This window comes from Ammospiza caudacuta, chromosome Z, assembly GCF_027887145.1.
Source record: "Ammospiza caudacuta isolate bAmmCau1 chromosome Z, bAmmCau1.pri, whole genome shotgun sequence".
NCBI classification, from domain to species: Eukaryota; Metazoa; Chordata; class Aves; order Passeriformes; family Passerellidae; genus Ammospiza; species Ammospiza caudacuta.
In genome coordinates this window covers 16,492,750-16,636,499 of record NC_080632.1, presented here as the reverse complement: position 1 = coordinate 16,636,499, position 143,750 = coordinate 16,492,750, and the positions used below count along the sequence as shown (strand labels likewise).

General features: G+C 41.1%; 5 protein-coding genes across 8 annotated transcripts; 3 read left to right on the top strand and 2 right to left on the bottom strand.

Annotated features, from left to right (window-relative positions):
• Positions 1-4,171: 4,171 nt before the first annotated feature.
• Positions 4,172-22,411, bottom strand: PTGR1 (prostaglandin reductase 1). Of its 3 annotated transcripts, none has more exons than XM_058823738.1 (10): positions 22,393-22,411; positions 16,095-16,201; positions 14,192-14,237; positions 13,436-13,495; positions 12,057-12,224; positions 10,165-10,282; positions 9,726-9,881; positions 8,163-8,268; positions 7,027-7,145; positions 4,176-6,104 (listed from the first exon to the last, which is right to left on the bottom strand). In XM_058823738.1, exons 2-10 carry the CDS (start codon positions 16,198-16,200, stop codon positions 5,994-5,996), a joined length of 990 nt encoding a protein of 329 aa, XP_058679721.1. In that variant the 5' UTR covers position 16,201; positions 22,393-22,411; the 3' UTR covers positions 4,176-5,993. The 3 variants fall into 3 exon arrangements, with proteins under 3 accessions (XP_058679719.1, XP_058679721.1, XP_058679720.1); XM_058823737.1 differs by lacking the exon at positions 22,393-22,411 and adding an exon at positions 16,854-16,965 and having other exon boundaries at positions 4,178-6,104; XM_058823736.1 differs by lacking the exon at positions 22,393-22,411 and having other exon boundaries at positions 4,172-6,104; positions 14,192-14,261.
• Positions 22,412-29,156: 6,745 nt separating this feature from the next.
• SMC2 (structural maintenance of chromosomes 2) lies at positions 29,157-50,650 on the top strand. 2 transcript variants are annotated; one of them, XM_058823542.1, is made up of 24 exons: positions 29,157-29,327; positions 30,224-30,373; positions 31,316-31,438; positions 32,397-32,435; positions 32,616-32,726; positions 32,919-32,963; positions 33,447-33,680; positions 34,344-34,493; positions 35,161-35,394; positions 36,238-36,397; positions 38,680-38,797; positions 39,445-39,583; positions 39,815-39,934; positions 40,247-40,451; positions 41,010-41,145; positions 42,134-42,258; positions 43,047-43,240; positions 43,542-43,685; positions 43,928-44,122; positions 44,688-44,888; positions 46,059-46,175; positions 47,465-47,625; positions 48,800-48,947; positions 50,358-50,650. In XM_058823542.1, exons 1-24 carry the CDS (start codon positions 29,160-29,162, stop codon positions 50,514-50,516), a joined length of 3,576 nt encoding a protein of 1,191 aa, XP_058679525.1. In that variant the 5' UTR covers positions 29,157-29,159; the 3' UTR covers positions 50,517-50,650. The 2 variants fall into 2 exon arrangements, with proteins under 2 accessions (XP_058679525.1, XP_058679524.1); XM_058823541.1 differs by lacking the exons at positions 29,157-29,327; positions 30,224-30,373 and adding an exon at positions 31,115-31,229.
• A 4,164-nt stretch (positions 50,651-54,814) lies between these two features.
• Positions 54,815-112,412, bottom strand: ECPAS (Ecm29 proteasome adaptor and scaffold). The gene is made up of 49 exons (XM_058824375.1): positions 112,403-112,412; positions 105,762-105,892; positions 102,156-102,272; positions 100,471-100,589; positions 99,223-99,375; positions 97,002-97,170; positions 96,388-96,527; positions 95,123-95,204; positions 94,759-94,878; positions 94,502-94,587; positions 94,160-94,238; positions 93,028-93,077; positions 92,402-92,468; positions 92,175-92,297; positions 90,989-91,092; positions 89,753-89,876; positions 87,718-87,798; positions 86,785-87,028; positions 86,157-86,248; positions 84,300-84,434; positions 82,153-82,318; positions 81,575-81,747; positions 81,011-81,112; positions 79,093-79,216; positions 78,039-78,184; positions 77,041-77,095; positions 76,227-76,341; positions 75,254-75,319; positions 74,893-75,010; positions 72,988-73,155; positions 72,060-72,139; positions 71,199-71,304; positions 70,532-70,579; positions 69,448-69,569; positions 68,219-68,369; positions 67,378-67,443; positions 65,615-65,704; positions 65,052-65,118; positions 64,325-64,416; positions 64,170-64,236; positions 63,744-63,935; positions 62,556-62,764; positions 62,035-62,078; positions 61,320-61,512; positions 60,629-60,773; positions 59,917-60,022; positions 59,684-59,772; positions 58,430-58,501; positions 54,815-57,622 (listed from the first exon to the last, which is right to left on the bottom strand). Exons 1-49 carry the CDS (start codon positions 112,410-112,412, stop codon positions 57,483-57,485), a joined length of 5,538 nt encoding a protein of 1,845 aa, XP_058680358.1. The 3' UTR covers positions 54,815-57,482.
• A 3,754-nt stretch (positions 112,413-116,166) lies between these two features.
• DNAJC25 (DnaJ heat shock protein family (Hsp40) member C25) lies at positions 116,167-124,069 on the top strand. Its single transcript, XM_058823474.1, has 4 exons — positions 116,167-116,475; positions 117,489-117,641; positions 119,579-120,049; positions 122,967-124,069. Exons 1-4 carry the CDS (start codon positions 116,167-116,169, stop codon positions 123,087-123,089), a joined length of 1,056 nt encoding a protein of 351 aa, XP_058679457.1. The 3' UTR covers positions 123,090-124,069.
• Positions 124,070-134,993: 10,924 nt separating this feature from the next.
• On the top strand, positions 134,994-141,115 carry GNG10 (G protein subunit gamma 10). Its single transcript, XM_058823475.1, has 3 exons — positions 134,994-135,142; positions 138,380-138,511; positions 140,251-141,115. Exons 1-2 carry the CDS (start codon positions 135,062-135,064, stop codon positions 138,503-138,505), a joined length of 207 nt encoding a protein of 68 aa, XP_058679458.1. The 5' UTR covers positions 134,994-135,061; the 3' UTR covers positions 138,506-138,511; positions 140,251-141,115.
• The last annotated feature ends 2,635 nt before the right edge of the window (positions 141,116-143,750 follow it).

The window sequence follows — 143,750 nt, the reverse complement described above, 5'->3', positions numbered from 1 at the left end:
TCTTTTTAAAGGAAATAACACATAGTCCTCAAATGCAGAGTTATACCAGCACGTGACTGTAGTTGGTCCTCGCCATTACAGGTGATGGAAAGCAAAGCCTATGCTTTGTTTTGGTTTTATGTAAGGAGCCTGGGTTCCGGAAAGCAAAGCCTATGCTTTGTTTTGGTTTTATGTAAGGAGCTTGGGTTCCTAGGAACCCTGGGAGGAGAGAACCCTAGTTCAGGATGGGAACTGGCTTGAATCTTTCAGCAGGCAAGGTGTGTGTTTCAGTCTTTAACAAGCCTAGGTATAGCAAATAAACGTTTTGTTCTAAATGGAATGGGTATGAATATCCTTGCTAAAGCCTAGGGCATATGCCCTCCCACAAGTATTAAGTAATAGAGAGCTGGCTAGGTGCATTTTTTCGTTTGTTTTTCTGTGTGAAGGTGTGAGGCTAGTATTGCTGTGTGCCAAGCTGTTACATGGTTTTGCAAGGGTTCCTCAGGGTGAGAGAGATAGACGAGAATCTTGGCTTCATGATCAGAAGGCTGGATTTATTAATTTATGATATATAATACGTTATGACTGTACTAATATGAATAGAGAGAAAAAAGTTCAGAAGCTGCTATGCTAAGAATAGAATAGGAATCTAAAACCAAGAGAGCTCTCTGTCAATCTGTCCCAGAGAGCTTGGTCCTGTGATTGGCCCTTAATTGTAAACATGGAACATGAGCCAATCACAGGTGCACCTGTTGCATTCCACAGCAGCAGATAATTATTGTTTACATTCTCTTTCTGGGGCCTCAGCTTCCCAGCAGAGGAAAAATCTCAAAGAGAGGATTTTTAGGAAAAGATGTGACACCAGGCAGTAGCACAGCATTCACTCCTTCATTAAACTCTGTGGTCTGCTTCTTGCATGAACAGCATTAGCTGCTTTGATCCAATGATCTGCAAAGATGCCTGTAAGAGGGAAGTGGGTAGATACCAACTGACTTGAATGTTTGGTAGACTTGATGTACATGGCAGAGAAAAAACAACATAGAAAGGTTTCTTTTGGGAATAAGGGTTTCAGGAAGAAGTTTTGCCCCTCAAGCAATGACTGCAGTCTGTCATTTGGCTGTGAAATAGCTGGGATTTGTCCCCTGCTGTCAAACAAGAAAAACAGGATGTTTTTGTCTGCAGGCCTGTTATATAGCTTGCTTATAATGGGCTGGCCAACAGGAAGAGAAGTACTTCTTTGAGTATAGCAATTAAAACACATAGCTGGAATAATTAAGCTTAATGAGAGAGGACTAACATGAAAGGAAGGGCCAAGAGGTCACAGTGAGTGGACATGTGAGCTGTGCTTGATCAAATTGCAGTGGCATAGTGACACTCCTTACCTTCATCCAGGGGTTCTGAAAGGGCTGTGTGTCAGGCATGTGAGGTGCTCAACCACTCATCTCTTGCAGCAGTCAACCTAACTGCAACTACAGCTAGCCATCTGCTTTCCCTTCTTTCCTTGACCTGAACAAAGACTTTAATTCCCCTCTGGAATGATTCCAGTAAGAGTATTGGTAATAATTTCAATGTTTAATTTCTTAACTGTTCATACATTATAACTAGCTGGATCTACCAAGCTAAAAATTACATATTTTTTTTACCAATGACAACTGGCATAGCAGCTCCTCTGTGTTGTGCTCTATTGACACGCAGCTTTCAGCCACCAAAGGAATTGGCTTGAGGAGCATATTGTTGAAATCCTTGCTGGATTAACTCTGTTGTGCTAGTCCCTGGCCCTTGGTGAAGGGTGGGAGAGTCTGAGACCTGGTGAAGGTGCAAGATGCTTTTTCCCATATGAAGGAACAGATGCTTTTGTTCCTTTCTCGCTACCACTATAGTTTAGAGCTTTTATTTACACTCATATCACAGAGGGCTTGGCTTTGGCCATTGGTTAAGTCCCCTTTGGAGCTGGCTGTCACTGGGTCTATCTGATGAGGTGGCAGCTTCTAGTCATCACCAGAAGCCACCCCTGAAGCCTCCCCAGTAACAAAACCTTGGTAAGAATAAACTAGGTGAGTTTGAGAAACTTGGAAACACCTCAGGAGATAGTGGAGATGAACATCCACCTGAAATGCAGTTTTTCCTCCTACAGTCCAGGTTGATAGACAGAAAAGGTGAAGGAGGCATGAGAGCTGCACAAAGTTCTATTTCTACCTGCAGCTGACAAACTCAAGCTTGTGCCATACAGATTACCACAAGGTGGCCACTGCTGTCTGTGGGTTTTATACAGTGTGTGTACACAGGCAGGCTCTGTGAATGCCTTGTGTTTGTACCTCTCTGACAGTGCTGGGGTGATGGCTGTACCTTGAGGCAATGGGCTAGAAGGGAATGCATGGGGGAAGGTGGGTTCCTACTATCCTGGTGGCACCATCTGCCTGGCTTACAGGAATTGAAGTGCATTTGTCATGGATGTAACAGGGGTATACACAGACTCTAGGGAGTGGTGAAGCTAAGCATTAGAAGGCATAGGAGGAAGAGTTTTAGACTAGGCTTGGGTCATCTCCCCTCTACTTGAACAAGGCCATGACATTTGCTCAGGGGGAGAGCAAGGACACACACCATGAATAGTACTGTACCTGTTAATCCTGCTGATAAGGAAAACACAATGGGCAGTTGTAGCACTACTCTGCAGGGCTGCTCCAAAGGAGGCTGAGCCTACACTGAGCTAGTGATGATGGGTTGGGGATAGGGACAGGAGGGATCTCCCTATACGGTAGGTAGTGGCCAGCAGCAAGCTAACCTGTCTGGAGCAGATGGTGGAGGTGAACAATTTAAGTAAGGGGTCATAGGAGCAAGATAAAAGCAAAGGATCAGAGGTATGGCTTGCTTGCTCCAGTACAGGCAGAGGTGGTGGCAGATTTAAGGTGGGATTTGATCTAGCTGGGGAACAGATCTCACCTCATAGAAATGGATGCTGTGGCTGGGCCATGGTGTGTCATGACCCTTCCTGTGGGCACTGACCTGGGGAGGACTATGAGAGAAACTCATCAGGCAGCAATGGATTCCAGGGATAGCTCCCTGGTTTCAACAACCCACGGCCCTTTGCAACAATTCCCAGTGCTTTCAGAGGCCACCTTTGGTGTGGCAGGCCATGGTGAACTCCTCAAGGAGGTACCCACTATGTCCTGAGCTCAAACAAGTTATTGCCACCAGCCCCAGTCTGATGTTGCTTAGGAACAGGACAAAAAGTTATGCATTTATTAGCCTGGTATAACTCTAGAGACTGCTTAATTTAGCACAGGCAAGCATAAGGCGTTAAGCAGTTAAACCATGACTCTAGAAATAACTATATGTATAAATGAAGAGCTACTTAACCAAAAATCACGAAGCCTGCAGCTGTTTACATTTAAGATAAAATAAACTCTTCCTCTTGCTCTCAAATATTACATCCTCAATTAACTGGGATAATAGAGTCTCAAATCCCACTGTCACCCTACTTGCAAGCTGTAACTTATAGTGGCACACACATGACCATGTGGACTGGAGAAAAGCAGCAGAAAAAGACCAGAGTATCAAATAGCCCCAGCTGCAAAGTGATGGAAAAATGACCACTGCACCTCGGGCAGAGCTGACACCCTTTTCCACCTTTGCACACACACAGTGGAGAACTGTTGAACTGACCTAGGCCCAGGCAAGACCTTGGAACACCTTCTGACAGCCAGTGGCACCACTAGAGCTCACCCCTTATCAGCAAGCCTTTAAGATCAGCTGCAGAGTGATAATGTTAGAAGAGGGGGTGCCTGGCAGAGTGCTGCTCACAGGCCCTGTGCAGCTGTCAGAGGATAGGTTGGACTGCCTGCAAGGTACAACCCACGCTGTGCCCCTAAAAACACACAGAACCATGTACTGGCAGAAAAGCCAATCCCAACAACACATTGCTGTGTCTTTGTTCTAGGCTGGACCTTGGCACCTTGTTAACTTCATCACCATGGCTGTACTCATAGGATTAGCTTGCTTCACTAGCAGGGTGAAACAGAGAGACCTTCATCCTGACTTGTGCCAGTGCTACAAGGAAAAACCCCAAAATTTGTAATATTTCTGTTTTACTTTCAACATGTGGAAAAATCCAGGTATTATTCCACAAACCTAGAACTTTGAGGACAATAAGACTTACAGTAAGAAACTACTGCAAGACCTCCAAACAGTGCGAGACAATGAGGGATAATTGTCATTATAACTGTCATTATTCATCTGGTGGCAGTGTTACAGACGTATAATAGAAAACTTGGAATTTCAGGAGGATACAGCTATATTCCCCAGAAAATTTCAGAGGCTCGGTGGTGTTGGTTTTACACAGAAAAATTATATTTTAATGGTTAAACAGCCTTGCAAAATCAACTGCTATTTATGAAGCATAAAATCTGCACACAGCAAGGGGAATGTACAGATCAATATTTTAGGAGGAAGCAGGCTGAGCCAGGATTATTCTAACTGACAAATCTTTCTACAACTCTATGTAAACAGTTGCAGGCTTCATAATTTGTTGGCTAAATAGCTCTTCATTTATACATATAGTTATTTCTAGAGTCATGGTTTAACTGCTTAACACCTTATGCTTGCTGTGCAAAATTCCTCAACAAAGAGCTACCACACAACAGCACACCTCTAGTCCGTGCATCTGAAGCCTAATGACAAGAAGTTCCCTTTTTTGGTTTACCACTTTATGTGATGTGCTATGGTATTAGTCCACAGATCTTCCTCAGTGGTCAGTGTAAAACCACAGCACTGGAACTCACTCAAACTGTCAATTCATTCTCCTCAGAAAACACAATGAAGCTACCAGAACCTCTTACCCACTTGTGCCGAGGTTCATTATTTCCCCAGTGGCCAGCTGATCTGCATTTCAGGGTGTGTTTTGTTAAGTCCACTCAGCAAGTATTGTCAATCTACATCTTAAGTAAGTGATCTCTTTTTGTTGACATACAGAGCATCTAATCCTGGCACTGCAAAGATAATATGACTGCTTGGGATCTCTCTTCACGGATCAGTAATGAAACCTTCAAACTAATGAAGAAGTCCTCCACAGTGACTGAAAATGGATCACAATCACCTTCAGTGCCTCTATGAATCCCATAGTAACAGGTCCTTGTTAATTTTCAGAACATCTAAGATATCTACAGTTGCTAATCTCTGTTATCTCCTTCGTTTGCCACATTGTGTGTGCTGAACACCAATTTAACACAGTAGGGCCATCATATTCATCTCACCTTCCAGGAGAGCCAGGGTAAACACTATGGCAAAGTCAGCTCCAAGCTTGGACACCAATGACAAGTTTCTCAAGAAAATTAGTAATCTATCCATATCACCTGCATTGAGATCTGCTGGGATAAACAAGTCCTTGTACTATTTTAGCTCTTCTGCGTTAACCATAAAGAAGTGATAGTATTGCACAAATATAACTATAAGATAAGGCAAGTATACATTAGGATATTTATTTTTCCTTTCCATATTCTCAGAATAACTGAGATAGATACACTGTTTAATGAAAAAAATTATTAAAAAGCTAGCTAGAGGTGAAGCTGGAATCCCCAGCTGTTGTTAGCTTAGTTTGCTCTCTGCTCCTTGATATGGGTTAAAAAAAATCCCCCTTGCAAAGTTCTGGGCCAAATCAATGGGTAAGAATTAAATGTGCCATCAGTTAGCAAAGCTTTTCAAATTGATTTTCCTTTCTACAAGCCTGCTCATAGAAAAGTTCAAGCTATTATCAAATCTGCTACAGGTCTGATTTTCAGCAATTTTAAGACACTTTGTTTTGTGTAGCTCTGGGAAGCAAGTCTCAATTTCTTCACAAGCAAAGCAACTGGAATATACTTAGACTTATTAGTCAAATTATTAACAGAAGTTACCATCAACAAACATCTAGCAAAGTGATTGAAACATACTGATCACATGATTTGACAAGTGAATTAAAAGCATTCAGAATGTGACAGAATCACATTCTGCTGTGCCAGTCTCCCAGGAATATCTGATCTTCACACTTTTACAACAGCTTTTCCAATATTTTCTCCTTTTAACATTCCTATAAAAGCCATTGGCATGTTCTCAAATCCTTCAGTGACTTGTTCATGGTACTTCATCTTCCCCTGTCAAAAGTAAGAAAGAAAATTGCTGAATTTTCATCCACCAAAACAGAATAAACTGCAGCAACATTTTCTCCAGCATATATATTTCATTTGAAACATGCAAGCTGGCATGCACAGGATAACTGCAAAACCAGGTGGACTCTTGTGAAGATCTCCTTTTGTTGTAAAACCTTTTACCTGGAGTCATAACAGGAGGTAAAAGTCACTGCTGTAAAAATGTATCAGGACAGATTTATTGCTACTTGGTCCCCAAACAACTGACAGGTAGGGGATCATTTACCCGAAACCAGGCCTGTCTCTACCCATACAGAAGTATGGAATTGCAAATCCAATGATCAAAACCTGATCCATCCCAAAACCTCATGTTTGTAAAAGCTAGAGCCTCTTAGCCTTTACTGGTCTCCCTCACAAACTTCTCACAGCCATGAACTCGGTTACTAACTCAGCCTCCACTTAGAAAAATAAAATACAAGAAATTCCCTATTAAATCCCTTTAAAGCCCAGCTCCTAATACTATAAATTCATTCTTGCCAGTAACTTCAGCACAATACTACAATGGAAACCCTGGCCCATACTACAAGTGACTGAATGAGAGATACAGCAATTTACTCTAACTGTGAAAATCTTCATTATCAGATAAGTATTTTTGCATTATTCTGGAAGCATGCTTCTTCAAAGCCTACATGTATTCTGGATTATATCTGAGTCTACAAGCTGATATCACACATCTCAACAAAACAGAACGGACCAGGCATATCTACTATAGTTTAAGTGTCCCCAAGAGTCTCAAGGATCAAGGCAGGGAGAAGGAAAGCATTATGCTGTGACCTCACCTAAACAGCTATGTCAAGAGACCTCTTGCAGAGCTGGACCCTGCAGTGTGAGTATACACCTTACAAACAGCTGCCCCTTCCTTCCTTACCTCCATGATCCACTTCAGCAGGGCCTGCAGACCTTCCTCCCGGCGGCTGTTCCATCGCGTCACAAGAAACCCTTCCATTTGAAGCTCTTTGAAAATCATGGGAAGCTGCACATAAGGCCCTGCAAGAGAAAAGAACCAGCAAGCCACCTGCAATATCAGTTTCGTTCAGAATAAGTCCCGACGCATAAAGTGAGCTTTTAGCCAGTAAAGACCACTGAATCACTTCCTTTCAGCCAGAAGCAACAGATAGATTTTCCAAAGAGAATTTCCAGCACAAAAGACTGAAGATTCATGGACAGCCACCTAGGGAGACAAAGGCCTGATCCCTAAAGCTGTGGAACTAAACAGTTCTGAAAACAGAATTTATTTCATTCAGAAATAAAGTAGCCTCAGCTTCACCTGAGAGACTTAAGCTGAATCTTAAAAACACTGTTTTAACAGCTTGTTTGATAGCCTGACAGACTCTCATGCTCTCTCTAACTCTCAGGATCTGAGTTATAAACTCTAGAAAAACAGTTTCCTCAGTCACAAAAATGTCTGATAGCCTCCTCATTACCAAAAGCCTGTTTCATGTTTTTAAAGTGATCTGACAGTCCAAAGCCAGTCAGCCACCAAAGAGAATACAGTCCTTCAATTCATTTTAGAATGCAAATCTGGAAATTTAATGCTATTGAAAATGAATATTCATTCAGCCACATTTCTCAGCAATTTTATTAGTACCTGAAATCTTACTGGAAAAAGAAAACCAACCCAGAAAGCTTAAGCTGCATCAGCTAAAAACGTGAAGGAAAACCATTATCTCATCTTAAAGTACATACTACTGTATAAATGGCATCATGACATCACACCTGCTGATCTATATCTGCATAGGGCCATGTGGAGTCCTGTTTTAAGTACCTTAGCCACTCCTTAATTCCTAATCAGCTGATGTTCATCAGACAGTGTGGTGGATGAGAGCATGTACACACAAGGAGCATGGTCCCAGTGTCCCACATGTCCCACAGCAGTAGCTAGTTACCCAAATGTATACACATACATACACTCAAATGGCCCAGGGAAGTAAACAGTAGACTATCATTATGTATTTCTGCCATCACCAAAGACAAAATCACTTTAGATACAATAAAGACCCTCACCTTTCTGAGGCACAGAGTCATTGTACTGAGAGATTGCGCCACAGACTGCAATCCTTCCATATTTTCTCATTTGATTGATAGCAACACTGGCAAATTCTCCACCCACCTACAAGAACCAGAGCATGTGCAGCATTAGAGACAATCCAGTGTTCAGCATTGGCTGCCAAAATCTGCCAACATGGCATTGTTGCACCAAGAGGTTCAATCGGGGGAAGCAACTTCCACTACCCCAAAGACTTGGTGGCTGCAGAAACCCTTGGATTTACACAGACCTATGAGGATTCAATCTCACTCTTCTAAAAATGAGTTATGAATGTATGGAATTAGTTTTAATTCCAAATCTGCTTCAGGAAGCTTGGTTTGGAAGCATCAGGCAGGACTAGCACATAGATCCCTCCTCCTAAGAGTGCTAAGAAGCACCAACTCTGCTTTTCCCACCACTATGCAATTTTACATCTTTATATCATGGTGATGCAAACTTTTTACTTTATGGTTCTCATCTCCAAAATAGGGATGTGCTGTGAAAAGAAACTTTTAATAGTGAAAAGCTGTGAGAAAATATACTGCTGTGTGGAGCTCTGCACAAAAGTTAGAAGTAAAAATTAAGGGAATGGACAAGACCAAAAAACCTATTTAAGACCTTAGCTCCTGCCACAGAGACAAGCACTTTGCCCTGACACCAAACACTCCTTTCAATTGCCAGAGAAAGGCAAAACACCAGGGCCCTCATCCCAGGATTGGCAGAAGCACTTCTGAAAGACATGCTAAAGATGGCTTCTTTTAAACCGGGCAGTTAGCCAGGGGGTTTAAGCCAGTATACTAGCTAATACCCCTGTGGCCAGATATATTTTTTATCAGGTATGAGACATGTTAACTGTATTAGGAAAACAAAAGAAACAGGTGTAGCTCTTTATCTTGAAAGTGAACTGACACAATTTAACTGCATCCATACTGTTAAATTTTCTTAGCCTTCAAAACAAGATGTTCACATTCAACACCTATCAAGAACAGTACATTGTCCCCATTAATTCCAGCTATATTTGGAAGATGTCAGAAACTTTCTGAGGGCTGCTGCAGTAGATTTGCAAGTGGGCCTTGCTACTGTTTTGTTTCAGGTACCAAGGCAGCCCCCATGACCACATAATGTTGAACCATCCACACTCACTCCCCTTTCAGCAACAGCAGAGAACTGCCTGTGGTCAAAGGTGGGGCCAGTAATGGACTGGATCAGTTTCATGTTACTGTGACTGTCACTTCCCAAAATGTGCCAGACTTTTCAGGGAGTGAAGTAAAACCTCTCTCTCCATTTACAAACACTGTCAACAATCCAGCTTTGCCTTTTTGGTTCTGTCCTTTCTGTTACTGCTCAAGTCAGCTGCAGAAATATGTGTGGGAAGGGAACAGAAAAGCAGTAAGTTCCTACAGACACCATTGCTTGATTAAATGGATCTCCACATTGAAATCCTGGTGTAGACTTCAATTAGATGATTACAATATTGAGTTCCTGCTACAGTTTAAAGAAAATGACAGATGCTCAAGGAAAGGCCTTCTCTCTGAACTTACATTGTCAAAGAAACAGTCATAGCCATCAGGAGAGGCTTTACGCAGTGCCTCATCCAGAGATTTAACAGTATTGTAATTAAAGGCTTCATCAAAGCCTATTTTTTTCAGATAGGCAACCTTGTCATCTGAGCCAGCACAGCCAACCACTTTGCAGCCCTGCAAGGAAAGGAGAAAAACATTTATAAACATCCCCTGACAACAGAGGCCGACACTCAGTGTGCTAGTTGAAGGGTGCACTCTTTAAGTAAGGCTGTTATCAGTATTTGAGCTCCTGAAGCATCCAGCTAGATTTGCTATGTACTCAGGAGCTTTTCCATCTCAAGACCCTTGTGTAGGCATGCCTTCAGGGATGCTTGTTATATGATCATTCATGGCCCTGTCACCCTGTTTAACAGCTATGTCTTCTCAGCAGCAAGTATGAGCAGTTCAAGCCACTCACCCCAATTTTAGCAAGCTGCCCCACCACAGAGCCCACAGCACCAGCTGCAGCATTAACCAGGACTGTCTCTCCTGGCTTCATCTTGCAGACCTCCAGCAGACCAAAATATGCAGTGAGGCTGCAAAGAAAATTAAAGAATGTTCAGTGAGGAATAAAAGATGACAGACACACACATTACTTGACCACACAGATCAAAAATATAGTCACTACCAGCACAAGATTAAGTTTTCCTATATTGTGAAATCCAAAACTTAATCCAACCTTCTTAATTTGGCTTTTTCACAGCCATCCCAGAAAGAGGATTGCTGGGAAAGAGATTGCTGAGGCAGAAATCTCTCTAAGGTGAAAACAGCTTTTGTTGTGCTCATTAGTCTGAAGGAAAAGCACAGATAACTCTGTGACAACTCAGTTACATACTGGAAGAGATAGGAAATCCAACGTAGACAGAGGTCAGTTGCCAACTGGTATCTACTAGATTAAATTATACTCATCACAAATCAAAGCGGGCAGAAAAAATATAAAAAGCTTGCTGATGGGCTCACTGCTCTAGAGGACTACTGTGCTATGGCTACTGGGTGAAACAGAATCATTAAGGTTGGAAAAGACCTCCAAGATCACTGAGTCCAACCTTTGACCAATTGTCACCTATCACCTTGTCAACTAAACTTTAGCTCTAAGCGCCACATCCAGTTGTTTCTGGAGTACCTTCAGGGACAGTGAATCCATCACTTCCCTGGACAGTCTGTTTCAATGCTTGACAAACTCTTCTGTGAAGAAATTCTTCCTGATGTCCAACCTGAACATCCCTTAATGAAGCTTAAGGCCATTTCCTGTTGTCCTGCCACTTGTTACCTGCAAGAAGATAGTCACCCCCATTTGGCTACAACCTCATTCAGGTAGTTGTAGAGAAGAGTAAGGTCTCCTTGAGCCTGCCAATAAGTGGCACGCTCAACAAGTCCCATGATCCTTTAGCTGCTTCTCATGAGACTTGTGCTCCAGGTCCTTCATCAGCTCTGTCACTCCTCTCTGGATATGTTCCAGCAACTCAAAGTCTTTCTTGTAGCGTCTTTCTGGAAACTGTACTTCAGGTGTCACCAGTGCATTAGTAATCTGTAGGAACTCTGGGTCCAGAATCTCAGAGAAGTCTTCTAATTTCTAAATTCAAGCTCAGAGCTTCCCACCTGGTCTCAACTGAAAGAGCTAACTGAATTCCTCTATAAGACATCTAGAAAAAACATGCATCTAGACTGATCTTAAAATGAAATCTGAGAAGTTCTCCACCACACACAATTTTACAATAATTTTGAAAGCCTTCCAGATCATTAGGACTCCCAAAGTCCCATTAAAAATTACAGAGAATGAAGTAAGAAATGCAAGCAGATGACTGACAGATTGACAGATTCAAATAGTATATACAGATTCCAAAGCACAGCACTTTTGTCTGCTGCAGAGCAATTTAAAGAACATCTATTTTGCTGCATGATACAGCATCTGTCTTTTGCATTTTGGGGTTGATTCTGGAAATACAGTGAGAGCAACAGAGCACAATCAGTAAAAGCAGACTAGTCCACGTGCCAGTGAAGTTTGAGACTTTCCACTGAGTTTAACACAGACTGAACTAGATTCTTTCCAGCTCTTCCTGGATCCTCTTTCTGACCTATTACAGCTCCTCAAGGAGAGACACAATAATCTCCAAGGCAAATCTCCTCTGATGTTGAGGATGGGATAAACTTCATGCCTTATACAGGCACAGAGTATCCAGAAGCACGCCTTTTTTAGCAGCGTGAATAGGCAGTATGCTGGTAGAACAAGACAAAGGTCAATACAAACAGGAAGAAACCTCCTGTGCACCAAAATCCAGGGGATAGTTGCCCTTTCATCTCCAAACTTACCCTGGCATGCCAACTGTTCCAAGAGCTAGAGATTTGGGGAGCGATTCCGGCCAATTGGAAGGAAGAAGTTGTAGGTCTTTCCCATCAGAGATAAAATGAGTTCTCCAGCCCCTGCCAGCCACGACAAAGGCCCCCACTGTGAAAGCAGGATTTTTGCTTTCTACTACCCTGTTTAAAAAGTAAAATGAAATAAAATTAAAAAAAAAAAAACACAAAAAACCAAAACCAAAATCACATCCTGTCAGAAACAAATCAATACTGGCTCTTCCATTCTTCCTGTGATTCAGAAAAGAAATATTTCACATGATTTTTAATCCACACCTGCTGATGCTATAGGTGTTAAGTGTTTTTCCTGAAATGTCTACAAGCTCTTATCATGAGGGAAATACTGGAAAGATGATTTTAGATTTAGCCCTGCCCACAATAAACCAAATTTTCACACACAAGTGCCAACTGTTTCTTTGATTAGCACCAGTTTGCTTTGAGATCAGACCAGGCTTCTGTGAGTTAGAATGCAGGAAAGAGGATGTTGGGATTAAAGCATGGAACAGCAAGGAGTTGCTGATAGGCTGTCTGTTCTCAGACAACCTGCACCTCATTTAAAAATTGAAGATCCTGAAGATGGAACCTCTTGGGGTAATGAAACCAGATAAAAAGCATATCTAAAATCAGAGAGATATCCATATTAGCATCTCTGTGCCAAATGAAAATTCCACTTTCTTAGCTCAACAAGAAAACTGTTTTGGAAAGGGGTAGATAAGCAGCTTAGAATCATTAGAAGCAGTTGACCTTCTGTTCATCAGACTTGGTTGTTAATTTATCCCAGCCCTCAATGTTTCTGCAGAGAAATGCAAGAGTCAAAGGCTACAGATGTTCCTTGGCAGCAGCTTACAGGCAACACAGCAGGAACAAACCGACAGAGGGAAACATCTGCAGCTACATTACCATAAGCTTGGGAAAAGGATGGATTTAATGTTAAATAATCCTTTGGCTCGAGCTGTGATGCAGAGATATTTTCAGCTGGAGTAGACAGCATGCATGGTTGCAGACATGCAGCTACTAACACATCACGTTTTAAAATGTGATGGTCAAAATGTGCCATGTACAATGATTGGTCCTTTATACTTGTAAAAATTGCCTTTGAAGACATTATCACCAGAAACAACATACAGATTTTACCACAGGTATATATGCTCTCCAGAAAAGCAAAAGAGATTCTTAGAGGAAAAACACATTCCACTTAGTGGTAAGAACATCAGTAGCAGAAGTATGTAGACTCAAGTCAAGGAGGGGTAACATAGGCTGCAGATGTCTGGAGTGTCAGCACACTCCTGTTCTGATCTGCCATGCACATTGATAACAGCAACTGAAGGTCTTACCTGGCAACCTGTGTGCCTATCATTATGTCACCCTCCTTCATGTCCCTTCGACTGTAAGGTCTGCAACACAGGCAAACAGAGTTTACTGCGTGAAACTTTAGTAACGTTCCAGACACACTAGGAAGCAGTAGCAACTGTTCGACCCAGAGAGTATCTGTTGTTAACAGGTATCAACTACCTTGTCATTGTAACAACATGACCAATGCTTCTCAGAGCCAGCTACCTGGGCATCCTGGGCAGGAATGCTAGCAGGATGATAGCAATAATCTCCACAGCATGGTCCATCTGTACAAGAAGCGTGAGACCCAGAGAACTATCTCTGAATTTAGTGTCCACAATGCCTCTTCAAATTACTCAGTCTCCCTGTGCTTCAACTACCCCCTATTGGGTATATCAGCAATGTCCAACAAAATGTGTGTCCTTAAGTACAAGTTTGCTAAGTTAAATTAAGCAAGAACTGCTACAAGGCTGCAGTCTCATTTGAGTACATTGCATTCCAGTTGAAGACATGACAAGGAACAACAGCTGATTCCAAGAAAAGTCTAGGGCAGCAGAAATGTTACCCCAACATCTAGTTAAATCTGGCACAGTTCCATATAGTGAGTCTTGTAATCCACATACATTTTTGAAACAGAACACAAAGGCATTGGAACACTGATAACAGCAGTGGGTGCTGCCCACTGCTGTTTTGAGGTATAAATGGCAATTCAAATGAGATGTTTTAGCCAGAAATTCAGAAAGGACAAAAAGGTATACCTCATGTAAGGATCAACACTGAGAAACACTGATTCAAGCAGCAACTCTGCAACAAAAGACAAAGAAATTCCTGGATATTATCAGTGCAGTAGAGAGTAGTTTCCACCATCCAATCTTCAAACTAAATTGATATGAACTCCAGACTGCTCAAAGTCCCCCTTATCCCTTCTTTGTTTAGGAAAAACCTACCAGAAACAAGTACGACATTCTTTAGTTTTAGGTTATTGGTATGCTGTTGAAAAAGAAAATTTCCCCAGTGTAGCTTTAGCAAACTATCTCATTTTCAATCTTGCAATTTTGCATCTATCTCCTTTCTCTACAGAAGAGTGAAGCAGCCAGAATTCCTAAAAACAATTCTCATTTAATTTCGATATATGTAAAATGTCATCCCATGATTCAGCCAGAAGAGGGTGGCACAGGTCAAACACAAACTAATTGTCTGCCTTAAAGAGAAAGCATTAGTTTCTATTTTCTAAATAGCCTAATCCACTTTACTGTCTAACAACACTAGTTCTTGGGAAAGACTGTTGTTAAACATGTTTTAAACTTCTCATTTCCACAGCACTTTTGGCGGTTCATCTCCACCTGCTAAAATTTTTCTTTGCCTGTGCTGCAGGGGTCTAGCTGGAAATGTACTCAGATGTTAAGTACCTTCCCATTACTCAAGAGTGAGCAGAAAAGCCATGTAACATAACATCGCCTTTCCAAGTGTCACTGTAGTGTGAACTTATGCCTCTTTTTGCTTTCGGGATTAAAATATGAAGGAAAAAAATACTTCATGTTCTTAAATAGCCACACGCATGAATTTTTAAAGTGTATTTGTAAGTGTAAGAAGAAATCAATTTTCAAATATTTCAGTTGTAAACATAATTGGTACTTTAATATCCTTCTGGACAATTCCTTCTACACACCTTTTAAAGTGTGGCAAATTCTGTAACTGACAAATGGTGGGATGAGTCTCAAAGAAATACAGTACAAATGTCCATGTGAAACCAAAAATCAAAGTTCGTTCTTTTACCAACAGCTCTTGCTATTGATATGATGATAAGTTATCATATTCCTTAATCTCCTCCAAACAGAGAAACACAGGAATAAAAACTGTCTTTTTTTTCTATTTATATTCAATATCTCTTCTTGTTGCAACAGATAAAATAAGATAAGGAATAACAAAAAAATATTTTGAATGCAGGCAGAAATCTTACCATCTTTCTTCTTGAAATAAAAGATCAACCCTCACTGACTGCAGCCCTGACGTCTTTCAGCTGCAGGCTCATTCCCAGTGCAGTCACTCTGCTCTCCCCTAACACTATCCTCAATATTTTCTCCATCAGCATCAGAAAAACTCCACTGAAAACCAACTCCTATAGGGTATCATGTTCTCCATCTTTTTCCAAAGGATTTTGAAAATTAAAGTAAATAAAAACATGTTACTAGTAAAACATGCTAGGAACTTAATACAGTTATTTCAGTGGTTCTGAGTCACAGTCCACATCTCGCTCTGCATTAAATTGTCTTCTTGTGTTTGTTGGTTTTGAGGCCACATCACTTCTTCATGGTGATTTTCTCCATTTGCAAACACATTCCAATGTCTTTGTCATCGGGCAGCAAGTGTGATCAGGTAGCAGAAACTGTGAAAGGTAGGCCCTAATTGCTGTGTAATGGACTTAGAATTCAATCATTGTTTCTAAGGGACTCATCAGAAGACAAGGTGGCTTTGAAACCACCAACTCCATCAGTATACTTCTTCAGCGATAGTCCTTCTCCCTTAAGGTGTATGACTTGAAACAAGCCAGCATTTTTCAAATTTCAAAGAGAAACATGCAGTTTTATAGCTCCACAGCCACACATCAGTAATCATATAACCTCCAGAAAAATTAGTAATAACAAGCAGCACTCTGCTCACCTCCATCCTTTAGATTTGGTAGCTCTATCTTTTTCAGGTCGAAGTCACTGGTTTTGGGAAAACCATCAAAATGCCTCTTCAGAGCCCATGCCTTGGCAATCACCATCCTATGTACAAACACAGACAAAGAACACCTGTCAAAGCAATGCCCAACAGTGCTGGCTGCTCATGGGGCTGGTTTAGATTTCATTAGGCAAAACACCTATCTCAATAATGAGCTATCACACAAGAAAGCCTCTGCTCGTCTCTGTGGTAATATCACCAGATTAAGAAAATGTCAGAAAAGTCTCCATATTGCATCAGCAACCCAGATCTTCCTCTGACCTGTCAGACCTCTCTGCAAGAGAGACCTCTGGAAGCAAGTAACTCCAGCAAAATGTGCAACTCCCACTATAAAGATACTAAAGAAGGAAAATCTACTTTTCTAGGAGGAAAAAAATCCCTTTAGAAAATAAAATTAAAAACTTATGCCTATTGCCCCTGGTTACCCATTAACCTAAACTTTTACAAGCTTGAACCAAAGTGCAAATGACAAAAACAAAGGTAAGTAAGAGCTCTTTCTGTGACATTCATCATATTGAAAGAAAACGCTTCTCCAACTGCAAAGCTTAGACCTTGGAACTGGAAGCACATTGCTACCAATATTTTCCATGCAAGACAGAAACAAACAAATTACTTGCATTAATTCTATCCTCAGATGTCCTCCTCCCTTCTTACACCCATGTGAATCAACAAGAACAAAGAAAGAGAAGCTTATACTTGGAGCAGGCAGGCGAAAACTGGGTCTTCTGCTGACAAGTCAATAACCTTCTGCGTCCGCTCAGTCATATGCTGGACTCCTTCAGTCACACACACTTATAAAAGATGTAAATGCCTGCTGAGGGCTGTAGGTACTGCCCGCAGTACACTCCCCTAGAAGTAAACATACCATAAGGCACACCCACTGTGATTCACCTTCTTCCCATTAAGATCAATCCTTCAAACCCCCCCAGTTCAGTGCCCAGTCAGCTGCAGAGGCACTTTGTCAAGAATGCAATGCTAAATGTATAAAACCTACTGTTCTAGAACTCACAAAATACTGCAGTCAGAAGACAAGATTATCCATCACAAAAGGAGTTTCTTCAAATTACATTTGTCCCATCCAGCCCTGAAAGTCTAAAGAGTTCTACCTCTGTGCAGAAATACCTAATTAAAAATTAATGTCCATTTCATTGCTCAATTCATACTTTAACACAGCAAATCCGTTTGCCACTCATGGTGTGTGCCCTGACATGTTGCCTGTTCTCAGCACAAGGAGAGTTTGCATGGCTAAGCCTCTATCTATGAGCCACCTTAAGAAACAATAGCAAATTTTGGCATTTTGCCCCAACTATGTTGCAATGAAGTATGTAGCAAGGGAGAAAACTCTGTGCAGGGGACTGTCTTCAGCTTTTGTTCTTTTTGTCAAAACTCACAAGTACGATACTGTAATATGCAGTATGAGATAATTTGTGCTTATATGAGATATACATGAAATAAAGTTGTAAATAAAATTGTGCATGTAAAAAAACCCAAAAAGCCTAAGACCACGGATAGTCAGGGGCAGATTGCCACACAGAAATTGCAAAACTCCAGATGGCAGCAAAGAAAGAAAGCCTAATTAGCAATCGAAAGAACATTGCCATTGGCTGTGCAGAGATAAGCCTTTCCCAAGACTATCCCAGAACACCCAAGAGCTATGAACACTTGATAAGTATCTTCAATCAAGACTGCCAGAGTCCTCAAGAACATACATCTGAATACTGAGTTCCCCATCAACACTCATTGCTTCCCAGAAACAGCACTGTCCAGCCCTGCACAGAGAAAGGAGACTTCATGCATATGCAGAATAATGAAAAGAAGAACCTCTGCCTCGGGAGAAAAAAAACTGTATAAAGCCAGCCCTGACAGGGACAGCATTTGTGAGCAGAGGGGGTCCGATGATGTGATGGATGTCAGACCGAAGTTCACCCAGCACCGACCCCAGGCTCAACGCTGTCCTTTTGATTGTGGCTATTGAAGACCATATTTTCGGTCATGAAAATAAAATCTTTCGTTATTATTGTTAATTTAGCTTTATCGATTTTTACCTATAACAATATGAATAGTGAAAAGTCTAAAAAACCAATATATAGCGACGTGTTCAACTACAAAACCCATAAAGACAGAAGTGCTAATTAGTACCAAGGATCTGAGAAAAAAAAGCAAAACGTGTTTAAAGATGCACATGCAAGGATCAGGGAGAACAGGGCAAGCTCTCCACTATTTAGATAAAAGAGTCTGTCATGAAATCCAGAAACTAACCAGCAGTCGACAACTTTTTGTGATGAAACAGAGATATTCCGTGTTCCACAATGACAAAGAAACAAAACGCCAGTGAATGTTTCCTGCACCAGAAGTGTGTGCTGGGGAAATCACTTTTCACAAAATCAAGTATCATCAAAATCAAAGCATCCCACAGTAGGTAAGTGGGCCAGCATTTGTATCTGCTGCTTTATGCATTTGCTTTGGTATCAATAGCATTTGGCTGTAACAAAAGATACCACGATGCTGCAGCAACAACAAAGCAAAATAAGAAAACATGTTTACAGGAGCAAAAGGTGAGTTCAGAAAAACACACAACTGATCCCACCCACTAGCTTAAACTCAGAGGCACTGGGATGGATTTGCCCCACCTGGGTGCCCTGTATTCAGATAGGTACCCAAGTGCTCCAATCAGAAATGACCAGGGACAAAGGAATGGCTAGCCTGGCAGCCATTCACTGATGTGCCATTTATACCCCCGGGAAGCCAACAGTGATTCAGAAATGCTTTGTTTTCCATCCTGTCCCATGTTTGAGAATCATCAATACTGAATCCTTGCTTTTTGTCTCTTTTGTCTGTATGCCTCCAAGGCACCAGCCCTGTTTTTTACTTTTCCACTATCCTATCTTAGTAGCTTGAGTCTTCATGTCTGAGTACAGGACAATCTGCAAATCTACGTGCCATCAGTACTGGCCATTTCTGTCTCTCTTCTGTTGTTTCTTTGGGTGCTTCCACTCTCAGATCTCCTATTCACACAAATCCTCACCTTCCTATCAAACTTTTTGGAATACCTGGGGTTTTTTCTGCAGAGCAATGATCCTGCTTAGGAACAATATTGAAACACTAATTTCACTAAACCCTATTTTTTTTTTATATTTAGGCCTAATTTTGGAAACAGGACAAATTTTCTGCCTACTATTTCTCTTTTTTTCCCTACTGAAATGACATCATTACAGCCACTTCAAGGCTAGGAGACTTTCCTGTAGGTCATAAAAAAAAAAAAAAAAAAAAAAAAAAAAAAAAAAAAAAAACAAACAAACAAACCAAAAAACAAACCAAACCGAAAACAATACAGACACATGCTTGATTAATGGATCTACAAGCTAATTTCCAGGTTAACAAAACCAAGATAGATATAAAATCATAAGAAGTGGTAAGGACTACATTGCTCAAGCAAGCATATAAAATAACTCCAAAGGATAAACAGCAGTGATGCAACACTTGTGGGTTCCACCTAAATTTTACTGGACTAAGTATGTAATAGTCACAATATCAGTTCCAAGAACAGTAACCTGTTCTTGTAAACTGTAACACTACCTGGTTTTTGTTAGGAAAATTAATCCACAAACACCAGAGGTTTATGTCTGTAATATGTGATGTAAAGTAATTAATGCTTGTGTGGAAAATGTATAAAATAAAAATTGTAAAATAAATTATACATGTAACAAAAATCCAATGAGCCTCAGATCACGGACAGCCCAGAGACAGATTACCACAAAGAAGTAGCAAAACTCCTGGTGGCAGCAGGAAAGAATGCCTCCTCTGCAAGCAGGACATGGCTGGTGTGGAGATGGGCTTCTCCTGGAGCCACCCACGAACACCCAAGGATGATCAGTACTTGATAAGTATCATCAATCAAGATAACCGAAGCCATCAAGAACATACATCTAAATACCCAACTTCTTCTGCCATGATCAGGACCAGCCACCTCCCAAGAAACACCGATTGTCCAACCCTGCACAGTGAAAAGAAACTTCACACATATGCAGGGTGACAAAAGAAATTGGGGCACCTCTGCCTCAGGCAGAAAAAACTGTATAAAACAGCCCCAAGGGAGACAGCATTCCTTAACAGAGGGATATCCAATGCGATAGAGGTCAGATCCAGGTTCACCCAGCGCTGATCCGGGGCTCAACACTGTCTCTTTGGCTGTGGCTATAGAGGACCGCATTTTTGGTAGCGAAAATAAAATCTTTCGCTATCATTATTAGTTTGGCTTTCTCATTATTTATAACATGTCCAAAAAGGAGACAGAAGAGTCCTTTCTGGCTTTATTCAAATAAAGAGAGAGGCCATGGGGCATTCGCCCCGGATCTCTCTCAAATTTTTGGAGGACACAGCCTCCTTTTTATTCTAATTTCCCAGCCACATTTCCCTTCTCTCTTTCCCCACTGGCTGAGGTACTTGAGAGATACAGACTCACCGATACGCCTGATCCTGAAGATTTCCCAAAGATTTCCCTCTAATGTATAACCCTCCCTTTTAATTTTTAATTCTTATGGAATTTAGGGGTTTTTCTTCCCCATTGTTTCTTTCACCTATTAATGTCTAATTTTGTTTATCAGCAAATCTAAAGTTTACTTGTAAAAGCAAGTATCTTTTTCCATTATTCAATTAGTGGAATCCTTCCCATTGTTTCTTTTATCTTCCAGAGCTAGTTTTATCTACCAGAAGGCCCACAGCTTGTTTGTAAAGACAAATCCACTATTCCTCTCATTTTCAATGTCAGTAGGTTTGAATAATACATTTCTTTTGACAGTTAATTATATCTTAGTTAACCAGGAGTTTTGTGGTTTTTAAAAAATTTTGTAATGAATTACATTTAATTAGTTAAAGTTTGACTGTGATTTTAGCTGGTTTTGATTTAGATCTGTGTTGGCTGAGTATCAATAGAAAACCCTGAGAAATTACCTCACTGTAACTGCAGGAAGGAACTCCATGGACCCATATGGCTTGGAAAACCTAATCAATAGTTTAAGAAAAGAATTCAACAAAGACTTATTCAATGGCTATCAAATAAATAGAGATTAATTAGAAGTCATAGAACAAGAAAGATACGGAGTCAAAGGTCTATACATCCCAGAAAACTTGATTAACACATTGGAGGTGCAGTAAGGAGCCACTTCATAGTTGAGTACACCCTAGAAAACTTAATCAACAGGAATTGTCTAACCAGGACAGTAAATTTAATAAAGCACTGTTTAGCTGGATAAAACTTGGGTTATCCATTAAACAGAGATTAAATGCTTTGAAAGTACTTAAAAGAAACAAAACACATATACCACGATGCAATTAATGCAGATGCAGATTTTTTGGAGTGTCTATAAAAAATCTTGGATGTTATCATGTATATGAATGCCTGAAATTTGTTGTTTCTTTGAACATGTGTCTGCAAATAAATTCCCAACATGTTCCAAATTTTGACTCAACTGTTATGAGGAATGTTCCTTTAACAACTTTTTGGTGTTAGATTTAAAACTCTTTGTTTCACTTCTGTGTGTTTTCTGTATAAAGCGTTTCACAGACCATTATAATCATTACCATAAAGAGACTGCTATGACAACTTGAGAATCAACTTTCTCAAATTAGAAAGAACTGAGCCCAGAGAGTGATAAGAAGATGCCTTTAAAAATAAGGTGATGCATTTCTGCTTGTTTTTCTGACAAAAGAACTATCAAAGCTTTTGCTGAAATTGAAGTCCTAGACAGCATTTATTCTGATGTCCTTGAAACTCCCCTTGCCCTGGGGTCTAGCCCATCAAGTTATCAAATAATAAAGACTATCAAGGAAAGAAGTAATGGATTGGGAAGTCTTGCCTTTTTGCACTAAGAATATAAGTAATAAAGCAAGGATCCCACCTGTGTTCAGACACTGCAGTTGCTGCAAACTGCAGCAGAGAGGAAAGTGAAAGCAAAGCACCTTCACACAGGTAATCATAGCTCAGTCCACAAAATCAACATGAGTAAAGAGGTTCACAATTCAGGGGAAAACGGAAGAGAAGGAAGAGGTGAAAACTGGAATACCATAATACATACGAGCAACTAGAAAAGAAGAGGCAGACAAGTTTGAGAAAGTTGAAATAATTTCAATAGACTGAAGAGCTAATGGTGATACCCGAAATCAGGGAATCATCACATTAAAGCAGAAAAGCAGTAAAAGCTTTCAAGAAAGCATGAGTCAAATCAGAAAAGTTTACCTTTCTTAAGTAACCTCAGCTGTTATTCCTGATTGGTGTGGTATAGTTTTCCAGCCTGGACTTGCCCAAATCTAACCTTGTGGATAAAATCCTTTTAGAAACCTGTCAGTTACATGAGTTCAATTCAAATTTTGGGTTAGCTTAACAGCTCATCTTCCTGACAGTCATGATTTGCAGATGTGATTGTGGTACTTCTCCTTTTATCTCCATTCTAAAGCAGTTACACATTGGAAGAAAAGGGTGTGATTTTTCTCAGTCTAAGTAAAATGTATCTCAGACATAATTAGTTTGTACATTGGTTCTGAGGAGAAATTCACCCATCACCACAACAGCAACAATTACCAGCATTTTCTGGTAATCATCATCTTATCTATTTTCTTTCCCCAGATCTAATTTATTAATCTGCAGCATTTCAAAACAAAGTGCCAGTCAGTAACCAGCATAAGGGACAAAAGCCTTAAAAACAAAAAACCAACAAAAAAACCCCAAACAAACAAAAAAACCCAAACAAAAGAATAACACAAAAAAAAAAAACTCCAAACAAAGAAACAAACAAACAAAAGAAACCAACCCACAAAAAGCCCCCCAAACTAACATAGAAAGATTTCTTGGCAGTAGATACTGCCAAGGGAGTAACAATCCAGAGGCTCCGTCAGGACTTCCCATACACATACAAGGGTTACATATTACCTGGGAGTGAACAGGGCCTCAAATCCTATGTTCTTACAAGCTTTAGCAAAAGCTACCCATTGTTCCCCTCTGGCTTAGTTCCTACAATTTTTCAATTGTATTTTTTTTCCCTGTAGTAAGAACAAAGTAAAGGCAAACCACTCCCATGCTACTTTTGGCAGAGACCATACTGCAAATATCCACACAAGCATGACACTGCATTATGAAACAATAAAGCTGCAACCACACTTATGCAATACTATCAAATCTTGACAGAAGGTCAAAGATTGAAGGCAACTAGTTTTCACTCTGCTAAATGACTGTACCACCCTGCACTTTGTTATCAGGTTGCAATTCCAACAGAGGTTCAAAGGAGCAAATTTACACAAGGAAGTGAAAAGGGAAGTCAACACCATCACAGAAATAGGTGCAGCTGCACTCAGCCCTCAGAAACTGCACAAAAAGTAAGACCTTATCACTCTACAAATATCTGAAAGGAGGCTGCAGCCATGTGGGGGTCAGTCTCCAAGTAATAAGTGAAAGGATGACAGGAAATGAGCTCAAGCTGAACCAAGGGAGATTTAATATAGGTGCTATGAAAATATTCTTCACAGAAAGGGCTGTAAAGCATTGGGACACGCTGTCCAGGGAACTGGTGGGATCACCATACCTGGAAGTGTTAAAAAACATGTACATATGGCACTTGAGGACAAGTCTATTACATGGACAAACTACATTCATTTACTGGTGAACATGGTGGAGCTAGGTTGGACTTGATGATCTTAAAGGTCCTTTTCCAACATTAGCAGTTCTGTGGTTCTATACGGCACAGCAGCTGATGTGGGCTGACAAAAATAAGCTGAAGCTACTTAAAGGGCCAGCTGTGCTTTCCCAGTCACTGCATAGCACCCTAAACTTCTTTTAGGCACTTTTTTAACTTCTGCCTTACTTAAATGTTGATACAGGACAAACACATGTTCTAACATCAGTAAATGCAAAATTTCTGATGAAATTTTGCATTTACTGATGTAGAAATATCCTATAGCCCAATTTCACTTCTTAGATTTGCTGCAGAAATATCCTATAGCCCAGTTTCACTTCTTAGATTTGCAGCAACAGGCCTGTCACTGCCCCACAGACAGAAATGTTAAATCCGCTTGATTTTACAGCTGCCAAATAAAACTTTTGAGTACTTAAAAGCATACATTTCTACAAACGTTAAACACCCCCTTGCAGTGCACACATGTCTTGCAGCATAGTGACTAAGTGAACTTGGAAGGGAAGTGACAAACTTCAAGCTGGTGCTTTCAAGCACCAGAGATTGCTCTGAAGGCCCCTCCTGGACTTCCGTACTATAACAAGGGTAGTTTCATCGTGGAACAAGTTCCGGCTTGCAACATGCACAACCAACTTCTTCCGCAAGAGGGATACTCGCTGCTCAAGCCTGCTTAGCATATACATACATCTGACCTGTATCTCTTACCCATTATCTTGTAGTATGAAGGAGACTGCTAAATGAAAAATTAAAGGGACATGAGGAAAAAAAGAAGAGGAATGTCAATGAGAGTCCAAGGAAACGAATTTTAAGAGTGGAAGCACAGATCAGATTGCAGACATGTGAAGCTGTATTACCTTGAAAGATAAAGATTTCACAATGTCTTTAGGCAACCTGTTCTAATATCTGACCTTGACATAGTTTGGCAGGAGGAAATCTCAGGACTCTCCATGCACCATTGGAAAACACTGTTTAGCAAACAACAGTTATCATCTCTTACCATGCATTCCCCTCACATGAGGTGGGTTCCATCCTCTGTCCTTATAAGCAGTGTCCTTAACACTGTCCTTGTAAGCAGCTAAAGATGGCAGCAGAAACAATAGCTTTTGTTTCTGGATACTGAAGAAAGCCATTTCTCTCTTGGTTTTTCTTCATTATCTTGGTGACTCTACACTGGATCTGTTCATGTGTATCAGGGACTTTCTTCTGCTAAGGAACTGAGAACACTAGATGCAGCTGGATTCAAGTTCAGGGTAGTGGGGAAAGATTCTGCTCTTCCAGTTCATGACTGTCTAGGTGTTTCATAAGGATACCAAAAATTATGGCTAGTAATAGGCTGCCAACTGGACTTTGTCCTGTGGTGGACAATGCTCCAATTTAGGGACAAGTTAAACTCTCCAATTTGTCTCTGAGGTAGGGCTACATGAACACTCACATTTACAGACCATAGGAAATATTTCAGTCAGAGCACACCCATGACCAGTGCTGATCAGTGGCAAGAGGCAAATCTGTCAGATGTCATGTGTCACTGTAGGATGGCTCCTTTATCATGACACTGGGACCCCAGGATGGCATTTTTCACAGATGCAATCCTACCACTGGGCCTTCACTTATAGTGGGAAACACTTTGCTACTCTGGTCTCCATGATGCTGTCCATCCACGCTAAGGGTGTGGAAAGAGAGCTAGTTTGCCATTGAAGACTGAGGCAAAAAGGTCGTTGAGTACCTCAGCCTTCTCAGCCATTGCTACCCATTTGCCAGCCTTGCATTTCCCACAGTGGTATGTGTGTGTATGCTTCCTTTGACCTCTTCTGTCAAAGTAACATACCGATAGACACCCTTCTTGTTATTCTTCACACTCCTTGTCAAGTTCAGCTCCAGATGCCCCCTGGCCTTCCTACACAATCAAGACTCCCGATACCCTTCCCAGATACCTGTCCCCTGCTTCCACTGCCTCTGCATGTCCTTCTTGCCTTTCTGTTTGACTCATCCATGCTGATTTCTTGCCTTCCTTACACAATTTCTTGTGACTGGGGAGTACTAGCTCTTGTACTCTATGGAAGGTGTCCTTAAGAGTATGTCACCTCTTGTCCAAAAGGGCAGTTTCATAGAGGATTCTACTGACTAGCTCCTTGAACAGCCGGAATTTTGATTCCTGGTAGTTCCATAAACTTATTATAACAATAACAAAACTACTCCTACATAGTCACCTGCTAAAAATATATTTTCCTTCCTCAAACCATGTGTTATATTCATTCCAAAGTGCTAACTGTATGCTAAATAGCTACAACTGGATTTTATATTTCTTAAAATGAAGAACTCAAAATTTAAGCCTTGTGAAAAATGCATGCATTTTATGATTGGCTTTTCTCAAATATTAAAATGAATATTATATGTGTGGTGTTAGAAAGTAATGTTGTGGTGTTAGAAAGTAATGTTGTATTAATTCTCTTAAGTACTGTGTAAAATATAGTTTTAGGTTATAAAAAAATGTTAAAATAGAAACTATGCTATGTAGGATACTTTTTTTAAAGAAAGGACTTGCAGTGAGAAAGCAGCCACCAGACATCTAAATCTTTCAGTGAAGAAGAATTTATTGCCCTCTTACCAAAAGAAACAAACTTCTTCCCACCTTGAAGGCGCTGTTAGGATTCCGAGGAAGAAGCTGACGATGACCAGACAGAATCCTTTGTTTGAATGTAATTTATGCATCATGTATGAAGTGTATGAATATGGAAAGGCTATTGTTTTTAAGGGTTAATCCTTTAATGGGTGTCCTTCTTCTTGCTCCTGCTGCCCAGAGAAAGGTACCCGGACGTCCCTAACTCTTTGTTTCTATTGTCTCATATTGTACTAATTCAAATTGTTCAAATTATTATTAGTCTAATTGTATTACTATTTTTTATAACCATTTTATTACTATTAAACTTTTAGAATTTTAAAAACAAGTGATTAGCGTTTTTCACAAGCCTTATGACATCAAAGCTATTACAGATCTACTTAAGAACTTATTTCTTAATACTTAAGTAATTATTTTTCTTTCCCATGTCTTATGTAAACAGGGAGCAAACCTGGCTGTCTTTATAGGATTAAGCTGCTCTCATCAGAATTGGTTCTGCTTTATTTCCATTTCCTTATTTCAGGGTGTGGTTAATCTGGATGGAAAAGGAGCAGCTGGAGCAGATACAGTACTAGCTCCCCAGCTGCCAGCTCCATCAACCACACATTAAGAATGACTTTGGCAATTTGAAGAACAACCAGGTGCCACCTTCAGTGTAGTTCAAGCAGCCACCTCTAACAGGAACTCTCTTGCAGACAAGAAACACTCAAGCACCTCTCCCACAGCAGGGAGATTCAAAAATCAGTTGGGAACACTTTCAGTTTTACAAATAAAGAGTGGGTTGCATACTCACACAGTATCAATCTGATTCTTGTCCAAATTCAAAATAATTTTTCCCAGTATAGGTTGCAGATGTAAGCAAGTGAACTGCAGATAAGGGACCATCAAGTACTTCGGCCTACAGTGCTTCCAGCAGCAGCGCTGTCACACTAATGCCTTAAACAGCTGCATCCAGTATAATTTCTGAAGCAAGCAAAAACACTATATTTTTTCCCTAATGTAATGTTGACCTACAGTCTGAATTATTTCAAATTACTGAAATAACATCAAACTCAGTAGTCCAGGATATCAAGGTTTACAGCAGATCTCAGCAGTAACACTGTCCAGCTGACAGCCTGAGCCCACCTACAAGTCCTGGTCTATTTACACCGCTCGACAAAAGCAGGCTCAGGAATGAGTAAATACATTCACCCGATTCTGCTTTCCTGCTCTGACCAGTGCAGCAATATACAGCCACTGTTCTTCCAGGGACACGTACTCACACATTTTGAGCAAGTTCCCCTAATTCTGCTTGAATGGAAGCATGTATGTATAAATTACAGCAACAGATCTGAACGGGCATAAATGGCGTTTGGGTTTGGTTTTTTGGGGGCGGAGGGAGTGGCAAAATAGGAATGCGTGCAGGAAGTATAGAGCAGCATTTCCTCCATTTTGATGTAATTTCAGGGAGGTACAAAGACACTTCCCGCCGTAGCTTGGAGCTACTGCTCAAGCTCCTCAGCCCCGCTAGAGAGCTCCCCAGGAACGCCCGAGTGCCTTCCCATGCCCGCCCATCTCTCTCGGGGACCACAGGCCCAGGCCGCTCTCCCTCCCTGGGCCGGCTCCCGCCCCCCTCAGAACTGCAGGAGCCCTTTCCCCGCCATGCCTGCCCCGCGGTGCCCGCCGTCCCCTCCGGCCGCCCTCCGGCTGCGCCCGCTCCTCTCCGAGGAGGCGCCAAGCGCGGCCCTGTACCGCCCTCTCCTGCGGGGAGGGCAGGCCGGGCTGACGCCGCGGGGCGGCCGCCATCAGGCACCGCCCCTAACGGCTGCGGCTCTCGGCGCCAAAATTTGATCCTGGCGGGCATCGGGAAGCGGCTCTGGACAGGGGCGAGCGAGTGAGGCACTGGCGTCACGGAGCGGCTCTGGACAAGGGTGAGCGAGTGAGTGGGGCACTGGCGTCACGGAGCGGCTCTGGACAAGGGTGAGCGAGTGAGTGGGGCACTGGCGTCACGGAGCGGCTCTGGACAAGGGTGAGCGAGTGAGGCACCGGGACCAGGGAGGGAAACAGAGCTGCTCGCGACCGATTTGGCATCAGAGCCGGCAGGGAGGGCTTGCTGGGGCAGGGTCACTGGCGGGGGCAGCGCGATGAAGGCGGCAGGGTTGTGGAAGGGGCTCTGATGGGTCCTTGTTCGCGGTGCCTCAGAGCCGAGGCTGCCGCTTCCCTGGTGCTTTTAGAAATTTTTAAAACAAGTGATTAGCGTTTTTCACACTGGGATTTACCTCTCGCGGGCAGTGTGGCTGAGCAGGTACAGCAATTCTGCAAGAGGGAAGGGGAGGCTTTGCCGTGTTCTGGAACGTCCGGGGCTTTCCTTCTTTGCTTGCGGCCAGCTTTGCGGCAAACCGTGGTGTTGCCGCGAGTCTGCGCCCAAGTGTCGCGATATACTTAGTGTAAAGTCAAGACCCTTAGAAATGCTGGAGTACCATTGGGACACCGCCTGGATCTGTGGCCTGCCTGGACTTTTTCGTTTAAACATTCATGATATTTGTGTTGTAAAAGTCATGCATTCTTTCCATTTTCTCAGATCTAGTTGTTTGTTTGGCGGTATGATTCATTTTTCTTTATTCTTTTTTCTTTATTCTGGAGTATATAGGATTACAATCCGGATACCTTTCTCAGTGCTTCTCAGAAGAATACTTTGCCTGGTCCCTTAGGAACATTGAGAAGATGTACATTAAGTCAATTGTTCTCGAAGGTTTTAAATCTTATGCGCAGAGGACGGAAATTAATGACTTTGACCCGTTATTCAATGCCATTACTGGCTTGAATGGTAGTGGCAAATCCAATATCTTGGACTCCATCTGTTTCGTGCTGGGAATCAGCAATCTGTCACAGGTAAAGAGATGGCACATTTAAGAAAGAAAAGTCTTTCTTCTATTAGCAACTTTTCATGTTACTCTAGTGAGTAACCTCCCATGGAAGATCTGAAGTGGTGCTTCTTTGAAAGAAATAGTTTCGTTATTTCAGTTTTTCATTGCATGAATCTGGGTGTCTGTCATTGTTGCTCAATCTTACGTTAAGGTTGAATTACAACTTTATCCAGATACCAAAGTTACCCAAACTATGTGGCTTAAAACAATAGACTAAAACTAACCACTTCAGAGCTAACAACTTCAAGGCAAAAGTCCTTTTTGCATCTAAAGGCACTAATTTACTCATTTGTAATAAATGTTTTCACTTCTGGATTGGGTCTTGAAATCTGGCTACCTGGTTTATAAAAAAAAATTTAAAAGTTTATTTATTTATAAGTTTATAAGTTTATTTATTTAAAAGGTTTCCATGCAATGCCTGCTCTTTAAGAGATAATATATCTGTTTTATTTTCATTAAAAAGTGTGTACTTTGGCATCAATTTTAATCTCTGTCTGAAAGTGATTTTTCAATTTGCCTTCCTTCCCATCCCTACCTTCCGCCAGTTGCAGACAAAGCCAGCAGGCCTCCAAGGAACACTTTCTGAATCATTTCCCTGCAAACTGCATTACGAAAAATAAAGGCTTGTTAAATAAAGCTCATGCAGATACAGTTTATCTGGATAGGTAAAACTAGACTGGCACACACTGGTTGTGGTTTTACCATGATAGCACCTTGCAGCTCCCATGTATCAGTTCACATGAACTAATAAATGTGCAGCTAGATCTTTGGTTTTTAGGATAATTTCTCCAAAACCTATAGTTGTACAATTAAAATGTAAATTTCTTTCCAAAAAGTGTTTTATCTGTTCCCCGGATTTAGGTGCGAGCCGCCAGCTTGCAAGATCTAGTTTATAAGAGTGGGCAAGCTGGAATTACAAAGGCAACCGTGTCTATTAACTTTGATAATTCAAACAAAAGTCAAAGTCCACTGGGATTTGAAGCTAATGATGAGATCACTGTGACTAGGCAGGTGAGTCTTTAATATCTGTATTTTTTTCATAACCTATTTATATTTTTACCATGTTCATGAGTGGTCAAGGAAAAATAGGGTGATTTTTAAAGTCCCTAAGTTTCTGCAGTAGAGACAAGGCTTGTGTGTTGCTTGTAGTGTAGTTAGTTACACAAACAGTAAGAGTAGATCCAGTGTGCTAACTAGAAATGTTCATAAAGCAAGTTCAATTTTTCTATCTTGTGGTTTTTTCTGCTTTCATATCTTTCCTCTTGAAATCTGGACTCTGTGTTAAATTTGGTCTCCAAGAACAAAGGAACCTTTGTTGTTCTAGTGAAGATGTTGGGGTTTGGGGTTTTGGTTTTTGATTATTTTTTTGGTCGTTCGGGTTTTTTTAAAGCAGAGCTTTTGGAAAGTTTCTTGACAACATTGTCCTCAATGACTAATATTTCTTATAATTTAAATATTTTAAACATCAAACAAGTTCTGTTTTGATGTTTATTTTCTTATATAGCACAAGAATTCTATTATCATTATAGTGCAAGGATTCCATATCACCAGAGTTTCATACCTCCTTGATGTTCCTCACAGGCAGCTCCTCTAAGCACTGACTGTTCCTGGTCCTTGCAGTAGTCATCTGACTCCAGAGCCCACCAATCCACTCTTTTATAACACTTGTTCTTATTTGCTGCAGGTGTGGCCTGTTAAGATCAGGCCTGCTCCTAATCTTTAGTAATTGGTCCAGTTGCAACTCGCTGGGGGATAAGATTACATTCTATACCACCTTCATTTTCCCATACTATATCCCCCTACAGATACGGTATCCCCCTACAGATATTCTGCATAGTTTGCACATATTTATGCAAAGATATAACAGGTGTGATTTCCTGAGATTTTTTTATTCTTTATTACAGTTTATGTTCTCACAACACTAAGCAGGTTTTTTTTGTCTTTGTCCTCTAGGTTGTTGTTGGAGGTAGAAGTAAGTATCTTATCAATGGTGTCAATGCTACCAACGGTCGTGTGCAGGATCTCTTCTGTTCTGTTGGACTCAATGTCAATAATCCTCACTTCCTCATTATGCAGGTATTGTGTGCATCTTTATAAAATCCAGAAAGAGCGGGACTTGCAGTAAATTTAAGACGGGAGATAATGGGAAAACACTTAATTTCCTAGTTAGAGTGGCATCTTATGAAGATAAAATGAAGTTTGTTAAGTTGTTAATATTTCTAGTACAGCATAGTTTGACCCTAAAACATATCTTTTAGCCCAAGACCTCATGTGGCCCTAATGTTAGCAAAACTTTTCCAAAATATGTTTCCATTTTATTTTCTATTTTTTTTCTCCTTAACACATAGGTATTGCTTTCATAAATATTATAAAATGGCAGATTTTATTTGCTGTTATTTGTGCTCCACGTTAGACAGTATCTTGAAAGAAGTTGAGATATGTACCTTCTTAAGTCACAGTTATCAAAAGAAAACTGACAAAGGGGCTAGGCAAATTCCTGAAATATTTGCAAGGAATAATAAAACAGAGCAGGATTTATTGTTTCAAATATAACTATCCCAAGTGGATGGCAAAGGTGGGAACAGTTTTGTACATACTTTCTTTCTCCCTTTATGTATGTATGTTATACATACATACATATGTATGAGCTATATCACCCATATGATATGTATGAGCTATATCACCCATAAAGCTGGTTCATGGGTAGGAGCTTATTCAACATCAGCAACCAAGTAAGGCTGTAGAAAAAATATTTGCATTACTCCTTTAAGGTGTAATCAGGACTGTGGAGGATTAACCTAAGATATAATGTAAGGGCCATTTTAGATATATTACCTGAAAGAGTGACTTATTTGAACTTTGAAGAGCAAAAGAATTGAGTAAACTAGATTATTGTTGTAGCAAAAAAAAATTTTTAAGTGCTTGAACTTATAATACAATGTATAAAAGTGAGTGGGGGGTTGGGGTTTTGGTTTTTCTTTTTACTACTTCATGGTACACAACCACTGATCTTGTTTTATCTTTCTGTCACCAGGGACAAATTACCAAAGTTCTAAATATGAAGCCACTAGAGGTAGGAGAGTCGTGGGAGTGTTTTTGTCTGAAGTTTTACTGAACTGATTTGAATGATAAGAATCTATGTTGGGAGAGGGACAACAAAAATAAAGGTTGGAGGGAGATGAGATGTTCAGCTTAATTGAACCAATCTAACATAAAAAGAAACATCACAGTTTTTTGTATTGTTTTCTTTTAGATTTTAGCTATGATTGAAGAAGCAGCTGGAACTAGGATGTATGAGTCCAAGAAAATATCTGTACAGAAAACCATAGAGAAGAAGGAATCCAAACTAAAAAACATTGAAATGGTATTACATGTTGTAAAGTAGACTTTCATTCATGTTTGTTAAAGATAACTGAACAAGTAGTTCAATGTTGACTTTGTACAATGTTCTAGAAAATTTCATTTCTGCACCTGGAACTAGATATCCATGCCTAGGCATGTTTAAATTTTGGAGTTCAGTAAAATCAGAATATAAATCTTCTGTTGTATGTTTCAGGCCCTAAATGAGGAGATCAGACCAACTTTACAGAAACTGAAAGAGGTATGGAAAAATTAGAAGGGTGGTAAGGTAGGTCCTTCAAGTACTGAAAAAATACTTTCACAACTACCTTGAACCAGTAAGTTTTTTTGGCTAAAACAATAGCGTGTTTTCAAGTGCTGCCAAGTCTTGTAAGGGAAAGAATTTTGTCATATTTCCAAATACAGAGAATGTGACATTTTAGACTTCCAGGAAATCCTACAGAGAAATGTAGGGAGAAGGAAGAAAACAGGAGATCTAGATAAAAATAGATTTTAAAGTGTTTTAGTTCTTAAAAAACTAAGTCAAGTGTTATTTCTGGTATGCAGTCAATTAGATGAATGTTGTTTTAGCTCAGAATAACATGAAGAATCTATCTTCTTACTTAGAAATACTGATGTTTAGAGGTGCTTAAAAGATTTCTATAGTACTCCTATGTAACTCTGGTTTTCCATCAAAATTTAAAATTTACAGCTTTTTTTTTTTTCTCTTTTTTTGTCTATTCAGGAACGAGCATCGTATCTAGAATACCAAAAATTAGTGCGAGAAATAGAGCATTTAAGCCATTTTTGTGTAGCTTATCAGTTTGTTCTGGCTGAAGAAACAAAGGCATCCTCCAGTGATATGTTAAAGGAAATGCAGTCTAATATAAATAAGTTTCAGGAATCAAGGGCTGAAATTGAACAGAAGGTAAAACAACTTAATGAAGACATAGCGGAGATGGAAAAGGAAAAGGATAAGGTAATGAAAACAGAGTTGTGCTCCTCTGAATGCCTGAGAAGCAGGGTGAAATACAAAGAATTTTAAGATACTGGAATTATTTTTATAGATAATAAGTGTTGAATTTTTATCTTCTTCTGGTGTGTTGCTTAGGTTATGTAGTTATGCTTAGGTTATTTGGTTTTACCTAGAAGACATCCATTTAAATGTTGGTTTTTTTTTTGTCTGAAATGCAAATGAAAAATAACTGAAAGGTAAAAAGCTGTTTGACTTCATGTTTTTACTCTGTGCATTCAACAGTAAGTTTTGCGAGAGGCTTTTTTCTCCCTTTTTGTTGATGTCTCAAAAGAAAAGTAAGCAAGGTTTTGTTTGACAGTCATCAGTATTGATTTCGATTTTGGGGGCAGTAAATTTAATGAGATGCAGGATAGCACATAGAGTCTTTGGATGTCTAAATCTGTACAGGGACAGTGTCCCGTTTTATGGAGGGATGTGGGTCTTCAACAGTACCTTCTAGTTAGGTTGGATTTCAGAGGTGAGAGATGATCTGACCTGTTTGCCTTGGAGACTTCTGCCTGCTTGGTCAGATTTCCTTCTACATAAAGCTCTGAACAGAAGATGAAGTACTACAATACTGCATTGGTTTCACAGGCTAAATTAAATTTCCTGTATTACTGGTTGTAGGAAGCTGGTTGTAAACTCCACGAACTAGAAGCTGCTCTTTCAGGACATCAAAGAGTTAATACAAAAGTACGAAGCGCTCTTGATCTCCAGAAGCAAAACTTAAAAGGTGAAGAGGTTAAGTACAAGGAATTGGTAACACGTATGCAGAAGGTGAGATATTTATTTATAATTTTCTTTACATACTAAATTCAGATTGTGGAAACAGCTGTTTTTTCTTTCCTGTTATGGTATGAAGAATCCTGTGATTGACAAGAATTGCAGAGACAAGAAAGTAGAGACAAATGTTAAGGGCTTAGTTTAATTTATTCAGCATAGGTAGTAGGTTCCCTATAGAAAAATACATTATGCAAATACAAATAAAGTGCAACTCCTCATGGTTCCAAATTTTCTCTTAACTCAGCAGTGGTGTCTGTAGCTTCAAACGATTATGCTCTCTGGACATCTATTATTCTTAAAATTAAATGAGGAATTTCTGCCTTGCATAATTTTGACAGTTAATGTTTTTTTATGCAGGAGGATAATTTTTTGGATATTGGGAAGAGCAAGATAATTCTCCTAGTTCTTGGGAGTTGTTACCCCTTCCTGTATTTAATCTCTCTGTAAATACTTAGAATACTCATGGGATGAGTAACAAATTGGGAAACATGCAAAGACATATCACAAGATTATAAAATCTGACAAGGGGTCATAGAAATGTAGTTGATTAAACTACTTGTTGCTCCTCACCTAAACAACATGAATTTCAAGGTAATAGACTCAGGTCTCTGTCTCTTTTTTTTTTTTTTTTTTTTTTTTTTTCCCCTTTGTTTTGCTGAAGGATTCTAAAGCATTAGTATCAAAGGAGAAAGAAGTAAAGAATCTAGAGAAAGAACTAAATGTTTTACTGGAAGAAAGTGAAAAAGATGCACATGCTTTAGCTGCAGCACAACAGCATTTTAATGCTGTATCTGCTGGCCTGTCCAGCAATAAGGATGGTGAAGAAGCTACTCTTTCAGGACAGATGATGATCTGCAAAAATGAAGTTAGCCAAGCACTAACAGAGGCTAAACAGGTAAGAAAAAAAAACACTCCCTGTCTCAGGCCTGCCTCCATGCTTTTGAAAATTGCCTGAAAACCAATTGACACATGTTTGAAAGATCAATGAAAAGAGGTACAGAATATCTATGCAAGATATTTTACATTTTTGCATATGCATTAAACTAACTTTTTGATAAAACATAAATATCTTTGCACAGGAAAATGCTGTAGTATTGCTGTGAGGAAGTACTAGAAACTGGCATTTGAGGTATAAAGTAGGATTCACTGTACTCAAATGATCAATAGTATTGAATAGGAAAAAATTAGGGCTGTTGTCCATGATACACAGTCAAAGAGATTTCAACAGTTAAACTTAATAGAATCAAAATAAAGATGCCTGTGATTGTGAAATGGAGGGTTTAGAAGAAACTATTTTCTCCTTAGTTAAATTGTATGCTCATCACATGACTGAAAGAACCAATGCTTGTTTTGTCTTAAGATAGAAGACCTCTGCTGGGGTAGTTCTGACTACCCCAGTGGAGTTTAACTTTCCAAAGTTCACTTCCCTTGTCTCACTTAGGGAGAAATTCTGCTCTGTAGAGTAACATGGACAGCTATATCCTATCTTAAATTACTTTGTTTCTTCTCAGAGTTATTAATGTTCTAATATGTTACCACAGTTAAATACAAGATCTGTGGTTTTGTGTCCAAATAACCTGTGCCATTATTTTCAAAAGCCAGGGCTGGCTTTGGCGTATGTGCAACCAGTGCAAAACTTTATAAATTACATGGACAGTTTGATAGTGCAAATGTTATAAATTTGTGTCTGCAAGATTGTCTTTGAAGATCTGGTTCCACTTTTGCTTATTCCTTATAGGCTCAAATGAAATTGAATTATGCACAAAAAGAATTAAAGGCAAAAGAAGCTGAAGTTAAAAAGATGGATGAAGGCTACAAGAAAGACCGAAATGCATTGGAAGCTGTTGAAAAAATGAAAATAACCCTAGAGAAGCAAATAAAGGAGCTGAACTATTCAGGTCTGGACAGACTTCTGATGCATAATTTTGGGTCAATCTGCAAGGGAGTATAGAATTGTCATGAGTTGATCCTGACTCGATGCCAAGTGTTTGCCAAAGGTGTTCTATCACACCCCTTCTCAAGTAGACAGAGGAGACAATATGCTGCAAAAGCTCAATGGTTGAGATAAGGACAGGGAGGGATCACTTGACAATTACTGTCATGGGCAAAATAGACTTGACTTGGGGAAATCGATTTAACTTAATTTCTCAGGCTCTATTTAATTTCTGATTTTCTGTACCTCCTCTTCATGAGTGATGCAGGGGGATAGGGAATGGGGGCTGCAGTTGCTTCCTCACACATTGTCTCTGCCACTCCTTCCTACTCAGGGTCAGGACTCACACCCTTCCCCTGCTCCACCATGGGGTTTCTCACAAGGGAGGCAGTCCTCCTTGAACTTCTCCAGTGTGAATCTTTCCCATGGCCTGCAGTTCTTCACAAACTACTCCAGAAAGGGTCCCTTGTGACAGTGGTCACAAGGGTTCTTGAATGAGGGGAGAGACGAGAATATTGACTCCATGTTCAGAAGGCTTGATTTATTATTTTATGATATATATATATATATATATATTACATTATAACTAACTAAAAAAAATAGAAGGAAAGGTTTCTTCAGAAGGCTAGCTAAGAATAGAATAGAAAAGAATGAATAACAAAGGTCTATGGCTCGGACAGAGAATCTAAGCTATCTGGTCTGTGGTTGGCCATTAATTGTAAACATTCAAGATGGCCCAATCACAGACACACCTGATGCATTCCACAGCAGCAGATAACCATTGTTTACATCTTGTTTCTGAGGCCTCAGCTTCTCAGAAGGGAAAAAATCTTAAAAGGATTTTCACAAAAGATGTCTGCGACAGTCCCTCTCATGAGGTGCAGTCCTTCAGGAACAGGCTACTCCGGTGTGGGTGCCCTGTGGGGGTCACACATCCTGCCAGCAAACCTGCTCCAGCATGGGCTCATCTGTCCATGGGTCTGCAGGTTCTGACAGGACCCTGCTCCAGTCTGGGTTTGCACAGGGTACAGATGGACATCTGCTATGCTGTGTGGACTTCCATGGTTCATGTTGCTACCTCAGCATGGTTTGCACCACAGGCTGCAGGAGGATCTCTCTTCCAGTGCTTGGAGCACCTCCTCCCTGTCCTTCACTGGCCTTGATGCCTGCAAGACTGTTCCTCTCACATATTGTCACTCCTCTTTCCAGCCACTGCAGATAGGTTTGGCCTTTTTTTCCCCTTCTATAATATGTTATCCCAGAGGCTTCACTACCATCAGTGATGGTCTTGACCTTGGCCAATGGCAGCTCTGTCTTGGAGCTGGCTGGAGGATGCAGAAACAAATGAAACAAATAATTTATGCTCTGCTTCCCATCAGGTATTAGGAGGCAGTGTTCAGCCACTTCCTGTGAAGCAGGACCTCAGTCAGCTGTTTTGGAAGAAAAAGGCCTTAATAATGGATGCTTCCTTCCATCATCCTTTCTCTTAGCTTTTACTGATGAGAATACCTTCATAACAGTATGGAATATCTGTTGGACCCCATATCCTGTCTATGTCCCCTCCCAACCTGTTGCCCCCTCACAACCTACTGGCTTTTGGAAGAGGGACTGGAAGGACAGCCTTGGTGTCAATATTCTTAGCAGTAGCCAAAACTGTGTTGCATCTATGCTTTCTCAGTAGAAACACAAAGAACAGCACTATGGGGGCTGCTGTTGGGCATCTCACCCAGCCCCAGTGCAGGAAGGGAATGAAAAATCAAGTACACTGCTTTCATGCATAAATTCCTCCGGTGTAAGCTCTGCAAACTGTTAAACTTTCACTGAGAGCAGCTTAAAATAATTTGATTATATCAACTTTGGGCTGACCATTTTGAAGTTTGATGGCACAATTGAATTCCAGCTAAAATTTAGATGGTTGGAAAGAGACCAACACCCCTATTGCTTCCTAGTTTTCTGTACCTAAAACACTTCTTAGAGTTTGTTTCGTATGCCAGGTAACATTTGTTTCAGACACTACTGTTAGCTGATATTCCAGATCAACCTTTACAGAAGACCATTACTCTTTAAATTTTTTCTTTGCATGTTTGGCGTCATGATGATATTAATTTATTTAGTCTGAAAATTTACAAAGAATTTTAAAAAGTCCTCTCTATGTATATGTAGATGAGCAGTGTAGGATACTAATTTTTAAGCTAATAGATTTCTCTGCTCTGGATATATATCTACTGCTTGTGTTCAACTCTGAAGAAGAAAAAGGAGAAGCCCTCCTAGCAAAAAAGAAGGCATTGATTTCTGATATCAGCCGGCTAAGAGAACTGAGTGAAAATTTAATGGCAAAATTTCCTCATCTACAGTTTACTTACAAGTAAGATCTCAGTGTGATCCTGAAAGACACTTGAAAGGACTTTTGGGGACCTTTCACTACATAATTCTACCAATGTCTTAGCTCTTGCTGTCTTTTTCTTGCTGCCACTGAATAATGACTGTCTTACCCATGCTGAAAACTGAAGGGGAAAGTGAGAGGGAAAGTCAGGAAATGTTATAATCTTATCTAAGTCACTAGAATTTAAAACTTTTGTCTGATGGTATTTTGGTAGCAAAGGTCTAAACTGGGAAATAATTGTTTTCTGCCTGTGGACACAAGTAGACTTGCTCTTGGGAGGTCAACTCCAGTCAAATATGTGTATCCCCAGGTTAATTTTTTTGTGTAATGGGCTGAACATACTCCTATAGCTGTGGTAATAACAGAGCCCATTGGAAAAATCCATTGAAAAAATATGGAAATAAATCAGGAATTCCATTCTTTTAATGGCTGTGTAACTGACTCTTTATGCTGAATCTCTTCGTGTGGAGTATTTAATTAAACCATTTTTTCATGGGGTTCTTTTTCTGATAGAATTTAGAATTGCTTATGGGAAAACCCATTATCATGGGGTTTAAATATAAAATTTTGAAGGATGTATGAGAGAAAAACAAACATGATTCATAGTCATAATTTATATTTATTTTAAGACATCCAGAAAAAAATTGGAATCCAAACTATGTGAAAGGCCCTGTTGTGTCTCTTTTCACTGTGAAAGATCTATCCAATGCCAAAGCCCTGGAAGCGGTGGCTGGAGGGAAACTCTATAACATTATTGTGGACACAGAAGTAAGTTTATTTCATTAGTACACAATTCTAAATTTTGAGATGTGGCCGTATGATTTGGGGTTGGCAAGCATGTGCCTCAATGCTTGAGGGGTTAAAACACCTACATGTTTTAATTGGCTCAAGAAAGTCATGCACAGTTGGTGCCAACAATGTGTTCTTCTTGCAATGCCCTATTGTCTTACAAAATGACTTGTGTACTCAGGTATGCTTTGTAACTATTTTTTATTTGAGGTTACTGGCAAAAAGCTTTTAGAGAAGGGTGAACTAAAGCGTCGATACACCATCATTCCCTTAAACAAAATTTCAGCTAGGTGTGTTCAAGAAGACATAGTCAAGTTGGCCCAAAGCTTGGTATGTAAATAAATACACTCTTTACACTGTATTGCTTCTGTCCCGTTTTAATTTTATTTCTGTACTAAAACCTGGAGATTCTTAATGGTTATTATAATAAGAATTTGTACAGAGTTTAAGGATATATTGATTTTGTTTTTCTTTGTATCCTTTCAATTTTGTGAGATTTAAATGGGTATTAATTATTCCACTTGTGACTGAAATAGTTTCAAAATGTGATGATACTTTTGGAAGAGTTATTATCAACAAAAAACAAACCAAATTTGAAACGTATTATAATTTAAAGCATACTAATTGCATTTTGATTTCTAGGCTGGGCATCGTTACTTGTATTTAGCCCTTTCTCTAATTGGATATGAATCTGAACTGCAGAAAGCAATGGAATATGTGTTTGGAACAACACTGGTCTGTAATAACATGGATAATGCTAAGAAAGTGACTTTTGACAAAAGGATAATGACAAGAAGTGTTACTCTCGATGGAGATGTGTTTGATCCCCAAGGAACTCTGCATGGAGGCAATTGATGGTTCTATTAATATAATACTAATAATATTGTGTGTCTGTTGATGTGTTTACTGCTTTTGCATAGTTTTTCTAAAAATTAACAGTAACCTTTATGTTTAGATACATACTGGGAATAATATATTTGAGCTAAAGTTGTCTTGAGCTGAAATATTAATTAGTTAAAGAAAAAATTAATTACAAACTTCACATAAAGTAATTTAGATTTTAAATACTTAAATCTTATTAGACAGTATAATCCTCTTGGAAGCAAAAGTGCTTTTTTGAAGTAATTCATCGTTGGTTTGCAATAATTTCATAAATTATGGAAAGTTAGCTGTTTGCATAAGTCACACATGTGTAGTATTCGAAGTTTGCAGAACCATGTTCTGTAACAGAGGAAGTCTCTCTCTTCTGAGAACTCCAGCTTTAGCCTAGCTGCTTTCTCTGTTTCTCAGCTAAAATAAATCATTAACCTGCCTCATTATTAATGTTTAGAATTTGCAATTACCAGTGGTGAATCCACTGGTTTAATTCCAATCAGCCTGGCTTTTTAATTTTTTCATTGAACAGGTGCATCCTCACAAGCTGCACCAATATTGTCTAAACTTCAAGAAGTGAAAGATGTTGAACTAGAACTCAAAAAAAAGGAATCTGAACTTGAAGCTGTAGAGAATGAGTTGGCAAGCTTGAAGAAGGTTGCTGAAAGGTAAGGTTTGCACTGTACAATGTGTATAATTTCTCTTAATGTGACCGAGTAAATTTAATGTAACGAGTTGTTTTGGGAGGCCATAGGCCTTTTGAGAATGAAATATGCAGAAAGTAATTCTTTTCTTCCCTCTCCTCCCAATATAATTAGTAAGTTCAGTAATCAAAAAGCAAATTCAGTTTTTGAATAACACGTGCAAACCCTCTTTGTTTTGGATAACACAGGGGGAAAAAGGATACACATTAGTATTTGAAATTGGTTTAATTTTCATGAAGTCCACTGAAGAATGGATCTGTTACAGACATATTTTAACACCTGTACAGAATTCCAATTTGTAGTCAGTCTTATTTTTCTCACAAGAAAATAAAAAGATGCTAAAAAGGATTATCTGAGTGATACTGCTGTAAGTATTTAAATTAAATATTATTAAGTATATTTGATTTTCATCTACTCAGTTACTGAATACTACATTAAAAGATGGAACAGAAAAATATATTTAGTCAGTTCTGCAAAAATGCCACAAGGAGGTAGTGTTGCATAACATGCTATCTTCCAGCTGGATTTATTTTTTCAAATTGTTTTGAGCTGCAGTAGACTTCCAGAAATATTGCTAAGAGGAGGAAGGAACTTTTGCTTCTAGATATCCTTTCTACCGTTCTTCACCCTAACATCTGTCATGCTGCCAGTTGGAAAAAGGTGATGTCTGAATTGTTGCCAAAATCCCATGAGTTGCATTTGTTTTAATAGGTTAGATCAGGGCTAAACAGCAGGAGCTACATATATAATAACTTACATGCCTATCAACTTCACAATTATTATTAAAGCAATTATATTGGATTTTCATTCATTTAAGCTTATTTGCCCTACTATCATCACTGTATCTCACATGAGAAATGGAATACAGATATTCATCTACTTACTTCAGCTTTGAAAGTGAGATGCTGGGTAGCCTTCCATATAGCAGTGTGTGTCACTACTGTCTCCAAAGGTATCAGCAGCTGAAGCAGCAATGGGAGATGAAGTCTGAGGAAGCAGAGCTGCTGCACAAGAAGCTTTGTCAAAGTGCTTACCACAAACAAGAGGAAGAGCTGATTGCCCTGAAGAAAACCATTGGTGACAAATGTGTTCTTACTCTTTTACCTGAAAACTAATTACTGAGAATGAGATGGATATCAGGCTGTTTGAGTAACACATTCTTTATTTAAGAAGTACTTTTCACTTTAAAAATACTAGCTTTATATTTTTGAACATGTAACAAACACAGAATCACAGTATACTTGCATGGAGGTGATTCACTTAAAGGTGGCCATCTCTTATAGTAAAGGTTATACTCTTATTGAATGTTTTTTATATACTTTGTAATAAAGGAAAATACATCTTTGCAGGGAAGTCAAAAATGGATTTAACCCCATATTTGAGTAATCTTTGCTTTTTTCAAGCCATCTGTACTTAAGGTTAGTAATATAGTTTGCATAACAAGAAAGCATAGGAAAGAAATAGTGTTTTGTATAGATAAGGAGAGATAAAATGCAGCAGCAAGTAAAACATCTAAAAAATGGACAGAAGTGATACATATTTAGATGTAGTATTCTAGGGAGGAGATGGTATCTTGTTAGGTAGCTGTACTTTTTGATCCTGCAATTTGACATTCTTCCCTCTGTCAAAAAAATGGTCCTCTTTTCATAATGGCTGTTTGGTCCCCTACCAATAACTGATAGCAACAGCACACTGTCTTAGAGTAATCATTGAAATATCTGATTATTCGGACTTAAGCAACTAGTGAGTGTTCAACCACTTTTTTTCTGTTGGGGGCAAAGAGCGATTTATTTCAGTTGGCGTTTAGGATGTAAATTTGAAGACAAGAACAGTGCTCAATCTCAGTACTCTATTTTTTGATTCAGCTTCTTGTGAAGAGACATTAAACAAAACTGAAGAAAGCAAAAAGAAGGCAGAAAAAAAATACAAGGAATTAGAGAATAAACTTAAAAATGCAGAAGCAGAGTGTCTAAAAGAGCGAAAAAATGCAGAACAGAATCTAGATAATGCCAAGAAAAAGGCAGACGCTTCAAGCAAAAAAATAAAAGACATGCAGCAGGTAAAACTTCACTTCTGTTGGCAGTTCTCTCCGTGTTAAAAGTGCAAAAATCAGAAAGTTTGATTCTCGTGAGGTTTTAATACTCTCAGTTTTGGGACTTACTATACTTTGTAGTCACTGACTGAGCTTTTTTGTATTTTCCTTTCTTCATTTTGTGGGATTACACCCTTGCTCAAGAATGGGTGCTGTTAGTCTTCTACAGCATTTACTACATCAAACTGAATCTTAACTCTTTCCATCCAGCTGAATCTTAATTCTTTGCATTTAAGTATAACTAATAAATTAGAAAACATCTCTCTAGGAAGTCAAAGCTTTAGTTCTGGAACTTGAAGAGCTGAAACAAGAGCAGGCCTCCTATAAACAACAGATAACAGCTGCAGAGGAAGCAATCAAATCCTACCAGAATCAAGTTGATGCTCTAGTGGCTGAAGTGGCTAAAACAGAGGTAAAAGTGAAATACTGTGTTTCATTATCCATTTTGATGTTACTCTGTGTGATCCTCTGAACCTCACATTTAATGTGTATTTTTTTCTGCAGATTTGCTTACTATTCTCAATCAGCCTAGGTAGTTATTTTTTTGCTTCTTTCACATGTGAATTTTTTTTCTCCTTGCTGTGTCAGTTCTAATGAGGCTTTCATGCCAGCTTTAAAAGAGGCCAATAAATGTCTGCTGATTTGCTTTTCCAGGAGTCTGTAGAGAGAGCACAGAAGGAGCTTGCCGAGCAAAAGGAAGTAATTGCATTACATGATAATGCAATTAAAGACAAATCTGCAGAGATGGTAAAATACAGAGAACAAAATAATGAATTACAGCTTAAGATTAAAGAATTAGAACACAGCATCACCAAATGTCAACAAGAAGCTGCTGATGCTGCTTCCAAGGTATTGCAGAATTGTGTTTTTCTTCACATCTTGTGACCAAGAATGGTTATTCCCTTGCCACATGCAAAGGAAATTGCCTTTTTCCTTTAAGCGCTGTCATATTTGCAGCTCAATGTAAAATTTTTATCTGAGGAAGAGGGAGTGGAAATTGTACATTGTAAAAGACCTGATCTGTATGGAGTAACAAAGTATAGATCACGGTGAGAAAGTGATCAGTAAGAACATTCTGACTGTCTGGACAAATTAGATAACTAATTAAAGAAGGTAGTTCCATGATGCAGTGACATTGGTAGAGTTCAAATATACAAAAAAGTGTTTCAAGTAAGATGTACATGAAAGCAATAGCCTTAAATCTTTAAATCCCTTGTTTGTCCACAATGAAGAAAATCACACAAAGCATTGTAAAGAAATGTACCTGTGCTGCACTAGGGTAGAAGAATTAATTTCCATCAATTTCAGAATATAGGTGGGGTGGTTTCTTTTTTTTTGCTTTTGTTTGTTTAAATTTTTATTTCACATTTGAGAAGGGTGAGGAAAAAGCTTCAACATAACTTTTTGTTTAAAGGTGGCCAAAATGCTGAAAGAATACAAGTGGATAACTTCAGACAAGCCGCTCTTTGGCCAGCCAAACACAGCCTATGATTTCAAAAGTTGCAACCCTAAAGAAGCAACTCAGAAGCTGCAGAAATTGCAGGAGCGTAAAGAGAAGTTGGAAAGGAATGTGAACACAAGAGCTATGAACATGCTTTCTGATGCAGAGGAAAGGGTAAACGTTCTCTGTTCTAATCTATAAAAAATTGGGCAGGCTGATCATACGGTGTATATACAAGATATACAGATATATATAATGTAGCTATATGTTTTCATGTGCTCTATTTCTCAATATACCAAAAACTAAACTAAACTTTTTCCTGTTTTTTTTCATACTAATCTGACATCTTTGAACAACTCATTGGCACACCAGGTTTTTAGGTTACTCATAATCTTGACCTTGGATGATAAAAAATACTCTTTTATTCCTTCCTACCCCAGATCATCCTGTTGCCCGATTGATAAATGACACAAAACTCGGATAAGTTTTGTGGGTGCTTTATTAAGGGCCCGGGGAGCTGGTGGACTAGCGTCCCAAGCCTGAGCCCCCAATTTCACGTATGGGTGCTTCCTTCTTATACATGCGATTCATAACAAAGTCTCCAAGAAACAGTTCCCCGTTCCCCTTGCCTAGTCACAGGCCCCTTGTGATAAATTCCTTGGTTCACAAACAAGATCATTAATCTTCTGCTTATCTGCTAGGTTACACACAAAACCCAACACACTTTCAACGGCTACAAAACTGCTTTTAACAAACCAATTCACACACAACTCACTATAATTAAACATTTTGCTAAATTTCATTTATTTTCTAACAATCCTAAATTGAAGCATCAGCAAGCTTTGTGGCATCCATTAGATTATTTGAGAACTATATAATGAATTAAAAATTGCAGACCAAAAATATGTTCATCTTCAAGCATGACAGCTTGAGAGTGTAGCAAGATTGTCTTAAATTAATCTGCATCTTCAGGCTATTCCAGGATTGTCTGGAAACTGCCCACTGATTTTATCCTTCAACTTTTCTAATACTTTTCCTCTTGTCAGCCTTGATAATTAACCTTTCTTCCATGGAAAAGCAAATGAAACATGATTAACTTGGAAGTGCAACTTTCAGAACAATGTCCTTCCCCACTGCTGATTGTTGAAAATTCTGATGCTTTAATTTGCAAATAATCCCAAATCTTACATCCCCCATGCAGCTAAATTAATGCACTGGATTTTAATCTTGTGGTTAATGACTATTTTATAGCTACACAATGATACTGTGAAGCTGTAAGAGTAGCACAAACTGCATTTGAGCACAAGGGTCATTGAAATCAGTCTTTTCTTCTCCTTCCACCAGTACAATGACTTAATAAGGAAAAAAAGAATTGTAGAGAATGACAAGATGAAAATTCTTGCAACTATTGAAGAGCTTGACCGGAAGAAAAAACAAGCTTTAGATATTGCTTGGAAAAAGGTATGACACTTGAAATTTATCTTCATGTTTTAGTAGAGGATCAGATTTATTAGATTACTATTTTGCATATTTCCTTGGGAAAAAAAAGGTCTGTTTTTAGAACTAATATCCCTGACCAATATTTAAAAATAACCACTTTATTTCTCCCGTTTATTCCCACTTTTAAGAATAAGATACGAATTCTCTGAGAATTGTAACGGTCCAGTTAGAGCTGCAAAACTACTTTCTCATTCCCTTTTAGTGTCCACAAACATTTCATGAAGGTTAGGGCATATTGAAATATAGCTGGGGTTTTTTTGGGGTGTTTTTTTTTCTTTCCTTATACCAATATTTTACCAGAGTAAAAATTTTCTGTTGTTACATTGCCCTCTACAGTGCAGGGCTGTGGACCTGGGGTACTGCTCCTGTTACTGTCAGGATACATAATATTGGGGTAGAGCAATGTCTGATTTATGTTTCTGTTACCGAGGCACTCTGCCTTTTTACCAGGTCTCTCATATAATGAATTATAAGAAAAGTATAAAATTATTTTTATATCTATTTATATTTTTATAAATATAATTATTATAATATTTATATTATATATAGGCCAAATTGGTTTTTGGCCTTTGAGAAAATTGGTTTCAACCAAGATTAAATTGCACATAGATGATGTATTGGTTTAATTATTAATTATCCTCCCTGTACTTAGGATATCACTGACAAAATGGTACCTTTTCATTGTAAAAATGATGTTTGGCGGAAATTAGTGAGTTGTAATGCAAAAGCATCATGCATAGTGGAATTAGTGTGTTTTCAGATAATCCCTAAACCTAGGAAATTTTAATCTGCATTTACAAAGTTGCATCCCATCCCACACCTGGACATTGCTTAAGTAAACCTGGGAAGAAAAAGAGTGGGGAGAATGCCACCATGTATCTCTTACATGGTGCTTGTACTTTTAGTAGTCCATTAACTGGGAGAAATTGCAATTTGCCAGTTAATAAATCTGAGTTAGGGCATAACTATTTCCCTGGCTGATAGCATAAAGAAGCCTTCCAATACATCTTTCATTGGATCCTCATAAAATGCTTAGTATGAGGTGTCACATATCCTTTGGTGTTGCTTCTCTCTTCAGTACAAAAAAAGTAAAAGCTAATGTTTTCTCACTGTCCTGTATGTGACATGGGAAGTCACTGTGTTGAACTGGGAAAGATGTCTCAAGTGTCCTGCTGCTCACCACTAAGGTTTTCACTCTTTGTGCTCTGATCCAAAGCACACTTATACATCTTTTGTGGTCTGACTTCTAGGTGAATGAAGACTTTGGTTCCATATTCTCAACACTCCTACCTGGAGCCAGAGCTATGCTATCAGCCTCTAAAAATGGCAGTCGCTTTGTTGGTATGGAGTTCAGAGTTGCCTTAGGAAACACCTGGAAGGAAAACTTAACAGAACTTAGTGGAGGACAAAGGTTGGTGAATTAATTTGTTTTCCATTGTCATTGTGTATGTAATTGATATGTCTAAGCAATTAAAGTTCTGAAAAGCAAAAACTTAATCTTTTCCTTGTCAAATGGACTCAATATTGGAAGCACTATCAATACATTGACTTAGAACAATGCTTTACTTAGTATAAGATAACAAACAAGATTTTACTCCTGTCACACAGAAGTGGCAAAAAATCCAATTGAATGGTGAGAAAACCACATTAAACTCTAGGTAATACTGGTGTAATGTTGAATTAAATGCTCCTCTCTTTGAGCTGTAACCACAAAAATCTTTATAGGCAAGTGTTTCCCTGGTATAAAGGTAGTGTCATGGCAACAGTTTTCTTCTGCAGTGTGTAAGGCCACTGTGTAGGGCATGGGCTTCTTTGCAAGTTCTAAGGAAAAAAGATCTTTACAAACTGAAAAGCATAAACGGAATTTGGGAAGAGGTGAGACAGGGATACAGAACTTTCTAAGGACAGAATACTTGAAGAACCAGGTGTGGAAAAACACAATTGCAAAACTCAGAACTGGAAATCAAACAACAGCATAATTTTAAATATCACTCAACTAATGTGATCTTCTAATAAGAAGTAGTAATATTTGCTGTTTCTGAGAGAAGACTTCATGTTTTGAAATGAGGAAACTATCATTCCATCTCTTCAGAACCATAGCAGTAATGTGCTTTTGAGGGACTATTTCAGAATCATAGAATCATTTAGGCTGGACAAACTGTCTTAAGATCATCAAGTTCAACCATTAACTTAACTGCCAGATCCACCATTTAAACCATCTCGTTAAACCCCGCATCTACATGTCCTATAAATCTCTCCATGAGTGCTGACTTCTGTGGGCAACCCATTCAAATGCTTGATAACCATTTCAGTGAAGAAATTTTTCCTGATATCATTTCCTCTTGGCCTGTCTCGTTACCTGGGAGAAGAGGCCAACCGCCATCCGGTCACACTCTGCATTCTGTAGATAGCAATAAGGTCCTTCCTGGGCCCCCTTCTCTCCAGGCTGAACAACACCAGTACCTGCTCCTCATCAGACTTGTGATCCAGACGCTTTGCCACCTTCATTGCCTTTCAGGTAGTGTTTTCAAAAGCCAGAGCCCTTCAAACAAGACTAAATCCTAATTTTCTTGTCTCCATACTAGATCGTTGGTGGCCTTATCCTTGATATTAGCCATGCTCCTCTTCAGACCTGCCCCAGTTTACATCTTGGATGAAGTGGATGCAGCACTTGATCTCTCCCATACCCAGAATATTGGGCAGATGCTTCAAACTCATTTCAGACACTCCCAGGTATGATCTTGAAATTATTGTGGTAATAGAACGGTCTGGGTTGAAAGGGGCCTTAAAGATCACCTAAGTAATCCTCTCCTATGGGCAGGGACACCTTCCACTGTAAGATTCCATGCCTGGTTGGGCATTTTGGGTCCAATCCGGCTAGCTGTGGACCCCAGCCCACAGGATCCTACATGGACAAAAGGCAAAAGATGAGAAGAGCTCTTCTCCACGTGGGGACAAATGTCCTCAGTTTATTGACTGGATAGGGGACACCAGACCAGGGGACACCCCCCCTCCCCCCACCCCACCATGGAAAAGAGGCCATCCCCTTCTCAAGGAGGGATTGAGCAGAGGGGAAGGGGGGTGGAGGAAGAGGAGCACTGCCAATGGGATACAAGTGAGGAGGGCATGGGGAGGGAGACCAGGGGTGTGTGAGGGAAAATACATGTGATAGGGGAATTCCATGAGAAGGGAAGAACAAGCCTTCTATTTTATGTTATGTGATATAACATGAACTATTCAGTGCAATATAAAGACTACTCAGTGCAAATCTCCAATCACCCAGTGCAAAACAGCAACTAAAACTATTCGGTGCAATACAACATTCCACCAGACCAGACTGCTCGAGTTCCATCCATTATTTCCAAAGGCAGTTTGGCACTGAGGACTCTGAGCTGTTTACCTCTTTTATTCTACAGATGTATGTTATATTTCTGAGTTGTTTCAGCTGGAAAGCTAGACTGACATGGCAAGTGGTGAAACTTAAATGTTGTTGCTGCACTGGTTAAAATGGAGCAGTAGGGAAGAGTGTCTGTGATATGCTCAATTTCAAGCATGACAACATCCTGAATTCTTTTTTCCTGGAGATTTTTAACTTGAGTTTAAAGATATTTCATGTTGACCCTCTTAAGTGAGGCACTACTTATTATTTCCTTATGGAAATGATCTCTGTATCACTGTGACCTGTACCCCATCAAATAGAGTACCTGTCTCTATTTGATGCAAGGACTTAACCATTCCAAATTATGAGAGTGAGGAGGGGAACCAGTATTGCAAAATTATTTGAGTAATATCTTTTGACTAGGTAAGATCCTACATTCTTTCATAATTGGTGGCACAGTTATTCCCATGTTTACTCCCACCACGAACAGGCATCCTGCATTGTGGACTGTATCCCAGGCCAGGTGCTGAGATATGGACAGAAGTGTCATTAGCTGCAGAACAAGTGGGTTTACATTGACCTGTGTCAACATTACATTGACCTGTGACCAACATTCTGTTGGGCCTTGGTTAGTTTTAGAATATTTTTTAAAGATTATTACTGAGGTATTAGCCAAACGAAAGAAAAGAGTCCTTTCTTTGGAAACCTTTTCTAGTGTTGTTGGGATAGCAACATTAATTTTAAGTGTTTCTGGTTTGTTTTAGTTTATTGTGGTGTCCTTGAAGGACGGAATGTTCAACAATGCAAATGTCCTCTACAAGACCAGGTTTGTGGATGGTGTATCCAATATTGCAAGATACAGTCAGACTCAAAACAAAAAAAAAGGATCTGCCTGCAAAAACAGGCAAAAAATAGAACATTAACTATGGTGAGCTGGGAAGAATTGGTCTTCTACATGCAGTAGAAATCAAATAAATGTTCCCTGTTGCTTCCTAATGTTCATGTTTATAATGTTACGTTTTTGTAGGTGTTAGTTCATATCTGGATTTATTAAGAACTGAAACAAATAGGAAATAGTCTGTAACAACCTGTAAGTTTTAAGTTGTTAAGTTTTATTATATTAAAAATATAATTTTTATGGTGTGCTGTAATTCCTTTCATTTCTCTGTAATATTTACACATAAATGCTTATAAGTAGTAGCTTTGTAAGCTTAAAGCCTTCAGATGAGGAAAAGCTGATTCAGCTACCAGAGTTCTAGTCAGAAGACCTATTGCAAAGTGTAGTAACCGTCTTCCTCACCTGATGCTGCTGAGTCAGGGATGGACGAAATGACTCTGTGGTTCAGAAGGCAAAAAAGGGAGATCCTTTATTAAGAGGTATTTATTAGAGGTTTTATAACCAGGATCGCTCAGGTCTCAGAGTAAAACCCTTTCACACTATGAGTAGCACACTCTGAAGGTACATAGCTATAAACAACATGAACAGAAAGAGAGATCATAATTGTTTTTGTTCTTCCTCTCTACGTTTCCAAGGCCTGAAGCCTGGGAGAATTCTCTTCAACTGAACTGAGAATCTCAATTCCCGCTTTTCATTTAAAGAGGGAGCTGGTGTTTGTAGTCCTCTGCAGGACCCCCTGCAGGAAGGAGAACAAACACAGCTCAAGAGTCAATCAAAACTTCTAATCAGACATTGGGTCAGATTGGTCGAAGAGATCTCTAACTTGTATTATAAATTCCAAGAAATCAGTTACCAGCTCTAGTATAGTAATAAACCATTGTCAGTCTGCCAAAGGACTGGCAGGCCGACTTGTCAAAACCCATTTCCCAGTGTGAGCAGATGCCCACATGGCAGAAAAGAAGGTATTAATAAACGTGCACCCAAATCAGCCAGACTTGGCAAAATGGGACATCTGTTTCCCACAGCTGCAAACCTTTAGGCCTCTGGGATTATCCCAGCCAGTAAGGTGCAGCAGGTCAAGCCTTGGTTGGTTTTCATAGAAATTGCTTTTTGCAGGATGTGTGCAGGCTTTTGGCCTGTGCAGTTGTGTCCTGAATAGTGATAAAACTGAACTCGGGTCCAAATTGCATCCTCAAAGTTTTCAAAACAATTGAGCAGAATTGACCAAATTCAGAAACACTTGAGAAAAATGCTGGAAAGCCATGGCAACAGTCCTTACTACAACCAGGCTGAGCCTAGTTGTGACGTTCCAGTCTGATGAATAAATGCCGTCTAAGAATAAATGCCCACGTGTTCCACGTGTTGGGTTTTTTTTTTTTCGGGGGGGGGGGGGAGTTGTGGGTGGTGTATTTGGTTTTTTTCCCAGAAAGGCCAGGGGGTTTTCCAGCAGCCACAGGGGGTTTTGTGACCGCGGGCTGGGGCGGGGAACGCGGTCCCGGTGGGCGGACCAAGGGCCCCAAACCCGGCCCGCGGGGCGAGGTCTTTGTTTCCACAGCCCGCCCCGGCCGAACGCCTCCTCCTCGCCCACTCTCTCCTTCCCATCTGCCAACTGGTCCATGCAGATGGCAGGAGAGGTTTTTCCGGTAACATAACATTTCACCCTGAAGTTGGCGTTCTTGGCACCACCCACGTCTGCCCAGGACAATGGGTCATCCGCGCTCCCTCCTGCGCCTCCTTGCCCCCGATACAAGTGATTGTTGCCCAGTTCCCCGATTCCCCGCCCACCCTCATCCCCCGGGACAGGAGACCCGCGGCAGCATTCCTGGACACCGTTTCTCCCGCCCCGCAGACGGGAGCCTGGGGGGCCGAGGTGCCCCGAGCCCCGGGGGCAGCCCCACAGGGCGAGGGCATCTCCTCTCCAACAGGGAGCTGATCCCAGAAAAGCACTGGGTTTCAGAGTTCGCAGTGTTTAGGCACCGGCAGAGAGGAGGTGCGCGGCGCCTCCGCTGCAGAGCACGCCAGCGTCTCCCTGACCCCGCCTCAGAAGAGCACGGCTCGGGACCGCCCAAGGAAGGGGAAAGGGACACTGGGCTGAAGGAGGCTGGGCTGGTTGCAGGCGACGGAGCGGAGCACGGAACTGTTGCAGGGGCAGCCGGGCAGCAGAGAGAGCAGCGTTCCCCGGCGGATCGCAGGGGCTCTTCCAGCGCCGCATGGCGCGCCACCAGTCCCCGCAAAGCGGGCTGTGAGGGGGGGGGGGGCCGCGGACTCCACAGCTGCAGAGGCGGCGGCGGGCGCTGGCGCGGGGGGCGGTCGGTGCCCGGCCGTGGGGGCGCGGAAAAGCGCCGCGGCTCCTCCCGCTCCCGCGGGATGTGGCGCCGCTGGCGGCGAACCCGCTGCGGGCGGTGGCTCCAGCCGCTCCTGCGCATGCTCGGGCGGAACAGAAGGAAGCTGCTCGAGCCGGGGGCGGAGCCGTCCCGCGCCGTGCGGGCCCGGAAGCAGCGGTGGTGGGCGCGGTGCGCGGCTCGGGCCTGCGCTTCCCGAGCCCTTGCGCTGAAGGGCTTTAGAAATGCGTCTCCAGGCAGGCAGTAAAGACCTTGCGACCGCATCGCCGGTGATGACTGCAGTTCGCAAACTATCACCTAGGGATTCCCAGGTCTCCGAACTGAATGCAACGCTCACATCTGCTGCGAACCTGCCATCTCTGGCGCAGGCTCTCCATCAGAGACAGCGAGTCTCATGGGCGGGATGAAAGCTGTCCACGCGATCAGAACTGCTTGTTCGTCGCTACAAAGTTGGTTCCCCTTTTTAAAGGAGAACCCGTCCCTCGGCAGGCATCCACTTCAGGAGACAGTCTGCTGTGTTGGGAAAACCATGCCCACTCAGTCCCCGGCCTCTCGGGGCCGATGCCCGCTGTCCGAGCGGGACCAGTCCTCTCAGGAGGACACGGGGCACAGTCAGCGTTACCGCACTCAGGAGGGCAAACGGCGGCCGAGTCATGAGGGGTCTCCAGATCCCTCTGTGCTCAGCCTCCGCTGCGATCTCGGCCGGACCCTCCAGGGTCCCGTCCTTTAGCCGAGGCTTGTGATCACCAGATGACGCTGCTGAGTCGGGAACGGACGGAATGACTCCGTGCTCGGAAGGCGAAAAAGAGAGTTCCTTTATTACGAGGTAGCGACCTTTTATAACCAGGATTGCTCAGGTGAAATCCCATTGGTCTCAAAGTAAAAATCTTTCACACTATTGCTGAACTATGAATAGCACACTCTGAAGGTACATAGCTATAAACAACATGGACAGAAAGAGAGATCATAATTCTTTTCATTCTTCCTCTACGTTTCCCAGGCCTGAAGCCTGGGAGAATTCTCTTCCACTGAACTGAGAATCTCCATGCTTGCCTGTTGTCAAATTCCACAGAAAAGTGTAATTGGTATGTAATTGGTTTCTAAGGAGCAAAGCAATCCTCAACAACTCCCAAGGTCTTTTTAAAATTTTTAACCTGTTGTTACTAAATATATACTATGCCATATAACACAGCCAGGTTGTGTATGTGCTTTCCTTCCTCAGAGCTTTTCACTGAACAGTGCCTTCACAGAATTGAACTGTTTCCCAGTTTTTAACTTACTTGAATGTATCCTGCTACTTTCACTGGCCAGAAAGGACGTGTCTGTGAGGCTTCAGTCCAAACCAGCTTTATCACAGCACTGCAGCCTAGGTCTCTGCTCACCACAGCCCAGGACCCCTGCACGCTCTGTGTACGGTGGGTGCATGGTCTGACAGCATTTCCCTCGCCAGATCATGCTTCAGCCACTTGGTGGCCAGCGCAGGTGAGGTCTGTGTTCTCATGCTGTCCTCTGCTTACCTCATTCGTGCCCCTGCCTTCTTTTTCTTCCTTTCTGAATACTGTTTAGAAAAGTGCATATAACTGAGGTTACACTGGGTGGGGGGAAAGGTGTGCATGCCTGGAGTAATTTGGAAATACTGAAGTTCTTGAATATTACTTTAGTAAGTTTTCAATCTCACGGCCTCATCTACCATGTATATGTAATACATACAAGACTCTATATATAATAAATGCAAAGAATGTATCTGTAATACAGACACATGCCCTAACCCTGCCTGGTTTAAGGAGACCAAGCTATGGGTTCAAAAACACACACTTCCTTCACAGGGCTGCAGAGCCACCATGTGTCTCCATGAGGGGAGGGCAGCAGGCCAGCATGGAGCACAACAGCAGCACACACTGAATCTAGAGCACAGGAACAGAATAAAATACTCACTGCAGGAGAAAAAAAAACACTACCAGTTACTCCAAGGAACAGGTCATGCAGCTTTTATTTAGTTTTTAGCTTTTTGGTAAGCAGGAGGGTTTTCTTTCAGTCAGACCATTCACATATTTGGACAGTACAGATTGCAATAAATTTGATGGAGATCTTGCAACATTAGAAAACTTTTCTCAATATACATCCATTTAAGCAACAGCTTGTAAGTCAGAGCAGGAGTGCTAGAGTCAAGTCTGCACACTGCACTCCAGGTATACAAAGCATTGCAGCAGCACAAGAAATGCCCGTGCTGGGCAAAGTACAGTGTGTTTTACATAGTGCAATCACTTTTAGAGGAGAAACTCTAGGAAGGCCACATCTATTTATTATTTTTTTTTTAATTCTGTCAAGTTTACAAATGTAAGGGGGGTAGAAATCAAACCTCTGACTTAATTAACTTCTGTACAGGTAGGTTTTGTGTATAGGCACATGCTTTAGAGAGGAGCTCTGAATCTGCTCTGTAATCACGAGAAAGACATATTGCTTTGTGATTCAGAAAGTGTCATACCATCTCTAACCTTCCTAACACTCTTGGCCAGAGTTGTTAATCCAGCTGTTTTATAGAGTTCCTAGAATACGCTCTTCCCTCTAGTGTAAATCCCCAATAGAGAAATTCAGGTTTCTATTGATAATGATTACAGTTATTCTACGTACAGTCATTTGACCATACTAGGCATTGCCTCTGAATACTCCAGTCCACAGTGAAAGCTCGAATTACCAGAGACATGGAGGCTCTTGCTTTTCTGTTACTGTCACTCACCAATATGAAAAAACCCAAGTCAGACAATGAACTGCTACAGCAAAGCATCACTGGTAATATTCACCTACTACAAAAAAAAAAAAAAAAAGAAGAGCACTCATGACACTACATGTCACAGTAAGCAAGTTTTTAAAGATACTGCAAAATGATTTGCCCAGTAAAATTTTAAAATGTACACTGTGCTCAATAGTTCAAACTACACGTAAACAAAGAGCAGCTCCCTGCAACAAGGTGTAAATCAAAACATTGTAGCACCAGCTCCCAGCACCAAGGAGTTGCCCACTGACCAGTTCTAATGTACAATGCAATAGTGCTCGCTGAGGTTTCTGCTACACAAGAGCAACTGTGGGACAGCTCTGCCCATTTCTTCCTGACATTCTCTTACCAGGTGTGCACAAATTGCATTCTTCCCTACGGAGAGCAAGTCAGACAACAAGATAGTTACAGTACCAGAAAACACTGATTGGGGAATGGCACCTGAGGGGAAAATAGGTACTGCATACCTGAACCTGAATAAATGGGCATGGAGGAAACATGATGTAATCTGAGCAATCATCTCCTTAAGAGAGCAGATCTGAAAGGAGCTGCAGACTGCAAATAAAGAAAACAAGCCTTCTGGTGCTGAAAACCATGAACATGATATTGCCCACACTAATGATTTTATTTCACCATCAGCAAAGCATTTATCCCCAAAAAGTTGTACACATACTGGTCAGATTATGGAGCAGTGCTATCTTCACACTATTAAAGTTTGTTGTTATAGTGGTCAGATTTGTCTTTTGTCAGAGGAGGAGGAAAAAAAGGAGACAGGCAGCAGGGCCACATCACCATATAGCAATTTTACTCCCATGTTAATGCAGATATAATCTTCATAAGTGCAAATTGCTAGAAACCAGCATGACTTGGGCTCTGATAAATGACAGATGATTCCATTTCTTACAAATATTGACAAGTCTAAATTGTTACAGGTTTCCAAAGCAAGAACAGGTTTACGAACAGGAAGGGAATAAAACATTACCACTACTATTAAAAAAATGTGTCATTTCAAACTTCAAACACTCTTCAAAAACATATCTAAAAAAGATTGTTTTCCTTTTTTTTTTATTTCCTGGAGCTAAGGAGTGTCCATGCAAAACAATTTTGAGAAGAGCAGTGTTCCACCTGGGTACCAACTAGGCTTAACTTTGTCCCACACAGCTCAGTAAAGTGCTCTCTTGTGCGTCCTTTTAGGGAAAAAGTTCTCATTTAAAGTTTGGGAGGCCAAGGTTGCCAGCTGGGGAAGGCATAGTCTCGGTCAATCCATGCTGAGGTCAGAGAAGGAGGAAGGAGTGAAGTTAACAGTACTCTGCCTTTCATAATGCACAGACAACAGGCTGCAAGGGAGGAGCAAGCAGAAGCAGAGGTGGGTGTCAGATGAAACCCTGCCCCTGGGAAACCACAGGAGTCGAACACAGGCCTCATCAAGGGAAGCATTTTGTTCCCTACAGATAACAAACACCAGCACTACTGGGGTAGACACCAGTTAACAGATCTCTACATACAAAAAATGTGAAAACGAAATAAGGTTTTACCTTCTGTGCTAGTGGATTTTCAACAGCTTTTCTGAAGGACAAAGGGGGTCTGAGAAACATTCTTCTGCCTATTTAAAAAAAAAATCTTGCCCTTGTGTTTTTTATGCTGCACACTTACAAACATTATAGGGCAGATGAGAGGTATTTGCTGATAAAACAACTAATGATCAGCTTAAGAGTAAAAATAATATTAATGGGGAAAAGAATTTAAGGCATTTTTTATTTTGGCCAGGAATGATGCATCCTACAGAGTAATCTTCATTTCCCCACTTGAGTTTTCAGACCACTGCACTTTTTTGTTTTTGTTTTACATGGCACTTTGAAATTTATGTTTTACAAACTTAGTCAAGATTTTCAAGTGTTCTCTTCAACACAAATGCCCTCTCTTGTAGCTCAGGTCTGCTATCTGATGCCATCGTAGACAACGAACGCACGAGGTGCTCTCTGCTTTCCCGTGTCAGGCTTTCCCACTGTTGAGCTTCTGTGCAGATAAAGACAGACAGACATTGGACATGAACACCAGAAAACAAAACAAAAAATTCCGAAAGGACATTGCTTTCCCAGACAGGCTAAAAGAGTGACTGCTTCAGCCTTTCACTCACAGTTCATACTGCACTTCCAGGAGAACTCGTCACCTGGCTGCTCAGGTGCTTGTGCTGCCTCCTAACAGGGAGTTGCACCTCTCTAGACCAGGTGTCATTGTCTAAGCCTGCAATGTCGGACCACAAGGGCCTGAAGAGCCACATGTTTCCCATGTTGCAAATGGCTCATGAAAGAGGCTTGTAAGGTTTTTGCCAGAATAAAGGAAACATGAAATGCATACCAGAAACCTAAAGGAAAACTTTGCTACATAAGAACTGCATATGAACCTGAGACCTAAGAAGACCTCACCCTATGAAGACAATTCTGCAAGTCTTGAATACGAAATAATAATGAGAAATGAAACTTGACACTGAAAATGTAAAAATCACTCTTCTGTACTAAGAGGAGCTCCCCCCTCTATGGAGTTTGAACATAACACATGCAGATCTGACAAGACAATTCTGTGAGCTCCATGTGGGACTCTCCTTGACAAACATTTTCCTCACCAAAGGAAATACTATCCAATGGTACTTTAGAACTTGATATTAACTTCAAGGTCTCTCCTACTTCCAAGTCCCAGCTTCCCCAGAATCACCCAGTACTGCAAGCAGAAGGTAAAGTAATCTCTCCAGAGTTCCAGGCCATACAGCCAGGTGCCATCTTTACCAAGCAGTGGCTCTTCCAGGTGGCAAGTAAAAAGTCTCACCTTGTAGTCTGGTGAGCAACAGTTGTATCACAGACAAAGCTTCTGCTCTTATGGATGTGTAGCTTTTGTTTTCTAAAAGATTTAAAGAAAACAGACAAGAAAACCCAAAACCACATTGAGAACCAAATGCATTAATCTTACAAAAAGCAGTCACCTCTGTGATCTCCAGACCACTTTTGCTAACACAGTTCACTGAGCTCTTGTTTGTGCTGTCAGTCTGCAGTTCCCACTTGAACACTAGGCACATTTGAATGGCAGAAAGTCAGCAACTGTAGGCTGACAACTAAACTAAACCTTGTGCATTGCCTCTGCCAGTACCACAGAGAAATTTGTATTCCTTACATATTTCAGTGGGGAACAAAATGCTGCCATAGCTGCAGGGCGATGGCAGACAACTTCTGTGTGTAACAGAATGTTCTAGTGAGTTGTACTGGTTGGAGACCATACAAATGTTAACAAGCAGGATTAAGTAAGGGTACATAAACCCCATGCCAGCCATCAAACACAAGCTTGTCACAAGAAGTTACTTGGTCTCTGAGCTAAAATCTTACTAAGATGAGGACCCTAGTCCTCATTCCGTGAGGACTGATACCTAAAAGAAACTTTCTCCAAAGGGGTGTCTGAATTGGTAGCTAGCACTAAAGTAAGTGCTGTCTTTTAGGCACATCTGAAACAAGACTACATGCAGGTACAAGATATGGGGCACTGTTAGAGTCACAGGACAAGTGGGAACACTACCAAAGTAACAGAGAGGCCCATTACTATCAGCATGACACAAGCAGCACTTATATATGGGTGCCCAGCTCCTGTAGAGCACAAACTGCCTCTGAACCTTGGAGCTTCATGCACTGGCTATCTGAGAAAATTTGGGGTATCTTTTGGATACTATAATCTTGGATACATAATGCATATATATCCAAGAAGTCTGAATGGTGGAGGAGAAAAACTTGTGTTTCATTAAATCAGGATTGCTTGCTTGTGTTGTGAGAGGTTGCACGGTCTGCTGTCTGCCTCTCCCTGCCCTTGCAGAGCTCTCTTGCACCAGAGGAACACACTTCTCTCCGAACTGCACCCTGCATGCTGCTGTCTTGAACACTGCAACTTCACAGTAATCCCTATAGTGCAAGGAATGGCTAAATGTTATCTCTGACAACCTCTGCTTATTCTGCATTTCTTCTACCACACAAATCCCCAGAGGAAAACGGTATTACAAGCAATTCATCACCCATCACAAATCAGGAGAAGTCCATTTACCTAAAGAATGGGTGATAGAGGAACAGGTTTCCAACAGTATTTCTGTCAAAGCCACAGGGTCAGAGTGCTCCTCATCAAACAGCATTAGCCTGTCAAATACAAAAACAGTCAGGCATCCTGCATCACTGCGACAGAAGTTTGCTCAACTTCTCCATTCATTCAGTGTCATCAAATTCATAGAACAATTTCAAGCAAGAAAGAGAAGACAAGTGGACTGCAGAGAAAAGAATTACCCTTGAAAGTAGGCATTCATGGCTTGTAGCACTCCAAGCTGCACTTTCCATGTGCTGAGTTTCAGACGGTCACACATTAATTTGCAAAACTCTTGGCGATAGCAACCTACAGGAGAACAAGCACATACATCACCGTATTACCACATGGAAAGGCAGAAGGAAACGCTCATCTGTCTCCAAAGTGCTCCTCAACAAGTGACACCAAGCATTTAATCACTGCATATGACCAAGTCAACATCCTGTAACAAGTGACCCTGAAAATCTTCACCACATCAACTCACTCATTACAAATGCTGGCAGACGAAACAGCTGCATTACATACTCTGGCATGCTAATAAAAGCAACCTTTTCCCAACCCTCTCCAGGTACTCCCAATTCTTGTACTAGCTTTGTTGCAAATGTAAATGTGAACAGCAGAATTAGGCTTCTTTTCATTAGAAAAGCCACCTCACTCATCCTGCTTATCTATAAACTCAGAACATTTTCGTGAAGTGAATTTAAGACAACAGTAAAGATTTTTCCCAAGGATGGGTTATTTTGCATGAAAGCAGTTGGGGCAGCTATCTCAATGAAGATCCTCACAATCTGCCTGCAGCAAGATCCTTTATCTTCTCCTGCACTTTTCTCATTCTCATGTGATCTCCAGGTCCTTCCCTTCTGCTTTTCATTTTAAGAAAAAATTGTTTGTTCTGCATGTCATCAGCTGACTTACGCTGTGTCTCCAGGCTCCTCGGCCAGGCTTTGCCCAGGGTCTCAAAGGCACAGATCAGGGACTCCATCTGAACCTCTTTCTCCCTCATGTCCTCATCCTCTTCATCATGCTTTGGAAAAGCTGCTCCCATGCTCTCCAGAGAGTTCTGCAGAGGCCACGGGGGAAGGTGTGACTGACAGAAGGACGAGGGTGGGCTAGGCACACCCTGCAGTGCAGCTCTGTTCCCTGCAGCCGCACACACCAGCCCTTGCGCCCAGCTCTGGCGCTGCCAGGGCACAACGGGCTCTGTGGCCTGGCACCCAGCACAGTGCCTGTGCTACACCAGTCCCACCCCCAGAGCTGCAAGGCTCTGCTGATACTAAACACAAGCACTCTACACAGCTTCCCAGGAGCCTTTTGCTGCCTGTAGAGCAGTCAGGAATTAACTTTTCAAGTGGTAACAGGATAGTGGGGCAGGACTCTGTCTAAAGAACAGTTGGGCTAATTCAGAATTTGGGCAGCACAGGTAGAACCACCCCAGGGCTCACCATTGTCTGGTATTCAGCCCCACCAAAGATCTGGCTGCGTGGGGAATCTCTCATATCATCAGCCCTTTGGGCAGAAGTCTGGCATGCAGCCAGCATCACTGGGACTATCACCACTTGGGTGTTCTGCTTTGAAAGAGAGAAAACTCAAGAAGCTGAACTGTCACCTTCTTTATCATGGGGAAGATGATATCAGCAAGTTCCTGGAACCGGTCTTCCTTTGTTGCCTGCAGCACCTCAGCTGCACAGCGCAGTGCCACCATCTTATACTTGAGATTTTCTTTATGACATTCTTTCAGGAGAGCCTGGACAACATCTGTGATGGTGGGCTGACCTGGCACTGACTTCTGCAGCTCTGCACTGAAATGCAAGGCACATGGACACCATCATGCTAATCTCTTCCCAAAATCCACTGTTCCCAGAGAGGAATTAATTCCTGTGTCCAGGCACTCAGTTGCCTACCAGTAATTGTAACAGGGGTCTTTCTCACTGTTTGTCTGCTCCCCCTTTTTTATTCTGTTCTTTTCTCATACGCTTCCAAGGCACTTACACCCTCACTACTCTTTTACTTCTTCCTCTTTTTCCCATTTAAGGTCTCAATCTTCCCCCTTAGTCTCTGCTTTCCTCTTAGCAATTGTGGCCTCTCAACATCCTCCTCTTCCTCTCTAAATCAACCATTTACTTCTGTAGGTATCTCTGAAGCATCACTTGCTTCTCATATAAGAGGAGCTCCTCACTTGCTCTCTGCTGATAAGAGATCAGGATGGTGATGACAAACCTTCTATAATATCTCCTTAGTACTCTATATGCAATAACACTATACAACAACCTCCCTTTTGAGATCTCAGATCCTGAGGGTACCACCTCCTTCAAGCCACTTACCTGCACGCAGAAACAACACTGGCAATGGCCTTTAACAGCTCCTCCTGCAATGACAGAAGAGACATCACTGAGAAGTGCCACAGAGCCAAAATGCACAGTCCTGCTGCACAGGGCAAAACTTTGTGCTCTTCTGCAAGGGGCACTGGGGACACATGCCTGTGACACCAGTTCGGAGAAGCAATGTCTATCTATCTCTTGCCACTCCTCCTGCAGAGGACTTAGCCTTCAATCTGCACAGAACTGGCAGCAAAAAGGGGCTGTGCACATGTTAGTATCCCTCCAGGCTAGATATGGTGCAGTGGAATTTGTCTAAGTGGGAACCCAACTCCAAAGCATTCTGAATTTCACCTACCTATCTTCCCAGTCATTTCTGTAGCTGCTAAATGCAGGACAAAAGGCAGACTACCTGCATCAGCATTCTTATTGTGCTGCTCTGCAGCAGAGAACATTGCATTTCCTGACTTAAGGGCTGCACGCTGCTGGGCTCACAGCCAACCATGAGGTGACAATTCCCTCTTTACCTTTCCAGTCCAGGTTCTCCCTGGCAGGCCTTGCAGCAGTGCAGAGAGCACCATTCCCAGATGTGGCGGTACAAGGGAGCTGGTCTGTTTAGCAATTGATGCCATGGCAGCTGCTCCCTGAGCTTTCATCTTCCAGGACTGGGACTGCAGAGCCTTCTGGGTGATGGATATTAACTCCTGCAAATACAGTCTGATCCCACCTTGAGTACCTGCATATCAGATGGAGGAAAACTATAATTTTGCTACAAAACAAACATACCTTTGATCTTACTAAAAAAAAAATAATCCCAAAAACAACAAAAACCACCACAAGTGAACAAGACCAGTGCTACCCTGGAAAACAAAACCAACCAGTTATAGATCTCATGGGTTTTTTGCTATGAGATAAATCAGAAAGGTCTACTGCAGGCAAAAGCGTGTAGAATTCCTCCTAGCCTGGTTGAAGGTGGGTTCTTTTCTAGGTGTTCCAAACATACAGTCTTTTTTGAGTATTTAGACACAGAGCTTATGTCAGTCCTTCCATATAGCAGACACTAGACATTGTGTTAGCCTGTTTCTAAGGAATATAATGTCTTTTTTTTTTTGTCTTCCAAGAACAGATCACTAGAAAACCTTTTCCAGCTCCTTTCTCAGACTCCTGAGAAATCATCTGAGGACTGAGGAACCAAATCTGAAATCTGAAAGAGTCAGCAAGACAATACTATAATGTATCCAGATCTTCATCTATAAAAAGAACTGCACTTCTATAGCATAAATTTATTCATTGAATCTAAAACCAGAGGTATTGTCACAGAGATCTGCTAAAGAGAGAAAGGGCAAAGCCCCTGAAACTTTGAAATGAGTAGCAGCCCTATATATAGAGGGCATATAAGGCTGGTATAAAAATTTCCGAAGATGTCTAGTTATCTGCACGATCAGGATCATATTACAGTGGCATTCAGTGTATCACAATTTTAAAATACTTCTACTGTGTCTGTCCACCCTTGTGATCTATGCCCCTGTAATTATTTTAAATAGCCAGAGAAGGCAGACTTCATACAAGAAATCTAGAGCAAGGAAGAAAATAGAAACAAGCTTCCCAAATCTCTTACCATGAAAACTCTGTATTTTCAAAATGGAATTCCAGAAAGTATGCTATTTCTTGTCCCATGCTTTCCTGAAAGCTTTACTATTCTTAATACAACGTACCAGGTACATTTTCCTGCCAAACTTCAGTCCACAGAGTAGAATTCTCTTTCTCTCCTTTATCTTCTTCAGGAACTTCATGCATCCCAAGAAAAGCCAATGGCAGCACTTGCTTGGCATGGTTCTTCAGTACATCTGGGCTGTAGCGTCCCATAGCATGCACAGTTAAAGCACAGCCTGCTCTGTAAACTGGCTCTGAAAGAGCAAAACAAGCACCTTATGACTGGGAAGCAGGATTGTCCTTTTAACTGCTTGGTTTGCCTCTTGGAAAGCAGAGTAATGCACAGTATCGTGTAACATTGTATAGGAATTATTCAGCCAGTGAAACCAAGCATCAGGACATAGAAATGTTTCTTTACTAGCTTTTGATGTCACCAGGAAGTTTTTCTGCACTGTATTCTGTAAGTGAATACCTCAAAAGCAACACACCTTCCTTCTCCATGTACCAGCTGCTGAGTTTGTGCAGCAGCTTCTCAGTGCTACTGTCTCGGGAAGTCTGTAAGAAGGAAGAGACTCAAATTATTCAAACGCTTCAAAGAAGACCACCTATAAAGAAGCAAAATAAAACTTAAAGCCCAACTTACCCTGACTAGATGCCCCATAGCAAAGGCAAAAGACTTCTGTACCACACTGTTGCGATCAGTCAGGCCACTAAGTAAAGCACTCATAAGTTTGCCTGTTGGAAGAGACTTTACTTTATCAGAAACATTATGTTTGGTCACTCTGGCAAGAATTGCAATAACCTGCATTTCACTAGATTGCCTGAATTTATGCATTTTTCCTCACTGCATGTATGTGGGGTTATTAACTCTCTAAGTCCTTATGTTTAAACTACTGCTAGTGTTTTGCACACCTTGACTGATAATGTTTCTATATGCAAGCACTCCATGCTTTCAGCTTCATTTCTGTTTTGCAACAGAAAGGTGAGGTTCTTTCTACTATCACAAGACACCCAGTGAAGCAAAGTTGCTGTTCATGGTCCACCCATAGCTCAAGTTGAAAGAACAATGCATAGTGGCAGTGCTGCACTAACATAGGCATTGCTAGACTGCTCCAAGAAAAAACAGAAATATTTTTGCCTATTCCTACTCAGTGCTAGTGAATTCCCTCAACTCCTTCCTCTACCTCTTCCAGCTTGGTGAGGTACTGAACCTACTCCAAGCATGCCAATTTCAAACAAAAAAGGTAACTTCAAACAGCTCTCTGATAAAAATAAACTTGTAATGATCATTCTTGTGCTAAACTCAAGGGAAGAAATACCAGAGCAACAAAAAGTCCCTTTAAATCCTGACACTAAGAGGCAAACCTTACCTGAATAAGGTGTTAAGTCTTGAGGGCACTGTGTGGTTAATGACACAATTACACTGGCACAGCCCCCCTGGAAGATTGTAAGGGAAAACAAAGGTAAGATAAAACAGTATTTGCCACTGGTTATTACTGTTAATACTTGCTGTGGTGCTACCTGCACTTCTAAGACAAGATCTACATCCAGTGACCTCTTGTTCTCATAATCCAAATCAGTAAAAGTAGAAGCAGTAAAAGTTTGCAAAACATGAATGACAAGAATTTAAATAGGAAGTGAAAAAGGACCCACAGTCAAGATGGATGATCCTAGAAGATTTGCAGCAATTGAAGACAACCTTCTGCACTCATGTGTCACAGAGCACAGCAGCCGTGTAGCCTAGTGGAGGCTAGGGCAGCACACGTTCAGTAGAGTGATGTAGTGGAGTGGGGCTCAGATGTCAAATGACTCCAGTATCTATCAACCCAAGCTGTTGCTTTAAAAGACATGGTCAAAGGAACTATATTTACATTGACACTGCTCTATACTCCCTTCTTCATTTCCAAAAGAACTATTAAAACCACAGACATACCTTTGTGCCAAGGCCAACTCCACTTTTGATCAGTTCACACAGCCGAGGGACCAACTCACCGAGGACAGACACATCCAAATACTGCAAGCTCTAGAGAAAGGCAAGAGACAGGGAGAGAGAGAAAAAAAGTAAAAAAAAAAAAAAAAGGTAATGATGGTAACTTAAGTTGGTGTATTTCTAGCAGAGGCTGCCTCAGCACTGCTGGCTGGTCCTGATCTGAATCACAAGAGCTTGCTGCATGATGAGAAAAAGCCCACATGAAGTGGATTCCACCATATACAGATTCTCCTGTCTCACTTCTCTGTTGAGCTGACCTTGCTAAAACTATCATTTGCTGCAACTGATGTTCTCTGGCGCTCCAACTCTTCAGGAAGCCTGAAACTAACACACATGTGAGAACGAGATGCAAAGGCATCTGTATCTTAGGACAAAACCCAACATTTTCCCAGCTCCCTGTAACCAGGAGCAATATATCCAAACTAGGGTCAAATATATCCAAAACTGGGCCTCATGTTACCAGCACTTAATGTAACACACTGTTTTCCAATGGAGAGATCCATTTTCTAGCAAATTCAAGGATCAAGGACGTACTAAATGAAGGTAACTTCATGAGCTTCCAAAGTCAGATCAACTGTTACTTCCCCCTCCATCACTGGTATGGTGAAGGAAATTATCCATATAATCTCCCAGCCAGCCCCAGAATATAGAGGAGGTTGCTCATAAGCCAGGATATCTTTACAATACTCCAAGGAAGCCATTACTACCTCTACCCTACCATACAAAAGCCCACTCAAAGATCAGGGCACACAGCTGCTGCCCCAGGGCTGGCAGAGTAGGGCATGGCCTGGAGGAGGGACAGCAGCAGCTGCTGCAGGGTTGTACACTTACATGGGGCCTTTCATTCTTGACTGCTTTGCACTCTATTTATAGAGACCACTTCACCTGACACGAAAACTCAACTCCACATGTTGTTATGTACAGGAGGGCTTGCTGTTGCTGTTTTTCCAGAAGTCAAGGAAACAATAAATTGTTCTGGTGGCTACAACTCCCCTAAAACTTGCTCAACCCTCAAATTCTCTACCTGCCCACATGCCCCAGGCATGCAATGCCTGAGTAGAAAAGAGGTGCCTTATTTTGGGAAGGTTCCTACAGAGAACAAGGAGTTCTGTCAGAACAGATCCTACAGCACAGCATCTAGCCATCAGCAACTCCTCCTCCAGCAGCAGGAAACTCTGGTGCCAAACACCACTTGCTGACAGAGCCTCCAGTGATTTCAGCATTTTCTCTAACCACCTCCACCATGAAAGTATGGGCAAGGCCCACATAGGTATATCTAAGGCACCACAAGGCAATGGTTGAACAGCATTTATGCCTTACCAACAGTGACTATCATCAACTGAAGGCCCAGGTGAGAAGTTGGTTTTGGAGTTGTGGGCCAGAAATGAAAAGACATGCTAGCTAACATAACCCAGAATCAGCTCAGGCCCTATCCAAAGAAAAGCACTTGAAGGATGCCCTTTTCATCAAAGCAGGCAGGTCTTTAGATAAAGAAGCAATCCATCTAACTCCAAGTGGAGCTAAATTATTCACAACTGATCTGAGGGGAAAGCATTGGTGCCATGATGAGAAGTCTGTACATGAAAAAGGAAGTGGACACACAGCCACATGGAGATATGATAAGAGATATTCTGTAAAGCTTCCATTTAATTCCTTTTCTTCTAAAACATACCTCACACTGGAACCCTTCTGAAATCAATACTTACCATGTTAATGGTTTCCATCATGGGAGATGACTTGACAGCACTAAGTCTGGCACTATCCATTGCAGTCTAAAAACAAACGGGAAAAAACCCCAAACAAATCCAAGTGTAAACACAACATGAAAACAGTAGAAAGGACAACAACATCAGCTGTAACTCACTACCTTACACTAAAACCTATTTCAGCTGAATCGAGAAAGCAATTATGCCTACAGACTATGACTGTTTCGCTTTCAGAGACAGACAGATGTTCTAGAGGGAGGGAGAGAGAGAGGAAGAGAAAACAAAGGTGGGAGAAGAGATAAAATCTCACACTGAACTGTTCACATTGTTCACTCCTTTTTCATTTGCAAAGGAATAATCTAATTGAATCACAATGAAATTAGCTAAATTTGTTTCTAATCAATGGGTTTCAATCACTTTCTCAAGAAGATTGTCATTGCTTAATATGGTTCTTTGACAACAATTAAAGAACAGAGTGCTGACAACATCCACCTCCAGCCCACAGTGCTACAGCACATCTTCCAATTGAAGTTATATGAAGTCCTGAAGGTAATCTCTTGGAAAAAACAGCAGTGACATTTAAAAAACGGATTACTAAAATTGCTCTTTACTTTTGCAAACATACAGCAGTCTAAGGAATAAAAATAATCCCAATCCTTCAAAAAAAACTCCGCATTTGTCCAGCCATATTCCATGACCAAACTTTTTAGTAACTTAGCTATTTCTCTTTGCTTTTTGAACACCTGTCTACCAAATCTGCTATTTTTCTGTTCAATTAATGAAGATTAAATCTTTGTCATCTTTACTCTGTTGACACTTCCCCTGTTATAGCTGCACTTACTTTCTCTTGATCTGTTGCAGAAAAACTCAAATAATTGAGGACTTGAGGCTCCAGCACACTCAAGGATTCCAACAGAGCTGGGATAAGTTTTGGTGCATGAGGTTTCAGCATAGACCCAGCACTTTTACTGATCTTCACAAGAGTGTTAATGCTGGAAAAGGATTAAAGGGTAGGTCAACACAGATACACACAAAATGATCTGAAAAGCCTCTCTTGTCTACTGTAATCCAGATATACTACTATAAATCTTCCTTCAAACAAAAATTTTTGTAATTTTTGCTTAAAAAAATTATTCCCTAGCCCTGAGCTTCCAAGGGACGTTATGTATATTTTGGCCAGAATTGTTTACTTTGACCCTGGAATCACAAAGGGAATGGGCAAAGAGGCACTACTGCAGAGAGATAAGGAAGAAATAACACACCCCTATGTTTTAAACAAGCACTGGGCAAAGTCACCCTGAGACATTCATTGTCTCTGCCCAAGAAAAGACAAGTTACAATAATCTATTCAAACCTTACTAGTCAGTTTTAGACTGATCACATCTCTCATGCTGCATTTTGACAAAGGGGTTTTATATATTCAAAATTAATTTTAAAAGTTCAGGAAATATCCTTTTGTTAGAAGCCTTCTGGCTTTCCTAATAATTATTTTTGTTAAGACCAGCTATCTACTCTTCAACTCTGAATTTTCCAGTTTTTCTGAGCCTCAGTCAAAGGAAAGAATAAACAAGTTTATAAATTGACAAGCATATAAAGTCACTACCCATCAAAGAACATTGAGCTGTTACAAGACATAAAATGTATTTGAACAGTGTGATCAAATGCAGCCACATGTGGGATATGAAATGTCAATATTCATAAGAACTTGTGAAATCAGACATGGCTGTTTGAAGAACCATGGGACTTTTTGTTTGCAACCGGAACAAATATGCCAGTCCCAAAGGACAGCCTAAGCATGGCACACTGCTTCTGGATCAGCCTGCCATTTGTACAGCAGTTCCTGCTGGGAACTGAATCCGGACATTTGCAGAGAGGCCACATACTCCCAAAAGACAGGCAGAGTTCTAGGGCTGCTGTTTAAACTCTGTGAAAAAAGAACTCAGCAGGAAAGCTCTTTTGGGGAGCAACGTGTGACTTCAAACACAAAGAACATTCTGCACCTCAGGTGAATAAACTTGGTGTCTTTGGTCAAGACCCGACCCCCAGGAACTTTCATAGGGCAGAACTAACCTGAGAGATCGAACTTCAGCAACTGTGCTTACAATTCCTTTGTCTAGGAGGCAAGGGAGCAACACAGCTATTGTCTTCTGACCTGCTGCTCCTTTAGAGGGGTCACACATTTTCACACAGACCTGGGGACAGGTGAGAATTAGTGCTGTAAACATGTACAAACCTCCCCCACAGATTATATTAAAGCACCATCTCCTTCAGACAGAAAAAGCCAACAGCAACTAAACAAACTGGTCATGGCCAAGCCCAGGCTCTGTTACACCTTCATCTTCTCTTCACAAGGTAGTTAAGCCAACTAAGTTAAGTCAACTACAATCTACTTCCAGAAAAGGCAAATTCAGACCCTAGCAGGCCTTGACCTGAATCTGGAAGAACAGATTAATCAAACAGCCTCTCAGTTGAAGGACAGCCTATCTCAGCCACAGGGACTCAATCATTCCACACAGCTGAGCAACAAGTCACAGAAGAGAACAGATTCTGCAATCACAACCTTTCACAACAACATTCTGGAACCAGATCCTCACTTGCAGCATTAAAATGTCATGCACTATGAAGACTGTGATTTCAAACACAGCACTTTAGATACCCTGCCACCCATGACTTTTTCAGAGGATCACCAAACAAAATATCAAGAGTGTACTACACCCAAAAAACCTTGTCAGTAATAGCATCACAGAGAAGTCCATACACAGTTACTCTTTTTCATACCAGTGACGTACCACCAGGCTTGGTCAACTAGATCAGTCAGTCTTGGTAAACTGTTGAAGTTACAGTAAGTTTACTTAAATCCCACCCCCAAGTAATGAAAAAACAACATCAGAGGAAAAATCCACAGTTTATCATATCCTTCCTTTGCTTGTATAGACCTTAACATTGCATTACTCTCAAGCAGCAGGACTTCACTAGCACCAATAAAAGTACAGGGGAGTGGTGATGGTTATTATGATTGCTCTCTAGGGCAGTCTTTCACAACTGGATCTTATATTAGAAATCCTCTGAATAAATATAGTCTATGGTCACCCCTGACATCAAAACCATACATGCCTTGTCTACATGTACATATGACAAAATTGTAGAGTTTTACCTTGCTTAAAGTTTTTAGGGCTAATTCTGCCGCCTTTCGCACAGTCTCCTAAAAAAAGAAGTCACCAATTACTTCTGTTATTTTTATTCTTCTAAAATTAGAAGAATAATTAGAATTCTCATTATTAAAATATTTAATATTAATCAATAAGCATTAACACTAGAACAGACAAGGCTATATTCTTGGCCAGTACTTAATAGAAAGTAGCAATATCTTTAGAAGAAGGTATTAGAACATTGTTAAAAGATGGCTTTGCTCCATTTCAGTATCTGGTACAATCAATACATTGGCAGAGCTGAAACCCAGAAGGACCCAAAGATTCTGACGTCACATATCCAAGTTCAGCACACCATATATCACCATGTATCAGTTCAGCACACTAGAAGTCCAAAATAAAAGTTAAGCAACTAATCAGGAATTCTTTTTTATATCAAGGAAAAATCTCAAATCATCTACAATAATCCCACTCAACACTTCAAACATAAAGAGAATTTTCAATGTGGCAAGGAAATTTTACTTTCAAGGAGCATGAATTTCTAGTCTGCTTAATACTCAAACCCCCACTGGCTTCAAGCTCACTTGTCAGAGAAATTTGTCTTTAAACACCTCAGAGCTTGATCACTGTACTGTTTGTTGAAGATTCCTATTCAGTCCTCAGTTCCATTACCTTAATGTCATCTTGCACTCTGAAAAGGACTTCCCAAATCTCTGGAAGCTTGTCTATGACATCATCCAAAGGTCTTCCTCTTAGTAAGTCATTGAGTGCCAGACAACTGCAAACAGGGAATTTTATTTCTTTCACAGTGTTCTTACTTGATATAGGTGTATATATTCAGATATCCTTATAAATATGAATAAATAGTTTAGAAAAATGAGAACTGTTTCACACTCCTTACTTTCCCCATACACTAAATCTACTCTGTCACAAGAATGTCTCCTTTGGCAGAGAAAAAAAAATGCTCAGTCATTCAGGAAAAACTTGAAACATATGACAGGAAGTAAAAAAGGCTGCCATGATGAAAACTGCTACCGCAAACAATCCAGTGACAAAATTGTTTTAGTCTTCTCTTCTTTAAGCATACAATAAGAAGAAATCAAACTGATATGAAGTATGGAACTGAAATTAAAATGGAGGTTTTCAACACAGCATAGCTACAAACCATTAAAAACAAAAAGTAGTATGGCATCCTGCTGCCAAGTACATAACTGTCAGATTGACAAGGTTTCTAAGAGAATACATTATTCCAGATGTAAGGATAGGCAAGAACTAGTAACCAGAAAACTCAGTTCTTCAGAAGATGTTGTTTAGTGTAAAGCAACATGAAATAAAAAATTTCAGGCAAATAGCTTCAAGATTGTATCATACTTCCTAGGGCAGGCTTGGAAGTATGAGTACAAGGCTGGGCTGTATCCTGATGAAAGGATATGTCCTCTTTTCCTCCTCAACCTCTTCAGGTTAACAAGTTTACAAAGAACAAGAGAAAAGAACTGAGTTCAAAGACAAATCTAATACTTTTCCTAGCAATACCTGGATTCTCTGATCCTCCAAAGACTGCTGGTTAAGTTACTGATCAAATCCTCAAGAATTTCCTTCATGTACTTATCAACCTATAATTAATAAAAGGAAAAATCATGAGACAAGTACAGCTATGCATCCTTCTCCAGTACTCTGTAAAAAAGAGCCCTCTTGCACAAGACAACCTGCTTTCAGACACATCAGATGAACTAATGCTTGCCAGTGCTGTGCAAACTTTCTCCGACTGCGCTTTAGACACACCTTTCTCTGCACTGCTTGAGTGCTTAACATTGTGAAAGATTCAACAAGAAAAGTCCCCTTATGGCCTTTATCAGCTGAACTGTTAAAATGCAACACCACACATATATTTCCTCAAGAAGCAGTTGTGCTTTAATGAGGGATTAGAGTGAACGACTTTACATTAAGATCAGCTTTCCTAGAGGAAAAAAATGCAGAACCAGAGCAAAGGTATCTTATGAAAATCACTTATTCCTGAAATACACCTGGGAGAAGTGCTCCTCAAACAGATGGAATAGCTTCCAACCATGAGCTTCCTCCCACTTAAAAACTGAGGAACTATATTTAGACGCTCTTCCTTTAGGAAGGCAGCTTAGGCTATAAGTATTCCTGAAAAACTTATCATAAGCAGTATCAAAGCAATATCAAAGTGGAAAGACCCCATTTAAAGTAAATCATAAATTTTAATGCTGGCTGCACAAACAAGGTCAGCAAAATCCATTCACGTACGAGAGAGAGTGCAAAACCTTTGTGCAAGCTCCAAGCTCATCCATGGATTTAAACACCTCCTTTCCAGCGCAGTACCTCACCCCTTTCTGCACTGCCCCTCCTTTCACAAAATGCATCTGTCTGTCCCATGAGGATCTCCAAGACACTGCTGGCTGGCAGCAAAGCCCCTTGCCAGACTGTACTGGTCACTCACCATGGACTTGTCAGTGACCAAGGCATTCCAAATGCTGGTCATTGCCTGCCGAATGCCCAGGTTGGGGTCAAACTGGTAACGGTAGAGCCGGGGAAGAAGCTGGGGCAAAAATGGAGCCAGTTGCTCTCCAGCCTTGTCAGCTATCACATTGAAACCAAAAGCTGCTCCCTGAAATAACAACAAAATAGTATCTGTTGAAACATTGTTCACTCACCCAGTTATTTGCTCATGGGCACAACACAGTCAGAGGCAAAACCGACTGACATAGTTCAGATTTAGACCAGATCAAAAGGTCTAGAATGGTACTAGAATTAGCCCAACCTCACTGTTACAGTAACACAGTAATCCCACACTCAGCAGACAACATACTACTTCAAAACTTTCCTCCAACCTTAAATTCAAGATACTGATTGATCTCATTTGCAGAAATAGTAGTAGTGAATTAAAACTATACAGATTTAAATATGTTCTTCAAAATTAGATTCTTTGTTGGCTAAACCGGTGAGAGTGGGCAACTGCTTCCTTACAGCTCAGCTGACTTTAAAAAGTTAGAGTAACTCAGGAACTGAAAAACTAAAACCAAAATAACTTCACCTTATTTCTAAAACCTGAATTTTCTGGGGATTATAATTTTGCATCTGTCCATATTTACTTTAAACTTCAGTATTTTTCTATGACCTTTTCTTTCTCCAACACTGTCCATTCCACTGTCACTTCTAATACAGTGGAACTGATGCTTGCCTGTGAGGTCCCACGAGATTTGGCAGGATAGCCCAAGAAGAAATTACTCAATGAAGGCAGTGCAGTGACTGCCTCTAATGACCGCCTGCTTTCTGACTTGCAGTGTGAAAAGCTGCCACTCAAAACCTCACACTAGGAACTTCAAAGGACAGGATGTGTTATTTGGGTTAATCTAGAAAACAGCAATAAAGACACATTTTCAGTTAGGACCACTGCCATGAAAAGCACGAAGCTGCAGAAAGTGTAAGGAAATGCAAGGCCTCCAAGGCCCTGAACAGCATGCTCTGCTTAGCTCTTGAGGGGGGTTTAGAGTACAGATTTCCAGATGTCCCCTTCAAATTAAAAGGTTTTGCAAATTTTTCATGTGCCAAACCTCAACCCACACCTTCTGAGTGGATTTTTTGGACTCATCTGGGCTGGAGAAATTCCACAAGGGTCAGGAACCTAACTATGCTCCCGTGCTTTTGAAGTCACGGTGCTGAGAGAGGTCTTGAGACGTGATGAATTGTCAAACTCTGGATGAGAGTTAAAGCTAGGACTTGTTTTTTGCACTAAGTGGTGTTGTCAGGGACTCAACACAAGTTCTTCCATGCTTCTGTGAAGCCAGTGAAGAGTCCCCACATAAAAGCTCTGAATAGTACACCTAAATCTTCAAGCTCACGGTGCTCCTTTTTTCACCTGGAAGTGGATCCAACAGTATTTTGGCTTTGCTAAAGCTCCCAGCTGTTTTAAAATATCAAAACTTGAGTTAAAAAGGGATATTTTTGACAACAGTGCTTTTTAGCAACTTACTGATTACTTTTTACTCTGCCTCCTTAAATAACAAAGATCACTTTCCCTGGCATCCAAAATTTCATCCAGTTTTCAAAACATTATCACTGTTCAAAACATTAAGGATTGTCCTTCTAAGCACACTCAAAAAAAATAAAAGGATGTCAGATAATTCAGAGGGGAATGTAGGATTTTATGAATACTCTGATACCAAAGTTTTAAGAATTTCAAGCAATCCCAAATTTTTTCTCAGCCTGCTAAATTTGCCTTGGACTATACCAAAGCATCAATACATGCAGTTTTTCATAAAACATATAACCAGGAATAGAGAAATGGATTGTTGTTTCCAGAGTTCAGAGTGGGAATGGAAGTTGTATGAAATCAGGGCATTACCTTCCGAGAATTCCACATGGCGTGATGGTTGGCCAGATTCATGAATTTGTACACCAGGTCTGGCTGATTGAGGTCACTTGCCAGTGAACAAAGCTCCTTATAGGTAGAAAGGCCTTGACTTTGAAAAGCAGAAGGGAAATCAGTGTTAGTATTTGTATTTAGACAAATGCTACAACACTAAAGCTATATTCAATTCACATTGTAAAGCAGGAGAGAAAAGTGAGTAACGCGGCTGTATTACACAGAAATAGTTACAGTAACTTAGAGAACAAGAAGGAACAAAATGTCAGGAAGCAGAATTTTTAGCGAATTCTGTTTCAGCACTGACTGTGTCTCTGTCAGAGACTATCAGTAAACTTACCCATCTGGGGTTTTACTCAGACCTCCCTGAAATACCACAGTTTCTCCAGTCATCTCATGTTTGGCTCTGATAGAAAAGAAGTCCAGTATCAGCATTACCAAACTCTACAGTTGAATACACTGCACACTACAGAACAGGGAATTTTGCTTTATTAACTCAGCAGCTTCACATTTTTTCAGTTCCAATCCCACAAACAGCATACAGGTGGGCAAAGCTACACACACTGCAAGGAATGTCATCACGTGTAATATTAAGGAGACATTACAGCAAGTTGAGAGTTTTGCTGTGCAAAGGTAGAAAGTCAAAACACTGAATGGTGACTTTTTCGTTCTGTCCAGACATGAGCTGTATAATGGACAGCAAATCTGTACTTACAAATGAAATAATATCATTTCCATCCATCTTATTTCTTCCTGCCTACCACCAATGAATCCCTACACTCAAAGCCTAGGTTTCTATGATTCAGTGGCCAAACCTACATCAGGTTAGACAGGAGAACTCTATTAAAGAGCATCTCCAATACTGACCAACATGATCTCTAGCCATAAGTCTTGTAAGACCAGCATTTTTTATACTAAAGCTGACAAGAGACCATTAACAGCACTTCTTCGCAAAAGGTGCATTTCAGCACAAGCAAGTCACCACTTCCACATCACAATGTGCAGTTGCTGCAAGTGGTCATAGCTCTCTGCAATTACACAATGCAGCAAGTAGCAAATCTAAGTAAATCCCAGCCCATTTGAACCAGGGCTGACATATTATTTTGAAGCTTTGCTGAGTGGAACAAAACCAAAACAACTTCAGTCACAAAATACTCTAAGCCGATTTAAGAAATGTTCAGTTTAACTCTCTGTGAATGGATATTGGCTTACCCTTAACTCCAAAACATTTCTTTCCACACAAAAAAGAGGCACATTTTTGTTCCCACTAGACACATAAGAGTACTCTCTCACTGTGTTCTGAATTCATGTACCTTTTCCCAGTCATAAGGGTATCAACGAGCGTAGTGACTAGCTCTTGCTGATCCTGTTCACTTCCTAGTTCATATATCAGCCCAAGGCCTTTTGAAGCAACATCTTGACTAAGCTCTGCAAGAGATTTTACCAAGCAAAATTCAAGATTAACAGTACACAAATTCCAAAAGTAAGGTTCAATCAAAATCACGACATAGCAAACACAGTTGTGTTGCACACGAACTTTGCATTCTGAAGCTGCAAATTGTTCTGAAGGTATAAACCCCTTCAAATTAGGTGACACCTTCACATAACTATTGTTACTGCGAGTTTTGAAACAGCAGAGTTCCAAGAGGCACAGGTATTCTGACATGCTAGCGGCACCTGAAATCAACTGTGGTAATATAATACTCTCTTCAGCTTCAGTGAGCTTTGCATAGGCTGCTGGATGCCACTCTTTTCACTAGCTGCCATGGGTAGAGCTGTAAACCAGAATGTGCTAGATTGAAGAGGTGTCAGTATTTCTGTTCATGCAGAACTCTGTGATATACATCCTGCTGCCCAAAACAGAGCTGAAGTAACACCACTTCTACTACAGTCTGAAGGGGCAAATGCAGTGTGCTTTTTAGCCAAACGCACAAAAAAGTTGTGCTTCTGATCTCTGCACATGGTGCCTAGAACAGAAATCATTCCTATCAACATAAGAAATGGGAAGTTTCTACAGTCATCTTTTAATGCTGACAGAGTGTAGTTGACTATATGCCTGTTGATAGATTCCCTCCAGTCTGCTGAATGCCAATGAAAAGACAACTTTTAAGATACAACAGTACTTACCATCACTATCTGACAGAATAGAAACAAATGCACTTTGAATATCCTTGAGATGGGACTGTAAGATGAGAAAAGAGGACATTATTTTGAATCCTTCCTTTGGTCTCCAGGCAAGTTTCTAAAAGAGGCTACTGTATCAAAGGAGTTGCCCATTTGAGCTACGCTTATGACAGGAATTGTCCTTGCTTCATACAAGGCAGCAATGCATCATAAATCTGGATTGCAGCCAGATGGGGCTTTCCCCATCCCCAAACTGGTGAGCTTTGCCACACCCCAACAAGGTGCACAGTTTACATAAGTACAATAGGGGGCAATGTTTTATATATAAAAATTTACATTTGCAAAGCAGCTTGCCTCAAAGCTCTTTATCAATACCTGTAGAGTACAAAATGGTCATTTGATCCCATCGCAGTCCATAGTAACTCTATGCAGATAGAGGTCATTTTGGTTGGGAATGTTTTATGTAGTCCTTGTATAGGACTTTTCACATTTTCTCATTATGGACAAGCACTTCAAAGTTCATAAAGTGTACCAAAGATACACAGCACACAAAGCACATTGTAACTGCTCTTGGGTACCAAAGATAAATACCATGAAACACTTAAGTTCTGCTCTCCTTCTGCTTCCCCTCCTAGACCTCTCAAATATTATTCAAATATAAATCCTAAACACTATACAGACACCAAACTCTTCTTCCCAAGGGAGGATGTAGTGGTACATCATCTTACAACAGCTATTTACATTGAGATTACTCTGACTTGGATGCAAGTCAGATGTTTACAAAGGTGACAAGCACCCTTGTTCATCTGCAAGATCGATTGTTCCTCCAGAAACAAAAGATAGGCCATGTCTCAAAAACCTCTCAGTAAGGACTGTAGCAGCACGTGGAGAAAAGAGACAACAGAAGTGAAGGGGAAGGAAGGGACAGAAACAAGATGAGAAAGATGAGAAGCAAAAATAGGAAGAAGGAGCCAGTGTTAGGAAAAAGGCATATTTCTTACCTTAATTGCTTTGTGGGTGCTCAGCTTTTTCACCAATGACAGAAGCCAGATGCAAGCTGCCTGTCTAACATGTGGGTTGGGACTGATGATGTGCTTGTTCAAAATAAGGTCTAGGACCCAGGGCACCACGTCATTCACCTTCAAATCTATATGAAAAAAATAAAGGTGGAGGAGAGGAACTCTGAAAACTGTGCCCAGCCATTTACATGGAAATAATGCAAAACCTAATGAACTCAAGAGTACTCATATGACACCTTAATCTCTGCTTATTTAGGAACTCACTGGAATCACTGGGAAAGTAATAATAGTAGAATAAATAACAGACATGCAGAATCCTCCTAACTCTTCATTAACATGTTTTAGAGCCTGTGGCCAAGAAGAGGTACCATTCACACTGCCTAAGACTCAGGGCAGAACTTATTTTTTTGTTAAGACTCACAATTTCTGGAGCAATAGCAAGGTTTAATTTTTACCACATGCTCAGCTTTCTGTACACTGCACATCTAAGACCACTCTCACAAAATTAAAATGTTGTGTTTGCAGGTATGAGACTGATATTTACAGTTGTCTGATTTGAAGCTAGCCTTTCATGACACTTGTATTTCAATGGGTACAGAATCTTAGTTCTTTAACAGAATTTCTGCATTTACTGCATGTAAATTTCACTTAATTGCATCACTTGAAGTTATTGGAAAACACTTGCGATTTGATTTTATAACACTATTTTCCTGTTCAGGGTTTAAAATGGTATTTTTAAAGATTTGTGTATTAAAACCCCAAAAGTAATTCAACATGGCAAACAAAAAAAAAGAAAAAATCAAACACAGAGACAAAGTGGCAATGAAGTACATAAGCAGCTATTTAAGCCTATGAATGAAGTCTTCTGCCCTCTGAGCAGACTGACATGACGAGGTAAAACAACCTGTATATAACCACAAACACAAAACCTCTCTTGCGTATTCTGTTATAAAGCAAACACCACAGAAATGAAGCTTTGGAGCTAAGTGTTAGCCCAGACATTTCCCAACCCAGCCCCTGCATTAGGAAGACCTACCTGAAGGAGGGATATATTCCTCCTCTGTGACAGTCCATGCATCCCGCGCAGCCACTGAGCTGGTTCCAACAGCAGCACTGGTAATAGCTTCACCAACAGTGAACTGCAGCTCTATCTGTTTGGCCTAAAAAACACATCAGAGCATCACTGACAGTACTAATGAAGCATACACCAAAACTTCTGGCACTTAATCCACAAAACCACAGCCTCTCAATCTCAGTCCCAACGTTCAGCACCAATTTACAGTAAGATCTGGTGAGCTTCTGAGACTATGTGGCACCTCAGACCCACTGAAGTTGATGGAAAATGAGGCAATGCCAAACTGTCTGACATGAATGATAAAAGCTAAATTTCCACATTTTTTAAAAGCTTATCTTTGACGAAGTATTTACTAGTCTCTGCAGAAGCTCAACTTGGTGAAAAGAAAGAATTCAATAGAATGAAAATAAAACAAAATTAAAATTATGCTGATAGTGATTAGTGAAAATTACTACGGCTTAACTATAATAGGGAGCATTGAAAGAGTCTCCTGTAATTCCATCCAGAAGCTGATGTCTTAAAAGATGCAGAAACTTTTTCTTCACATTAAAATAATTCAGATGGTACTTGTTTTGCTTCACTGTCCTCCTTACACTATCCTCTGAGCCTTCAGGAACAAGATATGCCACTTTCTTGTCAGTACTTATGATGAATTTTATGTTATAAGAACTGGTTTCCCTAATTGCTGAGTATCTCCTAGATAGTTTTCCTTATGCTCTAGAAGCAAAAAATGCTCAGGCTCCTGGAGAATTAAGCCCTTAGCTTCCTGCAATCTAAGACAAATAAGTTTTTTTCAAGTACACTTTTTATAAAGGAAGTTGTAAAATCCCCATGCAGTTACAGGGGAAAACATGGTACCCAGAAACGTCTTTTGTTGTTTGGGTACACAGTATTCTCAGTATTTTTAGTCACCTAAGTATAGTGATAGAACAAGTGGTTAAATGTTTCAAACAGAGTAGGCTTAGATGAACTACTAGGAAGAAATTATTTACTGTGAAGGTGGTGAGGCACTGGAAGAGGTCACTCATAGCTGCCCCAACCCTGGCAGAGTTCAATGTCAGGTTGGACTGGGCTTTGAGCAACTTGGTCTAGTGTGAAGTGACCTCGCCCTGTCAACAGTAGAAGGGCTGGAACTAGATCACCTTTAAGGTCCCTTCCAACTCAAACTATTCTATAATTCTATGGTTCCTGCATGTTTGATCAGATCAGAATTGGAGCACTCAGCAAAGCAGGCCTGTCTGATACTCAACAGCCATTTCTACAATGCAGAATCCTATGTCAGTATCAGCAAGGAAGAAGGGTACTAAAAAAGCTTTTTTTATTTAATTTTGTTATCTAGCATATTGCAATATGTATAGAAGCTGAAGGACTGTAAAAGAATGCAGCGTACTTCAATAATGAATTTAGATGGACAATATATATATATATATATATATATATATATATATATATATTTCTATAAACTTCCAATTCAAATGAGTTGTATTAGCTAATGTAGCTCAGAGGTATTCATATTAACTACTTTCAGGGTACTTTTGAAGGCCAAAGTACAGGCCTAAGGCTTCAATAATATAAGCTCTGGATATTTTAAATATACAGTGTACAAAAAAAAAAAATCTATAAGCCTCTTAGAGGGGAATGAGTATTTGCTCAGATTGAGGCAGAGACCTGGACTAGCAAGTTTTTAAACTGTGGCATAAAGCCTTGTACCAGCCCCAAGCCTATCTCTGCTCTCTACTTCAAGGCAGTTTTAAAAAACCCAGAGGCACTTTTACAGAAAGTCAACTCCCTTTGTAAATCTGGCTCTAGAGTACATAAAAAGCACCCGAAGAGAAATAATCACTGTAGTATAAAGGCTAATACACTGACAGTGTCTCACCTCCACAGAATCCATTAAACCCTGCAGCAGTAGCTTCTGGTGGGGAAAATCCTCGTCTCCCACTGGGAGGTAACCTAATGTTTGTATTGCTCGTTCCTTCATCTTAAATATAAACAAAATTAACACAATCATATAACCTTCCTGTTAAGTCTATAAGATGCACTTTAAACCCACTACTTCTCCCCCTTGCTGAAGTTTCACTCTAGGTATCAGATATACATGCAAGCAGCTTATTAGCTCAATCAGTGCACCTCTTTTCCAAAGTAGATCAGAACAAATGTCCTGTTACCTTTGAGGATTATATGCAGGTAAAAGAAGATATTCCCATTTTTCTTGAATTAAAATGAAGAGTATTCATATTTTTATCTCTTAAGCCTCTAGTTATGACTATAGAAAGCACAAGTGATCAGTGCTAAACAATATTAGAAAGACCTAGACCCTAACCAACAAAAGCCAACAAAAAGCCTCATTCCCTTAAAAAACAAGGCTGAGTTTAGCATGTAATACATATACCTAGTGAGCATTCAATAAATGAATGCTACACAAACACTACAAAAATCTTGCCTTATTTGTTTCCTTGCTGGAAGGGATTCGGGCCAGTAAGTTTTCAACAAGTTGCAGCTTTGTAAATCCTGTTCCTTCATTGGGGATTGGCAAGGGGCCATTCCTGCCAATCTCTCCAAGAGCCATACAAGCACCCACCACAAGGAAGGGAGAGGTACTGTCCAAAAAAGAACCTACAGGGAAAAGTAAACCAGGATGACTCTGATTATTATTTAGCAGTGGACAGGCACTTGTATTTTACCTATGCAAGAAGCAAAGCATTAATCTCCTCTACAGTTGGTAGGAAGCATTATGTTAGAAAAAAATGGGAGTGAAAGGAGACATTGAGAGGAATCTAGGCAATAATATCATTCCTGATTGTACTCTGTTGGTTTGCAAGTTACAAAGTCCACCTAGGTTTTGCTGAAATGTCCATACATCTAATCAGATTATATTCTTACAAACTGTAAATTCTATCACAAAAATTGAACTCAACATTACTCTGTCTATGGGCTGAGCATCTCAGCAAAATACTCAGCCAGGGGTGGACTAAAAAAAACCAACATTACAATGCAGCAAAGTCTTAGGCAGGAAGTTACCTATTGTCTCTGTTGTCGATTTTATAAGTTGTTCTTGATCCGGCATGACTGAAGTGTTTGGCTGTTCTATGTCATGTAGCTCCATTGTTCTGATTTTCCTTTTGGCCAAGTACCTTCCTACTGTAAATCCCAAAGCCAACAAGGATCCATGTTGGACCTCCGGGCTCTACAGACAATACCAACAGTGCAAAAAATCTCATTTTCAAAGTAAGTAACACTTTGCACAAAGCACTGATTTAAAAACACATATGGACAAGCCAGAAGGTGCCCTGAAGAATGCAGAGCTCTAACACATAATAAAACAACAGAGAGTTTGATATTGTTAGTGCTCTCTGATGGATGGAGTTCTTTAAGATTCATTAACAAAACTTGAAAGAGATCTAGGAGGACAGATTAGAAATTTATCACCAGCACTCACATTCCTAAAGACACCCTTTGGTGCTAGACTTTAAAAAAGCCCCCAAAGTACATTGTCTCTGGTTAAAAACCAGACTATATTCAGACTAAGGGGACAAAATGTACTCTTTGGTAAAAAGCAGTCAAGGGTAATCGCTCTACATCTGCTCTACATGGCTAAGAATGAGTTCAGACCTGGCCCATGCTGAAGGCAGTGCCTCTACAGCTTGGCAGGCCACAAATCATGAAATCTAATCAACACAAGTAAATGTCAAGAATACCTGTTTCTCCAAGGCTGATTTGGTGCTGGAACTATTTAATGACCATGTTTATTCCTGTAAGTGAATTCTAGCAAAAGGATTTTGTGGAGAAACAAGGCTGTGAGACTCAAATGCTACTTAACTGGAAAAAAAAAAAAACAGAGGGAGGGGTGCAGGAGCTTAAGCTTGGATTAGCTTATACCTCTTGTTTTTTAACACCACAAATGTTGCACCGGTGCAATTGTGGTGCCACAATGGGATCCTCAACCTAGCCTGGCCACCAGGAACTGTTCCTTGATGTGGTCTCACTGCAGCAAGCCAGCAGAAGATGGATCCTCCTCCATCTCCACTTTAGTTATCCATTCCCACTGCAGTCCTTACTGAAACACTAGGATCATCACCACTCCTAGGTGTACAAATTCAAATGGTTTTGTACAGTAGCAGCAAGTCAGAGCTCTACCTGACTCAGACTCACAAACGCATGGCAACACCCTGCTTTTTTTTTCTTTCATGGTTCACATGGGTGAGTGGGGCTGAAAGCAGTGGGGGGTTGGGACTCATCTACACTGACTTCATGACTGTAGGAGCTGTGCCCTACACAAAACTGAGCAATGACATGGCTTTGGCTCACACACAGAGTTTTCACAAATTCAAAATAAATTACATTTGCTACCTACAACATAAAGCAATCAGCACTTCTTGTCAGCCTGTTACCTGCAATGTAAAATGGTGGCCCTTTAAGTCCATTAGAGAGACTGATACAAAACCATTTTTGGGAAACAGAACCAGGAAATACTACTGCTTTCTCTCCCACGCAGGATTCAAGACACACTAGCACAGAAACCAGACCAATTTGTTTTCAGGACTCCTTTTCCCTGCTTGCAGTGGCAAAATAGAGAAATAAGAATAAAGGGAGGCAAAAGGAGCTGCTGGAGAAGGGAAGACAGGTAAACCCAGCATATAAAGACACAGCTGTGGAGGCCTGCTGAGCAGTCCATGTGGGGCAAGAGAGAAGAAGGCACAGTCCTAACACAGCACAAGATCCTGAAGTGGTGAGGACCCAGTAGGTGACTATGGCTCAGGAGGGAAGAGCTGAACATTTAACAAGTTAAAAATTTTCTTGACTCTGTGAGTGCTCAGGAATAAGGAACAGGCAAACAGTTTGAGGTAGGTAGTGTGATCCATCACCACTCAACGGGATGTGGCTATTTAGCTGGCTAAAACTGGTTAAACACATGATGGTGCTTTGCTTGGGATGCGCCTCCATGAAATCCTCCTACTGACGTTAACAGCTTCAGGGATTAATTTATTTAAAGATCTGTTGCACTCACCTACAACAAAAATCCCTTCTCACCATCCAACTGGAAGCCTGTTAGTTAATTTTACACCCAGATTAAAGTTAATACATCCTGGACACATGGTGAGATTCAAATATCCTATCAGTTACATGACATGAGAAAAAACAAGAAGCAGACAAAGGAAGGTAGTTACATGGCTGTCTTTTGTCATCTTGATCAGCTGCTCCAAGGATGCCCTAAGCTCATCTCCAGACATGGTAGACAGCACTACAGAATAAAACAGGGCTGCAAGCTCACGCATTTCCTCTTTGTTAGTGTTCATCAAGTTCTGTGGGAGTTTAAAAAAAAAGAAAGCAAGCCATAAAATGTGGAAGCAGCTTCTTACTCAGTCTGTTCATAAAGACCTTCAATATACAAAGACAAGTGTCATGGAGATACATAAACAGTTCTTAATTCAGAAAGCACACTTTAAACCAACAGCATTATCACTTAATAAGAAACACAGCCCTCAATTCAACAAAGCATTCATTACACACTGAGCACTTTGGTGAAAGAAGACCACTAGCCATAAGAGGGCCACCCACCAGTTGTGTGTCAAAACCATGCACATTGAATTCTTGGCTGAATTTTGTCTTTAGCTAAGAGCTTCCAGGTTTTGCATTCATACTGTGCCAAAAAAAACCCATACCCTAAACCACTACACTCTCCCTGAGCTGCTGGAAGCTACCAGGCCATCTTATTAAACAAAGGGAATTTCAAAACCTCAAGAAGGTTAGCAATTCAAATGCAACCAAAAAAAAGTGTCAGGAAATCACAGTTCTAAAAGTAAAATTACCCAATTTGAGATCTTGTATTGTCCAAATAAGTTATTAAAATTTAAATTTTGGAAGCTTTGGTTAAGTTGTTAAGACATAATCTTACCTCTACCAGCAATTTGATGTATAATGCAACACACTCCCATGAAAAATTCATACCCAAATCTTTGAGTGCCTTGGGCTACCACAAAGAAACCAAAATCAGCCCACGCAAACAAACAAGAAATAATCCTTCAGGGTCATGAAATGTATTGTTAACTTCAATATAGCATCAGATATCTGACTTTTAACACATCCCTCAACCTGTTTGTTTCACTTGACAAGGCAAAACCACATAAAATATGATTTACAACACTATTTCTGAAACTCAGTACTATCAATAACTACCTCTAGAAGCTTAATTCTGCAAATGGACACTAGGCCAAGGACAAAGAAAAGTTTCCTACAAATGATGAGGAATACTGAAAAGGGCAATGTTTTCAAGTATTGTCCTGGGCAATTCATACCTGCACGTAAATGAGAAGTAATAACCTGCATACAGCGCAATGCAGCACAGATATCATCAGGAGAAACTATTAGAACAAATTCTAATATTTTTTAATACTTGACTAAGTATTTGTTTCTGCCAGATTGCCCCAGTGAAAGCAATGGCAACCTGTAAGACCTTCAAAAACCCTAGGTGTTTGAGGCAAATAATGAAAAAGCAGAGAGTTGCCTGAGGAAAGAATCCAGTGAACACAGATTTCCCTTTGGCTTATTCCCAAGCAGACTCCAATATATGGGTTTTTTTTTCGTCTGGGGTTAATAAATAGGAAAAAAACATCTCCAGAGGAAGGTCCCTGAAACAACCAGGGATGTAACTAATCTCATAATCTGAAAGTCATTCAATCTTCCCATGAAAACATTCACTCTGTCAAAAATGTGCAGAACATTATCTTCAGTTTTCTTCTGCAGAGAAAAAAATGGATGACTATACCTAGGATAGCTGACAGACTACCTAGAACATGTAAGTGAATGAACAAAAACAGTAATGTAGAAGAACCAAGAAATAATCTTCCCCATCCTGGCACATCAACATTTCATGAGGTGCTGACTATGAGTAGAAATACCAGATTTCAAATCAAATGCATGTTTGGAAATAACACAGTTTCATCATGGGAAACGTGCCTGATTTTACTAATGCCAAATTCCATCCATCCCCCAGAAAAACACTAAAAAAGGGGTTTTCACAATACCTTAATCCAATCCATTTTGTCTACAAATCTGGCAGCTAGTTTTTCTGGATACACTGAAACAACTTCTAGAAGACAATACATGACTGGCAAACCTAAACAATAATTAAAGAATGAGGTTATTAAATAGCTCTAGTATTTACAATAATGTAACATTCAGTGCTAAAAAGAGGTAAAGAAGTATCAGGGCATTTCAGGCATTTATTTGTAAATCACTAGTAATAACAAACAATACAGAATAATAAGGTATATTTCTCAGACATATTAGGATTCTAATAAAAGCAAACAGTCTAGTAGCAATTCGTTCAAAATGCATTCAAATTTTAGACTACACTTGTGGTAGATAGGCTATTATCAGAGTGAGGAAGACACAACATTCTCTGGTGAAGAAGCTGTTATATACAATGGCTTCACAATTTTACACTATTATGTCAACTGATGCTACAATTTTACAGTTATGATTTCTCCCACCTACAAAACAGCACAGAAGAAAACAAGTTTAAATGAAAGAGTATATAGTCTGTGTTTCAACTCTATGATTGCTGAAGCCAAGTTCAAAAAACAAGACAACTCATTTCTAGTAGGAGAATACACTTATTTCTTCAGGATACTGCTGCACACAGTCTCTTACCTCCAACACCAGCTAAGAGCTGCTGAAGAAGGCCAATATATATATACACAGGGTTGGTTTCTGCACTTTTTGAAGAGGAGGAGGAGGAAGAGGAAGAGGAAGAGAAAGGTAAGTGGTTGCCAGACATGAGGTTTCTTATGTAACGTCCAATGGCTGGAGCATGATCTTGCATATCTGCCAAGCTCTGTGAGGTTGGCACCACACCGGCACTGTGAGCAAGACACATCCGCAGATAGAGAACTATCTAAGTAGAGAAGATAAAAAACACAGGATCCTGAATGCATAAGCACTTGAAAAACCATGCAGGAAACAAAAGAGCAGACAATATACTGTACTCAGTGCAGCCAAAATGGATTTTTTTTTTCTTTTGTCAAATATAGACAGAAAAGTTAGCATAGAGACAGGAACAAATATAAAGTGTAACAAACCTTAGGACCACTTGCCTGACAACCCTACATCACTTCCTAAAGATTAAATCATATACAGACTTTTGGTTTATCACCAGTTGATGTAACTCCTTGCAGGAAGTTCAGCCTGTTCTCTGTACCAATTTGGCTTGTGTACAAATGCAACCCGACACATTGCTAATAGAAATCTCACTTCCCATCTCTCTTTCTACAGATCACTGGATCCTGGGATTCTGTTAGGAAAAATGCCCCAAGGAACATAATGGGACTTCTGCACAGGACTGCCTGTCTGTATCTAATGCTACTCCATTCAGTGGAGCAACCCTCTTGTGAACATTCCTCCCAAACCCCCCATGACAATCTTGTTTGGACTGCCATTTAAGGACAAAGGATGGACAGTTAATCCCAACATCTGTTTCAAAGAATTTTAGAATGTAGGGTGACTTATAGAACCTGTTGGCTTCTTAGACTGTCCTCTAGATAAACAGTGGTACCCATATCTGAAGAAGTAAAACCAGACAATTACCTCTCCAAATGTGGCAGGATTAAAAGGTAACGCTGCAGTTCCAGTCATATATTTAGCTGGAGTTTTCATTCGGTGAGTGGCCTAAACAACAGAATACATTAAGAGTGGACCATTCAGACACATAATAACAGAGATGTTGGAAAGCTCAGTGAAATTTTGCTGATATGAGTGTGTTAATCCTCCACTTAACAACTGAAAATGTGTAACAGCTCTGTAATAAAAAGGGCACAGTATACTTGGTAATATCAGTTCCATCTACTTTACACCAATTCAGAAAGTGAAAACTCTGAATGCATGAGAGGGAATAGCAGGGGAGGCTGAAGGAGTACAACATTCTTTCTTCCTTTCAGGAAACAAGAAGCACTTAAGAATTTAAAACTGAAGTACCACACAAACTTCCAAACTCTGAGCCTCCCCCTGACAGGCAGCCAGAAAGCTTTAAAGTGGCAGCTCTGCCAGGAGAGGCTGCAGAGCAGCCACGCTTCCCCCGTACTGGGAGATGGGTGCCCTGTGCTGCGCCAGCCAAGTCTGGGGAGCCTCTCAGACTGAGAGAGACTCGAAGGATCTCTCTACTTGCTATATGGAAGGCTGCAGCAGCAAGAGAGCAACTCATATCCATGTAAATGTTAGCTTTCACAAGCAGAAATATGCCAGCAGAAAAACATCCAAACAGGAGGTTTTAAGTGACACCCACTGCGAATGTTGCAGAAAAGCAGTATGTATGTATTAAACAGGCAACATGCACATCAACGTGCATGTCAGTCAGGCAGCCTTGTACCTGAGTAAAGACACAAAGCAATCACAGAAGAGAATGACCTTTAACACGCCTTCATCTTTTGCAATGCTAATTTTAATGACATTAAGGATTATTAAAGAAAACCTGATTTAGTGAACAGACAGGGGCTCCCTTGAGGAACAGTTTCCCACCCATACCCAGCAGATGGGATCCTACTCTTTGACGTGTATTTTTTTTTTTAAAGGTGAGAAGGATCATACTAAATCATTATTTTTTCATCTCAGTCAATCGTGTCAAGTAATGCATACAAACTTCTCAAGCATCTCCAAACGTCACAGATTATTGATAGTATGTGAAAAATCACACTTTGACATAACTAAACAAATAATTATACTTCTAGGATTTTTTATACATCTTCAGGACACAAAGATCTGAAAAGCACTCAAAAACATTGTAATTCCCCCATGATTGAGGGACTCTTGCTTTTGTCACTTGTGATTGAACTACACTGATCCAAAATTATTTAGCGACATTATGAATGTTAAGGAAAACTTCAAAACTACAGGGCAACAGAATTTAAGAGTGTTATCTAAAACTGAATCTTGGTTTCCTATTTTTTTTTATATCTACTTAAGAAATCAGCATTCTGAACAAAAAAAGCAAGGTTTCTGACAGAGCTTCAAATACTTCAGAGTATTAGTAGAGTACAACACCACCAGAGCACATATTTCAAAAGAAATCTCTAAGGTGTAAGCATTCTGCTATCACAGATCTCATGCTAAATCACATGTGCTTCAAAATTACATACTTCTGACATTTTTTAAAAGGTAAGCTATCATAAGAAAAAATATTGTCAGCGACTCTCCACATATCCTTTACTGCTTATAAGCCTAGTACAGCTACTATACACAGAGGTGTGTAACACAGACAATATTTTAGCCAAATAAAAAGTAGTCTTCTTGCACGTTCAGGAGCTGTGTTTGTAAAACATGCTGGATTATACCCCTTGAGAACTGGATTCCTCATTCCACATATCAACTGCACAAATTGCAAGAAAGCAAAACATTCCCTTTAATAAAAGATCTGTCTCGCTACTTAATACTTGGATCTCTTGCAATCACTGCCAGCAGAAAGTGATGACATGTGGTAATCTTGGCAATGAAATACTATGTGTGGTCCTTATTTTGATTTTCACTAATTTTATTCCTTGGGGCAGCTGTAGGAAGGCAAGACCACACCTATCCCATGCCTGAGATTCACATATCTATTTGTCTTTATACTGTGTCAGAAGCACTGTACCTTGTCTTGAATGTAATGGACCATTTCAGGGAAGGAAGGCATCTGCTTCCCAGAACTCTCCTTTTCATTTTTTCCAGAAAATGTTCTCAATACTCGCTGGGCTTCTCCATGTACCTCCTCCCGCCTTTCAGAAGAAAAGATGAGAAACAGACATTATTTGCACTGAACAAAAAGCCTTTAATGAGCAATAAGATATGTTGGGAAGCTGAGGGAGAGAGAACCGTTTTTAAGTGAGAAGTGGGGGTTTTTTTGTTTTTTTTTTTGAAAGAAAGAGAAAAAAAATCTTCCACTACAACTTTTAATATTTGCTTATTTTAGAGACAGGAAAGAAAAAGGGATAGTACTGAGTGCTCTCTGCAAAACTGTCTGGATGAGCTCACTTCTATTCCTCCTACATCCTTCTAGGTTTCACCATCAGTTTCTGGTTCCCACATCCTGGTTTTCCTATCTGCTACTTCTCCCTATCACTTCCTATAGTCAAGCTTCAGCTGCCACCTACTAGATTTATCATTATCTACTTAACAATAGATAACTACTCCTGAAACAGTGCTGACACTGTAATGACAGAGCTGGTTGTTGCAGCTAATCTGCTTAGCTTTCCTTAGTTATACAACAGCAGCTTTCATCAAAATTTTAGTAATGAAAATAAATTGGGGAAAAAAACCCACCACTTACATTGCAGTAACAGAAAACTGCAAATGAAATTATTACTGTAATTTAAGGAGTCACCTACTCTTCAGCAGAGTGGCAACTCTCAAAACTGCATGCTCAACTCTCTGCAAATACAAGCTAAAAATAGACTGACAGAATTTACCTGGAAAAAATAACTTCTAGACACTGTAAAAGTGATTTCAGTTAATGCATTTTTACTTTTGCAATTGCAACTGATCATTAGTATGAAATGCTTTAGTGACTGCAGTTCATCTGAAACAAGAAAAACAATCTCAAGACTGTCACTGAGTAGAGTAACAGTTCTCCATGAGAATGTCAAGAAGTTTGATTTCCAAATTACCATATTTAATTTTCTTCAAGTTCTTTATGTGCTAACTTATGAACACACAGATATATGTATTCATATTTAATGCAAATATACATATTATATATATATTATAATTAATGTATATACATGTGTGTGTGCATATGCATATATATGTATGTAGACACATATATATACATATAGACAAACATACATAAGTATATATATGAGAAAATAATTTATAAAGGAAAACAACTTACGGGTCTCCTGCAGCTAACAGGAGTAAGTATCTGGAAGGGATATGATCTGGAGGAAACACTGTGCTAGCAAATTTTACAGCCACTTGACGTACTTGAACTTCAGGCTTAAAGGGAAAAGATACAAACATATGGTTGAGTCTTAAATGACAGCAGTAATGACTTTCACTCACCACTTGTACATCAGTCATTTTTTTTTGACCTCTGGTACCAACATGATTTAAAGTTTAGAGATTTTGAGACACTACTCATGCTTACAGTTCATATAGCACGAGACAGGGCAAAGAAAAGCAAACTTCTCATATATACACAAATGGGGAATTAAATGTTTAATTAAACATATACACATTTCAGGGAATCATACTAATTCTTGAAAAACTGAACTGCTCCATCCAGGCAGTTTTGAAATGAAACTGACATATATCATCTTGCCACAAAAAACAGAGCTATGCTTAGGAGAGGTGGGAAAGAAATACCAGTTTATGGTGGTGATTGTGTCTGTAAGGTACACATTGTCTCAAAAAGGTACTGCCTGGAGATTTAGATCCCTTGAGGAAAGGGGTTGTCAGCATGAAAATTATCTCTTACTCTAGAAATACATACAACCTTCACAGTCAGACTGGGTACTCATGCAGACAGAGAGTATACAATACTTGCTCCTTCTGAAAATCCAGACCTTTGGTGTATTCTGAACACAAAGAAAGTACTCAAAATATGAGTAGGTCAAGTCTGATTTAGTGTCTCAAGGCTAAGCTCCTGGAGAGGTCCACAGATGCCTTATGTCACATATCACACAGCCTGCTGAAACCCCACTTAGCAGTGATTGATCCTTTCTACCAAAATCTCCATGTCCCACAGTGTTTCAGAAGACTGTCCCTGAAGCATTTACTTCTTGAAGTTTTCTAAGGAGAAGACTATGAGAAACATACAATGCAATTGTAATGGATTTGGTTTTTTGCTAAACAGAACAACAACAGAGAACTGCAGTATTACCAACTTGGCATCACCGAGCCATGTTAAAAATATTTTATCTGAGCATACACACCCTGCCTTCTCCCAGACAGGCCAATACATTCAGTAAGAAAAGGAAGATCTGATCCAGAATTATCTAACAGGAAGTGTCAGGAAACAGGAAGACAATTAATCACTTTTTTTTTAAGGTATGTGATTTTGACTGCACTGAAAATACCTTTATTAAATAAGAAGCTACAAGAGCTTCCATCAAGGTACGCTGGGCTCCTTCCAAGTTACTATATGCTCCAACCATCATAGACAATGCCTCTTGAATGGCAAGCCTAGTATCAGCATCTTCCTGCAGCAAAAAAACAAAGAGTTTGCACTTTACAGTGTATAGTGTCAAGAATCCAGCAAAATCAGAAGAAAATAATGATTTCCCAAAGCCCCATCGGCACCCACCTTGCATAGGGCTTCAAAAAACTGCTGTACCAGTGCTATATCCTTGGTAAAAAGCTGAGGCATTCGGCTGAAACAAGATATTTTAATCCATGAAGCTTTTGTTTTATTAAATTGAAATGCTTCACACTTCATTGGTCTTCCCCTCATTCCAAATTTTAAGTGTCAAATAATTAGAGCCAGCACAGACAGTTTGCTCTATCTTATCCATTCCCACCATAAAGCAACACATTCTTCCTCCCTTAACACTGTTTGGAAAGTGAGACATTTTATGGACAACCACTTGGATCACCTGTACATGACTGAACATACCACTTGCCTAGCTTCATGCCCTCTGGTCTTTGCTGTACATTCCTTAAATCTGTATTTCTGGCAATCCAGAATGGGGAACCGTTTCCTAAATTCTGTGCATAATTCATGAGCTGCCATTAATCACTGCTAGAGAAGCTATCAGCTGAAAATGTATTTTTTTTTACATCTCTGAAGTTGTCACAAGAAGAACACTTTTCTCTGCATTGTGCACTCAACTGCAAAATTGGTAGATGGCATAAAACTTGCTGCTGATAAATTAACTGGTTACTCTGGAGAAGTTGTTCAATGCCCCATTGCTTAAATGATGTTTCAGTTACCTGGAGAGCTTTCCAACTGCTGAATATGCCATTGATAGCAGTTTTGAATCCTTGAATAATAAAACAATAAACAGAATTTAGCAAAACCAGAAATACACACTGGTATATCTTTTATAATAAACATTTACTTTAAATCCTGTCTTAAAATTGCTCAAGCAGGCTTTCATGGAAAAAGAATCCTAAAATACCAAGTATTTCTATCCAAGAATAAAAACATATAGAAACAAAGGGAGCACACTTTTGTCTAAGAAATAGAGAAACTGCAAATTGTGGCAAAATGCAAATCTCTGTTCTGGTCTCAGCTGCCCATATTTTAGTTCAAGAGAAACAAGTAAGGAGATTCAGTGAGGATATGAAACAGTAGCAAAGGGGCAGAAACCACTGGCTCTGAACAGCAGCTGTAAACAAAGGAAGCTGTTTGCAAAACGCATCCTGTGGATGACCAATACAGCACAATTATACACAGGGGCTTACTTCCTCTTTTTTCATTCCCTTCCCTATGGCAGGGTGTCCCATGCATTCAAATGCCAACTCAGGCCAGAAGGTCACATTCAAAGGTCAAAGCAGCAAGAAGCTTAAAGCTGCAGAAAAGGTGATCTGCAACATCTGCCCTTTCTATGGTACATGTAGGAGTATCATGGAGAATTTGACTTTTGAAATGGCACTGGAAACATCTCATCAGGCCAGACTAGTATTGCAGTTCTCTTTGGTAAAACCCTTCTCACAGTAATACTATCCCTGGATAAATAGGTTGGAATGTATAACAAGCAGGCCTATACAGATGCTTAACACAATGGGATAAACATGCAGAGTTGAGGTCCTTGTGTGCTCCAGAGTAAGGGCAGCTAGATACTACTTTGACTTCTCTCTTTATATTACTAGCACTATTACTTTCTATAGATTTTGCAAATGGTGCCCAAGCACTTATCTATCAGTGTTACATAAATAAAACAGTTTTGCTATATAGCATTTTAAAATATCTGCTTCTCTTCCAACAAAAATTCTTAAAAGGTATTCTCCAGCAACCTCTCAAGCAAACACAAAAAAAGATACATCAGTTCCCATCATAAATAAATTTAACTTTTGCTTGTATTCACATGAAGAATTATAGTAAAAAAACTTTTCATCTTACCTCTTTGTATTCATTGATCAGCTTTGTAAGTCCATTTAAAAGCATTGGACCTAAGGGCTTTATTTTACTCTCTGGACAACTGCAATTAGAGAAACCCACAAAATATTATCTTTTGCATCCCTGAAAAGGTTATTCTCTAGTATCACTTCTCTCGACTGTGTTAAGATCAGATATTACAACTTCCTGTGTGCAAGCACAGACACACTGAGCTTTCCAGATTAAGTAAAAAGAAACCCCTACTTGCCCTGCGTTTTAGGACTCATTGGTTCAGTTATATCTTTATTAAACAGAGTGGCTTCTAGGCAAATAGCTAAGAAACACTGTGCTCTCTGAACTACTTACATGACACAAATATGATGTACAAACTGCAAAGACAGACTTCTCAGTTTTGCATTTGTGTTTGCACCAAAGAGTCCATCGTACACCACCTGACGAAAAGGAAGGAGCAGATTACAGAGTGTCTGGTTCACTTTCAAAGATTTTCATTCCCCCTCTTCTTTAAACACTGTCATCAGTAACAATGCTTCCTAACTCTAAGTACTGGAGGAACTGTATCATCAAACTTATTAGGAAGTGTAGCTTTGGAAAATATGCATCACCTGAATGTTAGCTGGGAACATTTCCGCAGCTTGCCGGGATCGTAGAAGATGAGGAACTATCTTTAATTTAACACGGGTGCTGACTGACTCTCGTTTCATTTCTGGTTTCAGCACAGAACCCTGTCAGAAACAGAGATTAAACAGTGCATCTCTGGACAACAGTAAATTACTTTCTGCTACAAATCAGAACACACTGGCACAGAGAAAAAAATTAGTCAAATAACATAAATATTCAGTGAAAGCAGATATCAAAGGAAGTGATAGATTAAAGAAACACAAATACGTTTTTTACTTTTAAAGTAAGACAACTAATATTACTTCTTCAGCAATTAAGAAGATAGACAACTCTGGAGGCAAATCTTACCTCCTTGGTTTTCAGTGGTATATCCCCAAGATACACTTTATACATTTTGTTGATGATAGCAGGATTGTTCCAGTCAATTAAACTGAAGGAAAAAACCATATTGAACAAAAACATGTTATGATTCTGACCTTTGACTTAAAATACAGCATTTTGCATCATATTCATATCAGTCCCAAAATTTACATAGAACTTCACAGTTTGACTTCTGACCTCTTTTCCCACATCCACATAATATATACTCATAAAGAATGTGAACTAATTACACTTTAACAATTTCTGACAACATGATAGCAAGTAACTTGTTAGAAACTTACATGCTCCCTTCTCTGCTACTGAAACAAGACATACAGACCATGGTAATATCAGTAATCTTTGAACCAGGTATTATAAATGTCTATTATAAAAGACATTTAACATTACATATTGTCCACACAGTTCTTTTTCTCTCTGGACATCTTTCTCATTAGAAGGAAACATAAGACAAGAAGGAGAGACCAGCTTTCTTAATCATGCTTCATCATTTAATACAATCATCTCCCCTGTCACGACTGAGGCACCTGAACAACTTCAGCTGCAGAAAGTTTCACATGGAAAATCTGACTCCATGTTAAATACTTCTACAGAAGCCACCTACATATTTCAAAGATGGCCCTATCTTGCTCCAGCCTCCTACATGAGCTAGCAAATCTCCCATTGTCAATGTCTCAGCAAACAGTATCAACAGCCATTGCTCTGGCCTCTTGATGAGTTAAAGACAGAAGCATTGTCTTTTACATGATGAGGGGCGAACTGCAGGTGAGCAGAAGCTTCAGTAATAACTGACAACAGTGTTTGCCAAACTTTCTAGACTATGATCCATTTCACAATTAGTCTCTTTACTCTCCTAATAAATTAAATGAAAGTATACTTTTCTGGGAATCATTTACTAAAGCCTTATTGACAACTGATAATGCACAGGGGGCAATGTGTATAGCGGAAACCACCACTATTTTTTATGATTTGGTAAGAAAATGGCTCAGAAGTGATGCCAAAATTGATCAAACCCACACAACTAAAGTATCATCTTTGAAGACAAATGACATTTCCATCTGCAAGACTGCAAACCACATAATTCCCAGCCCAGTGGGAAGACATGGCAGCTTCACACATATACAGGGAATCTCAGCCTTCCTCACCTCCAGCACAGTCTCTCTGGAGCACTACATTCATTGCAATAGCTGTTTCAGGAATACTAACACCATCTTTTTCAACCATCCAGACCTTACCTTTGCTTGCTCTTTAGTTCAAGGTCTGCTGCAGTGGCAACACTGTGTCTTGTATCACTGGAGGCTACGACCAGGTGTATAACAGCTTCAAGTTCGGGCACTTGCTCAGCCTCAATGAACTTCACTATCCCCAGCTTACACTGTTCAACACCAGGGAAAAGCAGGGTTACTGACAAGAAATCGGATGTTACAGTAACTGTAGCACCTCAGCTGTCTCAAATCATGGCTTCTGCTTGCTTAAGGAGAAGTTCACATGCTCTCCCTCTCTTAGCTTGACTCCGGTCGAAGTCATCTTCAGCAAGTACCAGCATCACCATTACGGGATACTCTGTTACACCACTGCTGAAAAGGGATGCTTCGGAAGACACTGTTGCAACCTTTCAGAGCAAAACACAAGAGTAGGCTGCAGTCACGGCTGCTTCCCAATCACCTTCCTCCCCGGCTAAATTCTTTAAGGCATCATGCAAAATTCCTCACTAAATTCCCTCAGGTCAACTAAAGACCTGGTCAGAATCAATTACATATTTTCCCTCCAGCTTTCCATTCCTCCATCTGCAACTGTCCCATTAGCATACCCACAATTCACCACGGACCAGCCCCATAGCTCTAAATACCTGTTCTAGCAGCTCTGGTGTCCACGGACTATCTCCAATAACCCTTTTGGCTGCATAAAAGCTCATCCCTGGAGGTGGCTGAGGGATTCCAGGACCTCCCACACTACTTGATGAAGACCCCTGGGCCGAGGGCACGTTTTGTCGACTTTGAGATTCATTCAATACAAACCTAAGCAGGCAGGGAAAGATTTTTATTAGAGCCTTTTCCAATCCACATTATCAGCTGAATTAGATTCTGGAATTGAGAAAGACACATAAATTGTCCAACTTGATTATTTTTCTCTAATTAATCCCATGACTCCAACATAAGATAGAATTTGAGGCTCTGCTGCCAATTATCCCCACATATTCTGCAAGAGCCATAACAATGTCATTGTAAACGAAAACAAACTTCAGTTAGAAAAGGGAAGGGTCCACTGGCATTTCCAGAAAGAGTCCTTAGCTTACAAACCAGAAAAAAATTATTTATTTTGTATTAGAACTAAATACTCATGCTGTCTAACATGAAACTCATGTTAAAAGCTCCAGTAACATTTGTACGATTTCTATAAAAAATACAAACCTAACACAGGAAACAATGAAGCCTATGCAGCACAAGTGGCAGGAAACATCCTGATGTAAAATAATAAATGAGATATTGTTTTGGAAAATGGTAGTTTTAATACTGGGGAGAGAAGGAAAGCAAAAATAAAAAAAAGTTTACGGAGCTTGTTCTTTCACAAGACTGGCTAGTGCAGCTGCCCTGTGCTCACCTTCATGCTTTTATAAAAGCCACACCACTGCTCCATGTATCCTTGGAAGATGGCCAAATGGCCTCAAAATTGCACTGCAGAGACCAGCAAGAATTCTTTTGCCCCAGCCAGCCTCCCACCTTGCATTCAGCACACAGGCAACAAAAAGGTAAACAATCTCAACAATAGGAATTAATTCCAAGTCTCATTAGTTAAAACTTTAAACACTTTATTATGAGCTTTAAACCCTACAGTTAAGCTTTCTGTTTCCTTTACTGCAGCAAACTGGTAAGGCTAAATCACAACTGGAAAATGATGGACCAAGTTCTAACAAGCATAAATTAGCTGTGAACCACTGCAAACAGCTTCACCCCAGGGAGCAAGACTTCAAGAGACAGACAACCAGAACCACAAGCTAACTCAAGACACTCTCTAGCACCTTCTGGAAAGAAAATTAAAACATTCACCTCCTACTTTCAGTGTCTCTGAGTGTTTTCTCAGAGGTCTCTTTCAAACTAAATGATTCTGTGATTTAAAAACTCATGCTTGGCCAGAGTAGTAAAGTGTGGAAGAGACTGAAGTCTCACTGGAAAGCCCAAGGATTCATCTGCTGAAGCTACAGCAATGGATGACACTAAGTGCAATTAGCCTGAGCCAACTGAAGAGTGTGAATCATGAACAGAAGAACAGGTATTTGAAACTGTGTGATGCAAGATTCTGTATATTCAAATGAAACGGAAGTGCTCCCCTATCTGATGGAAAGCATGGCCCCCAACAAATGGACATGGAGAAAGACCATGGGCTTGCTATTTTAAATTCATTCCTTCAGGATAATCCACTCCGGTGAGCAAGAAATATGATCAAATAGATCATACTGGCACCAATCCTATGAGACTTATATTGCCAGAAAAAAACCAGAAACACGTTCGTCCATCAAAACTATTTCTATTTTTTTTCCAAAGCAAAAGCTCCCCTAGCAATACAAAGACACAAAAACACCCCAAAAACAGTTAGTGGGAAAACATTTTGAGAAAGTATTGATTTTAGACACTAGAAGGTTCCTAACAAACAGTGATCAGTAAATTCAAGTTGTTCTGCACATTCTTCTTGTTTTCAAAAACAGTGTTCACACTAAGACAACATCACTGCAGTTTGAACATTTTTCACCAAAACACAGACAGAAGACCAATTGTGTTCAAAGGTTTAACTCTAGAAAGCACAAGTTTTTAGAGATTATTCTTGCTTATGATCTCAGAACAATAAGCCTTAAAACTCAACAGCAGAAAGATGGCACACATTTTTGTCAGGCTTCTCTTTGAAAGGGTTGGCTATCTCGTTATTACAATTATCAACTTCTTTTGTACTTTTCTACTGATTTCATTTGAGCTAGGAAGTAACAGCACACTTTAAATGTGTTTTCAAGGGTGTAGCTTGTACTGTTTCACACATAAAGAACACATCAATGCTAGAGAAGCCTGGTATCAACTCACCCATAAGGCATAAGAAGAACATCCAACATAAAGTCCAAAAGCAGCTGTACAGTCTTTGGTTTTTCAGCAAGATTAAATGGAGAAGCTGCTGCTTTCAGTGGTTCAGCAGGGTATTTCATGTGAAAAAGGGTTGGTATTAGAAGATGCATTAGGCTGAAAAACAATTACATTTACTGCAACCATTTAAAAAACCACACCTGTTTACTTATAACATACAAGAGAGAAACCTTTTACAACAAACCCCTTTCTTAATAGCAAAAAAAAGAGAGAATCTTAACAAAGTTGAACATATTCACAACCCAGTGGCTTCTATTTACCACCTAATGTACTTAAAAATGAAAAGCAGAAGATAAATTAGGATATGTCCTTAAAACGGAATATATGTGTCTGCATGCATGCAGACATCTGGAGAGATAAAGTCACTGTCTTTGTCCGGATTTTTGACAGTTTCACAATTATGCCACAAAATACAGAATAGGGCTGTCTCATCCTTAAGACCCACTGGCGAACATCTAGCAGTACAGCCGGATTTTCCAAAGGTCTCTTCACTCATGTACTTGCCTTTTCAACAGAGAAAAAACATGCTTCAAGTATTTTCACACTAATCTAATGAATGGAACAAGATTTTACTCAAGACCTTCCAGTAATGTAATTTAAAAATATTTTTACACCATTACAGTATGTAGAGTGAATGAAGACATGATTTTAATGACATTTTGCAATACCAACACAGTTGAAACTCATCTCAGTGTAGGTAAGAACCAGGACCACCCATAGAGATTCTTAGCATACAGCAGTTCCCAACACTTTTTTCATATATTACAACTTAGCTAGAACTCCTACTTACTTGAAACACTACCTCTCAATTTAGAATGGCCAGTCTGAGACATCTAGCACTGCTCCTGCAGCTGGTCAGAGGGCATCTACTGAAGGTCTGGCCTTAAGCTGGAAACCAGAACTTGATGAAGATGCATGGGGGATACGGACAGGCATTTCACTTCCATCATAACACTCCCTCTTGTCATATAGGGAGTCTGCTGCTGCAGATTCTGTATATTATTACAGCTTTAGACCATAACAATTTCTTGTACCACTCAAATAACTGATTTACTGATCCAAATTGTACATGGCAAGAACATCCTAAGTCATGAAGACAGCACTAAGGAAAAGAAATCTTTAAACAACTAATATAAATTATTTTACTAAATCAATACCAACAAAATTCACTCCAAGACTAAGAAGTCATACCTGTCTTGTTGTGGCTGAGGTTTCCCTTCCATGGCAGTGAGAAGGGTTGGAGCCAATTCACATTGTTTTTCCACAGGCAGACGGGGGTATCCCATCTTAACATAAATTATGGTAAAATTCTAAAGGGGTAGAAAAAGCACATTGCAGCAATGGAAAAGAAGTATGTGTTCCTTAAACTCTTGTTGTATGTTCTGTTACATAATTGGGTATTGGAAACGACATATGTTTTGCAAGACCAATTTCTTAAGTCTAAGACTTATCAGACTGACAAACATATAGTGAAGACTCGGCAAGGACTAGTCCAAGCAGGTCTTGCTGGGCCTCTGCTTTAAAAGGTGGAAAAAAAAACAATGAAAAAAGCTCTCTCTGATATGTCTTTTTCACTGTCAATTTCACCAAAAGCACCTGCAAATAAGCAACAGCTTAAAATAAAGCAAATGTAATGATCTCTCTTACCTATTTCTGAAATAAAATAGAATACAATATTGAATAAATACAAAGTCAGCAGCATAGACAAAATTTCTCTTAAAAACATGTTTCTAAATCACCTCATTTAAAAGCAGCAAATGCAGTTAGCATCCAGTGACAGGACAGCACAGCAGAGCAATACTGAATACTGGACTATGCTGTTCACCTAAATCCAGCCAAGAACTGCAGAGGTAAGAGTTGTGTTCCATGACCTGGCTGAAAGCAGTGCCAAAGAGGAGTGCTGTAGTACACTACACTACTTTGTAGACGACACTTGAGTTAAAATGCTATGAAGCCTTATGATGCAAAGGAATATGCATTGCTGAGATACATGAACGACAAGATCTTTTGACAAGTACAGCCAAATACAGAGTTTGTCAAGTATGTCTCTAAACAAGATGGTTTGTTTTGCTCTACAGGACATATGCACTCCAGAAGTCTTGGTCATTTCTAAAATGTGAATACCAGATAAAGCCACTTGCTGAGGACAACCTAAAACTACTTTTATGTATGTCACTGCTGTTTAAAGTCTAAATATTTCTCCATACATTTCTAACATGTCATATTTTTCATTTATGCTACACACAGGACTTAACAGTAAAACAAAAAGTACAAAGTTTCCCTATGATTTAATCACTTTTGTTTCATGATGATGATTTGCAACAGACTTATAAAAACTTAAATGTAAACTGTCTCATAGTTTTGGAAAAACATTATAAAACTATTTTCACTTTTTAAATTAGATTGAATGAAATAATCTGTGAAAGTTTCACAATCTATAAAATAACATTTTTTTCATCTTGCTCAGCTACAGTCCTGATGCTAAAACCACATAAAAATACAGGTCCTCATGAGTTCAAAGAGATAATGGTGTTTTAAGTAAAACTCTGATCCTGCAGATATCAGGATAAGGATTGATAGCTGCTTGCAAAATGCAGCTTTTACCAATGAACAGACCCTTCACAATACAAGCAATGATGATTCATGCAACCATGAAGTACAAGAGTAGCTGTCTAATTTGAACAGCAAAATGCTTTATGAAACCAAGTTTCACCCACACCAGACTATAAAACTGAATATAAAAAAAGCTCTTAAAACATCAACCTCATTAACAATTACATACTTGCTAGGAAAACTGACAGAGCTAAATACAGGAGCTTTAAAGACTATTCTGCTTGCTAAAGTAAAGCAGCAAACAATCTTGGAAGAACACTTACAGTGACAAATGACACTGCAGAAGGATCTTGATACTGAACTAGCAGTGTCTCTACTGGAAGCTGAATTTTTGGTCGACTTTTGATGCGCTTATTCAGATGAACCAGCAGCTCCATGACCTGACAGGAAGGAAAAAAAAATAAACAAACTTGAAAGAACCACCATTAATGTTGCTAATTTGAGGTCTAATCATCAACCATAATCCATTAGACAGGCTTAGTATAAGCAAACCAGGCCTGATCTAAGTGATTATTTTATTTGTAAGAAATCAGCAGCCATCATTTATATTATCTTGAAATGATGCCACTGTTAAGACAAACACCAAAGTCCCAAACCACACCACAATCAATAACATCTATCAACAGAAATAAAAGAAAGGATTACTGAAGATGACCAGTTCTCTCCACAGTTTGGTTACTATCTGTCAAAACTTTATCTGGCTTGGAAATCTGTACCCCTGCTCTATACTGAGCTGCAGAATAACTCAAATTCACAAAGCAGGCAAAAAAAACCATCCACACCCATAATAAAGTTATCAAGTAAGTGTACGAGAACTGTTTGGAGTGGAACGTTACAGAACTGTAATCCTTCAAACAAGAGGAGAAGCCAACAGGGGTGCTGTGAATGCCAGGCAGAAGCAATGTGCAGTCCTGCCTGGGCGGGGAGAGCTCCAGCAGCAATGCCAATGGGAGCAGGCAGATGCTCGAGGGGAGCAGACAGCAAAGCAAAGCTGGGGCCACAGTGTGTAGAAACAAGAGAGCTGCACTGTGGTATTCCCTCATGATGAAGACTATCAAGCAGTGAAGTTCGGGCCCAGATGGATTGTACAGTTTTTATTCTCAGAGGTTTTCCACGACCCATCTTGATAAAATCTTCACCTTCATCTCAAACTGAACTTGTAATGGACTGTTTTAATAGGAGATTGGTCTGGAGACCTTCTAAAGTCCTGAATTATCCCATGATTCTACAATCCCACTAGGTAGTTTCTTAGCATCATTAAAGTGCCAATTGCAAATCTCCTGAAGGAAGTATCGTAACTGAATGAAGAAAATTGAAAAACTACAATTTCTACTCTGGAACCATTATCCATTCTGAGAAATCACACTGAACATCTGCATGTTGCTTGCAAACTTCATTAGATTCTCAAAAAAATGTAAGTGAATTAGATGAAGTCAATTCAGTTGCGGCAAAACCAGTCAGAGCCACTCCGAGATTCATGCTGACTTCAAACAATTCAAGGCAAAGAAACAGGGTGTCCTGTGTTTTCAAGGGATCATTGCCTTGGTCGTAATATGCTGTCACTGAAGCCCAAAATGGAAACTGCAGAACCATATGGATGCTGAGCTGCATATGAGCAGCCTCTTAGACACCATCTTTACATCCATTCCATGACTAGGTCTCAAACAAAATAATGTCCAGCTATAATCCAGAGAAACTGCAGAGCTGAGTGCAAGCATGTGATAAAAAATTTGTTTATCAGAGAGAAACTAACAAACTAAGTAACACTGACAGCTTCCAAATTTTGCTGCTGTAAATTTACTGCAACAGTTACAAATTCATAATATTTTAGAGAGGAAAAAAAACCTGTCTACAAAGATCTCTCTGAGAAAGGGTAGGAGATACTTAGACAGAACTCAAGAAACATGTTCAAATGATCAAGTGCTATAATTGCTTGTATTATAAACATCTGGTGAGAATGAAAATCAAGAGTTTAAACACCTAAAAGGAAGAAAAAATGCATTCTATTTCATTATTCACTCTCATGTAAAAACTGTTAACGGCTACCACTACAACACACCCTTAAGTAGGCTTGTGATTTGAAGAGGCTTCTTTACCTTTAATTTTCAAAAGACTAGTCCTCCCCCTTTCCTGAATCTTCCAACACTCCCAAATAACTGACAATAGATTTCAGGTTAGAGAGAAAAGATAACACAAAAGTACCCTAGGAAATTTCACCAGCTGGTTAAATGCCTTTCAGCACAGCTTCAAGCACACATGGTAAGCAGGTATTCAGAAGAAAGCCCCATCTGAGTTGCAGTATATGTCCTTAAACACAGTGGAATGGCATGACATCCATGGATCCATGACAAGGTCTCTGGTGTTGAGATGACCCCAAGGTGTTAGAAAGTCTCTTCTTCCCAGCCCCAAGACCGAAGAAGACGACAGGATTCCTTGGCTCTCGTTCTCAAGGTTGTTTACTTTCTCTTATCTAACACACTCCTTCTCCAACCCACCGAGATCTGTCTGGCAGGTCAGGTTCAGGCACACTGACTGCCCTCAGGGCAGTGTTATCTTTTTATGCTAAAAACTACGTGTACTTTATTTACAATAATTTTTGTCTAACATCATCTATGTTAGACAGTCTGTCTCTACTCTAAACCAATCCAAAAATGCCATCACAGCAGAAGATGGAGGCTAAGAAGAAACAGGAGGAAGGACAGGACACGCCCAAATCCCTCCATCTTGCCTCCAGAACCCCCATTATAAAACCCCAAAATTCTACATTTTCACACAGTGATAAATTCACTATCATTCTATTCAAACTCTTGTGGTTTGTAACTCTTCGCACAAAATTGGTAACTGTTTCCATGGGCTAAAATCAAAGGCACAGGTGTCTTTGACTCCATGCCAAGGTCTCTGAGCCCTCTGCCAGGGTCTCGAGTCCTCCAGGGCTGTCAGAGGAACATCCAGGATTTCGACAGATCCACTTTCAGGTAATCACTCTTAGAGACATGTTTTGTGCAAAACTTTGAGAAAAATCTATGCTTCAGTAACTTGCAGGTTCTGAAATCTACTTATAAATGCAGTGACAGTATGATCATTTCCCTATTTCTACAAGACAGAGGGACTTATGAAAAACTTCTTTTCCACCACTAACCCCCTACACCTCACCTGCACTCTAGAATATTCCACTCCACTCCTATTAACAGACCTAAAACCTAATGTAGGAAACTTAATTCCCCTGAAACTGAATGCTGATAGTTACATATTAAATTCCACCTCTAACACTGCTTGGTCCTTGCTCCTTATGCCCAGTTACAGGCAAAAACCAAACACTTTTGGTACATATTAAGTAAGGTACCTGAATATATTTTGTGATAAAGCCGTCTTATGTACCACAGAACTGATTTTTTTCAGATAGGTATGACAGTCCATCTTCAAAATAACTTGGTTCTTGCTCTTATTCCAGTTATCAGTCAAGTGAATGACATCAATGAGTATGGCTTCATGGTATTTTGTGCACAGAAGGCAGCTTGCTTCACACGTGCCCTAAGTCAGGCGGAAGCACAATAGCCCTGGAAGCCAAGGCAACTGTCCCTATGGCAGCAAGCCTTGCTCCCAAGCTAACTGGGAGCTAGCTGGCCTCAAGTGGAAACAAATACAGCCTCCACACATCTGCAAAACCCGTGCTGACACAAGCACTAACTGTTTTGTTTAAGCTATAACAGGTGTAATGAACCAATTCTCTATTACGGTAATGATAAAATTTCCTCAAAGAGTAATTTTCTCAACAGAGAACACCCAAGTATAGCAAACCATGATACATCACAGGCATTTCCTTCTCCCTGACCAGGACAATATATCTTTATGGTAAATTGAACCCTTACCTTTTTGCGAACTCCTTCCTGTGTGCTGGACAGCTTGAGGAGAACAGGGGGTAGGAATTTGGAAATAATGTTCTGTAACTGCTCATCTGTTTCTGCATGGCCAAGACGTAAGAACACGCGCTCCAGCTGATCTGCAATTAATTAAAGAAAGAAAAAAGAAAAAGAGAAACTGGTTGAAATTCAAAATTTCTGTAGCACAAAAACTTTTTCTGAACATCCCCTAATGGACTTAAAAGAAATGCTGCACAATGTCATTAGAGTACTTGTATCTCAAAAGCACTCATCACAGATTTTTAACACAAGAAAACAATTCATGGTAGAATCCAGCCTGATGGCTTCTAGCATTAGCTTTCACAAGCACAAGACCTCTCCTACCAAAGACAAAAACAATTAAGGCTGCCTTTGCATGTACAGTCCACACACCAGAAAACACAAGAAACAATTTAGTGAAAAATCAGTTTTTTTGAAGCTTGAGACAACTGTTCCAAGGTAAATTTGATACGCATAGGTTAGGGTTACAGGAGTATTCATACAACATCTTGACACAGGCTAACCTGTTCAGCACCTGACCACTGGGGCACTTAGGGCTCCCAGAAAATCTGAACAAATGTTGGCTGAGCCAGTTACTTGTTTGTTTTAAGTAGCTGAACTGTTTTCAGAAACACAGCACTATCATCAATAGGAGTAAGAGCACAAGCATGAAATGTAGGATACACTGTTGTGATCCTACTATCACGCCACAAAGCTGGGGTGTTTCAACTTGCCTTCCTCTGGCCAGCTGATCTACTCCCCAAATCCAGAAAGGAATGAACAAAAAATCATTTCATAAAAACAGATGACAACAAAATCTTCCATCAATAGCTCAAGCACAAAGGCTGAGGATCATTTGTTTTTATAAAAACAAGGTTGAAAGTCCTTATTTTAAGTGCCAGCATGCAGCTGCCCCAACAGCTACACCAGAAGCAAAGCAAAGCTTCCCCAACAACAGCAGCATTCCCAACAGCTGGACCGAGCAGAGTTCTTGTGCACAGGACCAAAAGCATGTTTTTCATCCTGCAGCAATGAAGCCCAGTCCCAAGGGAGCAAGGAGACCCAATGCTTTTGAAGGACTAAAGGTCTTAAAACATCTTACCAAGAGGAAGTATTTTCCCAAAGACTAATGTAAAGTGACCTATGGTGAGCTGAGATTAGAGGGAGACCAAGGAGAGGCCTCCTTCAGCAGAGGAGGATCATCAAGCTGACTGTAAACAACTACAGTGGGGAAAAAAAAAAGGAAAAAAAAGCACTGGTACAGGGCAGCAGTAAAGACTCAGGTGAATGGATATCGTTAGAACCAAAGTGAAAAAAAGGGATGTTGAAATGCAAATACAGCTCTAACCAGCAAACCTATGATGATTTGGCTTCAGAAGCTTTTACTGTCCTATTTTTAAAACCTGTGCTATCCCTGCATTCATAGCACCATTCCTCCTCTGCTAGATGCAGATTAAACACAAACATGCCACTTCCAAAATTTCATTTTCTGCTGAGCAAATATGACAGCCAACTGAACAGATAGAGGACGATGAAATTTTACTGTCAAGGAAACTACTGCCAAAACTCTGCAGCATCTATACAATAAACTGAAGATATGAGTCAATCTCATTTCATACAGATTTCACAGACAACTTAGGTGTCAGCTAGTCAATGGCTCTATAACACTTATCTCATGTTTCAATTTTTATAAAAATCATGATATTTGACTTCTTTTCACCTTCCTTCTTGGGTCATCCTTCCCCCACCCCTCCTGTTCCTCCCTTCCCAATGAGCCCCTACTCAAGAACCTCCTTGGTGTCTCACTACCACACAGGCAGTAAGGGACTACAGAAGTCACATCAATTAATAAAAACCATAAAATCTTTCCCCTTGGACCTAGAACTCCAGGAGAACACTGCAGATCCATCACTCTCAAGCAAGTCAACTGAGGAACTTTCTCAACATGTTCTTTAATATTGCAACAGATCAAAAAGAAGGGTAAGGAAACACAACCGAAGTTAGTTCCAAAGCCATTTGTTGGTAGCCACTGGAGGACACACAGACCTTCTCAAACGGAGAGAAACTGACCAAGTGCATTTTGCATGTGCTCTCAGGAAATGCAGCAATGCACTGAATTGCAAGCACCTGCCCCACTTCCAGCTTCCTCCATTATTCTCGTTTCAAGCAACAACCAGAATGGTTGAAATAATAATAATATCAAGAGCAATAATAATAGAAATCAGGAGGGAAAAAAGCTGTCTGTGAGATAAGTTTATTACTTTGCTCATACCTCTGCTGCAAAGTCATTTAAGCCCTAATACTGTCATCAGATATTCTTCTTTAACCATAATCATAACAAGACTCTTCAGCCAATTCAAGGATACTGGTACCTGGATGTAGTTAAGAAACTGGCCAGGAGTTTGTCAGAGTACTCTCTCATGCTGCTGATGCAGGCTGTATCCATAGCAGTGGGACAGGAAAACAAAGAGCTATAAAACCTCCCAAGTATTGTACATCAAACATTTCCTCCATGGTTTTTATTCTACTAACAATTAAGACCATCTCTCAAGCTGACAGCATTCATTACAGGAAATCATAAACACTGGTGATTTGAAGCACCACACTCAATGGCCCAGAAAAGTAATTGTAGATGAAGTAGCTGCATCTCAAATGCTGTGTCCTGTCTTCCTGTGTGCAGCAGACCTCCTGGCTGGCATGAGGAAAGTGCCTTTCCTGAGTATCTCTTCACAGCCCGCAAACAGACCACTATGGGCCAGACATCAAACAATACAGCTCGTTTGCAACTGGTCTCAATTCCCCATGTCATGCATTTCCAAAGTTGTAAGTATAGAGCTAAAATCTTCTCCATCTGATTCTACAGCCCCTACTACCAACTGAAAAACTGCACTACTGCAATTTTAGGAGCTTATCTGATAGTAGAAAATAAGTAAAGCAAAATGTCTAACTTGCTTTACTACATACCAAGGAGGATTGGGGGCTCAGGCAGAAAGGACAAAAACTGTTTGCAAAAAGCCTTAGCAGCTGGAAACCAATCTTAGAAAAATCATACGTGTGCCACAGCTATGACAGTTAGCATTTTACTATGGATTAAAAAGCACAATACAACAAAGAATAAGGTGCTTGAGTAAAAAAATCGGTAAGTAGATTTACTTTTAAAATACATACAACTAAATCCATGCAGAATTTGAAAGAGTTATTCACATATTTTGGCACAATCACTTCTTTTCATGCTGCTGTGTAGTACTTTCACAAAAAATGTACTTTCACCAATTTTGTGGCACTTTTTTGAGGAAAAAAAGGTGCTTACAAGAAGACAAATATGGAGAACTGAACAAAAGGCACTGCATATGAAGAAAACATTTCCTTCCATCGTATATAAAAGAAACAAGGGGCAGAAAAACAAGATGTATCTTTGTATCTCTATTTCCAACACCAGTGTTCAATTTGTGTAAACTGACATGGTATATTTGGAATCTGCAATTCCCAAGTTACCATGGCAATGTAGCTACCTATCTGTGAGGAAACACATGTTTCACTTCTGGTTCTTTCCAATCTCCATTTATGACTACAAGGAGGAACACTGGTTTCAGCACTTAACAACCTTGCAAAGACAAAAAAGAAAGGAATCACTTTCAAAACACAGATAATGCATAAAAACTCTACAAAAAAACTACATTGACAATGAGACACTAACTTCCAAATCCTGCAATACCATCCATAAAAGAATGAGCATTATTTTACATTTTGTTACTTCAGAACTGACCCTGTGGTCACCCAAGGTAACAGTAAAACCCCACAGCCTTCTCTCAGGAAAAACATGCCCTTTCCTTCCATTTGGCAAATACTGACATGGAGCTCGTCAAAGATAAGTGAGAGAATGACAAGGAGGGAAAAAGGATAACAATATGGATAAACAGTAAAATAGCTACCTCAACAGAGCCAAGAATTCAAAGAGTTTACCCTCATTATTTTAATTACCAAAAAGAAAAAGAAAAAAAAAAAAGCCTGGCTATGCCACTGTATATCTGTATTTTTATCACAGAAATCTCTCAGTTCAGCCAAGCACAGTACCATTTCAAATCAGTTCCCTCTGGCATTTATAGATATTACATACAGCACACCAGTTATTCCACACAGAACCCTCAGCATGCACATTTGTGTAGCAGAGTATCAAGTAAAACACACCCTTCCTTTTATGAAAACTGACTAGAGAGACTGCTGGGGCTAGGACATGTCAAACTAGCTGTACTTCACAGTTTGACTGTTAACCACAAAACATGTGAGGAACTAAAAAGAGTGTCTGAGTTGTCTGCAAAACAGAGCAGATCTGTGCACAAAGTTAGAATTTATCTTCACTTTCCTGAGAACTATCAGTTTGACAGAGTGGTGGAACTGCGACAAAATAAATAATTTCTACAATGGTTTCAGTAAATCAGACAAAAACCCCTGAGACCCTCCTCTATTACCTGAACACTGCAGAAGCATTACATGCACAAGCATCCCCCTACATTTTCTCCAAAGGGCCCTACATCAAATGAAGAGTTCTGGGAGCAAAAGCATTTCAATTTCACCTCATGGATGGCAGGGGTAGTTTTAGGGGCAAGTTCCTACTAAAGGAAAAGCTCTAACACACCCTTTTGTCTCTCTAGAACGAAGTAACTCTTCATTATTCCACACGCAGAAGAATAAAGTTCCCATCTGCTGCTCAACTACTAAAATAGGAGTCAAATTCTTGTTCAAATGTTATTAGACACTGGGAGAAAACATAACTAGCATGATTATAGCAGCAAACAGTGAGTCAGGATTTGCTGGTGCTATTCTTGTCTCTACCAGTAACCCCTTGTGTGCCTACAACCAAAAACTTAAGGGAGCACTTGTATGAACAGGCCACTCAGCAGGTTGCTTTACAAGATTTGACTGGAAAAGGCTAGGAAGGCCTGTTGGAGGAGGGATATACTATGGTTTTTGCCCATTCTATTAATTCACTTCTTTCATTGTAAAAGCTGGAATAGTACACCAGAACCCATGTTGCAATTTGCAATATTCCAGTCACAGGTTCTCCATTTGAATTGATGACTAGTATTACTCAAGATTATCTTGCCTTTCTTGTATCTGAACTCGTAGCTTTAGGGACAATTTACTGATTTTGCATTAATTTTTAAATTGCCATATCTTATGCTTTAAACAACCTGTCCTCTAAAATGAGAAGCATCCTTTACACAGCATATTCACAGAGTTTCCATGTTTGACAGGGGCTATAGATGAAAACTTCCTACAGCCATGTGAATATAAAGCAAGGAAACTTGGTTCTCCAATCTAAAACTAATGGTAATCATTTTTGTTATTTCAGGACTAGTCGTCGTAGTCCTGAAAAAGAAATTATTCCTTTCCAAATATGCCGAAATTTAACTATTTGAATGTAACAAAAGACAGCAAGCCCATATGGAGGCTTAGCTTCCCTCTCTTTCTCTACATGAAATTGCTCTTTTTTCCATTAGCTTTAATTAATTTTTTATTTAAGATTACAGTACCTTCTTTTCAGCGACAGAGAGGTACCGCAAAACACCCAAACTAAACAAAAAGAAATTTCCAAGAAGAGATTCCTCCTCCCACCCAAAGAAAAGATTCCTAAGCAAACCAATAAAACTCTATCATTTTTGAAGGATGTCATGGTCAAATAACCTGAATGACATAATGTAATTATTAATGTGAATCTCAGTCTAGGGATATTTGTCTTTTTAGCTTTCTTAAGAGAAAGAGAGGTGCAGCAACAGGCACATGGCTGAGGGACTAATTTTTTGCAGGATCAGATCTGGAGCCTGGAAAGTCAGAGTACGCACACATAAAAGCCAAGGAGTCACAAGGAAAAGATCTCACACTGACTGGTTTCACCAAGGGGAATCATGATAGCATTGTAAATCTAACAACAAAATTTCTTCAATGACAGCAGCAGTAAGAGCTTTCAGTGTCCTTACATCAATTTATCCCAGGTGTCAATGGAAAAAATATCTTGGCATTTGGGTCCTCCAGTTCTAGGATCAGTACAGCATCAAGATTCTTCTCTACTCCACCATGGGACCTTGGCTACATAAGGAATATTGCCACCCATTATCATATCACTCAGCCTAGTTCCAGTAACAGCTAACAAAGCGCAGAATTAGGAAGTTGTCTACGCAGAGGCTCAAAATTAAAAAAAAAAAAAAACAAAACCAAAAAACCAACAGACAACAATGAAAAAAGTAAACAACAAATGAAGAAAGAGCACACAGAAATTCTTTAGTACTGAAAGCCAATAGTGCTCAAATATGCTCAAAGTATTTCTTCTGCCCTTTCTCTCTGACGACTGCCAAGTACTTCAGGGCAACCAAAGGCCCTCTCATTTGGCTGAGTCATATGCTATCTAGCTATTAACTCTTCACAGATAAGAACCATCTTTATGTCAGGCCAGGAAACGCAAGGGAAGAGAAACCGCTTTTTTTGAAGTTCCATAAGCTTCTCCACAGAGCAGCTGATCGGGTGCTTTCCCAGAGTCCCTGAGAAAGGGTTCTGGAGATGACAAGAAGGCAGGGCCGAGCTCCGCAGTCTCGAATGCTCGGCGGCAGCGGCACCTCCGGTCATGTGCCGAGCGCCGCAGGGGCGGCCTCGATGCGCTCTCGCACCCACCGCCCGGCACAGCACTCGGGGCGAACCCGCCCCTGGACGGGCCAGCCGGCGTTGTGCTCACGCCGCTGCTGTGGTTCAAACACGGCAGTCGCACAGCGCAGGGCGAGAGCACCGACGGGCAGAGGCGCTGCCGCCAGTGTCCGTACAGGAGCGGTGGGCGGAGGCCGCTGCCCCGGAGCCAGTGGTCTCGGCGACCCCAAGCTCGGTCCCGGCCAGGAGCCGCCGCCACCTCCCCACAAGGTCACGCAGTCGGCGTGTCCGCGGACGAGCCGGGGACGCGGGAGGTGCCGCTGCTCTCGGTTTCCGCTTCCCGAGATGGCTTCCCACGGCCGGTCCGGTCCCCCTGCCGTCACCGCCCGGCCGGGCCGGGGGCCGAGCCCCACCGCAGAGGAGACCCGCTGCGGGGAAGCTGCGGGGAAACTCCGGGGGGGTCGCCCGCCCGCCCGCCCCCGCTGTAAGTCCCTGCGCCGCGAGCACTTACTGAGCTCGTCCTGGGCGGCCGCGGCCATGTTGCCGGCTGGGGAAGGAGGGGAGGCGGCGAGAGACGCCCCGCAGCTCCCCCCCCTCTCCGGCACCGGAACCGGGCCGGCGACGGCGTCTCTTCTTCTCCTCCTCCTCCCCCTCCTCCCTCTCCACCCCCTCCTCCTGCTCCCGGCAGCTCCCTTCGACAGCAGCAAGCTCCCGCTTTTCTGTCACCGCCAGTTTATATTTAGAGAGAGCTGCCGTCGCCACCGCCCGCCCCCGTCGCGTACACAGCCCGGCCCCGCCGCCGCCGCCCCGCGCGGCGGGCCCCGAGGAGGAGGTTTACGGGGGCAGCACTGACCGGAGTCCGCGCTGACCTCCATGGCGGCCGTGCCGGCTCCGCGCTCGGCACGGGGGCGCAGGGATGGAACGGGACGGGAGCGGCCTAGAGCGCCCCCGCGTGGCCGTGGGTGCGCCAGAAGCAGGGCGGAGAGCCCCGCCTACAGCCGGGAAAGGCCCCGCCCACCGAGCGGCAGGGCCACGCCCCCCCGCCTCGGCCGGCGCTGCCGAGTCGCTATTCCAAAGCCTTTTCCTGAAGGGATAAAGCTGCTCCCTAGACCTCCTCCCCTGCCGTTCTGGGGTTACTCAGAGCGACCACCACACCGCGTCTTTCTCCCAAACTCTGCCATGCCATGTGTGATCTCTGTAAGGAGCACTTTGGCAACATGCCCCAGCCGAGGCGTCGCTGGGTCACCTCTGGAAGCAGACAGCGTGGCGCCCGCTCCCACCTGCCTCAGTGCTTCGTGCAGGTGCACGGGGAGAGATGGTGGTACCTCCGGAAAGCTCCTGGGCCAGTCCCAAGGCAGACGTGACTTCAAGCGACAGGTGTCAGAGGACTAGCTTGTTTCTCGAATCAGGGAAAAAAGCTTCTGTGCAGCACTTTTTGCTTCATCTGTGCAATGTTTCTGTCTGAGCTGGAGTCCATTTCCCTCACAGCAGCCCTCACCTTGCTGCACTTTGCACTGATAACTGGAAAGGTGCTGATAACACACCGCTGTTTTGGCTATTGCTGAGCAGCACTGGCACAGCACCAGCGCTGTCTCTCCAACATTCCTCCCTCCATCAAGGGGGCTGGGAGTGGGCAAGATCCTGGGAGGGGACACAACCAGGCCAGCTGACCCAAACTGACCAAAGCCATATCCCATGGCACATGATATCAGATCAGATATAAAAGCTGAGGGAGAAAGGAGGAACAGGGGGCATTCATTTTTACAGCAATCTCTACAATCCTGATGTCCCACTGCCCAGGAAATGGCCAGACGTGGCTTGTGGATGGGAAGCAAAGAATAAAATTATTTTCTTCCTCTTTGCTTGTGTGTGCATAAATTATTGCTTGTGCTTTAGTAAACTGCCTGATCTCAACCAATGTGTCGTTTTCCATCTTATTCTCTCTCTCCTATCCAGCCGAGAAGGGGAAGTGATAGAGCATCTTGATGGGCACTAGCCACCTAGCCAGGTCAACCCACCACAATTTTTTAAGGTCATGGTCTGAAGAGTTGACTCACAGCCTCCAGTGCTGAGAGGCTGGGCTGTAATGAGTAATGAGCTGCAAAGAGGTGGGCCTTTTTTTTTTTCAGAACCCATCCACAACTGATGGAAATTTTAAGCATTTATTTTTGCAGAAAGGAGACAGGCAGAGGAGGAGACCAGCCACATGGGAAGCACATTCTTTTCTAGCTTAATGAAAAGCACATGCTCTCTGATGAGCTGACTATTTTTGTGGTGAATATTTGCAGCATCAAGCCCATATCTGCTTTCCTAAGAAAGGTCCAACACTGAGGTGATGTTCCTGCTGGTTACACCAGAGCAGAGATGCAATCCTCCTCTCCAGGAGAAGTCTTTGGGTACAGGACATCACAGGTGGCAGCCAAGCTGTCAAAGCCACCATTTCAGGGACCTGTGCATACAGAATCACTCAGAACCACAGAATGGGCCAGGCTGGAAGCATATCTGGTCCAACCTCCCTGCTCAAGCAGGGCTACCCTAGAAGACATGGCACAGGATTGCATCCAGGCAGTCCTTGAATCTCTCAGGTGAGGGAGACTCCACAACCTCTTTGGACAATCTGTTCCAGTGTGCAGTCACCTGCCCAGTAAAGAAATTCTTCTTCATGTCCATGTGGAACCTTGTTACCCTCCCTTAGGACACTTCTAGACATAGATGAGGTCACCTATCAATTGCGTCTTTGGGCAGCAGCAGCGGGAGGAGCGTTCTCCATGATTCCTTGCCATGGAGCCAGTTAAATTTTGTTGGACCCTACACAACAGGCGGTCAGAGCCTGAGCTCTGCCAGGAGCAAGCCTAAACCAGGCACAGACTCAGGAAGTACTTCAAAAGTTTCTTCCCTGGAAGAATCACAGAATCATTAGGGTTGGAAGGGAAATTTGGAGATCACCCACTCCAACCCCCCTGCCATGGCAAGGGTCACCTAAAGCTCATGGCCCAGGAATGTGTTCAGGTGGGTTTTGAATACCTCCACACAGGGAGACTCTCTCTGTGACTTCCTTGAGCAGCCTGTCCCAGTGCTCTGCCACTCTAAGTGTAACGTTTTTCCTCATGTTGAAGTGAAACTTCTTGTGTTTATGGCCTTTGCTCCTCATACTATCTCTGAGAACCACTGAAAAGTCTGGCACCACCCTCTTGGCATTGCCTTTGAGACATTTGTGTGCATTAATGAAATCTCCTCTCAGTCATCTCTTCTCCAGACAGAACAGGCCCAGCTCCTGCAGTCTCTCCTCATGAGGGAGATGCTTCAGACCTCAAATCAGCTTTGTGGCCTCTGGACCCCTTCCAGTATCTCCGTGTTTTTCTTGAGCTGTGGAGCTCAGAAGTTGAACACGGCAGATCAGATACGGTCTCATTAGGGCTGAGTACAGGGGGCAGGATCACCTCATCGACCTGCTGGCAGTGCTCTTCCGAATGCATCCCAGGATTCCGCTGGCGTGGGTGCAGCGCAAGGGCACACCGCCGGCTGGAAGAACGGGCCGGCACAGCCTGTGAGAAATCGGGGACAAAGGAGCGGTCCCCGCGCAGGCCGCGCTCCCTCGCTCCCCGCGCCGCCGCCGAGCGCGGGCTCTGTCGCGACCCGCCCCCTGTCGCGCCCCCGCCCTCCCGCGCCGGCCCCGCCGCCGGCCGCGCGCACGGCGCCGAGTGCGGCCCGGCCCGGCCCCGGCCCCGGCGGCGGAGCAATGGCGGCGGCGGCGCGGTGGTGTACGGGCGGGCGGTGGGCGCTGTGCCTGTGCCTGTGCGCGGCGCTGCTGCCGCGGCCGGCTCGGGGCCTCACCGACCGCCTCTACTGCGGCCGCCGAGTCTGCTACGAGGTGCTGGGCGTCAGCCGGCAGGCCAGCAAGGCGGAGATCGCGCGCGCCTACCGGCAGCTGGCCCGGCAGTACCACCCCGACCGCTACCGTGGGGAGCCCGCGGGCGGCGAGGGCAGCGGGGCGCAGGCGGCGCACGAGAAGTTCCTGCTCATCGCCGCCGCCTACGAGACCCTCAAGGTGAGAGAGCGGGACCGCCGCCGCGGCCGGAGCCGCTCCGGTAAGCAGTCAGGGAGGGGAGGAGAAACACCCCGAAAAATCCTCCCTCCGTAGCCAGCCCGAGAGTGCGGGAAGGAGGATGGAGTGCTCTTGAGGAATCTTCTGTGTCTAGAATGAGTTAAAATTTATTTATTTATTTATTTTATTTATTTATTTGTAACGGACCGACTAGGCTTTATCTTGGAGGTATACCTTTACAAGTAGCAGTGACTCGAGTAGCGTATGTGATCTGTAAGGGAAGGCTTCTCAGGGCAAAGCATGTGTGACTTGGCAAAGATGGAACCCAGGAATGGAAGAAGGAGACGTGTAAGTGTTTTAAGGCTACAAGGGAATAGAAAAGGGAACTTTTTTTTTTTTTTTTTTTTTTTTTGGGAGTGAAGGGAGGGACAGAATTTGTAAGGAATTCAGTTGAGCTTGGCAAAATTATATTTCTCATTCTGCAATTACATGGAGGAAAATGATGAAAAGCTCAGAAGACATGAGAACAATGAGGTTTTGAATTGGCCTTCCATTGGACAGTTTCCATAGCCCTGAAAACTAGTTCCTTTAAGTTTTGTAAAACAATTTCCTAATAGGTTCTTCATCTGAAAATCTTTTCATGAGCAATACTTATTAACTCCTGTCCAGCTGGACTTCCCATTCTGAAGTTAAACAACCTACACTGTGGATTTTAGTTGCTTGTCTGTTTTCCAGTTTTAAATGGCTTTTGCACAGTGTCTGCTTACTCATTTTATGACTAAACATATCATATGTGGACTGAACATATCATATGTGCATGGGCAGATAAGTGTGAGATGAGAACAAATTAATAGAAAATATGAGAAAACAACGAATTTCCTCTATGTTTCATACTGCCTTGGGCTGCCGCCAGTTTTACAGAAGCGTGGTCCTTAATGAGGTGTAAAACACATGTACAGTAGAGCAATTGAAAACGGGAATTTAAGCCTGAATGAGTTTTTCATGTCATCCTGCAGGATGAAGAAACACGTAAAGATTATGACTACATGCTGGATCATCCTGAAGAGTATTACAGGCATTACTACCACTACTACCGCAGGAGATTGGCACCTAAAGTAGATGTTACAATAGTGATCCTAGTTACAGTGTGTGCCATCTCCGTGTTTCAGGTAAAATTTCACCTTTACATCCTACTGCTCTCTGAGTTTCTGAGCAAGAAGAGAACTAGTGGTAGCTCTCATAATGTGCCATTTAATAACAAGCGTCAGTGAGGAGCTGCTCCTCTGTGCTGTGGTTCAGGTCTGTGTGGTGTCCATAAAAATCCTGAAGTCAGGAGGTACTTAGCAGATTTTTGACTGCCCTTGGTACCTTGAGCAAAGGTAGAAATTAATTTTGTTGAGACAAGGTGCATCTTTTTTGAAGAATTTACTCGGTTCTTCCTGGCAGGCTCAGAGTATCTCATGCAGGACTAGTGCCCCAAATAACGTGTGTCAGTTTGTCAAGATGCATAAGTAAATTAAAAAAAAAAAAGACTAGCAAACTGAATTGAAGACTCAATTCAGATGATAGAACTGAATATCAGGACTTTACTAAACTTGTGTGAATCTCACATTGTGGTGTATTTTAAACACCACGTTGATGAAGTCAGGAGAGAAGCAAATTCAGTTCAGCAGAGTTTATTCTGAAGGTGGTAGACCCAAGGCCAAGAAAACGCCCTGTGCTGTAGATGAAAAACCTTGTGCAGTTGCTGACAAGAGGACAAAAGTGCATAACTTCTCTTTAGAATCTTTTAAATCACTGGTTCAAAACATCATTAAAAATACCCAAGAAGTTTAAGAGATGAAGATACAGCTTATGCTGTGGTGCAGGTTGCTCAGTGTTTAGTAGGATATTGGAAGTTAGAATAAAAAGTATGTTGATCAGAATTTGAGAACTTGGAATAATAAATTCTAATGGCATATTCAGCCAGATACCTAATTTATCTTCAGATTTAGAAGCGACAATGTTTCATTTCATATCTTATTTCTTGCCTGTAAGTGCAGACACTTCACTTTCCTGGAGTCCCAACTGCAAAATGCTTCTAAATTTTGTGTAAGCGTCTATGTAAATTGGTTTGCCCATCTTGCTTTCTGTTGTTTCTGCTCCTTTGCTAAGGTTGTAATAATGGGTTTATGTCTGCACTTGGTCTTGGTAAGCAGTGTGACATGTGTCATGGTTAAAAAAGTTGCATCAGTGAGACATGCTTGGATGTCCCAAGAAAGAAAGTGAGCTGCTAACTTTTTCCCTCTTTGCCTATCTAGTTTCTTCCATGTTTTCTGTGCCTCATCTCAGGTCATTTACAAGACACTAGAGGGGAATAACATCAGCTCTCAGCTAGTCTTTGTGCTTCTTCTGTCTTTAGAAGGAAGCATTCTCAGGATTGTGCTGTACAGGGCTAGAAGCTGGACTTGGTGATCCTTGTGGGTCTCTTCCAGTTCTGGATGTTCTATGATTCTGTGTTCATCCAGGCAGTAAATTTCTGGTTTGTTGTCTGGGGGCTTTTTTCCCCCACTCCATTGAAATCCAGAGGGCAGCTGGAGATCCGAGAGGTGTGTTGGGTCTTGTAAAGTGGACACTGCCAGACTAATGAGATTGTCACATACTTAGTCGATGTTCAGTAAACTGTTTTAAACAGTTAAACAGTTTAAATAGGCACTGGGTAACAATTTTATACTTAAATATTCATATACTAGCTCCTATATTTATAAATCTAAGAAGAGGGGCTTCTGAGAATGGCTGGCACAGCCTGGTATTAACTTGCAGGAGATTGGCATCTACTCAGGAACAAAACTGTTGAGAGCAGTGTCTGCTTGGCCCTCCTTGTCATCATAAATTGCTGTGAGATACACTTGTACTCATCCATTTTCCAGATGCTTCACTGAGTCTGGAGGGATAGCTTCTGTGACACCACAGAAGTAGTGTTAGCTTCACTTTTTACCCTTACTGTAATGTAACTGTGGTTAAAAGTGTGTGACAGCATTACTTATTTCTTTTCCTGGCAAACCCCCAGATAGGAATGTGTCTGTATTAAAACATGGCTTTTACATTTGCTGTTCTTAAATTACAGTTCTTCAGCTGGTGGAGTAGTTACAATGAAGCTATCAACTACTTAGCATCTGTGCCAAAATACCGTATACAAGCTACTGAGATTGCCAGGCAACAAGGTTTACTCAACAAGACTAAAGAAAAAGGCAAGAACAGGCGGTCTAAAGAAGAAATTCGTGAAGAGGAGGAAGAAATTATCAAAGACATTATTAAAAATAAAATAGATATAAAGGGTGGTTATCAGAAGCCCAAAATATATGATATCCTCCTATTTCAGATCCTTCTTGCTCCTTTTTACTGGTGCAAATACATAGTTTGGTACTGTTGGTGGATTTATTGTTTCACTATTAAAGGGCAAGAGTATGGTGTGGAAGAAAAGTTGTATATCATACGAAGGTACATGAAAATGTCTCAGTCTCAGTTTGACAGCCTGGAAGATCATCAAAAAGAGACCTTTCTTGAACGGCAGCTTTGGATACGAGAAAACTATGAGGTGGGTAGCAATACTGAAATTGGCCAGGAAATAAACTTTCTAATACAACTCTAAGTATTAGAAAGCAGGCATTCTTTATTACAGCACTAGACACACCCCAAGCATATATACTCTAATCAAATGTGTGTCTTGAAACTTTACAGTGGGGTATTTATTCCGTCGTGATCATACATACTCATTACAATGTACTTCCTAGCTTATACATAAACATCACTTTTCCTAGAGCTAGTTTGCATGCGTCTGAGTCCTGCTGGAAGTCCTTTTATGGTTCTAGAGGCTTGTCTGAAGGGGTCTGTGATGCTTGTATTGACTGAGTGCTTCAATGTTAGAGGCATCCTTTCCTTGAACTTTTTCTTCCAGCACGTGCTGTTGCTTCTTATTACATGCAAAACCACCACTGTTTTCCTTATTATCTTATTAGTTCCTTATTACTTCCTTATTAGTTCATCCACTGGTTCCAGCTACTTTTACATACTTTACCTTTTTTTGGTAATTAGTCTTTAAGGTCTATCCAGCAGCTTCAGGGAAACTGAAGATCTCTCTTCTCTATGTTATTTATCAGTAACCCTGGTGGAAAAAACTAATGTTGGTTATCCAGCAGTCCCAGAGCAGTAATAACAGTGTGCTATTATGGTAGGTTGAAGACTACTGTCTGTTCTCCAAACAGTAATAATTTTTAATAAGAATTACCCAGATTGTCTGAAACTCCTATTTATAAGTCTTCTAAGCTGTTAATTTCTAGCTCAGACTGTTTTGATTGGTTGGTTGTTGTTGTTTTGGTTTGGTTTTCCCACCTGTCCTTTGATAGTGCTTTGGCCTGTGGTGAGTCATAGACTGTTCTTGCAGTGCTGTATACCTGTTCAAGTAGGGATGGCTTAAAAAACACCATTAGGCACAACTTCTGCTCTTGCCATGGATAGTAATGAAATTAATAGTCAATACTAGATAGTCACTATGTAATTTTTAAAAATTCTGTGAGAGCAGAGAAAGAACATGAGCCATCTCATTTTGAGATCTGCAGTCCAGAATTATTTGGGATGCTGGGGCATGGCAGGTTGACAAAACCCTCCTGTTATTCTATAGAGGTGCATCTATGAGCCATTTGGATGGGTGGTTTCTGAAGACAAACATGAGAATGTGAACTTAGTCTGCTTCAGGGGAAAAAGAGTTGGTGCTGCAGTTCTGCATATGCTGAGAAAAGAGATAGGATGATGGCAGGACCCCAAAGAGTGTTTTCTAGCAAACCCATCCTAACTGAGCACATATGCATTCCTGGCAGCTAATCCTTTCCTTACATTAACGCCTATTTTACCATTTTCCTCTTCAAGTTTGTAGATAACCTACCCTTGCCTGCTTTTGAAGAAACAGTCTGGGAGTCCAAAGACTGAGTAATGCTGCTAGTTAAAGCTGATATTAATATGGAAAAAGATTAGATAGATGTCCTGTAGTAGAGAAAAACTGCCCTGGTTTCCCATCCATGCAGTTTTTAACTAAGGATGTTTTGATCACTGAATGTGAAAGAGCTATATTTGCCTCAGGTGAAGTCTTTTCAGCTCACACTTCTCTCCTGTGGTGGTCAGCAGTTCATTTTCCTGACAGATACATGACAACTGCACCTGTATAGTAATAGTTATCCAACATACTTTGTGCTTTGTAACTTTCTGAAAAGTAAATTGTGTCTTTGTCGGTAATTGCTTTAATAAGTTTTACCTGGTCAGTTGTATGCATTGAAGTTTTCAGTCTCTGCTGTGCCATCTGGTCATGAGTTCATCAATACTTGTAAAAGGTGGTAGAAGAGGATTTTTGAAGCGACCTGGACTTCCTGCTCATTCCAGTATTACTGTAAATGGAGAATGATCATGCTTTGTTCTGTTCTTGTGCTAGCTGTGCTTTTGTGTACCACTGCCATATCCTTACTTGAAACGTAGTAATGTATTTTTTAGGCTGAAAAATATTGCTATAGTGTTTGTCCCCAAAAGCTTGTCTGTTCCTTCATCACTGGAGATACCTGTCTACATATTGTTCCATTTTGCAGTGTTTTAGGATGGGAAAGACGAGGAATTCAATACACAGGGCTCCACAATATTTTTACTGTTTCCTAATGATTCTTAAAACCTTTATGATCACTGAGCATTGAGTTTGTGTATTCATGTAGCCATCTATAATATATTTTAAAATCTTGTTTGTATAGTGGAGCCCTAAATTTAATAGGCCTTTGAGTTACACTAAGTCACATGACACTGAGATGATAAAATCATGGATGGTTTTGAGATTTATGCTGGCTGCATCTACATAAACTTTCAGAATAAAAATGCAGATACTGTTGCATCTTTCTGCCTTTTTCAGATTTTTGACTTCGCTGATAACTGTTGATTCCATTGCAGTGAGAGAATATTGACAGAATATAATTGTTTATCTTTTTGTACTGTAAATACTGGATGCAGAGATATTTGAGATATTCTCAACTTTGCCGAGAACCTTACTTGGGAAGAAAAAGTTCCATAGTGGTGTTCTGTTAGATTATTACTTTGAGAAGGAAGAACAGCTAAAAATGAGGATCTGAACAGCTGCATTGAACAGTGTGTGCTGAAGGGGTCAGCTTTTCAGAACACGAGCAGTTGCTTAGTGTGTATTTTGTTGGATTCATTGAGCGTCTACTTCTCTAGCAAAGAAATGTTTTGAAGCTTTCAGGAAAGTTGTTCTGCTCTCAGAAAAACACAAAGCATCTTGGGCAGTAAGTAGTAGGCTCTTGGTGCTCCAACACTTCGTGTTGGTCAGATCTGCTTCTGCACTGCAATCCAGTCTTTTGTAAGAAAAATAGGCTGGCAAATAATTGAAGAATAAACACTTAGACCCCAATGAGGCTCAGTTAAGCTGTTTCTTCATCCTTATCAAAAACTTCTCTCTGTCTTACCAGGTGTATAAACGAGAGCAAGAGGAGGAGTTAAAGAAGAAAATGGCCACAGATCCCCGATGGAAAAGATACCGGCGGTGGATGAAGAATGAAGGACCTGGAAGACTGACTTTTATTGATGATTGAAGGTTGCTGAACAAAATGTGTGCTATTGCTGAAAGTGATTTGCAAAACTTTTCATTACATCATTCAGAGTTTTGTCTGCTGTGGCTTAGCAGTGATCTAAAACTCAGGAACTATTACATCAGGCGGAAGCATAATACAGGTTTACCATTTTTATAAATCAGACCTATTAAAACAGGCTCAACCTGAAGTATATATGCCATTTACTTGGGGATATCAATGTGGAATTCATTATTCCAAACAATGTATTTTTACTAGATACTTCATATCCGTCAATGAACCCATAACTCTAGTCTTTCTGAAAATGTTTTTAGTTCAAACCTTGACAAGTCTCAGTTTTCCTCTTTAAGCTGAAGGGTTTCTGCAAGTGGAAACTGAAAATGCTTATAAAAGATTCTGAAGTAAGGGCCATTTTCTGTTTTCCTCTCTTTCCTCCTACTTTTCAATCTAATTTCTAAGATGCCAAATTGGTTGTTTTTCATGTAAACAGTATGGGGATTATACAAGACTACTGCTATTCCTGCTTCACTTGGAAATGGATTTTATTCTTTGTGGGAATAAATGATGCATGATTGATCATCCTTGTGATGCAAACAAGCCTTAATTCTTTGTTCTAAAAGTAATTAATGAAACGGTATGCTTGGATATTTTGTGGTTTTTCATCTTGTACATTGGATTATACCTGCTTGTTCAGAACAAGTATGCCAGTGAATATTAGTTTATTAAATATGACATTTCTTTCAGCAAAGTATTGATTAAAGGGAAAAATGACCCTTTTGTTAAAAAGGGCAGTTTTGATGCCTTATGTAAATAAAAGTTTATATATGCAGACTTAATTAGTTTAAAATTCTAAATCTTAAGTATTCATTACATTTATCTCTTCTGATCAGACCTCTGAGTACTTAGAATAAATAATGCATAACAGCAGTCTGTGGTTTGCTCTGTAACAACCCAGGTCAGAGAGTTTCTGTGATTTGCTGGTAAAAGGGATTCTGCTACCTTATTCCTCTTCAGTAATTTTACTGGGGAAGGTAAGATAGGAGCATAGTCTCTCTCCTGTCCTCACTCTTGTAAAAGTTAGTTCCTTAGAAGGAACTGCTGAATACAGTGCCTTGTTAGCTGCCTTCTGTGGAGATTGGTTATGGGAGCACAGGTTTTGAACTGCTGCTGCTGACCTTTTGCACATTTTTGAAATGTAGTTTCAGTTTTCTGTTTAAAATAACATATTCAAAAACATATGTTGTAGTTTTATGTCCAGCTGGAGATGAAATACCTTACAGCCACTTGTTCAACTCCCCTTTCTTTGCCCCTTGCCCTGGTAGAACAGAGACAAGAGTCAAAGTAAAACTTGTATGTTGAGATAAGAACAGTTTAATAATTGAAAATACAATAACAATGGGAAATAATAAACAAGTGATGCACGATGCAAGTGATCACCAGCCACTGACATGCCAGACAGCCCTTCCTGTACCCAGATCCACAGGCCTTCTGGGTAACCCCCCAGTTTAAATACCAGGCATGGTGTTCTCTGATGTAGAATATCCATTTGGTCAGTTTAGGTCATTTGTCCCAGCTATGCTCTCTTCCAGTTTGTTGGTCTGGTTTTTTTTTTTAATCTTCTCACTGGCAGAGCATGAGACAAGGAGGGAAAAGTCCTTGACTTTAGATAAACACAACTTAGCAAAAACCCAAATATCACTGTGTTATCAACACCATTCTCATTCTCAGTCCAAAACACAGCACTGTAGCAGCTACTGAGAAGAAATTACCCTAGCTGTAATCAGGACCATGCCCATTGCTTATTCTATATCATCTGCATTATGTCAAATTTCACATTCCCCAATATCCCATTACCTACCCTATTTATCTGTTTTGATAGATACACAAACATCATTCTCTTAGTCAATGGAACACTCTGTTAAGTATTCATAAAACAGACACACATTTAGAAAAATGTGTTGAATTCATTTTACCCATGACTTTGGCCTTCATCCTTGGTAAGAGCCTTTCAAGCAGAGAAGATGAACTGAGGTATTGGTTTGTTGCTTGCTGCACATTTGAGCCAGTTGTGACCCCGGTACTGCTGCACTTGGTGGTTTTATCTAAGTTGATTTTTGTGAGTGTGATGATCAGAGGAAGTCAAGCTCAGACCCCCAGAACAGTTGTGACTAGGATTGATGCCGTGAGGTGCTCTGTGAGGTGATGCACATGCAGGTGATGCACCACTTCTGTGTGTAGAAGTGGTAATAACAGCTGCATGTGTAATAGAGTGTTGCCTACTGACAAACATCATACAATTTAACTCATCGGCTATTTTCACCTAAAATCAAATTGCCTTGAGGCACACACAGGACTTCCCCATCCTCCAACATGACCCACCAAGTGCACCTGGATCCTTGAGCAAAAGCAATCCCACAGATGGGTTTGCCTTTGCCTGTGACAGGAATAACTCAAACTTTTTTCCCCAGCATGTTTTTAGTAGGCACTACAGGAAATTTATCCCCTTCTATAGCACAACAAACTTTGGGCAGGGCCAGCCTGGCTGGCAGATCCTCTGGTATCTAACCAGGTGACCTTTGCTAAATGTGTATCCCAACATTTGAATGTCCCACCACTTATTGCTCTCAGTGTAGTCTTTACAGTCCATTACATAATTCATTCTTTCCAGAGGCTGGTGCATGCCAGGGAATGATACATCCACTCAATGCCATGTTCTTTGGCCCAAACGTCTATGAGGACATTTAGGAAGGCAGTTCACTGTCTGATTCAGATATTTCTGGGGTACCATTTTGCCACAGGACTTACTTTTCCAGGCACAGGATGGAGTTCCAGGCAGTGACATGAGGCACAGGGCACTTCCCCACAATTCCAGTGGCTGCTTCCACCACTGTAAGCACATGGCACTCACCACCACAGACTTAGGGGGCTATATATGGTCAATCTGCCAGGCCTCCCCGTATTTATACTTCAGGCACCATCCTCCATGCCAAAGAGGCTTTACCCACCTGGCCTGCTGTTCGGCAGCTCATGTTTCACATTCATGGATAACCTGTGTCCTTGGTCAGGTCCATCTCTCAATCCCAAACCCATCTCTATGTTGCATCTCTTCTTTGGTGTCCCAAGGAATCATGGGCCTACCAAGCTAAAAATAATTTACCCTTGAGTTGCCAGTCCAGGTCCACCTGAGGCTCCTGAGTCCTGGAAGCCTGATCCATCTGCTGGTTATTCTGAAGTTCTTCAGTGGCCCAGCGCTTGGCTACGTGGTGCACCTTCACAACCAGGCTCTCCTTCCAGGCAGCAATATCTTGCCACCATGCAGCAGCTCAGATTGGTTTACCCCTACACTGCCAATTATTCTGCTGCCATTACTGCAACCGCCCCCACAGAGTGTTTGCCGCCACCTGTGAATCAGTATAAAGCATCGGCCACTTCTCTCATTCAGCCATGTCCAAGGCTAGCTGGACAGTTTTCAACTCTGCAAACTGACTCGATTTACCTTCTCCTTCAGCAGTTTCTGCAACTTGTTGTGGGGGACTCCATACAGCCACTTTCTACCCCTGGTGCTTTCCCACAAGGACAGCAAGGACCAAAATAAAATAGGCATATTGCTCCTTCCTTTCTGGTAATGTATTACATAGTGGTGCCTCTCCAACACATATTACCTCTCCTTCTGGTGACATTCCCATATATTTGCCTTCTGGCCAGTTCATGATCCTTTCTAAGATTCCTGGATGATGAGGTTTCCTATCCAAGCTCATTGTGCAACCAGTGCAACCCACTTACTCCATATAGCATTGGTTGCATGTGTGTAAAGGAGATCCCCCCTTTAAATATCCAGCCCACTGTACAACCAGCGTACCAGGGGAGCTGTGCTTCAGCACCAATCACCTCCAAAGTGGCTTGGACACCATAAGCTGCCTTGTATTTCCTGTTTAGTTGGAGTATAATACGCCTCAGATTCTCTGTATGCCCAATTCCAAAAACCTAGGGTTCAACCTTGAGCCTCACCTGGTGCTTTCTGTCAGAGGCTCCAGGAAGAACCATTCTCTTCAGCTTCAGTGTAAGGCACATTTTTTACATCTTGCCCTATTCAGACTGGCCCAAGGCATACACCATGAATTATCTCCTGTTTGATTTATTCAAAGGCTTGTTGCTGTCCAAGGCCCCATTCAAAATCATTCTTCTTCTGTGTCACCTGCTAGAGGGAGCTTACAATCAGACTAATTTGAAATGTTCATTCTCCAAAATTCCACAGTGCCTAAGTGGTGTTTATTTCTAGGTAGTTGGTGGGCACATCACTGTTATCCTATTAATAATGTCCATTAGGATCTGGTGATGTCCATCTTGCCATTTTATTCCTAAAAATTGCATGTCCTATGCAGGTCCCTTTACCTTACCCTGTTTTATGAAAAATATGGACTTTAGAAGGATTTGGATTTTCTTTCCTTTCTCAAAAATCTCTCCTGCAGTACTCCTCCAAACAAAGACATCATCAATATATTCCAGGTGTGCTGCTTTACCCTGCTCCAGGGCAGTCTGGATCAGTCCATGGCAGATGGGGCTGTGTTTCCATCCCTGGCACAGTCAGTTCCAGGTCTAGTGGACATCCCTCCAAGTGAAAACAAACTGAGGCCTGCTCTCTGCTGCCAGAGGGGTTGAGAAATCACGTCAGCAATGTCAGTGGTGGCACCTCTTGGCTGCCTTTGACTGGCGTTCGCATTGAAGCTCCAAATGTTGGTATGGCAGCACTCAGAGGTGGCATTCACTCAGGCCACGAAAATCTACTCTTAATCTCCCTCCCCACTGGACTTTCACACTTGCCATATGGGGCTGCTAAGGGGTAAGCAGGTCCTGCTGATCACTCCTTGGCTCTCCAGCCAGCAAAACACCTCATGGGTAGGAATTGCAGAGTCTCCATTGGAGCCTTATTACCTCCCATGCACCATTGTGTGGTGGCCGGCACCTGCTGTTCTTCAGCACCCCCACCACAGGAGAGTCCTCTCAGAGACCAGGCAAGGTAGACCACTGTTTATTTCCTCTGTCTCTGGAGAAGTTATACCAAAAGCCCACCAATACCCTCTTGGATCTCTGAAATACCATCTCCTGGCACAGTCCCTGCCAAGGATGCATGGACCCTCTGGTCCAGGTACACTAGGGTGCTTTTGCCTCTAATTCCCAGTTGGACAAATCTTAGCCGCCAACAGAGTTAGCTGTCACTCCAGAGATACAACTGGATTCTGTCCCTGTATAGCTTGATGTTATTAGGGTACAATGTGCACCAGTATCTAGCAAAGCCTTTCATCCTGTGGGGCTGCTGTGCCAGGCCATTAAATCCACACAGTCCAGTAAACCCAGTCATCCCTCTCCTCCACCTGGCTGAGAGGCAGGGCCCCTCTAATACTGATCTGAAAGTTCCCCACTAACATCTTGTAGAAATGGACTAGAACTTCTCTCCACAGGGCCAGTAGTACGACCAGACCTTCATTCTGCCTGGAAAACTGTCTGCTGGAGACTGGAGCAGCAACCTCTCTAGAAAAAAATTGCAGTGTGCTTGTTTTCTCCTTCAATTCCTGCACCTGTTCATCTAGGATCAAGGTGGATTGTTCATCCCACTTCCTCATATCGTCTCCATTGTCCTGCTGATAAAACCATGGAGTACCCTGAGGTGTGTACCTTTCATATCCTCTTTCTTGAGCAAGAGGACACCTGCTGTCAGTCTTAGAAATAGGGGCCCCTAGGGGTGAGGAGCAGGACATATCCCCTCTGAAATACTGAAAATCCTGAGTCAGCTTATCTACCAGTTTATCTGATAGCTTTTCCACGCCTACAGTGATGGGGGAAGGAATACTGTTTTTGTAATCCTGGATGTGGAAAATCACCCACTGTTGGTTGTACATCATCTTTCCAAACTATTGTTGACAAGGGGGTTGGCATGTGCTGTTGGTGCATTCTGTAGAAATTCCCACCATGAACTGTGGACATAAGACATCATCTGGACTTGGGTGAGCTGCACATCATCCGTGTCAAAATATATCACTTTTCATATGATAAATTCCCTCAGGTATTTAATACCTTTATCTATTGCAGCCCATTTGCTTAAGTTTCATGGAATATCTTCTTTATAGGGATACCTTGTCCTCACACTTGATAAGAGTCATGTCCACAGACAAAGGACTTGTGTCTTTTTTCCCATTGCTTTGTCAATGCCCCGTTTCTCAGCAAATGGTCCCAGCTCCCTGCTTTCCTTACTCTCTTAAAGCCACACTGTTGGTTCTGTTGTCCCAGCACTGGAGCAGCCAGGTGATTATACAGGCACCTGGATAATGACTGAATATTCTCATATCTCCCGCAGCTCACTCAGGGAAAGGGATCAAGTTGTGGCTGTCTCTTCTGTCTCCTCTTCCAGTTCCTGTGACAGCCTTGATGAAGGCTCTGTAATTCACCCTTGTGACATTGCTGCTTCTTTGTCCTCTTTATTCTTCCTGTCCTCCTTGTTTTTGCTAAAGGTTTTTTAAAGGATGACTTTCATGTACAATTCTTCCACTTTTGTACAGGGGTGACTGACATTGGTACCTGTAGATTCTGTTTCAGAGGTTTCAGTGGCAGTTCCTGTTGCTGGGGTTGGAGCAGCTGCAGTGTCTCACAGTGGCTGGACCAGCTGCATGGTCTGTTTTCATCTCACTGATAGAGATCTTCTTTTCCCCCTGAGACTACGGTGCAGTGTTGACCATGGCTCAATAAGCCTGGGCCACCACAATATGTTGCCGTAATTTGGGTGCTCTTTGGGCTGCCAGGGTGACAGCACACTTCTAAAGAGTAGTTTACTAGTTTCTGGATTCTGTACTTGCTCAGGTGTAAGGTGCAAACATCTTGAAGTTGCCCACTGCCCTACATACTTTCTCAAAAAACCCCACACATCCTGTCACTCCAAACTATTCAGCTGTTCAGGTAACAGCTAGGGCAGAGTAAATTTCTTCCCAGTAGCTGTTACACTGCTGTGTTTTGTATTGAGAATGAAAATGGTGTTGATAACACAGTGATGTTTTGCTTTTTGCTAAATTGTGCTTATCCAAAGCCAAGGACTTTTTCCCCCTCCCATATCTCATGCTCTGCCAGAACAAAAAACCACACTGGGAGGGAGCATATCTGGGACAAGTGACCTGAAATGGTCAAATGGATATTCCACAGCAGAGAACATAAAGCCTGGTATATAAAGTGGGGAGAGTTACCTGAAATGGCTGCTCCTCTGGGCTTGGGGAGGAGTCTGATATCAGTCAGCAGGTGGTGAGCAATTGCGTTGTAGATCACTTGTTTGTTTGTTTTTTTCTTTTTCTTCTTCTTTTCTTCTTCTTCTTCTTCTTCTTCTTCTTCTTCTTCTTCTTCTTCTTCTTCTTCTTCTTCTTCTTCTTCAATTTTTTATTTTTATTTTTTTTTATTTTTGTATTTTATTGTATTTTCAATTATTAAACTGTTCTTATCACAACGTATGAATTTTACTCTGATCATTCTCCCCATTACACTGGATTGGAGGTAGAGAGAGGGGGTGGAGTTGATCAAGTGGTTGCTTTGTGCTTGATTTCCATCTGGCCTTAAAGCACAACAGTCTTTTTGGCACCTGATCATGGACCCAAAAGGCTGATATAAGGGCAGGTCTGAAAGTGTGTTAAAAGAAAATTGTTATAAATATTCATTGTAGTACTTTAACAGTTGCTAGCTACAATGTGGACTTACTCGCTCTCATATTTGTGACATTTTGTCTGTATTGTACTAGTGATACTTTACTTGCAGTACTTGTTCTCTGTGGTGTATTTTGTAGGGTGGGACTATGATAACACGGTATTGCTGGCCAGGACACCAGTCAGGTATATGTACTCAGCATTGCAGTCACCTCTGTGGTTTGGGAGTTCTTTACTGTGAACAATTAATAATCTTAGTAATTTTTTGCCTCAGAGGAACAACCTATGGGGGAAACATCTTCCTATTGTTTTGTCCCTCTCTTTTTTTCCTTCCTTGCCCTCCAGGCTGATTACAGTAATCAAGAATTTTTAAGATTTCAAATATCCTTTGACTATTTTGAAACCCAATTGGTCTTCTTATTGGGAGCCAGCATGTTGTTGCAAATGGTTCGAGTCCTCTTTAAGGTCAAATAAATAACTGAGAACCATACCCAGAGGTCTGCCCAAAAGCTGGACAGTTTGGAGAGGTGGGAAGGAGAGCTGAATTAAAATTTGTATGTTGAAATAAGAACAATTTGATAATTAAAAATAAAGTAAAATAATATAACGATAACAAAAAGGGAAAAAAGCAAGTGATGCACAATGCAATTGCTCACCACTTGCTGGCTGATGCCAGACTCCCCTTCTCAAACCCAGACTGGTGACTCCCCCCAGTTCAGGTACTGGGCAGGACATTCTATGGTGTGGAATATCCCTTTGGTCAATTATGGTCACCTGTCCCTGCTATGCTCCCTCCCGGTTTGGGAGAGCATGAGGAAAGGAGGGAATAAAAAATCCAAACAGGACTTAGCACAAACCAAAACATCAGTATGTTATCAACACCATTCTCATCCAAAACACAAGACTGTAACTGCTGCTGAGAAGAAATTAACTCTATCACAGCTGAAACCAAAATAGCATGATAGAAATATTGTGCTGAATCTCTGTACACAGTAGTAAAATTGAAGAGGAACTGCTGGATTGTTCCTTAATCTCTGCTGAATGCAGAGAAGCAATGAACTTAATTAATTTTGCATCTAATTATCAGTTAAACTCTAAAAATTGTTGAAGAAGATATGTAGAAAAAGCTATGCTTGCTTTTATGAAGCAATCTTAGGGACACTGCAAAGATGCATATGAAGTGAGAGACCCCAGCTTTGGTGTACTGCTGCTTCATCCTCCAAAACACAATTAGTCTCCTGCAAGAGTGGAAGAGGGAAGAATAAGTTGCTGTGGTAGAAACAGAGAATGAAGCTAAGCACAAATACAGTGGTGCTGATTATTAGAAAAGACAGTTACATCTGGAAATGTACAAGGCAATTGTATTCAGGAAGATCTAAACCTGTGTGTGCAGTTTCACAGGCTAACAGCTGTGCTGCTCTTGCCTTTGTGCCTCATTTTGCTCTGTCCTTTTCCAAGCAAAATATTTGGGTTATGCAAATATGAAGCCAAAACACGGATCTGTTTTCCCTTGATGTCTACCTTCCTTGCAATCAAGATTAATTTCATGACCTGATAGTACAGTGGAAATCAATGCAATGGAGGTACAGTCCTGGCAGAGGACAGAGCTGTATCTTTCAGTGGCAATGGTGTTTTGTCTCTGTAGCACTTCTGGCTGGATATCAAGTCTCTGGAGAGGTCAGATATATCATACAATCTGCTGGAAATGAACCATTTTACTGAGTTCACTTTGGAGTTTTGTCTTCTCTGGACATGTCACCCCTTTGAAAATAATCAGATGCAGACATAAATTCATAGAATGCAGCAAAAATTTGCTGGGCAGAAACACTCCAGTCACATTCCTGTGACAAAGGACGGAAAATCTCAGGTGTCTTTAGACAGCTGCCAGCAGTGCAGTGACACCTCATTAGCAGAGGATACTACACATTTCTAGATTATTATGGTAGTTCTAAATTATGTCAGTTTTCTGGGCATAAATTTTCAGAGACTGCTGAGAGTTACAATAGTAGGCCTAGAACAGCCAGTGTAGGTTGAATCGACTTGAGAGAGAAATGTCTACATGAACAAGTATTGCTGGTACTGGGTAGTGGTGAGATCATTATGGGGAAAAGGGTTGCAAAGTATTAGGATCTTGGAGAAGATTCAGTGTGTCTTTTCCATGACTGAGGCTGAGGCTCTGACTGAGGCACAAGCATGTGCATACCTGGTTGTCCCTACAGAATTATAGAATCATTAAAGTTGGAAAAGACCATTAAGACCATTGTTCTGCTGGACCTGAGATGAACTTTGCTTGAAACTTTGTAGAGGACACCTCCCCAAATGACCAAGAATGACCACGAGAGACCCCAGAAGAAGCCCATGTTGCTATGATGACAAGTCATAAGGCTGTGCAAACTAAATGACTATGCATGAGGTAGGTGGTAACTAGGTATTGGATAGGCAGGTTTATGTAAAATTTTGTGTATAAATTCTCTTTGTTTTCACTCCTTGGTGTACTTGATTTGTAGGAAAACTTCCACCTTGCACCCTCTGTACTACAAGCAATATCTCCTTTCTGGACCTAAACGTTTGTCTGTGTTCCTAAAATGTCAGAGTCCCAAAAATTTGGCAATAACAGCACCCCAATGTTTTTCTTGTTGTGAGGGGCCCAGAACTGGGCACATGACATGAGGCATGGCCTCACCATTGCTGAGTACAGAGGGACAATCACTGCCCTGGTCCTGCTGGCCACATTACTGCTGATATGGACCAGGATTTATTGTCCTTCCTGGCCACCTGGGCACATGCTGGGCAATGTTCAGCTGCTCTTGATCAGCACTCCCACATCCTTTTCTGACAGGCAGCTTTTCAGCCACTCAATTCCAGCCTGCAGCACTGCCTGGGGTGTTGTGACCCAAAGGCACCACTCAGCACTTGGTCTTGTGGAACCTCACTCAATTGGCCTCAGTCCATCGATCCACGCTGTCCTGATCCCTCTGAAGAGCCTTCCTGCCCTATAGGTCAACACTCCCATCCAACTTGTTGTCATCTGTGAACTTGCTGGCTGTGGACTTTATCCTCTCATCCATCTGGATAGGTGATGAAGACATAAAACAGGGCTGGCCCAAATACTGACCCCTGGAGAACACCACTAGTGACCAGCTGCCTGCTGCATTTAACTCCATTCACCACAACTTTCTGGTCCCAGCCATCCAGCCAGTTCTTACCCAGCAAAGAGTTCACTCATAAACACCGTGAGCTGACAGTTTCTCCAGGAGAATGCTGTGGGAGATGGTGTCAAAGGCCTTGCTGAAGTCTAGGTAGACAACATGCACAGCCTTTCCCTCATTCTCTAGTGGTGACACCTTGCTATAGAAGGATATTTGGTTGGTCTGGCAGGACCTGTCTTCCAGAAACCCATTCTGGCTGGGCCTGATATCCTCATTGTCCTGTCTTATGTTCAGAACAACCATTTTAGGCTGTAAGCTTAATTCCAACAACTTTCAAACAAGCCAGCAAAATAACAGCTGTCAAACCCCTGCCAAAAGTGAGAGGACTTATTTATGTGAGAGGCCACTGCTGAAATGGTGGTGAACAGCTCTGGGTGGAGAGATGCAGCAACACTGGCAGCAGCTGCCAGGCAGTTGGAACCTCACAGCTGCCTGTGGGCAGAAGACATGTTTAGAACTCCATCTCTGTCAGTGTTCAAGACTAAGTTTGGTAGGGCTCTGAGTAACCTGATGTAGTGGGTGGCATCCTTCCCCAAAGTAGCGGGGTTAGAACTAGACCATATTTAAAGTCCCTTCCGATCGAAACTATTCTATGACTCTGTGAATTCCCTTTCTCCTCTGCTTCTCCCTGTTTTTCCCCCACTTCTTTTCTGCCTTTCCCCTCCATTTTTCCCTTTTCTCTCCTTTTCCCTGTTTTCCCTCTTTTTCGTCTTTTCTTTTTTTCCTCTTATTCTACCTCCCTGTTTTTCCTCCCACTTCCCCCTCTTTTTTTTCTTCTCCTCTCCTTCCCCCCGTCCCACTTTATTTTTTGTTTCCTTTTCTTCCCCTTCATTTTTTTCGGCCGTGCTGTAACCAGCAGGTTTCCGGCCCCCAAAGCAGCCCCAGCCCGCACCGAGGGCCGCCGCAAGGGGCTGCAGGCGGCAGCGAGCAGCGGGGTCCGGCCGAGAGCCGGGGCGGTCCGCGGGGGCTGCGGGCGGAGCGGCCCCGGCCCCGGCCCCTCCCCGGGGCGGAGGGAGCCGAGCCGAGCCGAGCCCGCCGGAATCGCGCTGCGTGCCCGCTGCATCCCCTCCGTGTTCCCCGCAGCTCCGGTATGTCGTCGGGCGGCAGCCTGAGCACCATGCAGCGGCTGGTGGAGCAGCTGAAGCTGGAGGCGGCCGTGGAGCGGATCAAGGTGAGCCGGGGCCGGGCTGGGGCGCGGGGTGCCGCGACCCCCGCGGCGGGCCGGGAGAGAGGAGCCGCTCCTGCCTTTCCCTCCGCACTGGTGGGCGCCGCCCGCCCGGGCAAGGGAGGGGGCGAGGGGGGCGAGGTGTGCGCGGCGGGCTGCGAGCCCCGGCCGCACGGCAGTGATGGAGCCAGTGCCGTTCCCTGGTGGAAGGAGCCGTGATAAATAATACAGCAGCTCCTCGTTAGTTCTGCACCAGCAAACAGATAACCGAGAGTAGTTCCTCGCAGCCCGACTCTCCCCTGCTTCGGATCTGCAGGGGGAGGCGGTGCGGGGTGGTACCCGCTGGCACACTGGGGAAAGGCAGGCGATTTGCTACGCATGCATGAATCTTCTCCTGCTTGCACATTTCCAGACAAAGGCAGCACGATGAGGCGGTCCTGTCGTCTGCCAGCTCCTCAGGTTTGGTGACCTGACCGAGACAGCTCTTGGTTTCCAGCAGATGTGGGGGGTTCATCACCACGCACAAAATCCAACATAGTCTATGAAGTGATGGAGGTCAAATTAATTGATATCCTGCACTTTTCTCGTCTCTCTGCTTGCATTCGCCATTTTTCTCTGGCCAGTCACAAAAGACTAGCTTCCTCAGTCTGATGGCAGTGCCAACACATTGAGCTGCAGGAACTTAGCTAATTGATTTAAAAATAATTCATAATAGTTGTTCCTACTATTCCTGACCTGGGCTGGTGGAAATTTGAAGTGCTTGTTGCGAGGTAAAACCACTCTGCCTTTTGGATATCATTCTAATCAATTTGGTTTTGTTACTACATTTTAGTAGCAAAACAGAATCAGCAGATGCTTGATTCACTAAAAAGTGCTGTGCTTATCACCACAGTAAGGTGTGGGAATATGTGAGAAACAACATGTTTCAGAGTAGAAATGTACACTCTTGTGGAAAGAGGAGTATTGCCAAACACTGAAACGGTTTCCCATCAGTTATTGTTGGTGCCTGGATCTCTGTTCCTGCTCATTTTGAGTCATAAACTCAAAATACTCATATACTCCTCCCCACTATTTTTTTGTGGGTGGGAAGTGGCTATAAAATACATAGTTTGTAGTTTGCAGGTGTTACTTTGTGGCAATAACATATTCTGGAGCTGGACTTCTCAAGGCTGCCTATTTTTTTTATGAGTTTGCTCTTGTAATCCGGGTAGGCTTGTCCTTGATGGACCTTAGACTCATCTTTCTTGCAGCACTGTGCACAGACCTCTTTCTATGTCTGCTGTTCTAGGAGCCTGTTCATGGCTTTGAAATGACACATGATGAAAATGTGTCATATAAATTGTATCATCTGAGTTTCTACACATACTGTACAAAATATTCAGCTGATAAAAACCACTTGGTACAGTTTTTGCAAGCACTGAAATGGGAGAAAACATTGTTTCAGCTACTTTGAATAGACAATGTGTTTCCAGACGGAAACTGGTTATGAAAGGATTTTTAAAAATACATTCCATACTGCCAAGTTCCAATGGTGATTTTGTTTACCCTGCTGGCTAAAAAAGCAGACAGGAACAATATTTTCAGAAAGAGGAAACTGAGTAGGAAGAAGTACCCATACACATCTTGCAAGTGGAGGCTGCTGAAGGGAGTGTGTTTGTCATGTGATGAAATACTGCAGAAATTTTCTGTGTGAGCAGGAGAAAAAGAAGAATGTTATGGGGCATAGGTAGGACTAAGAGTAGGTTTGCATCTTCTGAGGATATACCAGGACATATGTAGCTCAGTCTGTGTTGAAGGGTTTGGCAGCAAAGTGCACGGAGATGCTGTAGGCACTGCTAACTCTCAAAGGAAAAGCTCCCCATGGCCTTGGCCTGGCCAGTGTTGGCTTTTGGGATCTCTGCCTGATGGCCCCGTGGGGCACAGTGGGGCACCACAAGGGGCAGGTGCTGGGGTTGAGGCAAGGGTGCTAATGCTGCAGGTGGTCCAAGGGGCTGGGCAGGGCGGGAGACCTCTGCAGCCTCCAGAAAGGGCTTTTCCTCAGGTAAGGAAGGAGTGACAAAGCCTGCTGACTTAGCAGAAATCCTTGCTGCAGACACTTCTCCCTGTACTCTGTTCAAGAGAACTTGGGAGGCTGAGGGAAAAAAAAAAACTTCTGATAACTCCCTGAAGTGGCATCAGCTCCTGGCTAAATTCAGGCAGTTACTAGGATGAGCATCCTGGAGGAGAGCCTGGGGAAGAATTGGAAGACGGGAGTGAACAGGAGAGCAGCAAAATAGCAAACAAAAGTGTGTGCTCGGCCAGACTTCCCATGTGTTTCCAGATGCTGTTAGATGGGATGGCCAAGAACCAAAATTCCACTGGTGCTCTGGGATGGTTCCTTTAGACAGGAGGCTGGGAAATGTGGATGGTCCTTCTGGTTATTGCTTTGGCAACACTGAAGAGTGGTGTAGGAAGAAAAGTCAGTATTTCAGGAGTCCTGTAACAAAGGCAGAGGCGAGGTCAGAGGGGAACTTACAGTTCCATCAATATATTTAGTATTTCCTTTTATAAAATATTTATCAGACAGCATGGGTTTTGTACAGTTCTCTGCAGCTGTTCCTGATGTGTGTCTGAGAAACTGGAAATTCCTCAACATTTTCCTTCAAAAATGTAGGCACATGACTGACTTGCCAGCCGCGAGGAGAGCAGGGGAGTTCACTGCTGAGGTCATTTTGCCTTTGGGATCTTGGGTTTGTTCTGCAGCTCTGGACTCTCCTTCTAGGGGGCCAGAGTGTGGATTTGAAGTTCTGACTTCACTGCTGGGGGAAGACAACAATTTGGACTTCAAAAGCTTTTCATCCTCATCTTTTTGCTTTCACTCCTTGTTATACTCTGTGTTGTTTAGAACTTTGGAATGAAAATACTTTTAATAAATTATCAGAGGATATGAGTTCAAATATAAACCTCCAAACACCACAGATTGTAAAATTGTCAGGGCTCTGAGCATTTTAATGGGGAGAAATTGCATCACACTGGCACCTCAGTCCTCTACACTCTTCTGGCTTATCACTGGTGTAGCATTTCATGTGTGCTTCATGAGAGCTTTGTAAATTGTGCTTCTGTGCTGATTTACTTGATGTTCTAGAATCTGAGAGGTGACTTGGCTGCACTCCAGCTCTGTTTGACAATAGCTCTTCAAGAGGAAATGCTTAATAGATGCATGTGAATGAATTAGTTTCCTCTCTGGATTTTTTTCCTTTTCAGGTCTCTCAGGCAGCTGCAGAACTCCAGCAGTATTGTATGCAAAATGCCTGCAAAGATGCGTTGCTTGTTGGGGTTCCTGCAGGGAGCAATCCCTTTCGTGAACCCCGATCCTGTGCTCTGCTCTGAAATCAGGTAATAAAGATGCTATGACAACCACTCTAATTTGAAACTCAAACCCTTGGAGAGACAAAGACACATGGTGATACTTCTTTAAGTATTGAGTTCTTGCTTGGGTGTTCATCATTTCTCTGCTGCCTCTGCAAATGGTTTTCTGGGTTTTTTAGGTGGTGCAGTGGAAGCATGTCTCTTTTCTACAGATCTTTCTAGAGGTGTTTTCTTTATGAATTGTTTTTTTTTTTTGTTGGGATAGTTGTGTTTCTGTGTTTGTGCAGCAATAAGGTAATTAGCAGCATCCAAAGTAATTAGAATTGTCTAAGACACACAGCTTGTGTGTGTTTGACATAGGTGGACAGTAGACAGTCACTTACCCAGCTTGGAGAAGTAAGACAAAGCTGTGGCAATTTTATATGTTCTGATGACTAGCTCACAGCCTAAGTAAGAATTATGTTAAAATACATTTTGGTCTTTAATGTCATATTGCAGTTCATTTCACTGTGTCTGTCCTTAGGCTTTTCCTGTTCTTACTGTTGGTACAGCACCAAAACCAGTGGAAGCAGAGAGGAGCTGAGGCAATCTGTAGTCACATCCTTTGTAACCTTTTTCAGCACAGATCTAAAGGATGAGCTGCTCCCTGAACTCTGCATTGCCTGTACCCCTGTAACACCTGCAGAGTAGGTGGGTGGGTGGCTGTCCAACATTTGCAAACCTTTGGGATCCAGTTTCATGATTCCCAGTCTGGCCTTTCCCATTTGTCACAAAGGTTATCAGTGATTGCAGCAGGAGAAATTAAGGCCATGCATGCTAGTAGCATTGGGCAGAACCACACCATAACTTGAAAAATCTACTTCTTTTGCTTGACACACAAATGTGGAAGTAGGATATTGAGAAGGGGTTACTCCTCCTTAAAAGAAAGAATAAAAATAGTTCCTGCTAAAGAGCTGAAAAATCTACAGAGAGAGGAAGAAACACTGAAGTCTGTTCTTTTGATGAGAGTGCTATTAAAGAAAAAATGGATGTTTTCTCAAAGGGCAGAATTTAAGCTAAAACATAAAGTACTCATAAAATCTTCTCCTTGCTGCTGCCAACTGTTACTGAGCTTGGACTGGAGTTTTTGCCTCATCAATAGCAAGGCCTTGATTGTTGCTACATAGGTTTAACAAAATAGGATTGAACCTAAAGAAATGAAACAATTGAACATGAGATGCTCTTCTGGAAAAATTTAGAGAGGGTGAAGCAAAAGGAGATTTTCTTATTTTGGGTGCTACCCAAATTAATTCTTCATGCAAATAAGATAAAATTCTTAATACCATTGCATATGTTCTTTTGTTATTTAAGCAGCCTTTCTACCTTTTGGTTTTCTGGGGGTCTGTGTGTGTGTCTACATGTTCTGAGTTCATCACATCATACAGATACATTACAAAATATTTTCTCAGAAGAACTTGATGATTAATTTATAATACTTTTAAAAATGCATTGCTCAGCCCAAGATGTCATTTGGTACTTTTGCTGGTAGATCAAATATTTAGTTTATTATTCTTGTGTTATCTTAGGATCATAAGAAATTCAGAGCAAAGTAAAAAAGCCAGTTAAAAACTTTATGATATTGTGAAGATATCAACATTCAGCAAAGGAAAATCATTATTTGGTTTTTCTCAGTGCAAAGGAGCTTTTCTGTTACAATTTAAAAGAGAAATTACATCTATCAGCATAAGAAAATGGCATTTAATAAGCCTTTTTTTTTCTTCTTGTAGGGAAGGTCATTGGAGAATTGCCTTCAAGCATGACATGAATAACAACTGCCTTTCCTTCACAAGAAAAGTCTCTGTCTTTTATGTGGCTAAAACAACATCCTAGATATCTGTTTCTGTGTTCTTGTGAATCTGTATTCCACTATATTTTAATAATGTTCTTGAAGTTTTTTAACTTCATAATCACCACCACTTTTACTACACTATGCTAACTATACAAATATTACTTAAGAAGTTTACATTTTAGAAATGAAAAACGTGAATTTTTAATCAAATTACTTACTCTCATCTTGATAAACAATAACACCAGAACACTAGCAAAAACTACTCATGGGGATTTTTTTTCCAAAATAAAACAACCTACAAGTGAATAATTAAAGTATAAAGCTAAATGCTGTTGGAGCTGAAGTAACGTCCTCAGAGGACATTTTGCTTCCATTAGCAAGACCTGTAACCAACTTTAGGTTTTTTTCAAGTGCATCTCAATGCATAATGACACATTTTAGTAACTGCTGAACACAATATGTAGCAGAGGCCTGATTCCTAAATCATGTTTCTTGCAATACTTCTTATCTGTAAGCCTTCTTCTACTTTGTAACAGTACTGCTGCAGTGGAATTTTGTTGACGTATTTAAAATTACCAAACAGACACTAAGAATCTCTGAACACCCAAAGATAACTGCATGCATTGTTGTCACGGTTTGCAATACACAGAATTTACTAAAATGTACTTGGTCATTTGCCTTCACTTTTTTGATAGAGCACTTTTACAAGAACAACTTTTTAAATAGGTTTTTAATTTTGTGTACTTCCTATTGTTTGTATTAATATTTTAGAAGTTTGGAAATAAAATTCCTATCCCTCTTGACTTTGAACTCATTGTGTAATTGTAACAAAGAGCAGCTACTGTAAAGAAAAGGATACATGGATTTTGCAGTGGGAGTGAAGGCCTCAAGCTCTTTGCTTTTTTGGGAAGAGATGGTTGCTGTTGGATTTTTAGAAACTGTATCTTATTAGCAGAAAAATCCCATTCATATCTGTTTACCATAGTTGTAAATACTAACAATGTTATAAGGCTCACATGTTTTGAAGCTGTAAGGAAGAACTCTGCAATCCAAGTACTTAATGCTCATGAATGTTAACTGAAATGGGGCAACAGTGTCCTCCAGGCGGTTTGTCAAATATTTTCCTGTTGCTGTCCTGCAGAAAGACATCAGCATGAGAGCTGTAATACTGCCAGTATGTGTTGTGCCTTTAAAAACAGAGAACATCATTCAGAGCTTCTCTTCACTCTGACTTCCTTTCACTGCAGGCTATTTAAGTATGGCAGTTTTTCTGTTAGTACTGGACACAGGTACAGAAGTCTAGAGAAAACCAAGATAGTGTTGCACAGAGGCCATCAGAGGCCAAAATATCAAAGATACTGATGAGTCAAAAGCCTTTAGACAGCCAGTATTTGGCTGCTGCCTGCTTCCTCCTAGGCAAGCCCTTCATATTTCTTTTCCCTCTTGCAATAAAACCTCCCCTCATCTCCACACCTGTTTCTCTCCCCAGAATCTCTGCTGCATATGCTTTCAGGCTTGGCAATGCCACTTGGAGCTTGGGTTTTGAAGTGGCTGCTGAGCTGGCACAAGGAGTGGCCAAATCACAGTGTGCAGCAGGGAGCCACCACTGCAGACAGCCAGTCAACCATGGCTGTCTCTTGGCTGCCCTGCCCAACTCCACCTGGTCTCTTGCAGCTGGAGCAACTGCCGGCAGGCAGCTGTGTGCAGCATCTTAGCTTCCTTCACCAAAGACTGTGCAAGAAGGATATCTGCTGTGCAGATACCATCTGATGGCAGCAGGTCTTACAGGACACCCAGGGTTAAGAAGATTGAGTGAATGTCCACATTTGTATGCTCAGTGCCTCACGGGAGCCAGAAAAGCCCCACTTTTCTCACTGTCATCTCTCCCAGTTGATCAGCTCTTCTCCATCTACAGCTGCCTCCTGCCTGGTCACTAAAATGTTTATAAACTTGTTCCAGGAATGGAGTGTCCCTACCTGTAAGACTGGAGATTGGATTTTTGTACTGTGCCTTTTTGTCTAAGAATTAGTTGCTTCCTAATTCACAGTAATAATAGGTAATTTAGCAGGGTGGGGGTGGGGTAGAGGGGAGGAGGGAGTGGGGAAGTGCATCATTGTAGTTCAGCAGTAATTCTATTCCACATCAAACAGACAAAAGGAGAGGGAAGAATGTCTTAATTTATAAAACTGTCAATGTGTCCATATTTTTGAGAGACTTGAGATTTTTCATAAACAAAACCAGTAAAAACCAATAGTCATTGCAAGCCCTTTCCCTTATTTTCCAGTACATTACCAGTAATTTAACTGTACGCTGACATTTTTTCTACCTAATGGGAACTTAACACAGACAGCATTTGAATTTTTTAATTTAATATACACAATATATCTTTGTTTTCAAAGTTATCTACAGATGATCTATGCTATGCTTTCACAACTGTTCATGTGGAAGTTCTGGTGTCAGCCTTTGCCTTTGGAAGAGGAGAACATAAATACACAGCTTGGCACTGGCAGATATAATTTTCTCAAACTGTGGTCATCTGTGACTGAGGCTTTGTAGAGCTATACTTCAAAAAAAAACCAGATTCCTGTTTTTTTGGGAGGTACTTCTGAACAACATAAACCATGTTGCAAAAGAAGGAAAATGGTTAGGTCAGGTTACCACAAAAATGGACCATGGATAGTAAGCAAATTGCAACTTATATTTCAGTCTTTTTCTTATTCTAGGAAACAGTGGCTTGTTGCAATTTTACTAGAAATCTTTTTATGTTACCACCTCTGAAAGGTATTTTCTCAAATCCTGCAAACTATGAATGTACAAATAATTCAGGAATATTACTGTGAACTAACATTGCAGTTAGTGCAGACATAGCTTATAAGAATTCAGTCAAAAAGCAGCACTCTGTTTTCTCCGAGAGACCAAATCTTTCTTCCCCAAGTGCTGGCTTCATTTACTGAAATAGTGAATATGTGCTTAATGAAGGCTTTATGTCAAGTAAGTATTTAAGTGCAAACATAAACCTTAAACTTGGTTGGTTTTCTTTTATTACCTTACCCCCTCACCCCCCCCCATTTCTGTTACTGCATCAAACTTAAGAAGATTGGTGAGTTTGAAACCTGAATCATCTCAGCTGAACACCACTGAACAGAGAAAGACATTCTGGAGCTGGCTGGCATGCTGGTGCAAACCATTTATGCATTCCTGTGGCAGACTGGAGTTACTGTCTACCATTGCTCCCACACATATTTCCAGTTTTGTTGCCAGATTTTCTGATGGAAAGTGGGTACTATTCTATCATGTTCTTTAGATTACAACTGAGATAGATTTTTTTTTTGAAAATTCAATCTTTCACTCCTTGTAGTTGTACCCTCTATCTGGATCTGCCTCCCAGATACCTTTCATCCCCCCACTTGCCAATGCCCTGCAGAAGGCTGGAAAGCA

Excerpts from the sequence above, each read along its gene's own strand:
- PTGR1 (XM_058823736.1), bottom strand. The coding sequence starts at position 16,200 with ATGGTGATTGCCAAGGCATGGGCTCTGAAGAGGCATTTTGATGGTTTT. Across the intron at positions 13,496-14,191 it reads AGTGTTGATCCTTACATGAG|ACCTTACAGTCGAAGGGACA; the intron begins GTATACCTTTTT and ends CCTGTGTTGCAG. Across the intron at positions 9,882-10,164 it reads GGCAGCTTGCTAAAATTGGG|GGCTGCAAAGTGGTTGGCTG; the intron begins GTGAGTGGCTTG and ends CTTTCCTTGCAG.
- SMC2 (XM_058823542.1), top strand. The coding sequence starts at position 29,160 with ATGTACATTAAGTCAATTGTTCTCGAAGGTTTTAAATCTTATGCGCAG. Across the intron at positions 32,436-32,615 it reads TAAATATGAAGCCACTAGAG|ATTTTAGCTATGATTGAAGA; the intron begins GTAGGAGAGTCG and ends GTTTTCTTTTAG. Across the intron at positions 36,398-38,679 it reads AAAGGAGCTGAACTATTCAG|AAGAAAAAGGAGAAGCCCTC; the intron begins GTCTGGACAGAC and ends TCAACTCTGAAG.
- ECPAS (XM_058824375.1), bottom strand. Across the intron at positions 73,156-74,892 it reads CCATGTGGAATTCTCGGAAG|GGAGCAGCTTTTGGTTTCAA; the intron begins GTAATGCCCTGA and ends TTGTTATTTCAG. Across the intron at positions 60,774-61,319 it reads TCTTCCCCATGATAAAGAAG|AACTCTCTGGAGAGCATGGG; the intron begins GTGACAGTTCAG and ends TGGCCTCTGCAG.
- DNAJC25 (XM_058823474.1), top strand. The coding sequence starts at position 116,167 with ATGGCGGCGGCGGCGCGGTGGTGTACGGGCGGGCGGTGGGCGCTGTGC. Across the intron at positions 116,476-117,488 it reads CCGCCTACGAGACCCTCAAG|GATGAAGAAACACGTAAAGA; the intron begins GTGAGAGAGCGG and ends GTCATCCTGCAG. Across the intron at positions 117,642-119,578 it reads GTGCCATCTCCGTGTTTCAG|TTCTTCAGCTGGTGGAGTAG; the intron begins GTAAAATTTCAC and ends CTTAAATTACAG.
- GNG10 (XM_058823475.1), top strand. The coding sequence starts at position 135,062 with ATGTCGTCGGGCGGCAGCCTGAGCACCATGCAGCGGCTGGTGGAGCAG. Across the intron at positions 135,143-138,379 it reads CGGCCGTGGAGCGGATCAAG|GTCTCTCAGGCAGCTGCAGA; the intron begins GTGAGCCGGGGC and ends TTTCCTTTTCAG.